The sequence below is a fragment of the Xyrauchen texanus genome, chromosome 2, assembly GCF_025860055.1.
Source record: "Xyrauchen texanus isolate HMW12.3.18 chromosome 2, RBS_HiC_50CHRs, whole genome shotgun sequence".
Lineage (NCBI taxonomy): Eukaryota > Metazoa > Chordata > Actinopteri > Cypriniformes > Catostomidae > Xyrauchen > Xyrauchen texanus.
Genome location: NC_068277.1, coordinates 54261500 through 54397815, shown reverse-complemented (window position 1 = coordinate 54397815; position 136316 = coordinate 54261500). Strand labels below are relative to the sequence as shown.

Below are 136316 nucleotides of genomic sequence, written 5' to 3'. Positions count from 1 at the left end.
TGCCCAACATAAGCCATAATTACGGAGCAAATTCCTCATCATCGAGGCAAACAGAGGTAAACGCAGTATGTGGGTGACAGTACCTATAACTCAAGTTATTCATCAAGCAATTTAGGTGGATGTAAAAGCCAATTTCCTCTTTGCCAAGTGTCACATTTACTACTCCTGCATTGTCTAAAAGCACGCTCCATTTCCATTGCATCTCTTTATTTACTTCCTTGTAGCAAAACGCCAATTAAAGCACAACAATAATGAAAAATAACGAGGGGGCGCCACAATGGATAAAATAAAAACAGAGCAAAAATAACGTGGAAAGCAGGCGTTGCCTGAGAGAGAACTCAAGTATTTTTTGCTGTGGCAATTTTGGATGTTTCCTGTGTGAGAGAATGGGAGTTAACGCGAGCCAAGAGCTGAGCTGTTGCCAGGCGCTGTTAGTGCACGCGCTGGCCGCTCTTGCTGACGGCAACCGTCAAACAGCAGGTGACCCTCGTGGCACTCAGCTCTGACCAGCGCGCGCACCTGCAGCTCATTATGATGCCTGAGGTGCTTAATGCAGCGCAGGTGCGAAACAGCTGTAGGCAGCAGCCTAGGAGAAAACACGAATTCACATAACAAATACAAACACACACACCTGTCAAACACGTACATATAGAGTAATTTAAATACTCCACAGCACACTCATACAAAAACACAGGCTCTTACATTAGTTTACATGCCAAAGATCATATGCGGAAACACAAATACACGGCCATCAACACATACATTACACACACTTCATCTTTCACTTAAATGAGTGGTGGCTTCAATTCACACACATCCAAAGTGGCCAAATTAACAAATGGAGGTGAACCAAAGATGTGCTCCTCATTCTAATGAATTGCTCTGTCAGCCGCCTCACACATGGGCTACTCATTCAGCGCAGCCCATTCAGGCTTGTGAACCTGAGCAAAGTTCAACTAGGCAACTGCAAGTGCATTTAGCACTTATGCAGCCAGCAATCTCTGCTGGAGCACCTAGTCACATTTAACAATATCGACATAGAAAACAATTCGTTTTTGTATTGTTTCTATACTTTTTCTTTGATGTATCCTGAAAGAGGTGTAGATTGGTGCGATTCAGTTATTTATTCAATAATTTCCTTGTTTAAGTTTTACAGGAACATAATTAAATTAAAGTTGTGTATTCTAGGGCATATGCAGGCATACAGAGTATGCCCACATATCTGTCTTTGTATTTTGCGTATGCCCACCTGAAGTGATGATACATATGGCTGCCAGAACAACGAGGATCCTTTTGACCCGGAACTTTTTAAATCTACAAACTGCGTGTGTGTGTGTGCGTGTGTTCAGGACATTGTATTTTAAAGATAATTTTGTCCAAATCACTTTACAGATCTTTATTGTAAAGGGTTTAAATGATGTTTTCCATGCTTGTCCAATGAATCCTAAACAATTAATGAGCATGCACCTGTGGAATGTTCGTTAAACAGTAAGCAATTAAGGTCAAAGTTGTAAAAACTTAGGACACGTTTAGGACACGTCGGCCTCTGGTACTCTCTGACGGAAGCCCCCCTTGGCACAGACGCGCTGGCACAGAGCTGGCCCGGGGCTGCGCAAGTTTGCATTTCCACCAGTGAGCCTACTTCCACAAGTCCTGTGCGAGCTCATGGAGGATGGGGAACAAGTCACTCTCATGGCCCCTTACTGGCCCACTCGGTCTTGGTTCTCGGATCTCATGCTCCTCACGACAGCACCTCCCTGGCGGATTCCTCTGAGGAAGGACCTTCTTTCTCAGGGACAGGGCACCCTCTGGCATCCACGCCCAGACCTCTGGAACCTCCACGTCTGGCCCTTGGGTGGGATGCAGTAGATCTAAGCGGTCTAACACCAGCCATCATAGACACGATCACTCAAGCCAGAGCTCCCTCTACCAGGCCGCTTTATGCCCTAAAGTGGCACTTATTCGCAAATTGGTGTTCTTCCCAATCTGAAGACCCACAGAGGTGCACAGTCAGGTCAGTGCTGTCATTCCTGCTGCAGTGGCGGCTCTCCCCCTCCACCTTGAATGTTTATGTAGCCGCCATAGCGGCTCACCACAACGCAGTGGATGGTAAGTCATTAGGGAAGCACGACCTGATCATCAGGTTCCTTAGAGGTGCCTGGAGGCTGAACCCTCCTAGGCCATGCCTGTTCCTCTCATGGGATCTCTCTGTGGTCCTCTCGGACCTTCGCTAGAGTCAGTTGAACTAAAGGCCCTCTCCTTGAAGACGGCCCTCCTGATCGCGCTCACTTCCATCAAGAGGGTTGGGGACCTGCAAGCGTTCTCTGTCAGTGACACTTGCCTGGAGTTCAGTCTGGCAGATTCTCACGTCATCCTGAGACCCTGACAGGGCTATGTGCCCAAGGTTCCTACGACCCCTTTCAGGGAGGAGGCAGACCCAACCGTAGTGTTGCTGTGTTCGGCGGGTGCTTTGCACACATATTTGGATCACACGCAGAGCCTTAGACACTCTGAGCAGCTCTTTGTCTACTTTGGTGGACAGCGTAAAGAGAATGTTGTCTCCAAACAGAGGCTTTCCCATTGGATCGTGGACACCATTGTGTTGGCCTACCAGACCCAGGCCGTGCCTCCTTGCTGGTTCGAGCACACTTTACGAGGAGTGTGGCATCCTCGTGGGCACTGGCCAATGGCACCTCTCTAGCAGACATCTGCAGAGCAGTGGGCAGGGCAACACCCAATACCTTTTGAGATTTTACAATCTTTGAGTTGATCCGGTCTCATCCCATGTTTTGACAGGTCCTAATATGTAGAGGTCACTGTGTTTGTAGAGCTCCTCCCTGTCGAGGCAGAACCTACCACCGCGCCACATCCATATGTGGCTGGTAAGCCCATGTGATGTATGTTGCCACATGTTAACCTCCCCTGCCTGGCAGGATGTGGTCTCCGTGGGGTCTTTTCCCCCTGAAAGAATAGGGTAGGAAAAGAACACCTTCCCCGATGCGTGTTATTGCGTTAGATGGCCCCAGCTGCATCTAACACACTATGGAGAGAAAATCTAGAGAGAGAAAGGGCCGCGGCTGGCTCCCATGCTAGTTACATCTCTTCCCCCTCTCAGGAATGTGGAGAACTACATGAAGTCTTTTTTGTTGGGGAAGGTTATGTGCAGTCTGATGCACCTGCTATTTTTGCATGCAGCTGCTTTCTTGTACCTGCATCAGCAGTCCACGTAACATGGTTCAGTGTTGTGGCGTTTTTAGATAGGGACCCCTAGTGTCAATTATGTTATGCAATTATGTTATTAATAAAGTAAGAAGTCTTGAGGCCGTGTGTTACAGTAATGTTACCATTTATTACTATGTATTGTGCCCAAGAACAACCCTTCCCCTGGTAGAATAGCTTATGTATCAGCAGCTAAATAAATTACAGTACAGCATACTTGTGAAAGCCACACTGTGGGCTGAAAATATGGCATCCACCATGGCTAAGTTAATGGCTCTGCCGAAGTAGTTGTCAAGTCAGCGTAACCATAAAATGTAATCATCCACTGCATGTCTTGTGTTTGCTCCATATTTTTTCACTAAAGATGCATTGAGCCACACAAAGCCAAGATAAAAAGCTTCCATAGGAACGCAGCTCTTCAGCATTGTAATAACAGACTTTGTGGTGACATCTGCTTTAACTTAGCCCCGAATATTCCGACATTTAATAAAGCAGCATCAGAATGTTGTATTGTGAATGATAAAATGATTGTCTGTTGGAAGGAGTGGGGGAGGAATTTCTTTCTCTCTTCAGCATGTGAACTGCCTTCAAGAAGATCTCTCAGATGTTGGGAAAAAAAGAGTGTGAGTCACAATGCTGCCTGTTTTACATTTCTTAGTGGATGAGAATCTACAACAAACCTAACAGCCAAAACCCCTAGTCAAAAACCGCTTTTCCTACTCATCCCATACACAAACAACATTGAAAGATCAGCCATGTACGTCTGGTGTTGCAGACACAAGCAGTCGCTTGTCTGGTTTTGGCTCTCACATACATTTTGTCTTGGAGGTCTAAAGGCAGTATTGACAATGTTGAATTAGTCTTATTTAGCCCATTGAGTGGCTTAAGATGTACTGTAGCAATAACAAGGCTTAGTTTGTTCTATATGGCCATTGTGATGTAATTCCATTATAATGACTCAATCAATTCATTTCAGACCCAATGCCCTGTCTTTGAGCTGGATTAGTTCTGTCTGAGGAAGATAAAGATATTGTGTGAGGAAAAGGGGGTGTTTGACTGGGCTTTGACCATAAATCTGTGAGATTCAGTGAAAAGAGCTTTGTGACAAACAGGTACTACCGGTGCTTCTTCATATACTTGTCTATTACTTTTAGTTATATGCCATGGATACTTAAAGTTTGTACTTAAAGGGACAGTTCACCAAAAAAAATTAAAAATAAAAATCTGCTAGCTAACAGTCTGCCTCTTGTGTTCCATGGGAAAAAGAAAGTAATCTGTGTTTGGAGCAACAAGATGATGCATAAAGGATGACAGAGTTTACATTTTTGGATGTACTATCCCTGTAAAATAGACAATTTGCACATGTTTCAGTTTTGTGTAGTCTCTGTTGGCAAAAAGGTCTGTCAAAATAAGGGTGAATTTGCTGGATGTAAAGCGGAAGAATGCAGCCTAATATGTTTGCTTCTGTCTCTGATGTATTTACTATTGATCCTTGATTTGCATTGCAATTCAATATTCCTTTTCCTACAAGTAGTCCTAATACCTCTGCGCTGAGAAATAAAAAACATAAGTCTCTGTCAGCTACTTTTTTAAGTCATCACCTTGAATACACGCAGGTAACCTAATCCACAGCCATTCCCCTGCACATCCTGCCTTCCTTCACATTTCCTGTCATCACAATGAGCACAGTCAAGGTCCACTTGGAATGTAAATTATGGCCACTCTTTGATTTGCCATATTTACCCTAAATCTGGCATGTCTCTTTGTGGCCAATTAGGCATTCACAAAAATAAGAAGTAGATGGGACAGTGAAAGTATTCCATACAAAATGTAAATAGAACAAGTACTAATTATGCATATGGAATAGTGATTGATAGTGTTGGTCATTTTGCAGTCAAATATATAGAATAATGACAGCTAAACTGTATAATTGAACATTGTCCCAGGCAACCAATTTATTCCAATTTCCTGAAACAATCCGCAGCCTCTTTCTTTATACATAAAATTAAATCCATACTTTCCTCAGAGACCCAGCATAGAAGAATTTTATCGTTTGTTTACAGCAATTAAAGGTGCACTCAGTAACGTCTAGGTTACTGTTGTAACCTCCGTTCCCTGATGTAGGGAACGAGATGTTGTGTCGAAGAAGCAACATTAGGTGTCTCTCTTGAGGACCGTGTGCATCTCTGAATTTGAGAAAAGGCCAATGTGAAATTGGCAGAAAGAATTTGCATGTACCTCCCCCCGGACATACGGGTGTAAAGGGAGGAAATCATGCATCTGTCCATTCGGGTATTGCACTGAGGAGCTGAGAATGAGGTTTGGCTGTAACAGTGGCCCGGTTCAGCGTCATGGCCGGGAGGACACAACGTCTTGTTCCCTCCATCAGAGAACGGAGGTTACAACAGTAACCTAGACGTTCCCCGTCTGAAGTTCTCACTTCGACGTTGTGTCGAAGAAGCGAGACTTGTGGTCCCTATTCAATCACGCCATGCGCTGAACCGTGTACGTGCGCTGCTGATGCAGGTGCGGGCAGGCAGTTGCGTGCCATAGTGACAGACTGTGTCAGACTGCACGTATCCTTCCCCAATGCCCCATAAAATTGTCGTAAACTTTTTAGGTTCCCGGCACCCCGAAGGGTGGAACAAAGCGACATGCCAAGCATGGGATCAGGCCACGCCAGCCGCACCTTTTCTCTCTCTATGTTTCTCGCATAGAGTCAAAGCGGTTGGGGGCACCTTAACGCTATCACACGCATTAGGGAAGGCGTTCTTTTCCAACTCCTATTCTTTCAGGGGAAAAATACCCTGCAGAGACCACTACCTGCCCAGGCTGGGGGGGAGGTAAAGAGTGGTTTATACATCACCTGGGTGTTCAGGCCACATGTGGGAATGGCGCAGTGGTAGGAGTTGCTGAGAGGGGGGAGTTGCTACAAATACAGCGACCGGGGGGCAGCAGGGATTGCCCAAGGGAGACATGGGTTGCCCGTAGGGGGACCGTACTGTGGAAAATACACAAAGGGGTATTAATCCACACAAGGGCCTGTCCTGTGGAGCAGCTATTCCAGTACAGAGTAGTTTTGGTACCCATAGTGGATCTTATCAGGGAATTCCTCAGCTGAATTCGCAGAACAGAGGGCTAGGGAGGAGTCATCAAAGGAGCCGAGTTAGTGGGATCTCCTGGGATAAGAGCGCATGTGATCACCTCAGTGGAGGGGAAATGCACTCAGTGCAAGCAGTACACCTGCTCAGTTGTACCGAGTTCTACTGGCTCAGAACTGAGAAAACATAGGACGAGACTCAACTTTGAGATTGTAAAATCTCGTGAAGGTATTGGGTGTTGTGCAGCCCGCTGCTCTGCATATGTCTGCTAGGGAGGTGCCGTTGGCCAGTGCCCACGAGGATGCCACACTTCTTGTCAAGTGTGCTCGAACCTGCAAGGGGGCGGGAATGGCCTGGGTGTGATAGGCCAATGCGATGGCATCAACGACCCAGTGGGAAAGCCTCTGTTTGGAGACAGCGTTCCCTTTCCACTGTCCATCAAAGCAGACAAAGAGCTGCTCAGAACATCTAAAGCTCTGCATGCGGTCCACATAGGTACACAAAGCATGTACCGGACACAGCAACGAAAAGGCTGGGTCTACCTCCTCCCAGGGATGTGCTCGCAGCTTCACTACTTGGTCCCTGAAGGGGGTCGTAGGAACCTTGGGCATGTAGCCCGGTTGCGGTCTTAGGAGGACATGAGTGTCTGCAGGACCAAAATCCAGGCAGGTGTCACTGACAGAGAATGCTTGCTGGTCCCCAACACTCTTGATGGAAGTGAGCGCAATCAGGAGGGCTATGAGCTCGACTGATTCTAGCAGCTTAAAGGGGGGTCTCTGAAGGCCCGAGAAGACCACTGAGATATCCCAGGAGGGGAACAGGCTTGGCCGGGGAGGGCTCAACCTCCGGGTGCCACCACGGGTAACGGGAAGAACACCAATTCGTGAACAAACGCCATTCTAGGGCGTAAAGTTTCCTGGTAGAGGGACCTCTGGCTTGGTTGATCGTGTCTGCGACAGCAGGTGGTAGGCCATTTGTATCTTCCGCATCCCATCCAGGGGCCAGACGTGAAGGTTCCAGAGGTCTGGGCGTGGATGCCAGAGGGTGCCCCGTCCCTGAGAAAGAAGGTCCTTCCTCAGGGGAATTCGCCAGGGAGGGACTGTCGCGAGGAGCATGAGATCCGAGAACCAAATGCGCAGCCCCCGGGGTCAGCTGTGTGCCAGTGCGTCTGCCCCGAGGGGAGTACCAGAGCAGGCAATGGGAGGTCTCTTTGGAAGAGAAAAGGTCTATCTGTGCTTTGCTGAACCGATCTAAAATCAGCTAGACCACCTGGGGTGGAGCCTCCACTCTCCGCTGGGCGTACCTTGTCGGCCTTGTTGAGGTTCCCAGGAATGTGCAACCTGAGTCACTGCAGGCGCCAAAGGAGGAGATGGCGGGCGAGTTGTGACATATGACGAGAGCGCACACCGCCTTGCCGATTTATGTATGCTACCATTGCGGTGCTGTCTGAACGAATCAAGACATGCATGCCCTCAATCAGCAGGAGAAACCTCCGCAGGGCAAGTAACACAGCCAGCAACTCTAGGCAGTTGATGTGCCAATGCAGCGGGGGCCCTCTCCAGGAGCCAGCGGCTGCATGCCCGATGCATATGGCACCCCAACCCTGTTTGGATGCATCTGTGGTGACCAGAATGCGTCGGGACACCTGCTGTAGGGGGACTCTTGTCTGCAGAAAAAAAAGGTCTTTCCAGGGGTTGAAAGTCTGGATGCAGTCGGGGGTGATGAACACACGGTGCGTGCCGCGGCGCTATGCCCATCTCGGGACTAGGCAAGATAGAGACATGTAAGTACGCGTCCTTCAGGTCCACCGCTGCAAACCAATCTAGATGCCGGACGCAAGTTAGAATGTGTCTTTGCGTGAACATTTTGAACGGGAGTTTGTGCAAGGCCAAGATCAGTCGTAATCTGCCGCCTTTCTTGGGTACGATTAAGCAAGGGCTGTAGAAACCCTTCTTCATCTCGGCTGGAAGGACAGGCTCTATCACGTCTTTGAGTAAAAGGGTCATGATCTCCGCATGCAGTGTGTTGGCATCTTCGCCGTGCACCGAAGTAAAGTGGACTCTGCTTAAAGGGGGCAGGGGCTTGGCGAACTGAAGCGCGTTGCCGAGTAGGATGGTCCTGGCCAATCAGCACGACGGGTTGGGAAGTGAGAGCCACGCGTCCAAGCTCCGTGCGAGGGGCACTAAGGGGACAATCGTTTTTCGATGTACCTGGCGAAGCTTCGCAGTGGGTCGGGCAGGTAGTGTGGCGTTGGGAGGCAAAAGTGTGTCCCAAGGCTCTGGTGCTGAGAGAAGACTCGAAGCACTTGCCTTACATTTACATTTATGCATTTGGCAGACGCTTTTATCCAAAGCGACTTACAGTGCAATTATTACAGGGACAATCCCCCCAGAGAAATCTGGAGTTAAGTGCCTTGCTCAAGGACACAATTGTGGTGGCTGTGGGGCTAGAACCAATGTCCTTCTGATTACCAGATTACCAGTTATGTGCTTAGACCACTACACCACCACCACTCTTGCTCCGAACACCCGGCAGGAGGTGGGTTAGTGACTGAGGAGGAGGTCCCGTGTAGGCATCCCGTGTAGGCATCCTCTAAACTTGTCAAAACCGGCCGGCCGGGGGGCAGCAGTCATGGGTCCAGAGGCAAGGAATCCGGGTTGCCGGGACTGCTGAAGTGTGGCACCGGGTTGCCGTGAGAATGGCATTTGCGGGCCAGGTGACCTAGGTAAAGCGGAAATTGCTCTATTATTGAAAATGTGTTTACCGCAGCCCGAAGGGTTGTGGCAAAGGAAATACCTTGAACTGAAGATTCTCCTCCCGGGCCTCCACCGGGGGACGGAGTTGTCTGTCTAACAGCTCCAGAGCAAATGTCTCGTTCCCTGGGTTGTCCATCTCAGGAACACTTGAGAGCCTTCCGGGTCCTCGAGGACGTTAGGGAGATGGGGGTGTGTGCTTCCTGCAGAGCGCTCAACGCTGGGGCTGAGAGCTGGGCCCAAGTTGGGGCGGAGCTGACTGTCATCTGGAAGCCACAGGATGATGCCCTCTGTGAGCAGACGGAGCACGGCCCGCGCTGGTGCAGCGGCGGGGTATGATGTGATGTGGGAAATGGCCTCCTTCTGTTTCTTCACTGCTGAGAACTGCTGGGTGAAGTCATCCACGGTGTTGCCGAATAGACTGAACTAGGAGACTGGGGCCTTGAGGAAGCGTGCTTTGTCCACGTCTCGCATCTTGACCAGGTTCACCCAAAGATGACGTTCCTGGACCACAAGGGTGGCCATCACCTGCTCGAGTGTCTGCGCTATGATCTTTGTGGCCTGAGGGTGAGGTCGGTTGCTGAGCATAGTTCCTGCAACACGACCCCGACGAAAGGCTCTTTTAGAGAAATTCAACTCTTTTAGAAAATATTTCTCTTTTAGAAGTGCTGTCGTTGAGGAACGACAACTGCCGTGCAGAGAAGGAGAAAGATGCTGATATGCGCTGTAGATCCAACAGCATATGCTCTGTAGAGATGAGTGGAACAGTAAGTGAATGCAGCTTGCTGATCACACAACCGCTCAGCTCCAAAGACATTTTTTTTAATGGACAGATGCATGATTTCCTCCCTTTATACCCATATGTCTGGGGGAGGGTCATGCAAATTCTGTATGCCAATTTCTCATTGGCCTTTTCTCAAGTTCAGAGAAGAGAGACCCCTAGTGTCAATTTTTCGACACAATAGACAGGGAACTCTTACACTGACATCTAGCGGCTTGGTTGCAAGCATCATTTAAAATCAACAGTTTTTCAGTTTCAGATGCCATTGTAGAAATGTAGTATTCACAGTCAGCCATGATTACGTTAAGTGTTTGATTGCTCAGTGTTAAAAGTGTCAAATAACAGGACTGTTACAGAGATTAAGCGAGTAGTATTCGGCTGGTCATGTGATTCTAATATTGTAGCCCCTATGTGCAGACCCTGTCCATGTAGAATCAAACAGCTTTTATAAGGTTTATGACTGGAGTCTCCATTTTAATGTGAGTGGTCGTGATTTCCTACATACATTGCAAAATTACAATTCATGTCTTTAGGACTTAAAACTTTTTTAATGAAAATTACTGAATACACTTTTTAAGCAATACCTATTTTTAAATACAATTTTAAAAATAAATAAATAAACTACAGAACAGTAGCTGACAATTATATCTGTATTCATCACATCAACAGTTTTAGAAGGAAAATTTGCATATTGAATTTTACAGCTTACTAAAACCACACAATAGTCACCTCAAAGTAAAATGTGCTTAAAAAAATTCCCATAAATTGTCATTGTTTTCTGAAGTCACAGAAAAATCACCCAGATCAAAATATGCTTAAAACTTAAGATTGTTTTACAATCAGTGGCTTCCTTAAAACACAAAGAAAATACATTATCACTATGCTGATGGTGATTTGATAAGCCATGTAATAAGTGGAATAATGTACAGTCAGTTGATCATAATCACTAAATAAATCCCTTCAGGTTGATACACATCCAGTAGAGGCTGTACATGATCCCTTAAATTTTTATATTATGCTCACTTTTAAAACAGTAGGTATATTATTGGGGTTTCACATATACTGAAATACTCACACAAAAAGTCACAATATATGCATACACAATGGTTCCATATTTTTTAGCATTGAGCTATCCAAGAGTCAGCGCATGAGTGACTTTTCTGCAATCCATCTGTTCCACCCAAAAGAAATGTCACTGCATTTTAGAGAGGAGGAGAGAGAGCTTGTTAACTAATTCAATGTAATTTGTGTTTACTGTTATATTTAGATGGGAACAAAATATGTCAGTAACAACAATTTGGTACCATTCTTTTCATTGTAGCTTCTTGACATGCTTTTGATCCAATGCCCTGACAACATGATCCAATGCCCTGACATCGTATGATCCAATGCCTTGACATCAACCCCATTCTGCTGAATTATTGACAAATGACATCTCCCATCTGACATCTTTGTATCAATTCAAACATGTTTATTCTTTCCTGTGGCGAGACCGGCAGCATGTTACGTCAGCAGTCTCAGAGACATGGGTTCTTCGAAAAAAAGAAAAAAAAAGTTATTCTGGGTTCTATATAGAACCCTAGGGTTCATTACGCCACTCCAAAGAATCCTTTATCCGAAAAAGGTTCAAAATTTAATTTAATTTTTTTATTCACAAATCTATAAAATTTGATTCTGGTAATAAAACAAACTAGTTTAAAAACTAAACAACCAAATGCTACAATTTCATGTTATAGAACCTTTTAAGTTGGCTCAAAAAATGAAGGATTCTTTTGATTAGAACCTTTTGAGGAGTTCCAAATATGAAGCGAATGATAGAACACTTTTGGTTTCTATGTGGAACCTTTTTTTGTAATAGTGCAGGAAGTACTGCAATCGCTTCATATAATCAATAACAAGCATGATTCAGATGTAAAATTTTTACTCCATGACAGTAAGGTTTAGGGTTTGGGTTTAGAGTTAATAAAATTAGCATTCCTGTTGACTGTATTACATAATTTACAACTAAAAACAACTTGCTTTACAACATATTTGTGGCATCGCTGTTTGGACATTTCACTGGATCTCACCCATGTCCATAGAGTATGTTAAAATACACGTCCAGCTACAGCCACTGGGGGTAGTGCCTCGAATTTCAGAGAGGGTAAGTTTATCTTAATTGTAAAATCCTGAATATAAATTTTAATTTACCTCAATTTACTTGCTTTCCAGATGCTTTTCTCCATCTGATCTCTGGTTGGTTATATATTGTTGAGAGGGAATTATTCCCTCACCCAGTGTTCAAACCTCACAGAGCTCTTGATAATTTATGGTCCGTTGTATATGTACAGCAGTTCATGACATCTGTGTAAGAGAACCTAGCTGTTGGGATTGAGAGAAATACCCACACCATCTCCTAGCTCCAGTTACAGCTAAATGTTCTCAATTGAGTCTGTGGGATGTCTTTGGAATCATAAATCAAGGCCTTGATAGAAACTTGGCTGTTACTGCTGCAGTTATGCTACAATGTAATGTTACAATAAAGCTAACTTGAGATAAGCCTAACTGTTTAGAGGTTACTAAACAGTTTGGACTTGTAAGGCATGTTTAAAAGTGGTGAGAGATAATTTGATTTTATTATAATTGTGAATGTTCCCCTTTCTTGGCAGCCACTGCAAAATCCTCATGATCCAGAGAGCCAGTCCACATTCCATCAACACATAATGACTGTGATCATCATGGGGATGCATAGATCTTTCCATGTCAGCATCTGCTGTCTTTCATCTCCACATCACTGCTCGCTTGCTGCACTACACCTCTAGCAGGCATACACCATATAGAAATCCCCTTCTCAACAAAGCGAAACCCAAGGTTATGTGTGAATGATGCTGTGGGAGTGTGCAAGTGTCTGTGGGTGAGATCTATTGAATAGCCAGCCACGGCTCAATATGAAGTTTGTTTGTTGCCTCCCTTGTCTGTGGCATATGCAAATGGCAGAGCGGGAGGGGTGGGTGTGTGTGACTGTGGGAAAGTGAGGGAGTTAATCCTGAGTGTTTCACAGGGGAGGAGAGGACCATTCACTCGCCCGCCCCTCCCGCAAACCCACCCCACCACTACAACTCACTGCATGCCACTTCTCAAGACAAGGACGTTGTGTTTTCTCTTTGTGTATCAAAGTTCCCTCTTACTAACACCCCCCCATACACACACAAACACTGTAATGCTGAACACCTGTTTCTGTACACACACATCCCGCTGATGCACAGACATGATAAAATCCCACGCTCCCATCTATCCGGGTCACACAAAACCCTCTTTGTGGGTAAATCAACCGAGTATATTAAAATAATAGTTCACCAAAAAATTAAAAATCATGTACATTACTATTTGGTATCTAACAAATTATAAGTTAATTTAAAATTCTAATTCTAGAGAAAATCGTTTTCTTAAAAATGTATGTCTACATATGTGGACAGAAGGACTAAGTTTGAAATTTGAAATAATTCCAAGCGATAGACAGTCAGATTTCTTTTCTTTTCATCAAATTGTTTATTATGTTTCCAGGAGTGTTGTTCATGTTTTTGAGACGTTACTGACATTACATAAAAAATTTGCATAAATCATTGTGATTCAAAGTAATGGCCAGCATCATCCAATCACTGCCAACCATGTTAAAATATAATCATACATTATAAATTCTGAATGTATGTTCTGATTACCATTGCACCATGCCTGCCAAACATGTTGAGTGGTACATCATCTGTAGCCTGAAACTGAACTTTTGATTGGAAGTTTGGATTGAATGCTCTTGGCTGCAAATAGAGTTATAGGATGGCCCTTGCTCCCTATTTAGTTAATGACTTAAACTCCAGTGTGCTGTCTGTCTGCAGTGGTTTCAGAACTGTTCGAAATATGTTATTTTCATCCTAGCTCCATTTAAAGCCTCTGAAAGCAACAATTTCAGCTTATGGATGAACCCATTAAATATAGTATATACGTAAATATAAGCATAGTAAATATAGTAGTTTACATTGAATAATGTTAAGGAATAAAACCTTATTGTACAATAACAAAATTAAATATAACAAAATGTACATTTAAAATGAAGCGAAATGGCCCACAGGTGTGTTAATGTTGCAATTTATTCAAAATTAAATTTTTGTTCAACTTTTGACAGAATAATGTCCCAAAATCCACATATGTGGACATCATGTTTATCAACATGCTGACACACATAAAATCAACGCATTTGTAAAGCAGCATATCAAATGAAATTAGAGATGCTACTCTTTTCACCCAAAGAGGTTTAAAAAAAACTTACAGGTTTCTTACCAGAGGCACTTTTGTTGGCGCTGCGCCAGTAGAAGTGCTTCAAGGAAATTGACGTAATGTTGTTGTGTCACGTTACTCAGAATGGCAGAAGTTTAAGCCTTAAATGACAGTCTAGAGTGTTTTGAACAGTATTCATTCGGTTTAAATTAATTTAAATTATATGTTGCATAGAGGGAATCCAAAATACAATGTCCACGCATGTGGACAAGGGGTTACAAGATTAAGCTACCTACCTTATGATGCCTTAAATTGCTGTCTCTGCAGGCAGCTCACAAATATTTGGAACAGGCCCAAAATCTCAAGCTTGCAACCCAAAGTTTTGCACAATGGAATATAAGGCACACCTGCAATGATATCATTACAAGTTTGTGTAAGATCACTGAATACTTCAAACTTTGTTATGTTAACCCTCTCATCTGATCTTAACCAGGCCCAGCAGTCCTGTGCAGTGCCAATTGTATTTCATGCTGTGGCTCACTTCGCCCAGCCTAGATTGCCCCCTTTTCCTTAAAACAAAGGCAATCACTCAGAATCCCGCTGTACTTCTGCCCCACCAGACATTATCAGCCTGATTTGAGTCATTTCAGCATCATCAAATCACCAACAGCAGGTCTTGTCAGAAAAAAAGAAAGCCTTGGAAAATATTTGGGACACTCCAAGAGCCAAGCCCTTCAGACTTAAGCCGCACTATTGAAGCCAGATGTTTACTTAACTGGCCAATTTTGATAAATGGTGTAATGATAACCATTATGCATTGGGGTAATTTTATATCAGCACAGCACCACATTGTTTTGTTTCACAGCCAAACAAACTCAGGTTGTGCCCACGGCCAGGTGCTGGTTTTGACCCAATTGATAAACAGACAGCAGGACTGTGGTTTTCATGTTCGTCCAATGTGCCATCCTCAAAGGCCCCAAATTAACTCCTATTCTCAGCCCTAAGCAAAGTACAGGATTAAAGAGATTCTGTGCTATGACAATAAGTGCATTCAACAGTGTTTACAGCTTATCTTGTGGACACAGTATTGGGTATATGCTGTTATTGTAATAGGGTTGTGTGGGTGTATGTTGAATACGTTAGCTGTTTCCTCAGGAAGTGACATCAGTAGAACTTCTCTAGACATATAGTTTGTTTATATTCAGGCAACTGTAGTTAAAATTGGGGCAGATTAAATCACAGTGCTATAAGATATCTAACACGTACCATATGAATACCTAGAAAATTGTTTTGCATATATAGTCTTACCTCAACATATCAAGATTTGCCTGAGGCCTGGTCCAGTCATAACTGATGTTTCAGATACGTAAATTTGGTTTTTGCTAGGGGTGGATTGTATAAAAAAAAAAAAATCACACAATGAATGATTGTCATATTCAATTTTCAGCATGATTATGTTTCGCTCTTGAAGCAATATGGGATACTTTATTCACCTTCATTCAAACAATACTCAAGTTTCATAGCAGGGTCTTTGATAGATTACTTTAGTAAGAAAAATACACCAAAGATTGGCAATGAAAAAGCAATGAGTACAGGCAATGGTTGCTTTGTAGCATAGCTCATTTTATTGTTTAAACAGTTTTGCATAGGAAATATATCTACTTCCAGTAATTGACTGCAGTAAAAACAGCTGTTTGCAGTATAGGCTGGATATAACAGTAACAATCACAAAAAAAGTCAAGCGTTATTTACACTCATTTTTAATCTTGTGGCAATTTTAGCCCCTGCACCAAATGCAACCAGATTTAAGGCAGTGCCTACTGTTTATAGCTGTGAAAACCAAAAAGCTTGAAATCAATAGAAGAAAATTAAACAACAAGACCTTCACTATACAGCTTCTTGAAGGACACCTGTGTTTCTTTAAAAAAAAATTGATAAAGTGTTTCTATAATGTACATTCAAAACATACATTAATATTTGCATACGACTGACATGTTTCAACAATCACTACTAAAAATTGTTACAACTGTATAACATTTGTTGGTGTAAGTGTTGTTGTTGTCATGTTATAAACCAACCTACCACAATACCACTGAGTTTACATTGGGCATAAAAGTGCCACAAGACCCCCGCACCCGCCCCCCTTCCAAAAGAAATTAAAAATCAACTCTGCTGTGGAGCTGGCAATAATTTTTTTGTTTGTTTTATTTGATATTTTTTTGTCATCTACTGTAGTACTAAGTGTAGTCTAGAAAAACGCACTGCCCAACTATTACTTTGTCTCCTTAAAATAGAGACTGGGGGTATCCCATTTGACTAAAATATCCAAAATTGAACAAAACACAAAACAAACATAGAACCAGGACAGGGGGTGGGGGGACAACGACACAGGGTGAGGCACCCCATAGATTCTGTTTTGATCAAATCTTTATTGTGGGGAAAGTCCACTGAGACTTTGAGCTGAAACAGGCACTGCATGAAATTTTTCTTCTTTTTCTTTCTTTCTTTCTTTCCTTTTTTTCTTTTTTTTTTTTTTTTTTGGTTAACGTCACATAATATGCTGGTTTTTAAAATGTTCCTGTCAATGATTACTCATGCTGCTGTAAATGCCCTAGAAATGGAAATATGAGAGTGGATGTGGACCAAAATGTCCTCCTGCCTTTCCCTGCACTAACAAACAGAAGAACTGAAAATAGACATTGCATGAGTTTCACTGGTGCTCTTTGCATAAATTATATACAGTACATGTAGGCTTTTTAAGGGCCATTACCATGGCTTTCACACCATTACCAGGCCATCTTACTGCTTTTAATATGTAATTTCTTAAATATCTAATTTTGGAAACTACCAATGAGATCAGCCCTTTGAACAAAAACAAAAAACATTGCTACTTGTACCCCCAAAATAAGGTAGAAATCGTATTAGCCTCATAACATTGCATGCTGTGGCGAGGGGAAGTGCTCTGAGCTACCATGACGACACTTAAGGGGGTCACACACCAGACACATCTGCAGACGACATGGCGCATTCTAAAATTAGAAACAACTATTTTCAATGAAGGTATTTTCAATGCCAGCTACTACTCCTCTGGAGGCTGTTCCAATTTCTGCCGGAGCGCAACTCACATATTTTACACTTAAGTTCAACCCAAATCGTTATCAAGACATCGATTATTTACTTTAGATTTCTTCATTCTTGAACAAGGGGAAAAACATTGGTAACTTTTGTGTGTACTGTCTGCAACTTTAACTGCATCGATGTGCCACGTGTTTGATACCTGTGCCGTGTCCTAGCCATGTCTATAAACACTGGAGCATCATAACTAGCTTAACATTATCCAAACATCAATGAAATGAAAGTGTCAATGAAAGGGCTAGTGGGAACTGCCGAAAGTGCAAATGCTCAGCTGTTTTCCTCTGCGATGGCAACATAAAAAAAGACATCTGCGTGTCCACACAAAGTCTTTTAGGAGTTGCAGTTCTCTCGTACCGAGCCTGCCCTGAAAAAACTACACATCAAATGCGACCAGCATTCATCCAAACATGGCAATCCCTGCCCAGAGGGTACATATGTAAACTGTAGAATGGAGGTGCCAACGTGCCAGTATTGGCGTAGTATCTTGCTGAAAAAGATCCCCCTTTCAGCAGGTGAGTTCTGTATATTGTATGGTGGGTCAGCCTCTATTGATGGGGAAAATAATGCATGCTTAATTCTGCACAAGACAGTAGAACAATCTGTGATGTCTTTAGCGACATTACCCTGGTACTTGTTGTTGGGAGACTCAAATCAGGTGCCTTTAATCTAAAGTGACTAGAAGTTCCACAACTTTAAAAATGAATAAAAAAAAATGACCCTAATTAACACATTTCAACATTATTTCTTTTCCCATTTTCAAAATCACAGTCACATCACACACACTCTATGGCCACACTAACAAAACAACACTTCAAACATTTATGAAATGTCTCAAGGCTCCAAGTTAATCAACACGAAGAATACAACAAAAGACCTTCATCATTTTGTTTTAAACATTTACAGTCTCTAATAGGAATTCACTCCACTTTATAAGTACAGGAAAACAAAAATACAGAAGTACATATTCAACCTCTTTCTCATTTAATGGACAGTTGGAGAGTTGTAACACAAATCTAAACTCGGCAAATTTTTTGTTTGTTTTTTGTTTCGCTAAAAAATATGGATCATTTAAATTCATGATTACATGTCAAAAGTTTTTTCTTTTTACAAATGGGGAAAGAAAGAAATTTACAGTGTACACACTTTTGTTAACAAGGCAGGCTTTTCAATAGAAAGACCCTCATCTACTCTTCTCTTGTAGTGTCCGAGTCATCCTTTAACATACACTCTGACATAGTCATCTACACACACATTTCACGATGCTGCCAGAGCAGATTTTAACCCATAACGATGACTACCAATAACTATTGCTATTACAACGGCCATGGATATGGCCCCTACCTACGGTCTTCTTCACGGTTTCCAACACACCTTAAAGGAATATTCCGGGTTCGATACAAGTTAAGCTCAATCGACAATGCTTTTTATTTTTTTTATTTTATTTTTTAAGAAAAGTAGGGACAAGTCAAAATACATTTTTGTGGTAATCAACATTATGCCACAAATACTTGCATTGAACCCAGAATATTCCTTTAAGAATACGAGAACGACTCTATTACCCTGACACTCCCTTCACACCAGGAGGAAATGCACTTCAGTGGCATTGCCAATGGCCAGAAGGCTGCAAAGCACTTATTTTTACACAAATCAAAAATAACTAAAAGGCAAAACAGTGCACATTGAACAGGGTGGCTTTTTTTTTTTGTCTAGTTTAATTATTTTAAATCATCTTGAATGAGGGAGGAGAGATTCAGCTTGACTTGAGGTCTCAGAAAACAGACTGACTAGTGATTTAAGAACTACAATATGAAACTATAGGGGAAGATTAAGTGTTTTGAAGTGCTTTTATAAAAAGGTGATTATTAATTTCTGGTAATGCCCTGTGAGGCAAAACACCTGAGTTTTTGTTGTACTGTGTTCAATTGGAAGGACACTATGGGTGGATGATTGCCTATAAGCTGTAGGTGCAAAACTATTATTTTCCAACAAAGAATTCCTTGATCCTCGAGACTCAAGGGCATTAAATTATTCCCTTTTACCAAAGTGTGTAACTTGCATCAATGCTTTAATTCACCCCAAGGGGAGTTTTATTCATCTGTGAACTATGATCTCAATAAAGCGGTAAATTTAAGCACTTCAAAGGGAAGATTAACAAATACTGATAGTTTTTTTTTGATTGTGACATATTTAACACGCATGAACTTGCGTGATGGTGATTGTAGCGCATTTTATAACAAGTCACTTGTTCGTTTAAGGCATCTACTTGGGAATTGCATATAGCTGCATTGTTTACTCTGCAGCAAGAATGGGGTAGTTACTCACGGGATGAGAATATATCTGAAATGACGATGCTAATGATAATTTTCAATTACTTCACAGGTGATTGTCACTCTAAAGTCAAGCTGTCTCTCCTATGAAAGTTGTCTTCTTCCGAGAGTCACACTAGCACCCCAGGTGGGAAATTTGGAGGAGTTTGTTTGTCACAGTAGACAAATCAGTGACTTTGCAGCCATATTAGACCAAATGGTGCATTCTTTGCTGACATGTGTCAAAGTGTAGAAAAAAGTCCTCCCCTTATAGAGAATACGAAACAAAACAACTCTTACATGCAACTCTCCACCTTTCGGTAGCCTCAAGGGGGAAAAAAAAGACCTTGTCACACACTGCATAGAAAGCAGTTCCCACTTTGGTCAATTACGAGAAATTAAAAGGAAAAATAAGAACAATATCATCAACAACATCAACAAAATAAATGTTTACACTATCTGTATTTTTGTACTAGCTTCTAATAATCCACATAGCTAAAAGCACTACCTACATAGGCAAAACTTGGTATTGCATAATTCTTATAAATCTGGACCCCTCCCTCCCCAATAATGACTGGAAGATGAAAAAAAAAAAAAAAACACATGATTAAAACAGAATCAAAAATGAAAACCACCGAAATACTGAAAAAATAATGCTGGTTGATTATAAACTTTAGAACGGCAACTATACACAGCCTTGATATGCACTGTAAATGTGAGATAAAATAGTAAATGAAGCTCAAAATCAACAATGTCACAATTTCATCCAGAGTACAAAATAGTTCTTATCATAAAAATTTTACTTTCTTTCCTACAACGGTAATAAATGCAGCAAAAACAAGTGTAGTGATGTTTTCTATAGTCTAAGGCAAGGCACGTAACGTGGACTATATAATTTCGTGCAAATTAAGGTTATTGGAAAGATTAATTCTATAAATATGTCTGATTGGAGAGGCAATGGCATTGAGAATGCCGGGAGCAATAGTAGATTTCTGGGACTGCGGCTTTTGGGAACTACCAAAGTGGGCGTGAAATAAGCACCTTGAGATCTCAACCTGCAGATTAGTGTTGAAATAAGTACAGATTTTTCACACAACACACATACACGTTTTGTCTTAAATGACTTCACCAGCCTGCGTTCATCTCATTTCTCATTATATCAAAGTGTAAACAGTAGCTTCAGAAGCTAACAGCCAACTAAACATGCATACTAGATTGGTGAATAATATGTAAAAATTTGCCATTTTATACACGTTGTGTATTTGAGTCTTTTCACCTATTTTAAGTTTTCATCTTAATAAATAATTTTAAAAAAAACGACCCGCATGTTGGGTACGGCTCAATATAAGTGCTGTCTTGTTCATGTTAAGTTCTGCTCACGTAAACGTTCACTGTCAATCCCACTTTTCCACCCTCAGCTTTCCCTAGTATGCCGAATCGAGGATGCAATTTTTTATAGTTTTTTCTTTTCTTTTTTTTTTAAGTTTTACATTTAAGTTCACTTAGGAAACATTTACTCCCCCTTCCTTTAGAGTCTTAGGGCAGACAGACTATGATAGCTTCCCTTCAGTAAAATCATTTAAATTGCACTTGCCTCTTATGAGATATTGTCTTTTTTTTTTTTTCTTCTCAAAATCCTTTTTTTAAAGGAAATATAAAAAAAATTCAAAAGGGGTTGTATTTCTTATCTAGTAATACCGTTAGTTTTTTCAGAGTTCTTTACTCTTTCCAACCTTTACCTTAAAAGGAAATAAGTACAGGATTGACAAGACTGCAGATTCCAAAAGATTTTGCACTATGGGCAAATTAAATTTAGCGTGAAATATGACAATAGAAACATTAAGTTAATTGAAAATTTGTTCCTATGGTTATGTAATGAATAGGATGAGCCTCTGTTTGATGAAAGTTCATTAGAATTGCAGCCCGCTTTTCAAATCACCCAGCCAGCCAGCCCTTGTGTGGCCGCCCCTCTCTACATCATTTCGTAAACCAAGACTAGTAATCGTGACATAAGAACAAGAGAAACACTACGAGAGACTAGCATGTCATGCATATACAGTAAGGCATCTAAAGTTTTGTATGGTAAATATCACAGTATCTCAGTTTAGGGGCCTCCGTACACAATGACTGACTGACTGACTGAACGCTTTGACCCGACTCACTCTACTGCTCTAAGCCAATGTCCATTAGAGGGTGGGATAAAGGTCCAGGTCGATTGTATAAGTGCTGCTTGCTGGTTTGTCTGAGGACCTGCTGCTCCTGGCTCCAAGTTTTAGGCCCCCTTTAATTACTTGATTCTGCCTGGAGGAGGGGCTCACCAATGATGTTTATGCTGTAATTCTGGACATTTGTTGGCAGAATCGGAGTCCCGTTCGACACTTGGAATGGAATTAAGCTCGCCCAAGTACCAGGACTACAGACACACAGAGGAAAGAAGGATTGTTTGAGTTATTCTGATGAACATAGTGACATTGTGAAAAACAATTACATACAGTTCATTTTACATTCAAAGTAAGTATTTACATCAAATAAGTATTTTTGCCGAATTTTCAGAGTTTAATATACATAGTACTCTGGCTATATATAAAATAAACTATATATAGATACAAATGGTCACATCAAAAAGTATTTTTTACAAAATAGCAAGTGTCTATTATAAATACAATTCTGATTACATACATTTACTATATATGTTCTAGTGTTCATTTTCAAACATTTTCTTTGCATTGATTTTCGTAATTTTATGAAAATGTCCTTTCAATTTTGTCAGTATTTCATAATATTAGTAAATTTTACTGACTAACATTGCATATCATTTTAGTCTACAAAAATAACAAACTTGACGATTGTGGTAGGGCGGAGGGCGGGGCCGGGTCGTGATCCTACGCACCCGGTACCGGTCCCGCCCTGCCATAACAATAATATGCAAAATGACAAAAACATGTATCAAACTGTAACAGACCAAACTTTAATAAAAAATTTCAACATTTTGAAAAATGTATGAACTCTTTACAATTATTTTAAAATATATCAAACATATTAAAGGTTAATATGTTTTAAATGTATGATTAAACAACATGAGAAAACTCCTAAAAACCTGAGCTCCTGAAAAAAAATGACATATAATGAATATCTTGAAGCTAGATTTTAGAAGTAACTCTGTTGTGAATTCTTTACATTTAGACAGTTTAAAATATTGCATTACATGTAATATGCATTACTATATATTTATATATGCACACACACACACACACACACACACAATATATATATACATACATATATACATATAGTCAACATGTACTATAGTATATTTTTACTACAACTCTGGTTTACTCTTGAAATTTGGGACTGCTAATATTGTTGGCTGCTTGTAAGCTTTTGAAGTTTGTAAACGTAGGAGCGTTTTCCAAATTCTTTAAATCAGTAAATAAAAGTGGCATATCAGGTCTAGACTTTTTCCCACCCTCTTTTGAATAGCTATTCCTTTGATTTACACACACACACACACACACACACACACACACACACATACACACACACACACAATAATGATTTCGGCATCATGCAGGGAACAGGATATCCCAGAGAAACAAAGCACCCTTAGTACAAATGCATGGGTGAAGTTGCCCCAAGAGTGTGCACCCATCTCAGCACCCTGCAGATGACACCCACTCTGATCAATAGTGTGAAGTCAGAAGAACCATCTACACAACTTTGCTATCTGCATTCAGCACATGTGAACAGCACAACAACACAAGACTGTTCATTGCGAGCTGTGGTGTGAATCTCAGATGCAACAGAGCCAGGGTGCACAAACAGCATGTTGTTCCCTGGGGGAACAATAGGGGGGCTGAATGGTACGTACATGTGTCGAATAATTAGGCAGGCCAGAAACCAAAGCCCTGGTATGCCCCCCTCTCCAGTCTTAGTCTGAAATACCTGTCTCACCCAATCGCCGAACACAATCTTTCTGCTTGCAGATTACAGACCGTACTCCTACTCTGTCAACAGTACCCAGAGCACACAACCACCTCTTTGTCCCCCCCTTCTCGTTTCTTTTTTCACCCTCCAAAAAAGAAAGGGTACAGGGCTTGGGAAAGGGGTGGAGGATGGTGGGCTGATTGAAGGAAAGAAGACTGTTGTGTGGAAAGACTTTTCCCTGGGATCACTGCTTGGGATGCAGGTGCAAGTCTTTAGCAGGGTTTTCAATTGGAGTTTGTTTGTTTTTACAAGGGGGAGATGAGGGCTAAAGCCGAAGGCTGGTGAAGGACAGGGACCCAGCGGATGTGGAACAGTGACTTTATTCTTCATGAGGCAGCCTGGGGTGACACTGCTGCCTGGTGCCCTGAATGCAGCTAATGATTAAGCCTGTGTTTTATACAAATAACTCCCAACTAACAGATGAAACTTGGTTAAAACAACAGAGCAGCAGATTATGATTCTAGTGTTGTACGTTGAGTCAGACCTTGCCAAGAATGAGATCAAAACAAGGTTAAGGTATGAAAAGAAAACAGAAAAACAAAGGAAGTGAGAGAGATATTTTTTTATTTTATTTCCCCCCTTTAATTTTACCCATTATTTCTCATATTTTTTATTTACTTGATTTATGTTCTGTTTTGTCAATTTAGGTACTATAAGTACTGTATACACATTGGCAATATTGTAAATGCTGACAATCATGCCAATACATTTTTGTGACGCTAAATCTAAGAGAGAGAGAACGTTATGAAGAACCCAAATCACTGCACTGAACTCACCATAAAGGGTTAAATGTCTCACATGAAGAACAAACTGGGCTGGGTCTCTCCTCCCTTCTCAGTCCTCACTTACACTTTCCTTTAATACCGCTCCTCCTTCCGCCCCTTTCCTCTCCCTTTCTCCCTTTCTAGCCTGCTAGAAGTCATCCAACAGGAAATGAGAGATTAAGTGTTTCAGAGATGTGGACAGGAGACTTGGACTCAAATCAGACTCAAGTCACTATTTTGAGGATTTATGGCTTGATAAATATTAAAGTAGATTCAAACTCAGCTTTAACATTGTTGCAATTACTTGAACTGATGACTTGAGACCAGTCATGTCTTTGTAGTATAAGCTGCAACCTTGTTTCTATTTTTAGATGCACATTATAAAGCCATTTATAGGAAACCATTAAAAGATGAAATAAGTCTACAACGCCATTGAAAACAGTTAAAACAGTGACCTCCTATGAACAATCTAGCAGCATAATAAATATGGAGTGAAATATTTTGTCTGTTTCTCTGAGAAAATATATTTTATTCTGCTATGTATACATTATGTCATCTAGCAAAATCTACTAACAAGTAAGGCCTTTGCTTAAAGCTAAACAGCTAACAGCAACATGGAAAAACAGACTTTCCAACTGTTCACGATTGTCATGATTAGTAACTTTGCTATTTAAAAAAGCAAAAAAGGAAAGCAGTTTTCCACGGCAATCTTACAGAAATAACTAATAAATAAACAGGTTAAGATTTGCTAAACCATTGATAAGGTGTACTAAGTGGTTTCTATGGTGCAGCAAGATGTTCTGGGTGGTTGCTAGGTAGTTGCTAAGATATTCTAACCGTATGTTTCCACTGACGCAGAAAAAAATCTGCTCAACACTTTTCACCATACCAGAGAGCTTCCGCTTTGAGACGTGTTTACAATGGCACACTTACCACACTACTTTAACTGCTTCAGCCATATCCATTTATGTCAGAAATGTTAAGAGTAGTATGTAGTGTGCCATATTGAACTCTGCCATGATTGTTTTCAGTTTGCGGTCAATATAATTATCACACATATGTGTGATTGCAGTTAAACTGCAAAGTATAAAGACTGTGTTATTCAATAATTTTTTTAGTTCAGTCTTTTTTTTTTATCCAGCCACAGTATTTTCACAATGAATGCATGCAATTAGTGTTGTCACGGACATTTCAACATTTCAGTGGTTGGTACCGATACCAGTGAAATTTCACGGTTCTCGATACCAATTTCGATAACACAGCAAAAATATGCTAATATGATCATGTGCTATTGAACACATAAATGTATTTTTTTTTTGAATACTTATTTTATTCATTATAGTTTAAGAATTATTATTATATTCCAGAACATGTTTTAAAGTTTAATTTAATTTAATTTAATTTAATTTAATCGTCAAAATGTCCATTCAATTCATTCTTAAAATTATTAATACGTGAACATTTTTAACATGTCTTACTTTTTGTATGCCAAACTTTTATTAAACAGCAGTCTTGCTTGTGATAAATTGATTAATTATTGTTATTATTACTATTACAGAACATATTTTATTTTACTATACAGTTGTAATATATTATTGTTATTTATTATTAAGTTATATATATTTTATTTCTTAAATTTCAATTATCTAGCTTTTATTTTGAATTGTGCTTTTATTATGATGAGTTTTTTGCCAGAAGCTTCACTTATACTTCACTGGATAAACAGTTTGCAACAGCCCAGTGTGATCATTGAAGACTTAATTCACATCTGAAATCTCATCTCTTTACACTCTCCTTTTGAGTCTGACAAACGAAATGGAGAGAGACAGTTTTGAAGTGTTTGTATTTTAGATTACTGGTGCTTGTGTATGTGGTGATTTTGAAATGTTATATTTTAAGCTTTACTACTTTGAAGATTATTGTATTCTTTACCAAATCATGTTTTCCTTTTTGTTATTATTATAATTACTTTCCAGAACTCCATATTTTAGTTTAATTTAACTTCATCAAAATGGTGTATAATCAATTCATTCTTAAATATTTTAACAATTGAAAATATAACTTTTCCACATGTCATCATTGAATGTTTTTGCCAAAATTGTATTCAACAGCAGTCTTGCTTGTGATATATTGCTTTATTATTATTATTATCATCATCATTACAGTGAATGTTACATTTGACTATATATTTGTAATATATTTCTGTCACAATTTCTTCATATTCAGGTCTCTAGCTTATATTATAATGATGTGCATTTTTTGCTGAAGCATCACTTTCCGAATAAACAGCCTGCAACACTTTTAAGTCACTTCTGGAATCTCATCTCTTTACACTGGCGTTTGAGTCTGACAAATGAAATGTAGGACACAGTTTTGGAGTGCTTGTATTTTGTGTTTTAGATTACTGGTATTTGTGTATGTGCTCAGGTTTAAATTGTATCACTGTGAATCACTTTGGTTATCTCGGTCGTTTGAAATGCTATATAAATAAAGTTGAGATGAGATTAAAGTGCAAATGTGGTGATTTAATTATATAAATATATAGTTTAAATGTGCTGTTTGGTTCACAGTATATTAGTGCTCTGCTCTGTCATCTGATACAACATGTCATGATTGAATCTCTATATGTTTGAGCAGTCAGATTTATACATTAATTCGAAGTACGCAGCTCTTCCTTACTAAGATTGCAGCCTTTATTGGTTTAATAAATTATACTAGGACATGTCACGATTTGAATTTGATTCATTGTCCATTTCAGTGTAAGGAGTAGCAGAGCACTCGCTCAAAATAAGCCTTTAGGAACAAGATTGAAGGACAGTTCAACACCACAGACTCTAGAAGGATGTGGCAGGGAATTAATATCATCACAGAGTTCAAAGGGAATAAAAACACTGCTGCCTCGCTCCCGGATGAGCTTAATGCTTTTTATGCTTGTTTTGAGGGAAATAACACCGCCTTTACGGAGAGAGCTCTCGTGGCTGAAGCTACAGAGCTTAGTTCACTCTCCGTCTCTGTAGTGGATGTAACCTGATCCTTACGATGGGTGAATATCCGTAAAGCCGCAGGTCCAGAGTCCGGTGTCATCAGAGCGTTCGCGAATCAACTTGCTGGTGTTTTATGGACATTTTCAACCTTTCCCTCTCCTTGTCTGTGGTCCCCACAAGCTTTAACACATCCACCATTGTTCATGTACCAAAGCAATCCAAAACCATCACTTGCTTAAATGAATGGCATCCTGTTGATCTGAGCCCCATCATCAGTAAATGCTTTGAGAGACTAATCAGAGATTACATATGCTCTGTGCTGCCTGCCTCACTGGACCCAATGCAATTTGCATACCGCAACAACTGCTCCACTGATGATGCCATTGCATCTACACTACACACTTCTCTCTCCCACCTGTAAAAAAGGAATGCATAGGTGAGCATGCTCTTTGTAGACTACAGCTCAGCATTCAACACCATAGTGCCCTCCAAGCTTGATGTGAAACTTTGGGCTTAAATAGCTCGTTGTGCAGCTGGATCCAGGACTTCCTGTCAAGCAGACGCCAGGTGGTTAGAATGGGCAGCAACATCTCCTTATCACTGACCCTCAACACTCGAGCCCCGCAGGGCTGTGTTCTCAGCCCATTTCTGTATTCCCTGTACACGCATGGCTGTGTGGCAACACACAGCTCCAATGCCATCATTAAATTTGCTGGTGATACGAAGGTGGTTGGTCTGATGCCTGACAATGTTGAAACACACTCTGACCTAAGGAGGTGCACACTCTGACACGCTGGTGTCAGAAGTACAACCTCTCCCTCAGTGTCAGTAAGAACAAGGAGCTTGTGGTGGACTTCAGTAGAAAAGACAGAGAACATAGCCCCATCACTATCAATGGAGCATCGGTGGAGAGAGTCAGCAGCTTCATGTTCCTCTGTGTCCACATCACAGAGGAACTCACATGGTCCGTCCACAGCTGTCTTCCTGAGACAGCTGAGGAAGTTTGGAATGAACCACCACACCCTCACATGGTTCTAAACCAGCACTGTAGAGAGCATCCTGACTGGCTGCATCACTGCCTGGTACAGCAACAGCACTGCCCTCAACGGCAAAGACCTGCAAAGGGTGGTGCGAACTGTCAGACACATCATTGGATGTGAGCTTCCCTCCCTCCAGGACATATATACCAGGCAGTGTGTGAAAAAAGATCAGAGGATTCAGAGACTCCAGCCACCCGAGCCATGGGCTGCCCTCACTGCTACCATCAGGCAGGCGGTATCGCAGCATCAGGACCCGCACCAGCCGAATTCATGACAGCTTCTTCCTCCAAGCAATCAGACATTTGAACTCTTGATCATTCACGATCAATATACATCAGCACTGCACTTTATTAATCTTATTATCTCACACTGGACAGTCATAAAGTTATATTCTCTCTTAACAACACACTGGCAGCTGACTATCAACCGAAAGTCTGAATGTCAATACAGCACAATACAACCTACTATATATTTTATATATACTATTATTTATATATGTGTATTCTATATTGTGTGTATTGTATACTGTACATTATATATTATTATTTGTATATTGTGTTGTGTCAGTCATACTGCGTGCTGGTACCGGATAGAGTCGGTGCTTGGTACTACAGTACTGGAGAAATACTGGTATCGTTACATCTTTTTGATTTTAGTACCGACTTGGTGCTGAAGTACTGGTACTTTTGACAACACTACATGCAATCATCATTTGAAGTCTGCTTGTGATTAAACAAGTAAATTAGCAAAAACTGCAGCACTATCCTTCATATGTAAAAGTGCTTATGAGAGATGTCACTGTCACAATGATTGGCTGCCGCTCTGCGTTTTTCATTCCTCATTTGCATAAAGAAGAAGAATTTTAAAAAAATTAACGCTTTTGACAGCCCTCAATGCTTTCTCCACACCGCTGTCAATCCCAAAATCCACCTCAAGAGTGTGGTGCTTGACTTCCATAGGAATTAATTGAAAATGCTCGCTTACCTTCACTCAAAACGTGCCAGTGGAAATGCATGGTAAGTGGTTTTTATGGTTTTGCTAGGCGGTTTCTTACTGCTGCAATTCAAAAGAACCCAAAAATCATAAGTCTGATACCCATGAAAAGGAATAGCACACCTGTTCTCAACAAGCCGCACAATTTGAAGTATCATTCACAAAGCAAGGAATGCTTTCAATGTTAGTTTCTCATGTCTTTCTATTTATCTGCCTCTGCCTCTTCCTCTGAACTCTTCATACTGTGCCGCTAAAGGATAATTAATGGGCTAACAAAGACAGTCTAGTACTAGTCTAGCCCTTTAACGTTCCCATGTACTGTTGCTCTAAACTGTGCCTTTGCAAAGCACCAATATAACAGTGTTTGATTGATTGTCATGGGGAGGGGTGGTACCCCTCTTTCCCAAATTCAAGGTTCAGTCTGGTGTCTGGTTTCCCCTAGTTACCAGACAACTAGAGATGTAACAATCCCCCTTCACATTGATGATGGGTGTTTTGTCAGATAAAAGAAAGAGGAACAAACAACTTTTCTCACTCTAGCTTTTCTTCCCTTATCAGATTACTGTTGCAGATCTCTCCCCACTAGCTACTTAAGGGTCTATCCCCTTAAAAGGTAACCCTGCTGCAGGAGCAAGCGTGGGATTGCTTCGTTTTAGGATCAGATGCTAAATTAGATTATCTAATGCCATTTTAGTGTATTGCTGACCCATTTCCTGCAGAATGGCAACAAGCAAGTCTGGCTCCTTGCTGGGGTACAATTTTTCCCTGTACTCCGTGTGGTCTATTAGGAGGCCAGAGAAGGGGATGAAATGAAAGCAGGGGCCTGTAACCATGATGCTTGCAGAAGGAAGTAAGAGTGTTCAGTGCTACTCTGCCTCTCCAAAGAGTTACTGCAGTGAGGTGGAGTGCTGAGCAAGGCATTTCTCACTCCCGCTGCAGAGAGGTGGAGAGTAGCAAGAGACTTTTAGTGTGTAGGAGAGAAGAGATGGCTCAAGGACAAAGCTCACACTAAGCATGTTTCACATGCTGAGATTTGTTCAAACACACTTAAAGGAATAGCTCATCTAAAACTTCTATCATTTACTTACCCTTATGTAATTCCAAACTCATATGGCTTTCATTTTCCCATGGAACACAAAAGGAGAGATTTTCAAGACTGTACTGGTCGCTCTTTTGCATGCAAGTACAATGAATGGCGACTGGAGATTTTCAACTTTATTACTTTAGTCCATATGACTTGTGCACTATATTTCAGGTCTTCTGAAGCCATACAATAGCTTTGTGTGAGGAACAGACCGAAATAGCTCTCTAGCTCTCCTTGATATACTCTGTTCTTGAAAGTTCATGAGAAAAGTAGCGATGTCCAAATTGTGGACAAATCATTATTTAGAGTCTGATCAAGTTCAACTCACTGACTTAAAGGGATAGTTCACCCAAAAACATTTTTCTCATAATTTACTCATAACATCCAAGATGGGTATAACTTTCTGAAGCAGAAAACAAACAAGAATATTTCAGCTCTGCAGGTGAGTGAATGGGTACAAAAATGTTGCACATTAAGGCAGCATAATAGTAATCTTCAGAAGCAATGTGTAGTGAGCTCAATATTTTAGTCCTTTTTCACTATCAATCTCCACTTTCACTTTCACAATCTTCTACTTTTGGTTTTGCCGATTTGCATTCTTCATGCATATTGCCACCCACTGTGCAGGGAGTAAAAAGAAGTACTTACATATTTATCTGTTTCTCACCCAAACCTACCATATCGCTTCTGAATATATGGATTTAGCTACTGCAATCTTCTGGATTACTTTTATAATAATGCTGCATCCAAATTTTGGTCACCATTCCCTTGCATTGTGAGGACCTACAGAGCTGAAAAATCTTTCAAAAAAAATTTGTTTGTGTTCAGCAAAAGAAAGAAAGTCAAACACATCTGAGATGGCATGAGGGTGAGTAAATGATGAAAGAATTTTCATTTTTGTGTGAAATATCCCTTTAATGATCCAGTCACAGCTGTTCTCAACTAAATTTCTCTCTTCTTCTCACCCAAAGCTATTATATGGCTTCAAAAGAATAAAGCACCCCAGTCATATTGTTGACAGTTTTTAAAGTAATGTGTTTATGCATCCTTTTGAATTGAATGCTCCAGTCCCCATTCATTGTTATTGAAGGGAAAGATCAACTAGTTCGTTCTTCAACATTTTTCTTTTGTGTCCCACAGAAAAAAAAAATTGAGAATGACATGAGGATCAGTAAATTATGACAGAATTGTATTTGTATTTTTTTGGTTAAACTATTAATTTAATGTTGCACCACATTGTTTCATATTGTATTGGTGGCTGAGGAAGGCACTGTAGTGCAAAGAAATTCAACCCTTCAGAATAATGAAAAGTAAAAATGTTAGCTTTGCTCATTGGATGCATAACACACAGCAAAAAGTACCTGACAAGAACATTCCTGTAAATGCATACCTTACTTTCTATTTTAATTCCAGTCTGTCTAATATTTATGAGAATATTTTGATAAAACAGTGCAATGCTTTAATGCAGAGGGGAGGATGAGAGTGATTTAAATAGAATAAACAGTCTTGACTGCCTCAGCTATGAAAACCCAAGCTTAGTGGTGACCTTTGCAAATATGCAGCTCTCTAACGTCAGTGAGCCTCAGACAGATGCTGCTGCACTAATGCAAGAGTTCTGCTTTTCCCCCAATAGTAATCATCTTCCTAACTGCCATTCTTTCAGGGAGATAAAGATGTTAACCATTAAATGGTCTGATTTTCTTTATAAATATATCATCAAATAGGGCTATTTTGAGTCATTACAGAGGTCAAACTGATCAAGAATGTCAAGGGAGGCAGACCAAGGCATTACTTGTCAATATATACTTACAGACAAAACCTTGGAACAAGTTCATTTCATTCATATGGAAGTGTGCTGTACTAAGCATAATACTAACATTTTTACTGAACGCTTTTACTGAATTCTGTCATTATAATGGGCACTGCGAAGGTCCTGACTTTGATTGCTTGTCCAGATGTGCACGGTAACAGTCATTCAACAGCCTGAAAAGGTTTGTGATATTACACTAACTACATTTTGGGAAACAAAAGTTTAATGAAGGGAAACGGAGATGGACCAAGATTTGGAAATACAGTTTGAATTCATAATAAAAAGAAGCACAAATCTTCTATCATGTTGTGTGCACATCTTTAACTTTTATGAAAAATATAGCCATTACGTGGACTGGGTTTGAGGGGGTGTTGAACTATTGCAGATACAGGTTGTACACAGTAATACTTGATGGAGAGGTGGGTTAAAAATAAAGGAAACGTTTACCTTGGCCAAGAAATCCCCAAAGTCTCCTCTGAGCCATATGACCTGATGTTTTGATTCGCGGGCCAGTCACAAATCCTCAGCTGTCAATCAAACACCTCTCAGTCAGACAACTGGGCTAGCACAATGGCACTAACACACATTTAGCATACAACAAGACCTGAAGCAGCCTAAGCTCAACTCAACACACATATTCTTACATTTATCTCAATTTAATCATTACTCATTACTACATAAATACAGGATAAAATAAACTCACCACTAACGATAAGGATTAATAATTCAGGATTACAGATTACATTTTACGTTCAGTTTCTGGGCCTAGAAAAAGGCATAATTTCAATTACAATTAAATTCCATTTAAATTGAAGCAAGTTGCCATAAAAATGTAAACAAAAAAAGGCAATTGTCATAAGTGGCATGCAATACCATTAGTGGTCGAATTATTAACTGTCCTGAAAGCAAAAAAGTGGTTAGTATACAAAAATGGGGTTTGGGTTACATGGAGGTCATTCATCTAGGAGGAAGCGCATGCATTCCAAATGGTGCATGCAGTCTTGTATGGTCACTTCAATGCTGTTAGATATTCTCTCAAAGCAGCCAGTTCTCATTGAAGCTGAACATTAAGCATTCTATGTGAGACTAATTATTGCCAATGGAGCCGAATTGCTATTATTTGGTCCATGGTCACTGCTTTTGGAAATATAAATGTGAATGTGGGATTTTTTTTTTAAAATGGTCACATTTCCAGTCACACATGCATGCAACAAATTGTCTGCATGAAAGTGTGAGAAGCACAAATGTGTACTGTAATCCACAAACAAATATAATATCCCTACACACACAAAATGTGTTTACAGTACCACAAGCAATCAAATCCTGACGCTTAGTCGAACTTTCCATTTTGCTAATGCATGGTGGAAAAAATGTGGTCAGACTCACAAGTTGTTTACAAGCTTTCACCAGGTACAGTCACTCTCTGAATATTCAATGCCACTTATTCTCTGTCAATAGTTTCAGCCATTTCTGGAAAGCACCTGTACTCTGCCAAATCAAATCCATTTCCATCGCAATAAATCTAGCAAGGTGAATAATTGATTTTCTATATTTACTTCAAAGATGCTTTAGTACTCGGGTGGGATTCGGGTGGCTGAAATACCAATTTCCCAGAGTGAAAGCCACATAAATTAAGCGAACAAACACAAGCGCTAACATTGAACGGGAACTTACAGGAATTTTATGACAAACTTGTTGGCCCTGACATGGGTGCTGTGACTGTATATCAGATTATACAGTATATACTATTGATCCAGTAGAAAAAGCAGGGAAAACGTTTTACATACATGTTACATGTATAACTGAAGAAAATAATCTTAAAAGGAAAACTCTCTTAGCTTGTCAATCAGAAATTTTTCCAAGACAGGTTCATTAAAGACTATGTAATGTTGAAAACATTCAATTTTGGCTGGATATATAAAGAAATAATGAAGTGTTAGGATGTAACTAACAAAAAGCAGCCAAATGAAATCTTAACTAGTCTTTCAGTTGCAGTCTAACAGTCTTTATAATAATTTTAGTTTTTCCAGTAAAATTGCTTTTTCCAACAAGTATCAGTGTAGCATTACAAAATGCTGTATAATGTCATATGGTATTCACCATAATAGAGATACATTCATTTAGAACCCCTTATTGTTTTGGTGCTAGAACAAAGCAGCTGTAATTAAATTGTAGTTTAATCATCAGATAGTTATACACACTGATGAGGCAAAATATTATGACCACTCACAGGTGAAGAGAATAATGTTGATCATCTCCTAACAAGGCCACATGTTAAGGTCTGGGTAGATTAGATGTAAGCGAACAATCAGTTATTTTGATCAACGTGTTAAATGCAGGAGAAATGGGCAGAAGTAAAGACCTGAGCATTTCTGACAAGGGCCATATTGTTATGGCCAGACAACTGGGTCAGATAATCTCTGAAACGGCAAGGCTTGTGGGGTGCTCCAAGTCAGCAGTGGTGAGTACATACTGACAGGGGTCTGAGGAGGGACAAACCACAAACCGGCAACAGGGTGTTGGGTGCCCAAGGCTCATCGATGTGTAAGGGCAACGGAGGCTATCCCGTCTGGTCCGAAACAACAGAAGGTCTACTGTGAATATTTTGATGATACAGGAGGAATGTGTCACAACACACAGTGCATCACACCCTGCTGCGTATGGGGCTGTGTAGCCACAGACCGGTCAGAGTGCCCATAATGACCCCTTTCCACTGTCAAAAGTGTCTACAATGGGCAAGTGGGTGTTGGAACTGGACCATATAGCAGTGGAAGAAGTTCGCTTGATCCGATGAGTCCCGTTTTCTTTTACATTGCGTGCACCATTTACCTGGGAATTGATAGCACCACGATGCATTATGGGAAGACTACAAGACGGTGGAGGGAGTGTGATGCTCTGGCAATGTTCTGCTGGGAAAACCTGGGTCCAACCATTCGTGTGGATGTCAATTTGACACATGCCACCTACCTAAACATTGTTGTAGACCATATACACCCCTTCATAGCAATGGTATTCCCTGACTGCAGTGGCCTCTTTAAGAAGGATAATGCATCCTGCCACACAGCACACAATGTTGTGGAATGGTTTGAGGAACATGATGAAGAGTTCAAGGTGTTGCCCTGGCCTTCAAATTCCCCAGATCTCAATCTGATTGAGTATCTGTGAGATGTGTGGTCGGACCAACAAGTCCGACCATGGCGGCTCCGCCTCGCAATTTACAGGACTTGAAGGATCTGCTGCTAATGTCTTGACCCCAGACACCACAGGACACCTTCAGGGGTCTTGTAGAGTCTATGCCTCAGGGGGTTGGTACTTTTGGTGGCACATGGAGGACCATCAGCACATTAGACAGTTGGTCATTATGTTTTGGCTCATCTGTGTATTTATAAAGAAATTGCACCCTTAAATAGCTTGAATGTAGTGAACTACTTTTTGATAATATTTTTAAGTGTAGCTAAATACTTTTTAAAAGGCAAGCTTCGCTGTATTTAAACTACTTTAACTACTTTAAACAGTACTGCATGTTATATTCTTAAATCAGGTCTCAAGAGATTACTTTGACTATTAGAAGAATATTTCCAGTTAAAAATAAACTATGTTAAGAGATGAACGTGCTCTAAAGAGTGAGTAATAGAGAAGAATGTGAGATATGTTCACACTGCTGTGTGCGGATATCCACCTCCATCAGAATTACCAACCCTGCACACCCTGTGTGTGTGTGTGTGTGTGTGTGTGTGTGTGTGTGTGTGTGTGTGTGTGTGTGTGTGTGTGTGTGTGTGTGTTCTCGAGTGACCTGAAGCCAGAAAACAATGGCAATGGGGCAAAGTGGAGGTCAGCTATCACACTGTTTTGGTAGTCCACATTCCTTCATCCTGTTTTGGTCGACCCCACATATTGAAAAAACACACACTCATACAATATTTGCTGAAAAGGTCCTCAATGTGTGTGCTGCATTTCTCCTACATTGATAAGGTTACCAGTTTTCAGAAGGGTAAGAGTGGTGATAAAGATTTATTTAATTTATAAATAAATAAATTTATTTATAAATTTATTTAAAGTGTCATATTTAGAAGAGCTTAATACCACATGGTATGTCTGTATCAAATAAATAACAGCATGACCCCAGCCGCAAACTTGAGGTCAATGGTTAGCTGCTAATTACAGGCCCAGGCTGCACATGCGTGCCATCTGTCACTAGCACAACCAGCTCATAGAGGTATACTACAGCAACTCTAGCACCTTCACAGCTGTGGGAGAGGGAGGGGGCTGTTTTAGCATGTTAGAATTAGATAAAACCAAATAAGATTGTGAACGCAGATCATGGTTCAAGGAAAGAGAGGGGAGAGAGAATAGAAACTGAAAGAGAAAGAGAAGAGTTCTTGGGGAAAGCAGCTAATGAAATGTTCCTCTCACTGGTGTTTTCACAAACACATTACACTGGGGTATCAGGCTAGACCAGGTGGTGTGCATGAATGCTCATCTGTCATTCTCCCCTGTGTGTTTTGGTTAGGAGTAAGTTGTGAATGAGCTTGATTTAACAACAGAGCCATTTTGAATTGTATACTATGAGGACATCTGTCTATCATTGGTCTGACTGGTTTTCTGTCTAGCTGATGTTTATCTAGCACTATAAATATTATACCATAAAATTAGATTAACCATGTGATATTTCAGTGACTGCACTCATTAAGATTTTCAATTCATCTTTGGGCATTCTTTACAAGATACAAGATATTGCATAAAATCATAAAATGTATCTGCTACTTTCATGCATTAATTTATTTCAATAGCCTAAACAAATAGACTTAATCTAAATTAATCTGCAGATATCTGGTTATTTTAAGATTATTGTCATTGCCCAATAACCCTTTTAACAGATTAACAGAAGTATTATCCCTCTCTTGCATCAATTTCATATATATAGATATATATATATATATATCTATATATATATACACACACACACACACACTGTTGGGTGGATTACTTCTTTACTTCTGATATGTAAACTGGTACTGATTACAAATTACACAGCTAAAAATGTAATCAGTAATCTCTTAATTACACTTTTCAGGTAGTCTTTTCTGATTACTATTGGGTTGCTTTTGGATTACTTGTTGCATGTTTTAATGAAAATCTGTGTATTGTACATAATTAAATTATGTGTATTGAGTGCCAATTTTCACTCCTTTCATTTAACATTATAAATATGAAATCAAACAGCAATATGCTATTTGTCAATCCTTAAACACTTTGATTAGGAAATATTGATAGATAATGCAATCCACATTACATGTAGTCCATTAATTTCTCAACACTCTATGTATCACTATTACATTGGCCACTCTGCTTTCTGGATATCAGTGTTGGCATTAGCCATTTAAAAACCCATATCATCAACTACTATGTATCACTGAATAAAGTTAAAATTTTGTTTACTTAATTTTGAGTAAATATTGTCTAAAATAAGTATTAATTTAATATAAGGAATCTTTGTTTGTCATCATTAACTACGTTTCTATATATGGGCTTTATATTTACCATTGGCCACCATGCACCCTTAGCACAAAAAAAAAAACTACATCAGTTGACCACTGATGCATACTGGGAAATCTTTTTCTGTTTAAAAATAAACATACTGTAAAGGCCATGGCCTCAGCTGTATTCCACAGTGTCTGCACTCTGGATGAACTGTCTTTATGGCTTATCACACAGGAAACTGTCCATTACTCTAATGGCCGCCATCCCGAAGCTGCCACTTCAGAGTCTGAGCACCATATCATACAGCGCTTTAAGATACAGCAACAACAGACAACAAGCATATTATATGAAGGACTCACGTCACAAATCACAAACAGTTACATTTCAACATCACAAGTCTATAGGTGGTTCTTGTAAATTAAGTACGATTAAAACAATTGCTATGGGACAAACAGGCGAAGTGATTATTTATGTATGGACACACCCGTTTGATTTACTGACTCCAGTATGCAGAGGCTAATGAGACGGCATAAATGTTTAGGTAATGGAGTCATTATAGTAAGGGTGTGTTTCAGCATATACGCAGACCCTTTACAAGGCATTTTAGAAGATGTTAGTTTTTAGAAGGAGAATAAAGGGTTAAGAGAGTAGAGGTAAGAATCAGCAGGTACCTGGCAATACAATATTATATTGCTATCTGTGTCTTGATATGATAGTGGCAGTGGGGGTGTGGTCAAGTATCCGTCCAGATAGAGAGAAAATTAGGGGTAAGGGCGCTTACACCTGAGCTAAATTATGCCGAACACCTTTTTCTAATTCCAGTGAGCATTGGGAGTGCAGATTAAAAGCAGCCTCATAGCTAGCAGTCGGGAGTGAGAGAGCCTGGGTCCAGAAAGTTATTATTGTGAATCTGAGGAGATTATTATTGTGAAGCCGAAGAGATGAAGTGTGGTCATTAAAATCCTTACCTGTGAGTGGAGCAACTGCCTCCCTTGTCCTCCTTCTCGACCACCCTCACACTGGTGCCGAAACCTAGGAAACCAAAGTTGGAAGTACGCCCCATGGAGCCCTCCAACCAGTTGGCCGTAGTCCTCCAGTCCCTTGCCAGCCTACATCAAACTCACTAACAAACCCTGCTTGAGCTGCGCCAAGAACAAGACCGCCGGTTCTTTGAGATTCTGTGAGCACAAGCAGAGGACCGGCACGCGATCCGGAGACTCCTCAGACAGGAGAGAGCCCTGGCCGTGACCCGGACAGCCACAGCTCTCTGCCCCCACTCACAATCTGAAAGATGGGGGTGGAAGACGACCCAGAGGCCTTTCTCGATCTTTTTGTCTGAACTGCGGAGATCTGGGGCTGGCTGCGTGACCAGTGGGTGGCCAGACTCATTCCGTTGCTGTCCGGGGAAGCGCAGCTAACCTCCTGGCTTATGAGGATCTAAAGAAGACCATTCTGCAACGGGTTGGCCACAGTCCAGAGCAGTACCACCAGCTCTTAAGAACCCTAAAGCTGAAGAGGACCAGCCACCTGTTTGCGTTCTCCCAACGGCTCCGAGACACGTGAAGAACGACACGCTGGTGTCAGGAGCACAACCTCTCCCTCAACATCAGTAAAACCAAGAAGCTTGTAGTGGACTTCAGGAAGAAAGACAGAGAACACAGCCCCATCACCATCAATGGAGCACCGGTAGAGAGAGTCAGCAGTTTCAAGTTCCTCGGTGTCCACATTACTGAGGAACTCGCATGGTCCGTCCACACTGAGGCCATTGTGAAGAAGGCTCACCAGCGCCTCTTCTTCCTAAAACGGCTGAGGAAGTTTGGAATGAACCACCACATCCTCACACGGTTCTACACCAGTACTGTAGAGAGCATCCTGACTGGCTGCATCACCGCCTGGTACAGCATTAGCACCGCCCACAACCGCAAAGCCCTGCAAAGGGTGGTGCGAACTGCCAGACACATCATCAGAGGTGAGCTTCCCTCCCTCCAGGGCATATATAACAGGCGGTGTGTGAGGATCATCAGAGACTCCAGCCACCCGTGTCATGGGCTGCTCTCACTGCTACCATCAGGCCCGCCTCACAGCATTAGGACCCGCACCAGCCGACTAGATGACAGCTTCTTCCCACAAGCAATCAGACTTTTGAACACTTGAACTCTCACGATCAATAATTAGCACTGCACTTTATTAATCTTATATCTCACACTGGACTGTCATAATTATATTCTCCACAATACAACTACTGTATATATATTTTTGATATAGTCTTTTTTTTATTTATTGTATGTGTATTATATAATGTGTGTATTGTTTACTGTACCTTGTATATTATTATTGTGATGTGTAAGTATGTGTACATTTGATATGTAAATTGTGTTGTGTATATATGTTGTTTATTGTAATTGGTATATGTCTCGTCACTGTCGTGATTGCTATGTTGCTCGGAACTGCACACAAGACTTTCACGTACTGTTGCATTTGTGTACATGGTAGTGTGCAGTGACTCGCGACATCGAGGGAGTGGTTGACCTGGACCCACTGGAGGAAGCAGTCTAACTGCCGGAGGACCATATGGACGCGTACTCAAGGGCGGAAGAGCCCCACTCTCTCCCCCCTCCCCCTATGTGCTCCCCCTCCCTCTCACCCTGCTCTCTCCCCAGAGCCAGTTCCTGCCCTGCGTAGGAGAGGAGCTCTGTGGTGGGCACACACCCTTGCCTCTACAGTGCCCCGCCACTCTACCCCTCAGGTGGAAGTGTCCGCCGATGGCCCACGGGACTAAGTTCTGGGGACGAATTGTCCTGAATTTGGAAATAATTAAAGGGAATATGTGCGAATGGGTCCTGCATAAAAGCAGTGAGATGTGAAGTGTGCGATGGTTTGTCGGGGGAGGCGGAGCCGGGGCTGTCTTCGTCAGCTCCACTTCAAGATGACATGGGGGGGAGAGGCTGCAGCCCCTCCCATCCTCTGGGGATTTCCCTTTGGAGTAGTCGCAAGACGAAACCCTCAAGCATGCCTTCGACCAAGTGAGAGTGATTGATGGTCAACAACTCCCACTGACCGTCGCACTTTCATGTCCCTATTTTTAGATTATAAACGAGCGGTTATATAGAGTGATGCAGGATGCTAAAACAAAATAAGATACAACCAAGCTCTTAATACTGCGGAGCCGCCATGAAATGGTATTCCAGGAAGCTCACTATAATCCGATGGCAGGTCACCTAGGGGAAAGAAAGACACTGAACCGCTTAATAACCCATTTTATTGGCCAGGCATTGGCGGCGATGTCCGCAGGTGGTGTGCGGCATGCCGTGAATGTCAGCTGGTGAATCCACCGGCCACCCGAGAAATGCTGTTGCGCCCCCTTCTACTGATCGAGGTCCCCTTGGAGAGAATTGGCATAGACCTCGTCGGGCCATTAGAGTAGACATCATGCGGACATCGCTTTGTATTAGTCCTAGTGGATTATGCAATGCGATATCCGGAAGCAGTACATTTGCGCAACATCTTAGCACGCAATGTTGCAGAGGCACTCTTAAAAATAATCTCTAGGGTGGGGATTCCGAAAGAAATACTTACCGGTCAGGGCACAACTTTTATGTCACCAAATGCTGTACAAATGATTGGGCATTAAGTCAATCCGCACCAGCATTTACCATCCACAAACAGAGGGCCTGGTCGAGCGATTTAATAAAACATTTAAGAACATGATTCATAAATTCGTGCACAGGGATGCCAGAAATTGGGATAAATGGCTCGACCCCCTGTTATTTGCAGTACGAGAGGTCCCGCAAGCCTCCACAGCATTTTCCCTATTCGAGCTGCTGTATGGGCGGCGCACTCACAGGGTGCTTGACGTCATCCACGAAGCTTGGGAGGAGGGACCTTCAGATAGCAAACATTTTATCCAGTACGTTCTTGATCTTAGAGCAAAACTCCACACCTTGGAGCAATTAACACAGGAGAATTTGCTCCAAGCTCGAGAACGACAGAGCTGACTGTATAACAGGCGAACTAGGCTGCGTGAATTTGCACCGGGAGATAAGGTACTCATATTACTCCCCACATCGAGTTCCAAATTTCTCACCAAGTAGCAAGGACACTTTGAGGTCACACCATGAGTGGGGGATCTCGATTATGAGGTAAAGCGAACTGATAGAGGGGGTGCACGTCAATTATATCACCTCAACCTTCTGAAATTGTGGAGGGAGGCGGTCCTTGTGATGTTGGCTATGGTAGTTCCGGAGAGGGTGGAGCTCAGGCCGGAGGTGAATAAAAAACCTAATCATAACACTCCAGTCATGTACGGAGACCACCTCTCACCATACCAGCTCGCAGGGGTTGCCAAGTTGCAAAAATAATTTGCAGACCTGTTCTTCCCTCTACCGTGTCATATGAACCTCATCCAGCACCATATCGAGACAAAACCGGGAGTGGTGGTATGTAGCCGTCCCTATCGCTTACCCAAACACAAAAGAAAATAGTTTGGGAGGAATTGGATGCAATGCTCGATATGGGTTGTGCTAGTTCCCAAGAGTGACGGGTCTGTACGGTTCTGTGTGGATTATACAAAAATTAACATGGTTTCTAAATTTAATGCATGCCCGATTCTACATTGGATTTGACAAAGGTTTATTGGCAGATCCCCTTGATACCAATCCCCTTCTCCATGCCGTTTGGATTACACCAATTTGTGACACTTCCATTCGGTTTCTTTGGTCTACGTTTCAGCGTCTCATGGACCGTATCCTCTGGCCGCATTCGGCTTTTGCTGCTGCCTATCTAGATGACATCATCATTTATAGCAATGATTGGCAGCGACATATGCTAGATCTGAGGGCAGTTCTGAGATCGCTGCGACGGGCGGGCTTACAGCAAACCCCAAGAAGTGCCAACAGGCGTTCACGCAGGTTAAAGCCACACATTTGTGGGGGGCTGCTTTTGCATGCACCTGAATTCTCTCTCCCTTTTGTATTGCATACGGATGCTTCAGACAGTGGTCCGGGGGCTGTACTCTCGCAGGTGGTGGGGGGAAGGAGTGCCTGGTGCTGTACATCAGCCGTAAGGTCTCCTTAAGGGAGACAAAGTACAGCACCATGGAGAAGGAGTGTCTGGCCGTCAAGTGGGCAGCCCTCACTCTCTGGTACTATCTGCTGGGACGGGCCTTCACCCTGCACTTGGATCACGCCACACTCCAATGGTTCCACCGAATGAAGGATACCAACGCGCGGATCACCCTGTGTAACTGGCTCTCCAGTCTTTTAAATTCATGGTGATTCACAGACCAGGGCCCAGATGGCTGTCGCTGACTTCCTTTCCAGAAATGGGGGGGGGGTAGGCAGGCCGGATGGGCCCCGGCCTTAGTCGAGCGGTGGGGGTATGTGGCAGCAGGGGCATGGCCAAGCGCCCATCCGGAGAGAGAGAAAACTGTAAGGGCGCTTACACCTGAGGTAAAGTATGCCTAACACCTGTTTCTAATTTCAGTGAGCATGGAGAGAGCGGCATAAAAGCAGCCACATAACCAGCAGATGGGAGTGAGAGTGAGAGGGTCCAGAAAGTTATTATTATTGTGAAGCTGAAGAGATTATTATTGTGAAGCCGAAGAGTTTATTATTGTGAAGCCGAAGAGATTATTGTGTGATGCTATGAGCACTGAAGTGTGGTCATTAGAATCCTTACCTGTGAGTGGAGCAACCTGCCTCCCGTGTCCTCCTTATCGACCACCCTCACAACGATAATATTGCAATTCTTTTTGTTTACTATGACACTTGGAAAGCCACTGTGGCTCTTTTGATCAATGTAATAAATTATTTGCAGTGAAGTGCAGGCAGACAAAATGCTCTCATGAACCTTATGTTTAATCACAATCGGCGGCAGAGGCCTAATATCTGGAAAAGTTGTCAGGCAGTTCTGGAAGGTTATTGTAGCCAACCGTTTTGATGACAGGCTTTGGCTCTGGCATTTCAGAATGACCAGAGCAACATTTGAGATACTATGTAATAATACTGGTCCACTGGTTAGATGAGTATTTAGTGAATAATTCAGTCACATAACTTGAGGCAAAGTAACAGTAAATCTGTTTCGATCGTAGATTATGTACGTCTTCTTTTCGAATAAGTGCCTCAACCTCAAACAAGCAAATAAAAGTAAAAAATTGACAAATAATTTGTATAAAAATCTGTGGATAGAAAACCAGCAATTGAGAAATTATATTGTGAACTTTTACTCCCTTGTTTCTCTTTTGGTGCTTTGTAAAACACGTGCTGAAATTCCTGCTTTAGTGCATCGTAGAGCATAATACAAAGAAATAGCATTCCTCCAGTGTTTTTATCATTACATGAAAATCCTTGAAGTCAAGCTGTGCAGACGATCTGTACAGACAAATGGAAGTAATAGATTTGTACACTGTAAAGCCTAATGCTCAAAATAATTAACTGTTTTGAGAAGGGAAAAATGGAATCAAACAAATGATTTATTAATATTTATTTAGTATTTAAAACTGTGTTTCTTTTTAGTTCACGAAACTGACACCTTTTAACTAACATTAAATGTTTTATTGTTTTGAGTTTAATGTTGTAAATTTCCAGGAACTTAAATTTAACTGAAATTGGGCAGTGTATTTCTAATTCCAAGCATGCTTTGCATGGCCCTTAACAGGGAGAGTAAATGTTATAATAAAGTGCTATATAATGTGTCTCTGTGCAAAATGAATGTAAGGGGGGACTTGTTAGTGTTTAATGTTTTTTGTGTTATTAAGAAGAGTTTCTGATATTTTGGAGATTTGAGGGTTACCATTTTGGTGAATAGTGGAGCTTGAGCTTAAGTTGAGGACAGGTACAAGTTAAAAAATTATCTATTTTGCTTTACTCATTGAGCAATGGCTATGCTAATCAAAGCATATTCTAGCTAGTACTAGCTAGGTTTTCTCTACAAGTATTAATATGCATTTGTAGTACAAAACTAAAATCTGAAAGTCCTATTAACTTAAACTTGTGAGTTTATTAGCTTGAAAATGTATGTAACTTATTGTCTGTGTGAGTTGTGTGAGTTATTAGGGTTTACAGTGTCCTCTTACAGTAGCTCGTTCTGAGTTAGCATTTTGGTTGAATAAAAATAACATTGTCCGTTGAACTAATACCACTGTATGATTTGTCTTACAGTGAATCTCTTTTTCACTGATCATATTAATGTAAGACATTTGACCAAAATGCTGATTCTTGGCATCAGAATATCAATACAGTTTTTTTATGGAGGACTAAACATCCAAAAATAATAAATAAATAAATGTAATAATAAGAAAATAAATAAAGGATAAATGTCTTGATAAAACAAATATAATTAGTTTTTAATGAAAGTTATTCCTGAATTTATTTTTGTATGACATTTTTTTCCTTTATTTATTATTTTCTCTTTGTATTTATTATTTTATCTTTTTATTTTTAATTCTTTAAAAAAAATTTATTCTTTCATTTGTTTTTGTTATTTTATTATTTATTTATGCATTCATTTATTTTTAAATGTATTTATTTCCACATGTATTTATTTCTATATTTAAATATTCCCACATGTATTTAATTTTGTATTTATTCTTACATTTCTGTCTCTTGTATGATATTGATGTGTGCGGGTCCTGCTTACCATTGGCTTATTATAGATTGAAGCGTATGCTCGATTACTCTTGACTTGTTTTGATGTGACGTTAGGTCATCGCCATATCGCGTGTAAACTATAGCTATTTGTGGGGCTATAAACATAAGAGCTTCAGTCAAGCCAAGATTTATTGGTTATACTACAATCACAAAATAATTGGGGAGCTGTTTCTTCAACAAAAACACAAAATGAGCAAGTTTCATAAATGATATGATTTAACCTTGTCCTTTTCTCTTTTTTCTGTGTATATAACTTCATATTTTGATGTCTGCAGATCCATAATATTGTTTTCTGTTGTTATGATTGTTCATTGTAAAAGATACGACTATGCTTCATTTCCCTGATCGTTTATGCATGTATATAAATCTATAGCTGACGCTTCACATATATCTAGAGAGTTGCGCGACATGCTAATGAAGTGGATAATCACGCATCAAATAACTGTTTCATTTAGATTGGAGGTGCTTATTGATGTTTTAGGAGAGCTGTATGCCGGTATGAATGTAGAAGCACATCCTGGGTTGTTAAACTCTCTGCAAAACGTTTCCCTGCATATTCTAGGGTCAGGGCGTGCTGGGGTGGGATGTCCATCTGCTTCCGATAAGTACTATTGAGCTCTCGACCAATGATGCACTGGAGCTCCGCAAGGACCGCCTCCCTCATTTACATGTTGCACACAGAAAAGTACAAATAAATACATGTATAAATAAATAAATATATATGGGAATATATAAATATGGAAATAAATATATGTGGGAATAAATATAAAAAATAAATTAACACATAAATAAAAAAATATGCAAAATAAATGAATAAATAATTAAAAGCTAAAAAGAATAAAAATAAAGTTAAAAATAAATATAGAAAATAATAAAGGAATAAAGTCATACAATAATAAATTCAGGAATACATTTAATTAAAAACTAATTATATTAGTTTTATCAAGACATTTATTCCTTTATTTATTTTTGTATTATTACATTTATTCATTTATTATTTATGCATGTTTAGTCCTCCATATTTTTTGAGGTAAATTTCTTTTACAAAATATACAAATTATAAAAAACTTCCCCCAACTTCTAATAGAGAGTAAGTGAAAAAATAAAGAAGTAAACAGAAAATGAGCTATGAGAGGTACAGAAAGATGAAAGCAGCATGGATTTGAGTGGAGAAAGAGAATGAACGGAGGCATTAAGAGTAAGAAAGAGCCCCACCGAGTGTCTGGAGCGTTCTCAGTTTCCTGATGGCTCGGCTGAGCTGGAGGAAGATCCCTGTCCCACGGCATGCTGGGAAAGAAGTGCTACGGGTCTGTAAGGTGATGCCACGAAGACGGCTGTAATCCATACACCCCACGTGTCACACCGCACGCATTGACAAAAGCCCAGAAGGGGAACATGGGTGTCAATACATCTCATAATATCCTATGATAAATCACCAAGAATAAAGGCTAGAATGTATGAGAGACGTCATTTACTCAACGAAAGCGCTGGCTCAATAGCCACAGGTTAACGTGGGTCAGGCATTGCTTTACAAATCTTACTTTAGAGGACAAACAAAAGCTCTGGCTCATATAAACATGATGGATGGTTGATATATCATCCTGTCTTCATCTGATCCTTCTCCCAACTACAGCTAAGACAAAAGGCATTAAGCAAACGGGTTGATATAAGAGACTACAGCAGCTGCGGTGCCTGCATGTGATACCTACTTATAATGAACATCCACCCGTCTATCCGTGGACTCATTCATCAAGCTCACGCACTGAATCACTCTATGCATCCATTGATCTCTCGCTTTTATCAATATATCAATTCCTTCATTAAATCTGATCATCAATTCATTCATCTATCATCCCCTTAGGTACCTTCATAAAATAATTCTTAATGAAGAATGTAGTTTTTTAAATAAGGCGGACTGAAGCACTGTCCCTGATGGTGAGCTATAAATTTATTTTGGCCCCATCTAACTATGCCAAACCAGAGAGCAATAAAAGCAAAGCTTGCCATAACTCTAACTCAGGAGCAGGGCATGAAAAAAACACTAATTATGATGTTGCCACGTGCAGATGAATTCAATTAGAGGAGGGTGGAAAATACTGGCCTCAGACCAGTCCTTTCATGCTGCAGAGGCCCGTCACCTCACACACTCACACACACATGACTATTTCTCTTTTTACAATACTGAGATTTTTTGCCAAAATGAGAACATTTAGCTAAATAACTTATAAGCCTGCCTCTACATAAACCACATCACTCACGTTAACAACTGCATTTTGCTCTACATCATTTTGTCCATTTGAAGGCAATGCTAGCTATTTAACACTGTAAGACAAGATATATTTTAAGCTGGAATGGGTCTCAAGGGAGGCGACTGCAATAAAAATTCAAGTCCAAGAAACATCCCCTGCTCTAAATGAATCCATCAATTCCATTCTAAGAGGAAAATACTCCTAGAAAAAGTCAGTCTGTCATAAAACTGAATTAAATTAGACTATTTAAAACTACTTTACACTGATTAAGCATTATGTACTAAGTGTGTCTTCAGTATGTCTAGTTAAGTCTGTCATTTCTAAAGTGTCCCCAAAAAGTATTTTAACACTTAAAAATGTTAGAATGTCATTGCATTAAATTCCAGGTGGCATTTATTTAAAAAAAAATAAAACTATATGTATTTGGACAAATACATGGACTTTTTGGTTGTAAACATTAGTGGCACATGGCAATAGTTAATGTGAGGGGAACTGACTTCATACATCCATAAAAATGTCACCTTGAGATCACTTGGTTAAAAGTGCAAACATGACTCAAAAAATAGAAGTTATAATTGAGAAACACTAGCATCATATGCTTGCAGATGCTTTTTGGTTGAATATTCTCTTAACTAAAGCAATATAATTCGAACATTAAAGGAATATTCCAGGTTCAATACAAGTTAAGCTCATTCGACAGTATTTGTGGCATAATGTTGATTACCACAAAAAATATTTGGACTCTTCTGTACTTTAATTTAAAAAAGGCTCAAATTGAAGTTACAGTGAGGCACTTACAATAGAAGTGAATGGGGCCAAATTTTGGAGGGGTTAAATGCAGAAAGATGAAGCTTATAATTTTATAAAAGCACTTCCATTTATTCTTCTGTTAAAACTCATTTATTATTAGAACAGTACATTTTAAATCGTCGCTTTTACAGTCATGTTATCGCACTAAAATCATGTTAACACAAATATTTTTATGACTTGTGGCTATACTTTTGAAACCGTGCATATTTTAACATTTACAAATTGGCTCCATACTCTTCCATTGTAAGTGCCTCACTAGAACCCACATTTTCGCTTTTTTTTTTTAAAGAAAAGGAGAGGCAAGTCAAAATAAATGTTTGTGGTAATCAATATTATACATAAATGCTGTTGATTGAGCTTAACTTGTATTGAACTCAGAATATGACTTAAAATCTGTCTTAAGTATCCAAATATATCTTGGAGTCACTGTATTTATTGGGGGTACTTAAATAAAAATTTAAGATCTAAGATTAGATTAGTCTAGGTTAGTCTAAGATCATTTCTGAGAATTTGAATTCTGTGTTTGTGTATTTATGGAAACCAATGGCTTCTTCATAATGGTGACAAACCCACACTTGCAAAAACCATGAACATCTAAAAAAACCTGTCCTTGGTTACAGAGCAAGTTGAAAGAGGTTTTCAATAAAGTGAGCTATTTTGCTAGGAATGCCTGTGCCATTAAATGCTTAGTAATGAATCCAATCTTCTACGCAGCGTCCGAGCCTATATGTTGTTTGTGCTCTGTAAGTGCATTTGATTAACAAATGACGACAGAAAACAAAAACAACTTTCAGACAGCAGGAGTTTGCTCCTGGTTTTGCAATTCAAAATTAGCTTTGATGCTCATCAATGGAGCCTCAAAAGTATCTAGAATTCATGACCATATTATTTGATGTACCTGTCTGACAGCTCTTACACCTGTTGGGAATACAGAACAGCTGGATGGGGATATAAGAAAGAACAGGGGAAGGGAAAAGGGGAAGAGAGGAAGAAAGAGACAGGTAAAGGGCATGTCTCACCTGTTGCTGGTGAAGGAAGGCTGGGTCTCTGGGGCTCAGTCCCACAAAACGGTTGGCAGTAGGGGTGCCTGGAGCTGAATAACCTACAATACCGCACACATTCAATCAGTATATTTTACAGAGTATTGTGTATGCAATGTATTAAAATATATGAATACAGCAGGTGTTTATGTAGGTAACACCGGTGAGTGTAACTCACCTTCTGAGGATGTGGTGATTGGCTTGGTGTCAGCCATGGAGAGAGACACTGGTCTGACCGTGCCATGGTGGGGCGAGGGGGCCAGCACTGGTGTGAAGTGACCAGGAACTTTCCCCAGTACCTGACCACTGCTGTTTGGCTGTGGCATGGATAAAAATCATACAAAAAGATGATTTCATACCAGGCCTCATGGTTGAAAGACTAACTGTATTAAACTGTTCCATGAAGTCGAAATTTAAGTTCAAAATATTACTTTTAAAAAAATGTACTTAAAAAAACTTGAGGGGTTAAACTATTGTGAATTTTGTTTGTAGTGGTGTCTACAATTGTTTGCCCAATCAAATGCTCTCTAGAATTACAATGTCTCCCCCTACCACATTACAATTACCACCTGCTGCTAATTAACAACATCAAGATGCAAGGCTGTGATGTAAACATAGGGTTATTGGCTATAAAATAATACAAGCACTTGTTCATGTACAACTTCATGTTTCAAGAGGAAATACATTACACAGGAAAGAAAATTGCATTGGTCAAGATCTCAATTCATGGGGTCTTTTGGGCTATGAATAAACATATGGGGGGTACTCTCAAATGTAGGTAGATTTACACACTCTTTTGATGTTCACCCATCTTCTTTTAGCATTAAAGCTAGACAGCTGACAGCTTCAAAAACCAGAAAACGAGGGGGTTGACAGACAGAGAGAGAGAGAGAAAGAGCAAGAGCCAGCATCTACCTCCTTCCACTCCTGACTGCAGGAGACAGACTCTACAGAATTCACATAGCGGGCCCTAAGTTCAAAACTCAAACAGGCCTTTATGAAAGAGAATGGTGTCCATGGGGTTCCCCAATGTGAATAGAATTTTTAATTAGGGTGTAATATAATCTTCGTTAAAGCAAGCATAAAAACATCCTGGCTCTCATCCACCCGATTATAGGCCCCGTGTTATTTGCAGAGTGATCTTCCCCCACCAAGCTCGGGACCCCAGCAACGGCAAATATTTATGGCCATTATCGTTCCCTGTGGTTTCTCCCGAGTAACAGTTCCAGCACACCATGCCTCTTCCAGTCTATAAGCCCATTGTTTACCGTGTGAGCGGCAGGGGAATAAATCTCACTGTAAGGGTTGTATCGCGACCCTTGCTTCCATAACACTGAGAGGCAAGAAATCCCTCAGACAATTAACACCATGTTTCCCAATGTGTCAAATCACATTGACAATTCATGTTGCTGCATTCTTCGTCTGTACTAGTTCTTAGCTGCACAATGCATTTGCCTACAACAGAATTATTTTTGCCCTCTCAAGATTGAATTTTGAATCGAGTTACTGGATTTTGCTCTTAAGAGAAAATTTGGTTCCCTTAGTAATACAAATGAAGGTCATCTATAATTTAGGCTACTTCCTGGAGTTAGTCAAGATAAAAGAAATGGGATTGGTTTGTTGTGCTTATATCATAACCAAATCGAATCTCATAACTCATAACATAATCAATCACCAATAAATAAAAAACTGTTATATTGAGGCACTTATAATGGAAGTGAATGGGGCCAATCCATAAACATTAAAATACTCACTGTTTCAAACCTATAGCCACAAGACAAACAATATGTGTGTTAACAAGATTTCAGTGTTATACAATCACCAACTAACCTTTTCTGTTTAAAGTTATAGCCAATTTTACAACTTTGTTGCCATGAGGCATTAATGTCAACAAACCCTAAAAAAAAATATTTAAACCACTTTATAGCTCAAATAATAGATTTGTTTTAACAGAAGAATTATCGTAAGTGCTTTTTTAATTTTATAATCTTCACATTTCTGCATTTCAACCATCCAAAAATTAGCCCCCATTCACTTCCATTGTAACCATGATTTTTGCTTTTTTAAAGAAAAGGAGGGACAAGTTGAAATAATTTTTGTGGTAATCAACATTATGCCACAAATGCTGTTGTTTGAGCTAATCTTGTATTCAACCTGGAATATTCCCACAAGATCACCCAAAATGAAAGTGGAAATTTCCCCTTACAAAATGTTTGGAGAGTCTTGCCCTATTTAAGTGATTTTGTTGTACTAATTAAGATGAGTGGGACAGTCTGGGTTGCTTGGCAGTGTTCTAGAGTTCTCTTAAACACAGCCTCACCGAAAGCCCCATCCATCACATGCTGAGGAGAAGGAGTCAGCTTCCATGACCACAGCATAGTCAAACTACTGACCATGTTTTACTTTCTTAAATTAACATTAAATCATGTTTTATAAGCTTAATTTATTCTTAAATAAAGACATGATTGCCTATATAATAGTATTAAATAATATAATGGCACAATAAATACAAATTCCCCAAAATTTCTCTTACTCTAGTAAAATGTATGCAGAAACAGAGGTTTTCATAGAGTTGGATCAACATTGAGCACATATGTGTTTGTGTTTATGCGTAGTGGCTGGCCTGGTTGAAGTGTTTATTGACTCCCTTTTGTTGTTGCATTTTCCTCCTCTCTATTTTCGTTCCCCTTCGCTTCATTTACGCCGCTGCCAGTAAACAGAGCTGGCGCAGCGATGGAGAGGCCGTTGTTTTGCCCTGTGCTCTGCTCTGAGCTGATTTAAACAAGGTGCCGACAGTGCAAACCACTAATGATTTTGTGTTCGTTAGCTAAACTGGGTCAATTACCATGCCGAAACAATGTGGCCTGTTAATCAAACTTGAGCTTGATGCAGTGGGAACAACCAAAGACATGAAGATAGACAGAGAGTGAGAGGTAGAGATAGAAAGCAAAGGAATAGGATACACACAAAGTTGCGCTAAAGCACATTTGTGTTTATAGAATGTGTTGTTACAATGAGACTCTCATTAGTTTTACGGGGTAGAGCAGCTTTAGCTCATTGTATGGTTAACATATGTGACAACATGGTGATTTTGCTTGGACAATTTGCAGCTGCTACGCACTACACACACTATGCATGTTATTTCAAGTATGTTATATAAGAGTAACAGCTTGTGCCACATTTGTGTGTGCATGTACATTGGGAATAAAATGTCTGAAAATCTGGGAATCAAAATCTAATTAAAATTTGGAAATAAACTTAAAAGTTTTAAGATTTAGAAAAATGCAAAACAAAGAAACACTTTGTGATACAGACCATGTTAACTCAATTTTGGTTAGTTTTTTAAATGGCCAGTAATATTCTAATATTTCAGAATATTATGCTTTGCACAAAATTGTGGAGTTCCTACTTGAGTGCATACTGTCATTAAAGCCAACATGTTATTGTTATGCTGACAATAACATTTCTATTAATAAAAAAAAAAACTGTATCAAAAGAGAAAAATGCAAAATAGAAGCATTTTCACAAGTGGACTCTTTTGAACCACACCGAATGTGCGTGTCTCAGGAAAGGGACTATTTTAATTACTTTTGAGACGTTAAACTAACAGCCTGTTTCAACAACTAGAATCAATGAAATATTATGGACAATGCATGCGCAGTTGCTCGAATTAAAGGCTTTGTTCCAGTAGAGATAAAAACTGTAGTAATTCTGTATGATTGTGTTGGGTTTAGGGTTGGTTAGGGTTAGGGTTATTAAGCCACACTCACCTGGCCGCTCTGTGGGCTGGACGGGTCGTAAGACTGCATGTAGTTCTTGAGGGTCTCGGGTGGGTTCAGGTGCGGAGGGTAACGGATGGCGCCATGAGAGATGTAGGGCGAGGGTGCCGGGGGAAGGATGGCAGGGGCCGAGAACTGCAGTGGAGAGTGTGGAGGTGGACTCCTGGTGGAGATTACTGCACAAAAACAGAGAGCACATTACTAATAGATTTTAATTTGAAAATATTCTAAACCCAATGCAATTCGATCAAATGGTTCTCATGGGTTGTTATCACTTTTTAGGTGTTTGTTTTGAAATATGCAAAACCTTTTTCGCACCTTTAGACCAAAGAATTTCCATGACTTTTTAAGATTATATTAATTCCCATGACTTTTCCAGGCCTGGAAATCACATTATTAATTTTCCCTGACATTTCTACATTTTCCATGACCGTGGAAACCCTGAATATGTCACAAATTTTCCACAAAACCTTCCATTTATAAGCATTCAGAATGTTGAATGGTTGCTTAGAACTGGAAGAGACTGAATAGTGTTTTCAAGTCATACCGCTATGGCCAACAGTAGTCAGTCCTGGGTGGTGGTGCTGGGAGAAGGTGCTGAGCCGAGGTGAAGAGTCCTGTGGAGATGTGGGGCTGAATAATGGCTTCTCTGGCTTCTTCATGGTGGGAGAGGACATGTCTGCTGAAAAAACAAGAAGAGAAATAGACAGGGGAGGTCAGAAAACAGATTTAGGACTAAGTTCTTGTATACAAATTTACAGTATAGGTCATTAACATAGCGGTAAATTAGTATATTTGGGCCAGTAGTTCAGATTTGTACTTGCTCTATCAATATTTTTACTGGTTCCACCACACAACAATAATGAAAAATGAGAATCATTGGTTTAAATCATTGGTATTTAGAATAAAGTTACATTCAAAAAATCATCTTGATTACTCAAGAGATTACTTTGAATTTTATTGTCATTTGTTTAATTTAATATTTAATCCTGTCAGATGGAAAACATTTCTACATGTAAATTATGTGATCCAAAGTGCATTTGAACAGCAGTGAAACACTTTCTTATGATGTGTTACATTCAAGCAGACAGAGAAGTACATTTGAAGTAAGTTTGGAGCAGAAGAAATAGAAATAAACCTTGTTTAAATTGTAAATTCTAGCCATTTTACATGCACATGTTACCAGACACGAACATATTTATTATCAAGAAAATTCACGTTGGATCATAATGTTTTTTTCTTTGCAATTCTTCCCATAAGGCCTGCACCCCTGACTCTTCTCTTTACTGTTGTACATGAAACTGATGTTGAGTGGGTAGAATTCAATGAAGCTGAAATATCACACTGAAAATAATTTCTTGACTATATTTGTGATCAGTTGAATGCCACTTTGGTGAATTAAAGTACCAATTTCCTTCCAAAACAGCTAAATTGTACATTATTCCAAACTTTTTGCCACCAGTGTAAGTAGGCAATGCACATGAACATTGTCAAAGAGCATAAGACATAGTGACAACATCACTGAACAGAAACTCTTTCACAATGCCCATCCTTATCATTGAGCCCTGTAATGTCAAAGAAAGTAGAGCCAACAACATACGGACAAGCATTTTTACATGTCTTGTTTTGCTTTCGCTCCTTCTCGCTCGCTGTCTAAAATGCAGTGTATCATCTATCTACAGTAGTTTGATTGTGTAAGGAAAACATTAACTTCACATCAACTTCCAACAAGAGAAAAAAAAAAGCACATGTTCATCTGTTTCACCAGCAGACATGGAGGAGACACGGCACTTGGCCTGTGTGTCTCTGGCGCTCCTCCCTGACAATCGTAGATGAGATGAGAAAACTGAAAAGGGAGGCAGATGCAATGAAATTGGAACAGTGAAATGAGGAAAAGTCGGGGAGGGGAAAATATAGAACTGTAAGCCAATGACATATCAGCAAGCACTTCTCAATAAGTATAGCCTGTATTGTGATTATTGTGTGTTTGGTGTACATACATCTATGTATATTTAACTTCATAAATGCTGCATCTTTCTTTCTTCCTCTCGTTCTTTGTGTTGTGATTGCAGGAAAAGGTAAGTGATCATGACTTAGAGTACAAAGGTTTTGGAATGTAGGTGTGTGTGTGTGTGTGCGTGTGTGAGTGTTTGTGCGTGTATGTGTGTTTGGACGTACTTAACTACACTTTGGTGACAAAATTGTTCCTAAAAGTGATTAAACCTGAATACTTTTTTTTCTACCTTTGGGGACATTCAAGCATGTCTTCATTTGGAAAAAAACGATTCATTAAAAGAAAGTAAATAATACCTAAATGTTCCCTTTACACAGCAAATGATGACCAATGAAACTAAACACACCTTGTCTAATTTTTATGTCTACAAGCATAAATGTCAAAAACTAACTAAGTTTTCAAGGAAAATAACTAGTATTACATAACTGTATATAGGTCATGTAATCTTTTCATGTACATATTCGACAGATAAACCTTATGAATGCAGAACAAGGGGTTTAACAGAGCGACCTCTGTCGACACAATGCAGGCTTTGTACTTATGATTATATAACATGAAATTTTGTTTTCCTCAACCAAATTTTGACTGCACTTTTTTTCTCCAAACATGTCAGAATTTAGCTTATGGCTTTTGAATAATATTTTGTCACCACACCTGTTGCAACAGAACATGGAACATTTTTCCAAAAAAAAATAAGCCATTAGGAAGGAGGCCAGATTGGGCTCACTCAGGAGTATCTATACATGTGTGCATGTGTGTGTGTGTGTGTGTGTGTGTGTCTGTTTGAGGAGAGGAGGGAACGAAGGAAAAAGAAAAGGAAGGTGGGAGGGAGGGATATCAAGAGAAAGAGACAGAAAGAAAACTGTAGCTGACTTGCTTTTTTCAAGATCAAGACTTTAGGTTAAAATCTATATGAAAGAAAAGGGAAAGTATACTTTGTAGGAGGGGTGAATGGCCATATCTTTAAGTTGTCACCATTTTTAATCACATTTTGCCTTCATTAGTGAAATGTTTCTGTTATGTGATAAATAATCATAAAAAATAAAAAAAATTACAAAACATTTTCAGGCCACAACAACTGTTAGCTATCAAACAATTCCCAGAGTTAAAAAGTGAGAGAGAGACAATTATTCAGTCTGGTGGCTTTTCAGATTTTATGTTTTTTTTAATATCAGAAAGGTATATTTCTGTTTGAGTGAGTTTATTCATGTGTGTTTCTCTGTGCACATGAGGACTGGTTTGGCGGAGGCAGTTTCCTTCTGTCAAGGCCTCATATGGCTTTAATATTCATGCTTCGCTCCTTCTGATATGAGTTTTACAAAACAAACCAGTTTCTCATGAGCTCTATCCCTCTCACTTCTACCCTGTCCCCCTCTTCACTCCTCCCTTCATCCCATTTTTCAGTCACACTATTTCATAGTGTCTCACCAGCAAAACAGAAAAAGGTGAGGGAAGAGAGATTATTATTTAAAATATTATTTTATTCAAATTAATCCATTTAAAGTGTCCAATAACCGATATGCAGAACAAATATTTAATTATTGCTACTTTGACACAAACCAGAATATGTATTATGAATGTTTTATCATTAATAATAATGTATATAACAACTACAATATTATTGTTGACAAACAAAGTTAATTATGAGTGTAATCTTTCCAAATAGAGATTAGATGGAGATTTTGCGACCTATCAGTAGACGTGATGTTAAGGAACCGATGACCGATTATGAAGAAAATTGTGACTATCTGTAAAAAAAATTATAAAAAATTGGTTAAACCCAATTATCAGTCCTGTATATAATTACAATATTATTGTCAACAAATGAAGTCAATTATGATAAAGTGGATTCTTTCCAAATAGAGATTAGTTTGAGATCTTGCCATTTTTCAGCAGACTCAATATTAAGGAACCCATGACTTATTAAAGGGAATGTTCTTCCAAAAATGAAATGTCCCGTCATGCCATCCAAGATGTGTATCACTTTCTTTCTTCTGCTCTGTAGGTCCATACAATGCAAGTGAATGGTGACCAAATCTTTGAAGCTCCAAAAAGCACATAAAGGTGGTATAAAAGTAATCCATAAGACTCCAGTGGTTTAATCCATGTCTTCTGAAGTGTTCTAATCAATTTTAGGTGAGAACAGACCAAAATAACTAACTCTTTTTCACTGTACATCTTGCCATTGCAGTCTGTAGGCACGATCATGATTTAAAGAAGATTACACTTCCTAGTTCCTAGTGCCTGACACATGCGCAGAACGCTAGATAGTTTTTTCAAACTTTGAAATTATGATCACCAAGGAGACTGCTGATGTCAAGATTAATAGTAAAAAAGGAGTTACATTTTGATAATTTCTCATCAAAACTCAATATGATTGCTTCTGAAAACATGGATTAAAAGAGTCTTATGTATTACTTTTATGCTGCCTTTATGTGATTTTTGGAGCTTCAAAGTTTTGATCACCATTCACTTGCATTGGATGGACCTACAGAGCTGAAATATTCTTCTAAAAATCTTTATATGTGTTCTGCTGATAAAAAAAAGTGTCTTGCACATCTGGGATGGCATGAGGGTGAGTAAATGATGAGAGAATTTTCCATTTTTGTGTGAACTTTTCCTATAAGAAGTGTGAATATTGTTAAAAAAGTAATAACAATTAAATAATTATATATAGGATAGAAAATCATATTTATATGTTATAAGTGCATCCTGGTTTCAGAAAAAAAAAATCTATATTGTGAAATTTGGAAAATCCTGATTAAATACAATAGAGAGGTTTCATTGAAATAGCTGAGGGCAGTTCTTTATTGCTCTAATTTCTCTCTCTCTCTTTCTCTCTCTCTCTCTCTTTCTTTTTATTATACTGGTCACCTGTTGGTTATCAAGGGACAAGTTCAAACAGACGCTGACACACCTGCCTGCCTCTCTTTCTCTATAACACGCAAACGTTCATATACATACATACATACTCTTGTGTACATACTTAATTATATAACATAGACAATCTAATGCAATCTAATAAAGATCTGAAACTTACTACTAAAGAAATGGGAGATGGACATGTGAACTAGTGAATAACAAGTGTAACTAATTCTGCCGACTGTTGAGATCTCTCCTTTCACTACCCCTCCCCCATTCCTTATGGTGCCTAAACACAAAGTTCACAACCCTGTCATGACCTTTGACAAACCCACATTAGAATTCAGGTCAAGTTCAATGATTGCCACACGCCAGACAAATCCCCCATTATGAGGGGGAAACACAGCTAATCAATTACCTACCCATGCAAACAGCACATCAAGGGATTGATTATTATACCTGTATTAAAGCTGCTATGCTTTTAGTTCTTTCAATAAGCATAATAAAAAAAAGTTAGATAATTAAAATATTTTCTCCTGTGGCAGCAGTACAATGCAACAAATCATGCAGATATGGGTCAGGAGCTTCAGTTACTGTTCACATCAACCATCAGGATGGGGATAAAATGGGATCTCAGTGATTTCGACTGTGGCATGATTGTTGCAGAAATTACAGAAATACTCAAACCAGCCCGACTGGCACCAAAAATCATGCCATGGTCGAAATCACTCAGATCACATTTTTTCCCCATTCTAATGGTTGATGTGAATATTTACTTAAGCTCCAAACACGTATCTGCATGATGTTCTGCAATGCACAGCTGCCACACGATTGGCTGTTTAGATAATCCCATGAATAAGTAGGTGTACAGGTATGCCTAATAAAGTGGTCACTGAGTGTACATTTTACAATGCATCATCAAATATTTCAACGAAGGAAGTAAAATATGTCAGGTTAAATACATGTTGCATCATCTCTGTCTTTCAGAGCAAGTGCACAAAGCCGAGACCTATTGTGGTCTGATTAACATTTATATATGCTGGACCATTCAGAGCTGCAATTGCATTATCTAGTTCTGTGAGTCTGACTTTGCAAAAATCCAGATTTGGTACAATTTCTGTCGGACTGAAATTTTACAAGATATTTTAAAAAGACAAATTACTGAAATCGAGCATTTAAAGAGAAGTAAGTGTCATTACTTTTGCAATTCCCCTTAGTGCCACTAGTTGTGCAGAAATAACACACTTTAAGTTTTAAACTGGGAGTATTTTCAAATGTTGCTTTAAAGGAAAAACCGGTCTTGCAAAGTAGCAATTAAACAGATATGAAACCGGACCCAAGACTGGCACACACATGCCCAAACAAAACAAGACTGGACGGTTCCACCCTGACAAAGTGTGACACTTTTTCTCCAATAAATGCAGTCTTATCAAAGGTTTCAATCAAAACAAAACAATGAGACTGGCTCTTTCTCTCGGTGTGAGTTCTATTAAACTGCGGCACACTAAAACTTTATTGTTGTTCAAATGTTTCATAAGCATTCTGAAGGATGGCAGTGGTTATGACAATGCCACAGGCTGATGCTGACTGATGTGTTTTTGATCAGATTTGCATGAAGACTGGAGTTCACTCAGTACTTCAACAGTGAAGACCAGTTTATCAACATCACACTTTACTGAGAGAGTGAGAAAGGGGCAAAACAAAAAAAACAGAAAACCTCTTGACACCCAGGGAAGGTTAAAAAAGGATAAGCTGTGTAAAACAGCTCTAATATTGTACAAATGGAGCACTAACTAATTTCCTGTTGAAATAAGAAGTTCAAGTCTTTCTCTCACCTTGTTCTCTCTCATGCCAGGGTCTGCTGGCAGGTGAACTGGGGGACGAGTAGAAGTCTGGCCCGGTAGGACTGGTCTCCATACTGTCCTCTTGGATCGTCTTAGGCCGCTTACTACAGTGGACAGATGAACATACATTAATAATGTGTGTCTGTCTGTACTTGTATGTGTGTTGTCTGAACATCCGTACTAACCTGCCAGGTGGGGACGAGAGTGACCGGTGTAAACTCACTCCAGAGTTCAGGTCTTGATAATATGGTTGACTCGGCATGTCAGCCATGGTGAAGTTCACTCCTGCACCCTGCGTGATGGGAGCTGAAGAGACAGAGAGAAGTATATTAGAATAGTTAGTGAAAGTTAGGAATGTGGAGTAACTTACAGTAGATCAGTGGTTCTCAACGGGAAGGTCGCGACTCAAAAATGCATTACAGGTCTATTCTTCTAGGGTTGTGGACAGCAGGAAAAAACAATGCTAAATGCAAATAATAAAATATAATTTAACATAACTGTGTATATTTAGGATGGCAAAATAAAGAGAGAAAACACTTCCCATATCTTTTGTCATTGACATCAAAGACTGCGGGTCTGATTAAACACACTACTCTACTGTATTTTGGTTCAAATTCATCTGTCACTAGCCAAATTAGGCAGAACCCAACATCATCAAATATGATTAAAAAAACAACTAAACAAGGTAAAAGGAAATATGACCCAGATTATGTTATATACTACGGAGCCCCTTAGAAGACAGGGTGGGAATTTTTTTTTTCTAAAATAGTTTTGCTGGCCCTCACAATAAGTTTTGGTTTTACTATAGTTTTACCATATTTTAACCTTGATATTTGTAGTAAAACCATAGTGATAATACAGGAAAACGAAGACTATGGTAATAAAAAACATAATTTTGTGGTTATTATGGTTTTACTAGAAATACCATGTTTATTGTAGTAAAACCATAGTAACCACAAGAATTACCATAGTTAATCTATAGTAAAACTGTGGTTACTATATGGATACAGTATATATATGGTTTCTGCCAAAAGAACAAACACAAAATATTAGTCTACAACAGTAGACTAGATTAGGTTACTACAATATTAGGCTACTATAGAAAGATTCTTGTTAAACTATGGTTACTACATTCTACAATATTTCTATCATAAACCATAGTTAAACTATGGTATTTGTATGGTAAAACCATTATAACCACAAAATAATAATTTGTATTAACATTTAATTTTGTTTTCCTGTATTATCACTATGGATTCTATACAAATATCATGGTTAAAATATTGTTACTAAATATAGTAAAACTGGATTAATTGCGAGGGCACGCAAAACTTATTTTGAGGGAACACAAACTATTGTGAGGTAATGCAAAGCTTATGAGGGAACGTAACCTATTGCGAGGGAACACAAAACTTATAGTGAAGTAACGCAAACTTTTGAGATGGAATGAAAAACGTATTGCGAGGGAACGCAATCTATTGTGATGGAATCCAAAACTTATAGCGAGGGAACGCAAACTATTGCGAGGGAATGCAAATCGTATTGCGAGGGAACACTAACTATTGCGAGGGAACGCAAACTATTGTAAGGCAATGCAAAACTTATTGAAAGAGAACAAACTTTTGTGATGGAACACAAAACTTATAGTGAAGGAACGCAAACTATTGAGAGGGAACGCAAACTATTGCGAGGGAATGCAAATAGTATTGCGAGGGAATGCAAATCGTATTGCGAGGGAACACAAACTATTGCAAGGGAACGCAAACTATTGTGATGGAACGCAAAACTTATTGAGAGGGAATGCAAACTATTGTGATGGAACGCAAACCTTATTGCGAGGGAACGCAAACTATTGCGAGGGAATGCAAATCGTATTGTGAGGGAACACAAACTATTGCGAGGGAACGCAAACTATTGTAAGGGAATACAAAACTTATTGAGAGAGAACAAACTTTTGTGATGGAACACAAAACTTATAGTGAAGGAACGCAAACTATTGTGATGGAACGCAAACTATTGTAATGGAACACAAAACTTATTGCGAAGGAATGCAAATCGTATTGCGAGGGAACACAAACTATTGCGAGGGAACGCAAACTATTGTAAGGGAATGCAAAACTTATTGAGAGAGAACAAACTGTTGTGATGGAACACAAAACTTATAGTGAAGGAACGCAAACTATTGTGATGGAACGCAAACTATTGTAATGGAACACAAAACTTATTGCGAAGGAACACAAAACTATTGTGATGGAATGCAAAACTTATTGCGAGGGAACACAAACTATTGCGAGGGAACGCAAACTATTGTAAGGCAATGCAAAACTTATTGAGATAGAACAAACTTTTGTGATGGAACACAAAACTTATAGTGAAGGAACGCAAACTATTGCGAGGGAACGCAAACTATTGCGAGGGAATGCAAATAGTATTGCGAGGGAACGCAAACTATTGCGAGGGAATGCAAATCGTATTGCGAGGGAACACAAACTATTGCAAGGGAACGCAAACTATTGTGATGGAACGCAAAACTTATTGCGAGGGAATGCAAACTATTGTGATGGAACGCAAACCTTATTGCGAGGGAACGCAAACTATTGCGAGGGAATGCAAATCGTATTGCGAGGGAACAAACTATTGCGAGGGAATGCAAACTATTGTAAGGGAATGCAAAACTTATTGAGAGAGAACAAACTTTTGTGATGGAACACAAAACTTATAGTGAAGGAACGCAAACTATTGTGATGGAACGCAAACTATTGTAATGGAACACAAAACTTATTGCGAAGGAACACAAACTATTGTGATGGAATGCAAAACTTATTGTGATGGAACGCAAAACTTATTGCAAGGGAATGCAAACTCTTGTGAGGGAATGCAAAACTTGTTGAGAGGGAACAAACTATTGTGATGGAACGCAAATCGTATTGTGAGGGAACGCAAACTATTGTGATGGAACGCAAAACTTATTGCGAGGGAACGAAAACTATTGTGATGGAATGCAAAACTTATTGCGCGGGAACGCAAACTATTGCAAAGGAACACAAACTATTGCAAGGGAAAGCAAACATTAATGGGAGGGAATGTAAACTATTGTGAGGGAACACAATTTCATAGGGGTTTTAAAGTTTCAAGTTTCACACCCTAAGGGGTCTGAGCTGAAGAAAGCAATGAGCCCAAGACCTACCTACAGTTGTGGGTATGATGTTTGTTACAGTACATTTATATGTACACTCGTAACAATGAACTGTTCTCTTTGTAACCTCATTGTAACTACATCAGAACAGGACAGAATGACCATTCCATTTTACATTTAAGACCTGAAGTGTGTAGTAAACTCTCAGAAAGTTTAGAATGTGTTGTTTTGTGTGCTTTATGGAGTTTTCTTTACTTAAGTTGTGTGGCTATACTGTTTTTTTATGTGGTTGAACAACTCTTAGAGATCAACACCTTTCCAAAGATAAGCCGATCTAAAGAGGACACAATAATGGCAGTGTGTGTACTGTATGTGTGTGTGTACGTGGGGCAGATCGTGAGCTTTCTGTTACATGTAGGTGTGACATGGATCAGTTACAATGTCACTGAGTGAACCATACACCCTTAGGGTGAATACGAGCGTGTGTGTGTGTGTGTGTGTGTGTGTGTGTGTGTGTGTGTGTGTGTGTGTGTGTGTGTGTGTGTGTGTGTGTGTGTGTGAGTGTTTGTCAGGCCATGACAACCCCATAGGCAATTTGTACAGATCTTGCCTGAGGGCATCCTTGTCCTCAGCCATCAGAAAGAGATTCATTTTGGAACATCTGTCATCGTCTTTGATGAAGGCAGGCATGTCTACACATAAACTACTGCATGCTTGTGCATTAATACCGCATACGCACACATACACATAAGACCCACCAGACTGGATTTTCCACACATGTTCTGGGCAAGTCAGTCCCTTGCTAAATCAGGAATGCCTTGGAATAAAGCTGGTTGCTGTGTGTGTGTGTTTACTTTATCTCACTTCTGGGGATAATTTTGTCCCCAAAGTATAGCTAATCTGATGAAATCTCCCTTTGGGTACTTCTGGGAATAACTTAAATTAGAAACAATATGTATTATATTTTTCTACAAATCATAGAACTTTTTATTATAATGTAATTATAATTCGTTTTATCTAATGTCTTAGGTATGTCAACATTTAGATTAGATTTAGATTTAGTTAAATGTTAAAGTTCAGAGGTCAGATTTTTCCAATTTGGTGGGGACCAGCCAAAACAGCTTAATAAACACACTACATAATGTTTTAATAAAAAAACTGCAGAAAGGTTAGGTTTATGGATAGGGGATAGAAAATATAATTAGCTCAATATTGGAGGAATTGGAAAATCCCCACCATAACAGAAAAAAGTGTGTGAATGTGTATAGTGTAGAGACTTACTTCTGGAAACTCTCACCAGCTCTGAAACACTGAAGACGCCTGATTTAATAAAGCTGTCTTCTAAGTAAACTGTGGAAGACAAAAGCATATTCATCAGCAACATATTCTTTCTTAGCAAATACATGAGTGGACATCTGCATGAAAATCAAACTTTTTAGTTTTCACATTAATAAACAGTAATAAAATTATCTTTCTCATCTTTCCTCATCATCCAATATTAACTTTCAGGTATCTGATGTAACTGATTTTCAGAGATTCAGAGAGATTTTTTTTCTGACAATGAAAGCCAACCATGCTTAATACATAAAAGACCCAAGACAAAAAAAGCCATCCCCACCAGTTCAACCTCACAGAGCATGGCAGGACATCCAAATCTGTCCCACAATGCACTGCAAAGCCCAACATGAAGTGCAGCGATTTGCCAGGGTTACCACGGTAGCAGCGCTAGATGGGATTGAATTGTGGCTTGAGAGCTTTATTTTACTAGGCAGGAAAAAATGCACAACCTGCTCGAGGTAAAGAACTAATTGCACTCTCCATTATTTTCATTCTTCACACATTCTTATGTAGCAGCAATTGTATAAATTGTATATAAAAAAAGAGAATAACTTAAAGAGGAAAAGAAAACACAGGTGAGTCCAGGGGAACAAACATGATTAATAGACATTGTTATACATAAGCCATAAGAAAGTCACTCTTGGTGAAAGTGCAAACTAAGATTTGACAGGGCTGGTGATGTCATGATATTCCTTGTTTCATATAAATGGCCATTTTGTTTTTCTTGTAAAATCGCAGACATGACATGGTTTGCTTTCCACTTGACTCTAATTTTTGCAAAACATGGAGTATAATTATGGTCAAAATCAACATTCTGCCCAAACAAGTCTTTTTCAGTATATGTCTTTAAAAAAGCACACTTGTAGTCATTACAAGATTATTATTTTTTTTTATCAGTGTGCAATATGTTGAGTCTTGCAACCTGATCTGGTTTGTGTGGTATAATTTGAACAGTAGTCATTATTAGAGGTACACCGATATATCGGTTTTAACAACTAATCTGTGCCGATATTTGTTTTTTGGAACTATCGGTCATCGGCAAAAATCTATGCTGACAGTTGCCAACCAATTTTTTTATTTGATAATTATGTTTCATTAAGCAAGGGCATGCAAAGAAAACATGTAATTATATTATAGTGTGAATAATAATAATATATAGAATATAAAAAGCTTAATTTGGTAAACATTAAAAATAGAGCATCGTAACAGAGCCAAGTCGTCGTCATTTCAAAATAAGAGTCCCCAGTGTGTATTTCAGGCTTGTTTAGTGTTTAAAGTCCCATTTTATTTACCCAATCTTCTTTTTTTCTGAATATTATTGGTTGAAAAGAAACTACATCTGGAATTTTATTCATTTTGTACTCTGGCCTCTTTGTCTGACTAAGAAAATGTTGCAACATTCTATGAATCAATTTTAAAAACTATTGGCCGATTAATCGTTTATCTGTCTTTTCCACAACCTTAGTAATTGGTAGCGGCAAAAAAATAAAAATTCCATGCATTACCAGAGATTCGTGATTACTGGATAAGGATTTCTAAAAACCCTCTTACAGAGATTGCAATTACTAAGAGCAATTTCAAGCCAATTGAATAGTTTAGAGCAGAGCATAACTAGCACAGTTCATACTGACTGTAGAAATCTGCATGATATTTTTAAGATTTTTTATAGATTGGAAATAAAAATGTACTTGGAATTTGACTTGGATGTCATTGTTGTTTTATCTGTATCTGGCTTTAATTGTTTTGTAGAGTCATGTTATTTTCGGTATAGTAGCATCATGGCTAGTTATGTAAAAGCTCTAATTATAGATGTGAGTGAGATTGTATGTGCAAATGCACTGATGTCCATCAGCATGTTTGTGTAAGTGCGCATTAACATACCTGGAGGGTTCTTGCCAGGCTCATTGTTGCTGGGACTTCCTGACTGCTGCGAGTCTGTAAACATAAATAAAGGCAGCAGATTAGAACACAAAACCCCAGTGTGATTAGCAGCTCTACATATGACAGTAGTGCACCTCACTGTAATTTATCATCCTTTTCCAGTGCTTTCCCATGTTTGTTTAGCTCTAAAGGCTTAAGGCTTTTTGTTGTTTTTTTGGACATAAGGAAATTAGACAAATTCAGTATTGGAACACAGACACTACATGAAAATATGTCTGTCTCCATTGATGCAGAATTGTAAGAAATGTAAAACACTAAAAACACATAATTAAGCACAGGAAAACAATTTAAGTTGTGTTTCGAAGAGTGAAAAAAATGGTACGCCTCCCTGAAACAGACAGCAGTTATTGTCATTGTTGCCCCATCGTTCTTTCCAGAAAAGGAAACTACAGTTACTCTGTCCTGACGGAACAGGCCAGATGTGTGTAGAAACATGATTTGTTCTTTCAGTGAGGGGGAACGAGTGTAGGAGGAGGTAGGAAGAGCAGGAAGATGTAAGGACAGGCAAAGGCAAGGCTGAAACATGCCCCACAAAAGTAAAATGGACTGGATAAAATGGATTTTTGACGAACCACAAGGAGACACACTAGGCCAACCTCGAAGTCATAGAGCATAGTTTAAGTGGGGGAGGAAAATATGCTAACATAATTAGAAGAATCTAGCCTGTTGTTGATGTGTGCTTTTAATTTTCAAGCTGATTAATGATATTACAGTACCTTTGGGAGGATGATCCCGACATTATACAGTGCTAATAATATAATATATATACTATATATAATATGTCACTCACTCATTCATCTCATTGTTTTTTTATAAACTTTTTTAATGTTCTGCTTATTCCAAGATCACAACTGAGCTATGTTCATAAGCAAAATCACCAAATTGTGATGCGATCTTGGGAGCCACTTCATCTATCTCAACTGCCCAACTCACAAGTAAACATACCAATGATTTTTTGCTGCATGTTCAATTACTTAATTAAAATGAACTAAAGCAACACGATTCTAGAACATACTGTCACAACTTGATTTCATTGCATTCCATCCATTTAAATTTGTAAAATTAAAGTTTTCTTAATCCATTTGAGTTGGGACTACATGTATTTTTGTGGTGTTAAAGTACATTAATGAAACTGGGCAGGAGATTTCCATTTCCAGGCATGTTTTACGTGGGAATGGATAGGGAGAGTAAATGTTAAAATGAATAATTTTTTATGTGTTTTTGTGCAAGATGTACATAAAGGGGGGATACTTGTTAGTGTTTAATGTTTTATGTTGAGATTAAGAAGAGATTCTATTATGTTGGAGTTTTGAGGGATACCATTATGGTGAAGAGTGGAGCTTGAGCTAACAATGAGGACAGGTAGATGTCACACATGAAACTGATGGCTCACTTCGTTGAGCAATATCTGTACTAGCCATACTGCACCACAAGTAATAAACTACGCTCTGTAACTCTTACAACCAGCATGTATTTAGCATGCTAACATTCACTTTCACTAATAAGTACATAAAGAAATAGATTTAGTTTAGTTACATTGAAACATCTCATTTGTTTTGTTTACCCAATTCAACTAGGTTCTTTCTACACAAAGTTTTGATTATATAGCAATTTTAAGTTAAGAAAAGTCATTTCAAACACTGTCCACAATTGAATTAAGCAATGTTTTTTGAGTGAAAGGCAACACATGCCTAAAGAGACAACTAAGACACTGGAGGGTGAGGATATGGTCTCTACAATATGGTTTGATTTTTCAATGGCCAATGTTGATACCAGTATAAAAAGAGCATGGTGGCTGACAGTTGATGTAATACCAATATATAATGTCCCACATAAGAAAAAATGCAGTAACTACAGATTTAGTTTAAATTGTGTTATGAGTGGAATCGCATCTCTTAGACTATGATCTGGTTTGGCTAAACTAGGGTCAGAGTCTGAAAAAAACCAGACCATTTTATAATCCATATTTTACTAAACAATCAAAAAACCTTTAAGACATTTTTCTAAGTTTCCTTGCTTGCAGAGTTACTGTGCATTGGTTTTGTACAGAAGGCTACATAGCAAAATAAGACTTGATTTTTTAATTAAAAAAAATTCAAAATTGCTGAAATGAACACCTATTTTTCCTAATATTTACTCAAAGTTCACTCAAAAATAGTTTATTATCCATTGGCAAGGCTATCGGTAAATTTTACAACTAACAAGGGAAAGTTAACACTCCTATTAATCAGTGAAGTGGAATATCGTATCATTGTCCAATTTATCGGTCTCTCACTAATAGTAAGAATAAAATGAAGGAGATAAAATGAGCTGGGACATCACTCTAGTTCCTCCATGAGCTCCATATCAGAAGTAAAAGTTAGAGCAGATAAATAGATAGATAAATAAAAAAAGACCATTAAACAGAGGAGCAAAGACTGAATGTTCTTGGCTCCAGCTCAACAATGACAAATATAGGGAGGTAACGGCATACATTAAGATGAAAAAATGTTAGAGAGAGTGAGAGGGGAAGAAAGAGACTACACTTAGAAAAATTCCCGTTGTGGTGTGTCCGGTGCATTTGTGAGGAATTTTAAAGTTATATTTGCATTAAGCTATGACTATTTCCCACCGCAATAAACAACATCTTAAGTGGTGTTTGAATCAGGAAAGCCTATCGGACCCTAAGCCAACAGCTGAGCCTTTGATTGGATGCGGGCAGATTGGCATTGTGACAGTGCCCGTTCCTATGCCAACCACCCTCCCCCCACCAATTCACATGCAAGTTCTAAGTCATCCATCAGTCTGGTTAAACACATCTCCTACCATGCCCGCTGCCCCAGGAGAGGAAAAAAATTACATCGAAAGAAGGTTAGAATAGTAGGAATAGTTTGGATCAATAGGTACACTCTATGTTGAGTGATTAAACACAGGGCACAACAAAGGAACAGCTGGCACAGACTACATAAAACACCACTAATCAAGAAACACTCAAAGTGACTGTATGTGCAACATCAAAATCACCAGTCACACACTACAGAATAGATGGACACAAACTAGCTATGTATTTCAGCAGGATATTCAATATTTGTGTAATCAAAATTGAAAAACTTAAAATGTTTAAGTTTTGCAGAACCATAGCTATAAGTGCCAATTATTTTATTATTACGAACATACACTGAACACTTAAGTTCAATATGACAGACAAAATATACATGTAACTGTGCGTGTGTGTGTGTGTGTGTGTGTGTGTGTGTGTGTGTGTGTGTGTGCGTGTGTTTTGAACAAGTGACCAATGGTTCTCTTTGAAAATAAACATTTATAAGACACACATTTAAACAGTTTGGCCAGGGCTGTATTGAGAGAGAGAGAGAGACAGAGAGAAAGAGAGAGAGAGAGAGAGAGAGAGAGAGAGAGAGAGAGAGAGAGAGAGAGAGAGAGAGAGCTCCCAGAAAAACTAACTTGTCCAAGCACAACAACCCTTGGCACCCAACAGTCCTGCCACTTGATTAAACAAACAAACTGTCCAAAGAGAGAAAGCGGGAGAGAGAGGGCAGGCCGAGGTGGGTAAAATGAACATCTAATTTCTATGTACAGTAACTGATAAAGAGAGTGAGCAAAGAAGAGAATAAGGTGTAACTAGATTTTTATTAAATTGTTTAAAGGAATTTGAGTTGTGTTCGCTCGACGATTCCTAGGGTTTTCTTGGTGGTAGCTCAGGCATTGCTAATACCGGTCAACCAATTTATCGGTGTTGCCGATTTATCGGTACAGATAGTTACTTTTGGAACTATTGGCTTTCTGCAAAATAGTTTGATGTTCGAAAGTTCACTGATAGTATTTTTCTACCCCCATGGGTGGCATTCTTCCAACACCTTAGTTATCATATCGGCAACATCTAATATTGTTCTGAGTGGTTGCTAGGTTTCTAACTGGCTCACCGCCAAGTCTGTATGATATTCTAGTCCCTAAAGATGTCTTGGGTCCATCTTTTAATCTTCAAGCCAGTGGGACTTTCTTGCCTGTTTTATGGTCTGCAGGGTGAATATCGTAAAACCAATTAGTAAAAGCATACTTTTCTCAACAGGCTGAACAATTTTAGGTATAATTTATGTCTGAAGTACAAACCGTTCAGGACAAGTTACACACCAAAGTTTAATACTTAGAGTTATCTTTGCTTATGTTAACAACTAAAAAGACTAATATGAAGACACTTGATCTAGGATCATATCCAAATGAATGGGAGTAAGATGAGCTCATTTCTGGATGAGCACACTTGAGTGGTAATGTATCCTTGTGCCACCCTATCTGCTAGATCCTATCAATACGACTGTCACAATTACACCATCGGCACTTCTTCCACCTGCAAGGTAATGCAATGATGTTTTGGAGGAAGAATACCTACCAAAACCTGAATTTGGTAGGTATCCCCACGAAAACCAACCAGACTCTTGTCTTTGTTATGTGCTTGGTTGAGAGCTATCACATACTTCAGTAACTTTAATTCACAGTATCACACCCCCAGCCCACCCCATACATGCAAACGCACAAGCAAAAACGACCCGCCGCATGCATACTGTCGACATTTCAAGAGGAGGCGTCTGGCAGCCATTTTAGAAAGCTGCACACATGTACTGTTCTGCTTGCCAAATAAACCAGGCCCGAGCCAAGTTCTCTCTCTCTTCTTTTTTCACTCTATCCTGAACCAAGCACCCAAAGACAGCAGAGGGAGGGAGAGCGAGAGCAGAGGACATAGGGAGACAGAAATATCTCCTAATTACGGGCTGCTATGGCCGAAATCTTTTGAACTGTACAATCATGTACATATTGTCTGTGGCTGAGCGACACCCAGTGACTGAGTGTGTGTGTGTGTGTGTGTGTGTGTGTGTGTGCTGATCTCGTGACCTCATAGTGCGATTAAGACATCAGCACACATACCCAAAAATGCACAGAGGTTAATCTTTGTTTATCTTTCCCTCTTTCACACAGTCCACACTCTATCTTTACTTTTCCATCTCTATTTATATTATCTCATCTATCAGATTTTTCTCTTCCTTTCGCAGTATTTACATCTTTACATCAACCTTTATTATGCATATCTCCTGTCCTTTTTTCTCTGCCCATTTCACTTTCTCCGTCTCTTCCTTTTCTTTTCTCAAGTTCTTTTCTTTCCCTTCCCCCCATGTCAATTGTTGATAAAACACACAGCTGTTTATCAAAGTTAGCTGTAACCGAAACACAGATATAGTGAGGATAGCAGCCTGCCAGCTCTAGAGACAGAGAGAGAGAAAGAGAGAGAGAGACAGAGAGAGAGAGAGAGAGAGAGAGAATGTGTAGAAATGTGTTAGCAGGTACCAATTTTCGAGTATCCTCTATATCCCAGTCATGCAAAACGCCACAGCATGGTACAGAATACACTTTCAGTCAGACGTTGCACTACAAATAATGACGGATCTAAGTTGTAAAATATCTGTCATGGTCAATTTTTATCTGTCATTTATTACATTTGTGCTATTTTTGCATGTTAATGTACCTTTCCTCACATTCACTTAGTTGAGAGCATCTTCCCTCGTTCACAGCCACACATAAAGTCCATGCAGAGCTTCAGAATCAAAGTTCAAATGAAGTCATCAAATATTTTGCTTAGATTGAAAAACGATGCAGAGGTAAAAGACATAACATAATATTTTGAATAATTTCTTTTTTACTGATAAAGTTCTTTCATTGCATTGTGCATGACTGTTCAAATGTTCAAATGTGTGAAAGTTCTTCCATTACTTTGGACATCATTTGAAGTGAAAATGTATTTTCTTTTTTTTTATCCCTTCTTTATAAAAATGTATATGTTGTGATCAGTGTTGAGTGTATCCAATTACAAAGTAATTAGTTCCTGTTAATTACGTTTTAGTAATGTAACAAATTACATTACATTATTTGCAGTACATTATTTGCGCTAAAGCAATATGTATAATACATTTAAAATATGAATTTATATTTGCATCTGTAAATACAGCTAAAGGGTGTACGACAATGAATGACGAGGAAATATAGACATTTTGAACTTGAGCAGAAAACCAAATACTTTTCACGGCAAAATTATTTAGAATGAATTAATCAGTAATCTATTTACATTTTAGAAAAGTAATTAGTCATTTGTAGTGGATTACTCGTCAAGTAATTTACTCAACACTGTTTGTGATATATATCGTTATAAACCAGAAAAATCAAGAATATTGCAATATTTATTTTTGCTTGTATTGCCCACTGCTAGTCCCATGCAAGTCCTACAAAGCTGTGCTAGTTTCATTTCTCTCATATCACTCCACAGCCGATTTCTTCACATAATACAATAATTTCAAACCAAATCGATATTTAATGTCCATTTTATTCATTTATTTTTATGTACTTGTATTAAAAGTAGGCCGTATGGTATTGTTAAAGGAATATTCCGGGTTAAACAACTTTTATTGCACAGTAAATGCATTTCTGTAAATGTTTTGTGTATGTTTAATTGTTTTTACAAACTAAGGGGATGGAACCAAATAATTTCTGTGGTAATTAACAGTATGCTACAGATGTTAAAGATCTTACATCATGCTTAACATGATACAAAAAATATTCCTTAGCATATTATAGTATAATCATATATACTGGTAAATCTTATGTGAGAAGAAAGTGTACACACATGCACATGCTTGAGTGCCTGAACATGGTTGCGTGATGGTTGATCTGGTGTCTTTAAGAGGATTTTCTGTATTACAGAATCCTGGGCTCTTTAATTGGGACAAGACTGTTTTTATTAAGGGCTTTGATTAGATTACAACTCCACTTTTCTCATATCAAGTATCCTTTCAAAACCAGTGTCTACATGTCACAGATCAGACTACGCACACACTCAATACTGACCCTCTCTGAGGCACAATCTATCTATCCATAACACTTACACAGACAGGTTCTGAAAATGGGACCAAAGCTTGAGTGAGTACTTTCATTGATAGACAACCCAACCCCCCACCAAAAAAGAAATGTTTCTCTCCAGCAACAAATTCACATAAAACACTGGCCTCCATTTCCCGCCTGAGCTCAAGCACTTGATTGCAGACGTGAAGAGGGGCGGCTTAAGTCACAGTCTCCAGGGATGAATGAAAGAATGAGCAAAAAGACAGAGAAAGTGGGTGGGAAAGAGAGAGAGATGGTTGAAATGAGTAAGAGAACAATGGTTGAGACAGGAAAGGGATGTTAAATAGCAGTGGTTGGGAGAGAGCGAGAGAGAGAGAGAGAGAGAACAAGAATGAAACAAAAGGGAAAGTAAGTGTGTGTGTGTGTGTGTGTGTGTGTGTGTGTGTGTGTGTGTGTGTGTGTGTGTGTGTGTGTGTGTGTGTGTGTGTGTGTGTGTGTGTGTGTGTGAGCGTGTATTTATCACTTTGTGGGGACCAAATGTCCCCATAAGGATAGTAAAACCCAAAATTTTTGACCTTGTGGGGACATTTTGTCGGTCCCCATGAGGAAAACAGCTTATAAATCATACTAAATTATGTTTTTTGAAAAGGTAAAAATGCAGAAAGTTTTCTGTGAGGGTTAGGTTTAGGGGTAGGGTTAGGTTTAGGGGATAGAATATAAAGTTTGTACAGTATAAAAACCATTATGTCTATGGAAAGTCCCCATAAAACATGGAAACACAACATGTGTGTGTGTGTGTGTGTGTGTGTGTGTGTGTGTGTGTGTGTGTGTGTGTGTGTGTGTGTGTGTGTGTGTGTGTGAGTTGCAGACTGCCCTTTGTGGATTCAAAAAAGATGGAAAGAAAAGAAGTGTCTGGGAAAACAAGTCACTCAAGCCATACACACACACACACACACATGTGTGTGTGAATGCAACTTCAGGCACACGTCTTCACAATAACACACAGCTATGCACTGCGTTAATAAAGACATACAGGCATAAAGTGTTCACAATGGTCGAGACACACACTGCATCATGCAGAGATCTCTGATCTACACATGTTCCCATGTCAGCACAGCACTGAACCCAGGGTGGCTCATCCGTCACATAAAAAGTGACTTGAGCACTGTGACAGCACCGTTGTGTGTGTGTTTAACAAAGGATGCCTATAGAGCGCCCATCAAATCAAACTCGCTCAAAACGTCGGTGTCTGTCCTTAGAAAGTCTGGTTATATAGAAACGCTTTTGTAACAATTTCTTTTTAAAGGGGCCTTGGATCTCAGTCGTCATAACACACATCAATAAGTTGACAAGTGTCGACCAAACCTCTCTGAAATCCCCCCCAACAGCGTATCACTTCTGCTTGTATTGTTGTTTGATTGGCTGAGTGAACGATCCATTTGCATGAGTGTGCGGCTGTGTGTGCGGAGTCGTGGGATGCCACTGTTGCCTTGATCCGTCCATAGCTGTGGCAAATGTCCAAACCTTTTTGTAGCCGTCAGACGCGAGGAAGGGGAGGAGTGAAAAGAAAGAGAAAGGGAGGGATGGCGAGAATGAAACTATAGATTCAATTATGCATGCACATTTCCCCATTCATGGAGGGTTCCACGGACGAGGAGGGGGCGGAAGGGGAACCTATGACATTCGGCTGTACGTAGCTTCTGTCAGGAGAAACACTAATGAGGTGACACTCAGTGGTTGGAGCTCAGCCAAAACAGTCCATTAACTCTACACAAGTAGTTAAGAGGAGGAAAGATGGGGAGGGGAATGCACTGAGAAATGAAGGAGAAGAAAGAAAGAGAGAGAGAATGACTGTGGGTTTGTAGTTGCGAATGACACAACGGGACACCAGTGGCTATGAGGAGTATGTTTATGAATGGTAGCAGTGGTGTGTGTGTGTGTGTGTGTGTGTGTGTGTGTGTGTGTGTGTGTGTGTGTGAGTGTGTATTTATCACTTTGTGGGGACCAAATGTCCCCATAAGGATAGTAAAACCCGAAATTTTTGACCTTGTGGGGACATTTTGTCGGTCCCCATGAGGAAAACAGCTTATAAATCATACTAAATTATGTTTTTTGAAAATGTAAAAATGCAGAAAGTTTTCTGTGAGGGTTAGGTTTAGGGGTAGGGTTAGGTTTAGGGGATAGAATATAAAGTTTGTACAGTATAAAAACCATTATGTCTATGGAAAGTCCCCATAAAACATGGAAACACAACGTGTGTGTGTGTGTGTGTGTGTGTGTGTGTGTGTGTGTGTGTAGGCACTAATGAAGGCTTCATACTAAACTATATATCAAGATGAAACAGAATGATCATACAGCATTTACAGATCGAGAGGAATGCACATAAAATGCCACAATGTCAGAATTACCAATGGCATTTTCTTTAAAGGAAAGTTCTGAGTTCAATACAAGTTAAGCTAAATCGACAGCATTTGTGACATAATGTTGATTTATTGCCAAAAAAAAATATTTTGACTCGTCCTGACTCTAAACAATCGTGGTTACATTAAGGGTTTCCCAATGGAAGTGAATTGGTCAGTCCATACATTTTAAAATACACACTTTTTGAAATGTATAGCCACAAGGGGAAACATTGTGTACAACTACATACTAACCTCATCTGTGTAAAGCCATATCCAAAATTAAAACTTTTCATGACGATGTAACGGTGGTAAACCTCTGAAGACCACTATACTGTCTATACTATACTAAACTATACTGTTTATATCTTTTGGCTTTGCTTTTGAAACAGTGTGTTTTTTGATGTTTATGAACTTCCATTGTAAATGCTTCATTGTAACCTTGAATTTAGCATTTTTTTTAAATGTACAAGAGTCTAAATCATTTTTTGTGGTAATCAACATAATGCCACAAATGCTGTCAATTGAGCTTAACTTGTATTGAACCTAGAAAAATTCCTTAAAGCGTTAAATTTCCAGGTTGCGGTGTCAATTAAACAATAAGTTATTAGTCTAAATTAAGTTTTAACTGTGATTTCTGACATTTATGAAAAATGTTGATTATTTTGCAAGAAAATACTTTTCATTAGATGGTTTATGATTTGAGTGACTTGAGCGGCACAACTTTGCTCTCCATTTTGTTACATTGGCACTAGAAATCTTCCCATCTTTGTCAGCAAGTAAAAAACTTAATAAATAAGGTGTCCAATGTGTCAATTTTTAAGACTAAAAATAACTCTGAACAACATCACATCGTAATTACGACTTCTGGAGTTTGTAAGAAGGAACTTCTCAAGATAACCTGTAGGCAGCATAAGACTGTGATCTCTTCCTAGTTGGAAGAGTGCAGAACATACCTTTGTTTCTGGGAGAGTGTCATTTTGCACAGAGCAATCCTTGGCATGAATTATCATTTAGTGTACTGTACAGATCTTAACCCTCAGTGTATGTTGTTGGAACAAAAATGAACCACTTAAAGCTATGTGTTACATGCTCACTAGAGCAACGTTCCCACAAGCTCGAGAAGAAGAATACAAATTAGCATTGTAAGCACACTTACACACTTGCACTGTGAGAAGAAATCCTGTTTTACCACTTTTTTATGCTTCCACTGTCAGGGCATGTCATAATAAGTGTAACTTTGTTGCAAACAATGTATAGTTACTCTCCTTTAAGCTATATCCAAATGAACAAAATATGACAAGAGATGCAAATTCAGCTTTTAGAAGAGCAATATGAGCAATAAGAGTCCTCAATTACTCTACAGCCTCAAGATGGAAGGTTCGATTTATGCTAGCAGTGGAGGTGAAGGTGACATATTTGCATATTGCAGCAAACAGAAACCAATGCAGGTTATTCAGGATTTACACCAGCACGTCACCTCAGGTGTTTCTGTGGTTTGGTTTGGGTTCTTTCATAATAAACTGGGAACCCAGTTTGAGGACACATTTGTGGCTTGGGCTTAAGCCAATAATTATTAAGTTCCTGAGAGAAGAATGGTGCTGCATCCAAATTAATATATTTACACTATGCATTTAAACAATGTACTTCGCTAATGATGGGAAAGTACATACTTTTAAGTGCACAGCAATAGATTATGCCAGTATTAGGACATACTACAACATTACAAAACTGTGTCTTGATACCACAGACTGCATACTGAACTGCCTAGCAATCCTCGCCACTTTTCTTCATTTAGTTGAAAGTCGAATTGGGACACACTAATTAATATCTTGCATTCTATTTAAGATGAATGGTATGCGAATTGGGATGCAGAGAAGCATACGGACCAGCATCCCATATGCAAGACAGTTTCCTTCAGCTGCAAGTCATCACTTTGCCAAACTTCTGTTTGTGATGAGGGCCAATGGGGTGTCAGCTCAAGCATGAAAAGGCGGGGCAATGTGCAAGCACAGAAGAGTGGTAGTACCCAATATGGACTAACTCCAGCTGGGCCAGAGGCGACAGACAGCAACTGTTTTGCACCCATACACACATAGACACACTCGCACCCACCCACAACCTAATTAGGATGTTGAGGGAATTATTGGATCATATAATGCCACATCTAAGGCAAGATCTTGGCCTGAAACAGGCAAAGGAACAAAGCACGCACTCATTTAGACAACTCCACTGGCACACACTTTTGTCTCATTACAAACATAAAAACTGACACCCAACATAGCCAACAGATGTTAGAGCACTTTTATAGTGCTACGACACCACTAATTTCAGTGCACAAATCTTAGCATGGTCTAAAATAGATGCTGCAGGTGTCGCTCGGTGCTACAGCAATATATTACCTGTAAACTGCTCTTGACATTCTCTGCCCCGTCTATCCTTCATAAAACACAAAATTATGAGTCCCTGTGTCCCTAGTCTAGTCTGATAGTCCATTGATTAATGGGCAGCAAGCTTCTGGTGTCAAGCAAAGATGTCCATAAGCTGTGGGATACAAATCAGGAAGCATGTGACGAGAATAATGCAGGGTTCACACATCCTCCGTGAGCATGGCATGAGTGGGGCAGTTGCGTTGGACGTTCACATTGGCGGCATCTCTTCCGCAAGAAACATCAGAGCCTCTGCGCAGAAAATAAAGTTATCTATGGGGTCCTATGCCAATTTTTTTCTATAATAAGGTCATAATCAGAGGTTATTGCTGCTTTGTGGACAACGGGGGCAGTCACGTGCACTTCATCTTTATCAGCACATTTGGTTGTGATTGGTTAATTTTGTCTATACCAGCGTTTCTCAGCGGGGGCGGTACCACCCCCTAGGGGGCGTTTGGACAGTGTTGGGGGGCGGTGTGAACGAGGCAGCAGAGAGGGGGCTCAGGCACAAATGGGGGCGTTACTCAGAGGTACTCAACAGGCGGCCTGCGCAAAAATCTTTTCAGCTCTTCTCCTTAGCCTATGTCTTCGTCTTGCTCGGATTACTGCTGCCACTTCACCAGGAGGATATGCCAGGAGAGCCACTTCCTAAGTTACACATGCTTTTAAGAGGCGGAGAATTTTCAGCGCAAAATAGAGGCGCGCTTTCACCGGCTTTTTCTGTACATAACGCGGAATACATAATTAGGCGCATAATTAGTGCTCAGGGCTCACACTAATGACCGTAATTAATAAAAAAAAAGTGGCTGTTTTTGACCTCGTTTTTTCTTTGGTTCAGTTCAGGTGGCCGAGCTGTTGTCGTCTTTGTTCGTCATTTGAAATGAAATGACCGTTTGTAGGCTATTCAAATTTGAAGCCTAGTATATATTGCCTAATTGAGTACGTGAACGACCGCTGCTTTTTCACTGGCCATTTAGGTTAGTTACGTTATTGTTCACATGATTGGTTCATCTTAAAAAAATCTGTGTGTGAGCCTGAATGTTTTGAATTTCTAAATACATTTGCAATACCTTTCAAACAATCCATGTGTTTTTGCATTTTTTTCCAAACACAATATTACTCAACTTGAGGCTTTTACATGTAGTTTAAATACAATAAGAAACTTCTGTTTCAGTTTTTTTTTTTTTACCAAAAACTCAGGCTTCAGGTATCAGTGTGTGTGTATGGGGCGTTAAGAGGATCATGAAGAGGTCAGGGGGTGTTTGTTCAAAAAAGGTTGAGAACCACTGGTCTATACTGTTCACCTATATACACAGAATGGCAAAAGTTCCAGCAGTTTATTAATTCTTTCCTTTATTTAATTATTTTATTGAGTTTACCTGCATGCAGACATATAAATTGTAGTGTACCATAGGCAAATTTGATTTGCTTTTGTGTCTTTTCAATAATCTCCTGATTATTTTAGTCTTGTACTGCACCCAGATCCGCTTAGCTCAGCTTGAGTTGCACAGTAAAAATAGGCTCAACGCTAAAACTATCTGCTCACTGCCGCTTCTGGGATGACTCACACTTGCAGCGTAAACGGAGTCATCTGTTCATATGGGAGGCGAAACGAAAACGCGCCGCTCACGGCCCATTCATGGAGGATGTGTGATCCCAGCGTATGTCTTGCTGTGCCATTAAAGGTGGTCCTTGAAATTAAGGAATGCCATTATGTAATTTGGCCTTGTATGCCTCATTTTGGTATAATGGAATAGAGAGTGATGCCTGAATCCATCAGAAGTAGATCACAGAGAGTGGAGCACCTTGCAGCAGATATTGATTTGCACTTACATCTACAGTGCCTTGCAAAATTATTCGGCCCCCTTGAACTTTTCGACCTTTTGCCACATTTCAGGCTTCAAACATAAAGATATAAAACTGTAATTTTTTGTGAAGAATCAACAACAAGTGGGACACAATCATGAAGTGGAACGAAATTTATTGGATATTTCAAACTTTTTTAACAAATAAAAAACTGAAAAATTGGGCGTGCAAAATTATTCAGCCCCTTTACTTTCAGTGCAGCAAACTTTCTCCAGAAGTTCAGTGAGGATCTCTGAATGATCCGATGTTGACCTAAATGACTAATGATGATAAATAGAATCCACCTGTGTGTAATCAAGTCTCCGTATAAATGCACCTGCTCTGTGATAGTCTCAGAGGTCCGTTTAAAGCACAGAGAGCATCATGAAGAACAAGGAACACACCACGCAGGTCCGAGATACTGTTGTGGAGAAGTTTAAAGCCGGATTTGGATACAGAAAGATTTCCCAAGCTTTAAACATCCCAAGGAGCACTGTGCAAGCGATAATATTGAAATGGAAGGAGTATCAGACCACTGCAAATCTACCAAGTCCCTCTAAACTTTCAGCTCATACAAGGAGAAGACTGATCAGAGATGCAGCCAAGAGGCCCATGATCACTCTGGATGAACTGCAGAGATCTACAGCTGAGGTGGGAGACTCTGTCCATAGGACAACAATCAGTCGTATCCTGCACAAATCTGGCCTTTATGGAAGACTGGCAAGAAGAAAGCCATTTCTTAAAGATATCCATACAAAGTGTTGTTTAAAGTTTGCCACAAGCCACCTGGGAGACACACCAAACATGTGGAAGAAGGTGCTCTGGTCAGATGAAACCAAAATCGAACTTTTTGGCAACAATGCAAAACGTTATGTTTGGCGTAAAAGCAACACAGCTCATCACCCTGAACACACCATCCCCACTGTCAAACATGGTGGTGGCAGCATCATGGTTTGGGCCTGCTTTTCTTCAGAAGGGACAGGGAAAATGGTTAAAATTGATGGGAAGATGGATGGAGCCAAATACAGGACCATTCTGGAAGAAAACCTGATGGAGTCTGCAAAAGACCTGAGACTGGAACGGAGATTTGTCTTCCAACAAGACAATGATCCAAAACATAAAGCAAAATCTACAATGGAATGTTCACAAATAAACATATCCAGGTGTTAGAATGGCCAAGTCAAAGTCCAGACCTGAATCCAATCGAGAATCTGTGGAAAGAACTGAAAACTGCTGTTCACAAACGCTCTCCATCCAACCTCACTGAGCTCGAGCTGTTTTGCAAGGAGGAATGGGAAAAAATTTCAGTCTCTCGATGTGCAAAACTGATAGAGACATACCCCAAGCGACTTACAGCTGTAATCGCAGCAAAAGGTGGCGCTACAAAGTATTAACTTAACGGGGCTGAATAATTTTGCACGCCCAATTTTTCAGTTTTTTATTTGTTAAAAAAGTTTGAAATATCCAATAAATTTCGTTCCACTTCAAGATTGTGTCCCACTTGTTGTTGATTCTTCACAAAAAATTACAGTTTTATATCTTTATGTTTGAAGCCTGAAATGTAAGTAGCCTGACAGTCCTTCCCCTGGACCACCTTCATCATATACACCCTCCGGCCCTCTATCAAATATATGTCAACTGTGCTTACCTCTGCATCATTAAAAGTTGACATGTATCAGAACTCTCTATGACTGGAGCATCAAGATACCAACTTGTACACTTTCTAATGTAAACATGTCTAAACATCACAAAGACCAGAATCAAGCCTCTCGAGACACTGTTGACCTAAGGCACACTAATTTTCTTTAAGTCTTTACCTTGCTTAGCTTATTTCCAAGCTAAGCTACGTAAGCATAAGAAGCCAACAGGGTTACTGAGGTTAGACTTTAGCCATGAGTGATTCTGCCCAAAGCTGCTGTACCACTACCAGGTAGGGACTTAAAACAGGTCAAGGAATGAAAAACAAAAACAGGAAAGTCCCTTTCAGTTGTTAATGAATGAAAACTTTATTTTTAAATGCTGGTAGCCAGTTAATAATGCTATTATTTTGTTCCGATAATTTCTTAATTGAACTATAGACCAAAACGTTTATCAAAGTAAAATTTCAGAAATACACCTCTTCTTAATGTATGAAAAAATGAGGCTTCTCTCTTTTTAGTTGAACATGATAAGCATGTGCTTTGATTCTGAAGGAAACTGCAGTTTGGCATAGATTTTCTAGGATAGATTTGTCATTAAGCATCTTTTAATACTTGAGACATCAGACACATTAATATTAAAATTGCTTAACGATCACTAAAGTATACAATGTTTCCAATTAATCCAATTATTCCGGAAACAGCATGTGTGTGGAACAGCTATAAGAAGCAGGATGGTGTTCCCCAGACAAAGTCTTTCCTGTGAAGAGTGTCAAAAAGCCAGTGGTTGATGATTAATACCAGGACAATAAAAGGAGGCTCTCTCTTCACTCTGGAGAGCACAAACGACAGCCGCAAGGTCAGCAAGCAGGTGATCGGCCAATCGACTGGTCTTGAGTGAGTACTTTGCCGCAACAACAGCCTCAAAGAACCCCAGGCTAGCCCTCCAGAATGAAGCGACGCAATCTCATAATCCGCATGGCAGGATCCCTCATCCCTGGCAGACACTCAGGCAGGCAAATCTTCCATGTGCTTTTTTGGCTTTCTGGGGTGGCCTTGGGCTTTGACAGTAACATGTGGTTTGGCTCCGGTGCCGAATTTATATGGGCAGTGTTGAGAGGTGGAACAACTAAATTAATTTCAGATTTTGATGTTCTAAAACCATAAACAATTTTACACAAAGCATGGCATTAAGGACTGGTGTGCTGGAATGCTTCTAATAACAAACCTACAGTATTATGCAAACAGCTTTGTCTTCATCCTTCTGTAACATGTGAATCCCTCCTAAGTAAATGACTTCCACCTACTTCTGGTGAACTGCCGCTATCCCTTATGTGTCATTGGAAGAATGTTACATAGGTAATTTGATCCAATTTGAGAGATCACAATTGTTTCAGTGCAATGCATAAAAAAAGAATGCATTGAAATGCATAAATATTATGCAGTCTATTTATTTTCCATGACACCACAAAATTGTTGCAAATCATGTTTTCTCTTCTAAGCAAACATACAATATAAGTATAAAGTGAAGCTTCTGAAGAAGTTGCAAGACCTTCAAGAAGTGCAAACAGTGTCACACTTTTTTTATAATCACACGTTGCCTAGAATAAGAGTTACAGCAGGCATTCCTGCGCAGTGTGGCAACGGCCAACCTCCTTCGCTTTAGGGGTTGGAATGCAAAATGTCTTTGTGTGTGGTTTAGATTTTTGGGGCAAGTTGCCAAAGCACTAAAATGATACGAAGAACAATGCCCAGCTGTCAGGCAGCCTAATTCAGAGCAGGGCTATTAATTCGCCTGCACCTACAAAGGTGGCATTTCTTAACAAACCTTGCAGCAAACATGCTCGAAGGGACAGAGTGGGACAGTTTGCTGGGAAAGGTTTAAGAGAAAGGTGGGAGGGCACGAAAGGCAGTGTTGGGAGGCCTGAGATGTTAGTTCACGGTTTTTGTTCGCTTGACCTCAAAAGCGAAGTTCACATGTTAATCTCATAAAAGCTCTTTTGTCCGACCGATGTAGCCTCTCCTTCATAAGAATAAAGAGGCGGACAGAGCTCACAGTCCCAACAGTCAGCTTTTCCAAGAGCCAGCTCAGGAATTTCCCGTCCGGCATTTTTTCTTCTCCTGTTGTTTTGTTTTCTGCCACTTCCTCTGTTCTATGTGACTGTCTACTTGACTTATTGGTAGGGGAATTTGGACTCTCCTAACAGCCAAACCTGCCACCTTGTCATTCCATTGTCCAGTATGGCATTTTCCGTTTATTTGCAATGCTGATCAATAGCTCAAGGGTGTCGTAAGTGGGAAGTGACCGGACAATTATTTAGCGCTGCTTAGGAAGGCAAAAGCATTGGGACAGTGGGACCTTCTTATTTGCATTTTGAGTAGGGCCCTTTGATTTTCATGATGCGTAAAACGTGGACAGAATGACGGAATCAAGTCATGAAAATGGAAATCACTTTAAAACACAGAATTTCACAGAATTTGACATATTTGGGATAAAATAAATGTATGAATTCAAATTAAAATTGTGTTGAAATTAAAATAGTTTATTCTGCATTTGCAGTATCTTAAAAGTGAATGAGCACTCTTCTCTCTGTCATAGGTGAAATGCACAGTGCGTGTGATTCTTATGAGTGGCTCAGCCATTCAGCTCTCGCTCATTCACTTTGAAGTGAATGTAATTGATAAAAGTTGATTGATTCTGTGTATTCATGTGCTGTTTGTTTCAATTTGTGTATGGAATCAAAACAAATTGTTAATGACAACAGGTTGTCAGACTGGTTTATGCTGGTTTCATGCCGGGAACCAGCATCCAAAACACATGGCTGATGACCAGCAATGATGGTCTTTTCAACAGGGAAAGAAAAGTATGCATATAGGAAAACAGTCCTGTTCTCTCACTGTGCATGGTGTGATCTGATCTAGTTTTTCATCACCGAGCCCCCACCCATCCAGCACAACCCTGAAGACCTCCAGCGCAGGAACACATTGCCACTGTTCTAGACAACACACACATTGTTTCTATTGAGTCGCTGCTTCATGTTGGGAGATCAGGGCTCAAAGGCACACCCGTCTCTTCACCTAGAGAAGAATGCTTAGGGTCAGAACACTTTTAAGCACTTTTTACAGCCTAGGTTTGCTACCATTGTGTGCATTAATTATTATTGCCCACAGCAATTTTCCATCGTCTAAGGAAAAACCCCAGCTACATTTTTACTGCCCTTTTTTCTTTGCCCTGTATGGCGCTGCCATAAACGTGTAGACGTTTGATCAACATGGCTTTTCATTTAGTTACACAGTGAAACTTGCATGAATATTTAGCAAAATGGCCAGTGCTCGATGTGTCAGTTTTATTATAATTAGGGCTTTGAGTCGATTACATTTATTTATTTTTTTATTAATCGCAGTTTCAACTGTGAACTATTTTTCATAGATATTAATGCGTTAGATTTCCCAGCCCTAATTATAATGCGACGGTTTCCCTATCAGAACCATACTGTTTTATACAGTAGCAGCAACCAACACATGTTTCTCTCACAAGTAGAAAAAAATAACACACTATAAATGATAATAAAAACAAATTCCTTTACTCCCATTTGGATTCTTTTTGCTAAATGTTCACCTAAAAATGTTGCGTACTCTGGGGGGCACTAATAAATCTCGGCGAAAACTGGGAAAGAATCCACATGTTTTAGACACTCGGCTACAAGTTCTATAACTCACGTTGCTCTCCAATTGTACAGTGTGTGAGAAAACACTGGCCACTTGTGTCAATCCAATTAGGATCGCTTTTCCAAAAGTAACTAGACTGCAACCAATGTAAGCATCAACAGTCCAGAAATGTGTTTCCCCCCATAATAAATATGTTCCCTTTATAACGTTAAAGGGGTGACGCTTAAGTGATACTACCTTTGTGCTTGGTGATGCTTCCTGAGGAGATTGTAAAATGTTATCAGTACTAGGGATGGGCTTTCATCAATAATTCGAATATTTAAGCTCATAAAAAACGAATACTGGAATATTGTATTATTTAAATGAAGGAAATTAATGAGAAATAGACATTGTAAAATATATTTTTTTTAGTCAAAGTTTGCATCACTATTAGAAAAAAAGCAAGTTTCTAATTACATCCAAAGCAAGCTTATATTATGTCCTGTGTTTTTTTTGTTGAATACTTTTAAACAAGCAATGCGTGAAAACAAAAATACAGAATGAAAGCATTTAAGCTCATGCAAAGCTAAGAAAAAGAAACAGTTAATAAAGTAGACTGATGCATTAACGTACAGGACAACTATAAACACTCGGCATATAATAGTTATGTTTATATTGTATCTCATGTCAAGTTTTTGTTGAGCTGCACATATATATGAGAATACAGTGTACACCGCTTATACAGTACATTTAAACTGGAACCCAGCTTTCTCACCCGCTATTTGGTGTCCATCTAAATGTACTGACAGAACGGTTTGCGCATCAAATGTGATCAACTTGTGTCCACACTCAACAGCGCCACCCAGTGCATTCTGTTATAACTGTGAGTTTTAGTTTGTGTGTTCAGGATTAACATTTTGCGAAATTGGAATAGTATATTTACTTATCAAATACTTATTACAAAACCAATACTCGAGTATTTGACTACTCATGTACATGCCTAATCTGTACTGGAGCTGGACATGCCATTGCATCATGGGAACTGGAGAGGATATCAAAGAGCCCCCACTGGATCCGATAAAGTAATCCACACTCTTGGCAAATCCTCACATGAATACACACTCCCAACTTTCAATACTAGAGTGTGGGACTAGTTTTTTGTCTTAGAGAGGCACTTTTGTCCAAATGTTCCAAAGAATTAAGGTCAGAGTCGCTGCTGAAGCCCGTGGCCGGCAACAGGCAGCAGGGCTATGGCCGCAGTCCCAGGCGGTTGGCAGAGGTGCAGCAACATTTCCCTTCCGTGGCCTGGGGCCCCAATCCAAGCCACTCGTGTTTGGCATACTTCACCTGGAACAGCCCAGGCCTCCGTTTGTAAACATTCTCCATGGCAAACCCAGGAGGCTATAGTGTCAAACTAAATGTACAGTAAAACAGATCCTCACCAAAGCTAAAGCCACGTCAGAAGGGAAATGCTTGGGGAAGGGCCTACATTTAAGCTATTCATGCTGAGCACACAAAGAGTGGGGCATGCAAGGTGGGTTTTTTTTTTACATATGAAGGAATTATACAGATCGTATGTCCCATATGGAATTCCTTTTACACATAATGCATTTCCTTCATGGAGACGGTCTAAGAGAGGCCATATAGCATGTCTACAGGGAGCACTTTTCAGGACCAAGAAAAAACTTCAGTGACTTTCAGTGTACGTGGGGTGGGGGTGGGGGCCTCTGGCAGGGGCGGTCTTGTTGCACTGAAATATGCCATATGCACTCGTTGAACTGGGGCCTGTGCAGAAACAAACAGCGCAAAATCAAACTCAAAGAAAGTTCTGCCGTGGATTTCTCAAGCATGAAGTCTGTGACTTGCTCAGAAAAGTGAAAACTTTTGAATATGTTAATACAGTCACATTAAAACTCACATTATGCTTTGCATTGAATGCATTCACCAAGTTTGTTGTATCAGACACCTCTTAAAGGGATAGTTAACACAGAAATGAAAATTCTGCATCATTCAGTCACCCTCAAGTTGTTAAATACCCATATCTTGGGTTTGGCATCTAAACAGATTCCCTGATTTAATTCACACGCTCTCGATTTTACTGAGATTCAATCAGTTTGATTCGATTTGATTCAATTCTGATAATTTGGACATATGTCAGTTATAAAAGTTATTTTTTATTTTTTTTATATATATAGGCCTAAAAGCAATTTGCAGATTCCCAATACCAATTTCGATATAATTGAACATTGTTTCAAGATATCAAGTATTTATTTAAGACAAGTAAAGTGTCAGTAATAAAGAAAGAACAGAAGAAGAAACAGAAGCCTGTGCTTAAAATTTTTAACAACAGTATTTAGTATTCAAGTAATGAAATGTACATAAAAATACTTAAATTCCTAGTATTCACTGTATGATCATAATACATTAGGCTAATACTTTATAAAGCTACTTAATTTACCCAGCCATTAGCAATGAGTGGGTTTCTCGTCTTCTTTGTCTGACAGAGGCAGGTTTATTAAGCTGCATTTAGTCCAACAATTTAATACAAATCTCTTTTGTATTATATATTTTTTTTTGTTTGTTTTTTTGGTTCCACAGTTTACATTCACATTAGACATAAATTACTCTGCAAAATTCTGTAAAAATGGTCTTGGTGAGGTATTAATTTAAACAGAGTATTTTATCAATAAAGTGTGTATCTGAATTAACACTATTTTTTTTCCATACAATGAAAGTGAATGGTGACTAAGGCTGTCATTCTTTCTAACATTTCCTTTTGTGTTCCATGGAAGAAAAAAGGTAATTCAGGATTGGGGCAAGGGCAACAACAAGAGGGTGCGTAAATTATGACATTTATTTGGTGAAATATCCCTTTAATGTGTCAGTGACACTGTTACTATGGCAGTGATTGTCTCTGTCCCAGATAACAGAGCTGCAGCCTTTGACACAGAGCTTCCTTCCCCTTCAAAGCGGCAAACGACGGGGGTTACGTATCCGCTGCCGCGCCCCTGGGCCCTCGTCCACACAAAGGTAGGAAATGACAGCCACAGCCGCTTACATTGTGACCAGGTCTCTAAATCATATCTTGTTTCATGCGCTGCTCTTTTGCGAGTTTCACAAGAGGAAACCATAAACACAGCAGCGGCCTGTAAAGGTATCTGCCCATAGCCATTAGAGTGCTTGAGACAACCAGGCAACTAATTAAGTAACGCCATGGCCTAATGCGGCAGCATTGAGTTACGGTGTGCTGTGAAGAAAACCTGCACATCTACAGACAAAAGTCTCTGAAATAAGGAAATAGAAACTATAAGGCCAAGATAACAGATTTAAAGACTAGGTCCAGATAGATCTACACAAACAAGGTGTGCTTCACTGACTATGTGAACGTTTATCAAGGATTAATCATTACTTAAAACAGCAGCAAGCACACATGGCTGAAGTGTGTTGATGTTATTATTCTCGAATCTGCTTACTATGCAGTCAACTATAAGTAAACCATTTGTAGCTTGATTTCACCAAAAACTGTAACACTGTGGCGCTACCGAAACATTCCTATGTTTGAATGGCCCGACACAGTAACAATGTCAGGTGTTTCAATGTTTCTACGGAGGCACAAGTAAAATCTGTCCCCACTTAGATGGCAGAAATTGCACACTTCAGCTTTAATTCATGATATTATATAAGTAAAACAATGTGCCACAGCAGACATACTTCAGAAACATTCCTGACTTGCATGTATTGATAAGCAGAAATGTATATGAACTGTTGGAGAACTCCTGTCAGCCTGCTCTCATTAGGGGGTGGTTAGCCTGTCAGCATTCCTCCCCTGGCCTGAATAGAAGCCTACAACGATAGGCAGTAAATAAACAAGCAGGCAAATGAATTGGTTCCTTTGCATTAACAGACCATTAGCACCTCGTAAAGAAGCTCTTTTCTGTTTTTACTACAGATTAACTCTCATGTTCATCAAACCAAACCATGGAACACATCTGCCGCAGGTATCATACAGAGCTAAAACGTCACTGTAGGAAAAGGGCTCTATGATATCAGCTTAAGGAATCCTGGTCTTTCCAGATCCACAGACTACAGAAGACAGGGATAGGACATGATGGGCCATTCATCATCACTGTAAATTATTGATGCACAAGGATGAGGAAGTGTGGAACTCTAGGTCCCTGATTCACCTCACATGGTCTTGAGGCAAGATCTGAAAGAGGCTGTACAGTTTCATGTGTGCCTTATCAGAGACTGCTTAATAGAAGATAAACTGTCATAAACATGATGACAAAAGATAGTTGTATTCAAATACAATAAAGGAACCCTCAGCCTCAATGAGGAAACGATAATGGTGGATTAGAAGATGTCACTCCAGGACCAGGTCTGTCGCCAAAACATATAGGGCAAATTTTAATCAAAAGTAATCATCCCTTTGCCCTACTTACTTTGAAGGAAGCATGGCATTACGGTTTGAATATCCCCTTCGCTAAAAGTCTTGTGAAAGGGCCCATTGTGAAAAAAAATACCTTTCTTTTGGAATGACCCTTCGGGTGGAATGCCCTTTCCGAAGTGCCCTTTAAGGGTGCAAAAATGCCATTTGGAAAAAGCCCATAGAGTGTGTGTTTGGGGTTTTGTTTTCATAGGGGAGCCCACTTTTTTAGAATCTGAGAAACAGAGACAGACCAAAACAATGTCTACACCACAACACAATACAGTCAGTTGTTATAATCGAAATAGTCAAAGTTTTATAATAAAACACTTCAGAACACCAAAACACCATACAAACAAGATACTCCAGCCTACAACAGAACTTTGCGATAAATTTATAAATTACACCACAACTTGTAATTTAACCACACTTTGATCCTGTTGCTGCGATGTGAACACGTAGTGTGCAATTTCTAGCATGTCAAAGCCAAGAGAGGAAAACACTTCCAAAGGCTAACTTACTAATAGATAAGTTCTTGCTTTTGGGGGCACACTGCACCCTAATGCCAGCCCATGGTGACAGGCCAGTCCAGGTCGTTGATTCCAAATGTTTGATTTCAATAGATAGAGAAGGGTGGTGATTTATAACTTTGGTTTTATTAGCTGTCATCATTGGCTACTCTTTGACAAATTAAAAGGTCTTGAGTGTTTGAATTGGTTGAAACAAAGGCAGTAACTATTCTTTTTTATTGGAAGTTGTAATCACTCCATTTTACAGGCTGACTGATAATATGCCACAGGCAGAAGTTACACAACCCTCCAACCTATCTGAAGTGGGCAAGCTTATTGACAAACCAGCCAAACTTGATGGAACATTTCAACAAGTAAACAATTTGCTATTACCTTATTCAAAATTGGCAGCTGCAGCTAAAGTTCAGTGGAAGATGTCTGCAGCATTAACCCTTAGTATACACAAGGTAAAGTCCCAGAGCTGCAGTGCACTTGAATCAGCACTTCATAAAACACTGGCCTGGGTCATGGGAATGAGTGCAGAGTGCTTTAAAAGACCAGCATAGTTTCATTTAACAGGGCTGCTGGATTGGAAATAGAGACAATCAGTTCTCCGTAGAACTTTTTCAAGGATCTGTTTTTTTGTTAGTATGTGCAAATAGCAGAATAATAGTTTTAGCAGATAAGTCACATCCCCCAAAGTACTTAACAGGTCCTAAGCAGCCTTCGCCACAATACTCTTTGTTTTACATTCAATGAAAGTAAATTGTGATTGAGGCTGTCATTCTGCCTAACATATCCTATTCTATTCCACAGAAGGAAGAACGTCATACTGGTTTGGAACAACATAAGGGTGAGTAAATTAGTTCATTTTGGGGTTAACTTTTATCCTTTTAACTGTTGTTAAAAGTAACAATGCTTACAATCACATGGTATGATAAAACTAATTGAGCAGTTCAGCACCATTATTCTTAAATTAATTATTGAGTTTAGGGGTTTTAGGGATTTAATTGCAGGCAATTTAAAACAATCATGTTAACACGATAACATGGACTTGTTGTCATACCCAGAGGTTCTTAAACTCAAACCTGCTTCATATTATATGATGTCATCCCAATGCTCGATCTAATCGCCAAACAATCACTGCATATCTGTTCATGGTTTCAAGTTGTATTTGAATAAGTAAAGTATATGAATGCACAACAATCTGAGATAACTAATTACAGCTATTCTAACCAGCACCAGAACCAGCATTAGAAGATCTGGTATACGTTATATATATATTATTAACTTGTCTTTGTTAAACAACATAAGAAGAATGGGGCCATGGTTTAAAATAAGCTAATACTCAAAAACTGTCCATCAAGTCTTAATAGGGTCAACTTTAATGGAGCACATGAAAGTCTTGGTGCTAGACTTGGTTTACATTCAGTCTTAGTGGTTTCTACTGTGTGGAGAGAGGATAAGCATCAGCTTCGCTTTATCTCTCTGCCAGCACTCTGTAGAACATAAAAACATTTGTATAATCAGGTTTTAGAGGCCTCCATTGGAAAAGGGATAGGAGTATGCCACCAAAACAGGGGATCACTACAGCAGACAATGCTGTAGTTAATGAATAGTTGAGGCTTAAAGAAAAAGTTCACCCAAAAGCATTCTTTTTATTTGCAACACAAACCTAAATGTCTCATAAAAGTTGTAAATGTGATGTGTGCATCATATTCCACGTCTTCTGAAGGTACACAATATGTATTGGTAAGAAACAACTGGAAATGTAAGTAATTTTTCTGTAAGTAGTCAGTCTTGCTGTCCGTTGCACATTCATGAGCACTATAAGAGTTCACAGTGGCATGCATGAGCTTCTCTCATAGAGCTCTTCAGCACAAAATTACATCTGATTTTCACTTAAAAAATGTGTCATTTTTACTCCCCCCAGTGTTGTTATAACCCCATATGGCTTTCTTTTTTAACACAAAGGGAGCAATGTTTTTAAATGTTATGCTCCATTATGTCATACAATGGTAGTTTATGGTGACCACCTCTTCAAGCTTTATAAAGTAATTATAATTCATAAATAATAAAAGTATAATTCAAAAGTATTATTATCGTATACGACTCATAAAGGCACAATTTCAGAGTATCTGGTTCAAACAAATAAAGGCTGAGCATAGAAATGCATCTCCTCTTCGACTTCAGACATGTTTTGTAAGTTATATTCTATGGTTTTGTGTGCAGCTGTGCTTTGTTCTGTTGTTACTATCGCTGTGGCAGACCTTTTTTAGATAAAAATGTTATTTTGTTTGAAGGACCCATCTTGCAAGCAGGGGTTGTTTATTCTCTTGCTCTTGCGCACTCTCATGAACGCACACAGGAGAGCATCGGTCAGGGGAAGATTTTCAGAACAAGCATGATTCGCATTCAATAATTTATTAGACTTCTGAATTATAATTTTGCATCCTTTTTGAAGTTTAAAAAGGTGGTCGCCATAAACTGCCATTGTATAATATCACTGAGCACAATTATTATTATTTTTTCTTCCTTTGTGTTAAGCAAAAAAGAAAGTGATATGGGTATATAACCACACGGGGTGAGTAAATACTGACTGAATTGAAATTTTTGGGTGAACTATACCTTTAAATTTCAAGTTGTTCATAAACTTTCAGTAGACTTGGAATATTACGCACAACACACATATATGAAACTTTTGGGTTATTTAAGCTTTAACGTGAGGTCCTTTCCACTGTCGTTGTATTGAAAAGACAGGCCAAGATACTCATTAAGAAAGTCATAGAGGTTTGGAACGGCATGAGGGTGAATAAATTTTATTATTTACTATTTTATTTTTTTATGACTTTTCATTAAAATAACTGGATGAGTATCATGGCTAAACAATACATTTTTGAAAAATAGGCCCACATTAACAGAAGGTGCTCTAAAAAATATAAAATATTCCTTTTAATCTTGACAAAGTTCTAACAATGACCTTCAACCTCACTTCCCTCAAAGACAAACCATCGACACCCCCTGCTGCCCTCGCTTGCTAACAAACAATTCTATGTCCTCTCCACAACAACCAGAGTTTTAATATGGTGGCCAATCCAAACTGATTAAGCATCGCAGAGCACAAACAATGCTGTCCCTGAAAACTCTGGGAGCCTCTTTTAGGAGTTCGGAGGAATGAAAGAGCTCTCTGTTATACCTGGCAGATGACAGATGTCTGTACGTGAGATATGTCTACTCATTCATGCGCAGCACCCAGAACAGCTCCCCATGCGAAGCCTATTGCAGCACAAGTGTATGTGTACCTTTCAAAAGCATCAACAAGGCAGTGATGTACGCATGTGTTTTGGGGAAAAATGTGTGCAAGCAGACCTATTTGATACAATTTTAAAAAAGGTAATAGTGAGTAATGAGATGATATTTAATTTGACGTGACTGAAAACGAGGCTAAGAGGGATATAAAGGGATGTTTTCTGCTTTTTCAATGTACTTAAAGATACACTATGTAACTTTTTTGAAAAAAAAAAAAAACTATGTAATTAATGAGAGAGTGCAACAAAAATCCATCTTCCAAACCATGTCTTTACCCAAATATACTTTGATAAACCTATAATAATGATTCATATTTTAGACCTGTCGGGACGGATTTCGCAGTAAACTGCATACATGCATCATTCTCCCGTGCGTGTCATGTCTTATCTGTACCCACAGAAAATAAGCTCCGACTTCTGTAGCGCATGTGTGGGAGTAGCGGGATGCTGAAAGTTTGTTGTTGCAACGAACAAGAAAAATTTACCATGGATCATTCAAAACGGCAAACCTCTGGGCAATCACCGGTTGTAAAAACAGAGAACCCCCGAACAGAGCAGAGTCTACAGGCAAAAGGGAAAGCGCCAGAGTCGTTAATAAAACCTGAATCAATATCGGCTTGGCTTTTCAGAGGTGGCGACAACTCTTTATAAGTGACACAGAGATGGCTTTTTTCTTGCTCAACAAGTAAGATATTTTATTGATATGGTTTATGTATAGTTGTGTAATCACACACACACACACACACACACACACACACACACACACACACACACACACACACACACACACACACACACACACACACACACACACACACACACACACACACACACACACACACACACACACACACACACACACACACACAAACACACAGGGGGCAGTGGTAGCTCAGTGGTTGAGGCTCAGGGTTACTGACCAGAAGGACAGTGGTTCAAGCCCCAGCACCACCAAGATGCTGCTGTTGGGCCCTTGAGCAAGGCCCTTAACCCTATCTGCTCCAGGGGCGCTGTATCATGGCTGACCCTGCACTCTGACCCCAGCTTAGCTGGGATATGTGAAAAACTAATAAATTTCACTGTATATATGCAAAAAACTGTGTGTATAATGTGTGACCACAATAACAATAAAGGATAAAGGATAAAGGATTCTCTGTGTGTAGTGGTGAATTACAATAATTATACTGTAATCGGTGCAGAACTTTTCACTTGGTAGCTTGACCTTATCAGACTAGCAAAAAAAAAAATGGCACTTATCTGCAAAGATGTATTTTCCTTTCTTTTGTTATTTATTTGTCCATTCGCTGTGATATGATGTCCTGTATCCAGTGTACACCAGTACCTCAAACCACATTCATCCATGCAGAGCAGAGCCGAAGCACAACTTGCATCATTACCAAAACAATGTTCTTCCGCAATTCACGTGCAGTTTTAGTCTTTAACCACTAGAGGATCAAAAGTTACATAGGGTAACTTTATTTAAAATGAACTAAAGCACCACAATTCTATAACATTTTGTCACACCTTGATTTCATTGAGTTCTATCCTTTTAAATTTGTAAAATGGAAGTTTACTTAATTGATTTGAGTTGGGACTACATGAAAACTTTTTGTGGTGTTAATGTAGAATTTATGAAACTGGGCAGATGGCTACTATTTCCCAGCATGCTTTGTATGGGATTCAATAGGGAGAGTAAGGCTGCATCTTAAAGTTCCATTTATTCAAAAACACTGTCGATAAAGCCATTAACTATTTAAGATGCAAGGCAGCAAGTCAGCTGCCTAAGCTTTCAGATGCAGCCAACATGTTAGGAGTTTTTTATGTATTTCTTTTTATTATTTATTTATTTTTTGTGCAATATGAATATAAAGGGGTATACCTGTTAGTGTTTAATGTTTTGTTATGTTGGAGTTTTGGGGGTTACCATTATGATGTAGAGTGGAGCTTGATCTAACTATGAGGACTGGTAAATGTAGAATCTGCTTCATGTGTGTGTTCCCCGATCAACCACTCACAGCCCAATTAAACGCTCCGTTCATGTCCCGCTAATGAAAAAGGTTTGCTCAAATCCCGCTCCAACATAACATTTTTCTGTAGTAGGTTATGCCCCTCTGGGTCAAATATAGGCTATAGGCTGACATTTATTCAATTACGAAATGCTTACTTACATACACATCCGAAATTATGTGATTGTATTGTTGTGTTTTAGTGTATAAAACATTGCTGTTTATTTTGTAATGGTTCACAACGGCTGTTAGATAATCGGGTCTACCAGACCTTCCTTATCATTTATAATCAGTCAAATATTTCTGTTAGCACATATGCCATTAAACATCTTCAAATAATGCCTTAAAATGTTTTCAGTTCTAAATTACCTTTATTTACTTTAAACAAGTCATCAAACATGCCTCTACATGTGATAAAATATATGTGCAATGGCACGGAAACTTGCATACATGCAAATTCACGTTTTCAGAAAAAACTGGATCTGAGTGACACAAACGACTTAGGAAAACACAATATTTTGAACTTTACAGTTTTTCGAGTCGTTTATGGCAATAATGAAAACATGGATTGGTACCAGGAAAATATTGCAGGTAAAAGTGAAATTCATAATTGTTTTTCAGTTGTCTCCGCAGAATGATTACAGCATATATACAATAATCCAATAATACAATAATGATATACTGTAGATGTTGATACATTAATAGGCTTCTGATTTAATGCTATCAGATTTTGGGTCTATAAATTAAATTAGAAATGTATCATCCTAATTTTGTGTTCAGTTTTAAAGGGCGTATTAAGTTATCCAGAAAAGAGCAGCGGACTTTTTTCTCTTTTTCAGTATTGTTGCTTGATTAAATAGCCTATTCCCTACAAATTTACATGTAGGAATTTCATGCAATCTAAAGGAATGTTTTTGATTACATAATAATTATTATATTAGTAAATACCATGTGCCCCCTTTGTTTTTCCTTGATATTTTTAAAGCAGCATAAAGTGAATATGGACTTTATATGCATCAAAAGATCATGTATTGTGCATGTGCTCTTTGCATGTACAGCAGGGTTTAACCATGGATTTATTTATGAAATAAAAAATATTCGTCCTGCATAAAATGAGAGTTTGTCCAATATATATGTTAGATTAAATCATGTTTAATGATCCCAAAACAAATAAAAATTATTTAATCCACAAATTACACTGACTTTATTTAAGAAAAGTTTTTTTTTTCTCATGTAGGCTATAATCATTTATAGGTTTTTCTCTGCATGCAGCAAGCAATGTCGGAAGATGTTATCCGCAAACACTAATCAAGTGTCAGCGTATTTATTTATTTTTTACGTTACACTAATCGTTAAGGTGTGGATTTGGCTTTGGGAAACTGACCAGCAGTTAAGTTTGTGCACTTTATCCCAGAGCAGATAAAGAAAGCAACAGGCAGTCGATTAAGTGAGATATTTCCGCTATGAAATTCACTTTGCGAGAGCGGAAATCTTTACCAATCAAATGCTCAACTGAACAATGGGGGTATGAAAGCAGAATGCTGCGCCTGCAAATTAGGACACACTGATCTGCAAGATCATACATGTTTATTAGTTTTGATGCATTTTTTGTGTGTTTTCGCCAGGATTCAAGGAAATGTGCTTTGCCAATGTACAGTATTATTAAGCTTACATATTCAATTGAGGGTGCTCAAACACTCGCACCCCCACAGACCCGAGCTTGCATTTAGCTGTCAGCTGCACTGATTGCAAAATAACAAGATACCTTACTCTCTACTTATCTATTAATTATCTAATGGTAGTGTATCCTACTAGCTCAACCTTTGCTGCACTACCATTTTCACATAAAACATAATTTTTGGCAATGTGACAAGGGAATCTTTGTTACTCACACATTTCTTCTCCTTCCTCATTCTTAGCTTTGATTTTTACTTTGCATTTATGTATAAGGTTTGTAACTTCACTAAAACAATGTTTGAACTCCATAACCTCAGGCCTATTGTTTATTTCGCAGATTCCCAAACCAGCATATCACGAAGTGCATTCTGGATGGAGGGAGCGTTGCTTAGTGGCCTGAGCGTGCAGAGTGGTTGAAGAGATCTTCAAAAAGGCGTTTTCCTCTCAGGTGAAATTATCACCGCTCTGCTCTCGCTCACAAGCTCTGGTCCGTTCAATTAGCAATTTACTCCGAAATTTGTTCTGTTCATATTTCCTGATGTGCTATACTTCAGCGTGCCTTGATGACGATTATTCAGTCAAATAACTTTGGAAACAAGCAATTCCAAACAATCCCCAGAGGGCAAACAACTAGTCATGATCTAGGACCTTATAGGACCTTTCATTTACATCAAATTAAATTTGGTGTCTACCCCGACTAAGGTCCATACTCCAGTAGGGGCCATTATATCTTTCATTAGATGTATTGCTATGGTTTCACCAAGAAAACACAGATTATGTCATGCACTGGCCAAAACCTCCAACAGATTAACTTTAACAGATTGAGCCACAGTGACTCAAATGAGGCTAAATATAAGTCACCATGTTCTCAATCAGCTCATTAAAAAACTGAGTGAACACGGCCAAAAATCAAATCACGCACACTGAACTTCATGTAATGCAATAACTTGAACTAATATGTTCAGTACATGTTATACTCTGTCTTGCTGGGTCTTATCGGTCACAGATGATAATAGACCATTCAGGAATGATAAAATAGGAGTGAACCTAAACGACAATATGGAAACCAGCATAGACTTGGTGATACAATATTACATCAATATCTGAGTCGTCATACGATAATATTGTGATTCTTTACATTTAGTGAATTGAGGAACTTTGGAATGGAGTTAGAATACCAATACAGTATCGTGAGATTAAACACATCAATACTGCAATAATATTACATTGTTAATATTGCAATAAAATATCATCCCCTCCAGAACTAAATTCCAGCACTCCTTTAAAATACAACCACATAACCCTGTAAACAGTGTAATCACAGAGCAAGGGAATGTTTTTGTTAGTATGTTTAATTAGTCTTTAGTCCATTGTCCCGCAAGGTAGTGATAAAAGAGGGGAGAGAAAGAGTTAAATGCTGAGAGTTTCTGAAGCTTGACAGCCATGTATACAGTGCAGCTTACAGCTACAGAGCAGGTGACTCTCAACCCTAGAGCCTGGTATGCAAGCTCATTTCCTGATTACAAGTACATGCAAGTGAAAAGGTTTTCAGTGAAAAAAAGGTTGAGTGAGATGGCAGGAGAGCCATGTTTGGTTAGTGGAGGTATACATTAGCTTAGCTTTCAGTGCTTTAAAGGAACATGAGCACAATGCCTATGGACACACATCCCAGCAGAGTTGGTGGGATTTAACAGCTTCTTAGAACAAACATATGATTTCCAATAGCATCCAATAGTAGTCAAATATAGGTGTGTTCCCCGTTTTTCAGCTAGCAAGAAAGCTTGTGAATGAACATTCTCACACAGAAACTCAAAAGGCCATATTTACACACTTCACAATGCTTCTTGATTGATTGGATTGCTGTCCAATTGTGTAAGCAAATTCCATCTACACTTGGCCACCTAAACGTGTCCCCACAAAATGGGTATACAGTAATGTACAAAGTTTTCGGAACTTGTGAAAAATGTTTCATAGTGAGGATCCGTCTCTTCATGTAATCCAAGAATTGATGTTATGTGTGGGGCACTGTGGGGGACAAGCCATCTGTTGCAGGGCTCCCTGTTCTTCAATTCTATTCTATTCATTTTGCAAAAGGAATGTTTGGGAGTCTAAAATGTATATTTCCTATTGACACAGTAAAGCTGTGAAGATACAACCCCAATTCCAAAAAAGTTGGGACAGTATGAAAAATGCTAATAAAAACAAAAAGGAGAGATTTGTTAATTATATTCACCCTTTGCTATTTTGAACTACAACTACACATTATATGATGTTTTACCTTGTGAATTCATTTTAATTATTTATTTTAAATGTACTGTCATTTCAAATCAGTTGGTTGCAACATTCTCCAAAAATTTTGAGACAGGGGCAATTTAAGACTAATAACAATTTGACGAGTTGAAATAACAAGGCGATGTGAAACGGGAGATGTTAAACAGGTGAGACAATTGTGTCATAGTACTGTATATTGTATAAGGAGCCTCCAATAACAGTCCTTCAAGAGCAAGGATCATTCGATACTTGTCAATTTGCCAAGAGATGCTTCAGCAAATAATCCAGCACTTTGAGAACAATGTTCCCCAAAGACAAATTGGAAGGTTTTGGGGCATTTCACCCTCGACAGTGCACAATATTGTTAAAAGATTCAAGGAATCTGGTCAAATCTCATACGTAAAGGGCAAGAAGAATGCGTGTGATCTCTGATCCCTCAGACGTCACTGTTTAAAAAAACATAATTCATCTGTAATGCATATAATGAACATGGGCTTGGGATGACTTTAGTAAACCTTTGTTACACCCGTTTCACACATACTCCGTTTGCAGTGCGTATGCGTTCCATATTTTTTTCCGTACCTATGTTAACAGGTTAGAGCTTTACACTGCACGCGGATGCAGTCCGTCGATCCGTTCCAGTTGCGGTGCGTATACAGCACTGCAGCGATGGTTTACGGACCGAGTCTATTTTTGCTGTGCTGCACCGCACTGAATTAAAGTGGCAGCGCATTGTTTACATTATAATAGACATAGATTGTCAAGAAACTGTAATAATTTCATAATTACAGTTAATGTGTTCTACAGTTACTAAATTACAGGGTCAAGAAAAACAAAAAAGTATGATTATAGTCCCAAAAGTTGCAAATTGCCATCATATAAGATTTTTTTACCCTAAAAAAAGACAGTGAACCCAAATGCGTCTCATTCTTCTCCTTATTAGCAACAGATATAGCGCGATAGCTTTTCTTCTGTCAACAACTCGAACTACATGTAAAACAAAGAATCACAATGATTAAAATTAATTTTCATACTGTTTCAATGCCTTAAACAATCTCTAAGTTAACGTTTGGGTTTAAAATCAAAATTCCTTACACATTTTTGATTTTGTGGCACACAGAAACTGCGGATCAGTAGCGCACTGCAAATGCAGCATATGTGAAAGCACTATAGCGCGTGCTGCTCCTGTACCGTATACGCACCGCATACGTACCGCTTACGCACTGCACATGGAGTATGTGTGAAACGGCCGTTAGTCAACACGACTCGCCGCTGCATCCACAGATGCAAGTTAAGACTTTAATATGCAAAGCAGAAGCCCTACATCAACACTGTCCAGAAGTGCTGAAGATTTCTCTGGTCTCAGTCTCATCTTAGATGGAAAGTAGAACAATGGAACTGTGTTTATTTATTTTTTTTGTCCGAAGAGTCCACGTTTCAAAAAGTTTTTGAAAAACACAGCCGTCATGTTATCCGGGCCAAAGAGAAAAATTACCATCCAAGCTGTTATTTGTGTCAGGTCCAAAAGCCAGTGTCTGTGTGGACCAGGTGTTTATCAGTTTCCATGGCATGGGTAACTCGCACATTTGTGAGAACACCATGAATGTAAAAAGATATGTAAAAATTTTGGAGCAACATATACATGCAACATATACAACATGCATTTTCCATCAGGACAACTTCAAACCACATACTGCCCGGATTACAAGTGCACGACAGTGTGGGCAGAGAGTGTGGGCAGAGACTGGCCTACCTACAGTCCTGACCTGTCTCCAGTTGAAAATTTGTGGTGCATTATGAAGAACACCATATGGCAACAAAGACCACATACAACTGTGCAGCTAAAGATCTATATAATGGATGAATGGGGAAAAATTCCACTTTCTAAACTTAACAAACTTAATAACTTTCTAAACTTGCCCAAATGCTTAATAAGTGTTATTAGAACAAATGGTGATGTTTCACAGTGGAAAACGTTCTACTGTCCGAATTTTTTAAAGCATGTTGCAATCATCTAATTTGAAATTACTGCACATTTAAAAAACAGCTATGGCATTCACAGGTAAAAACATCATATCATGTTTAGTTGTAGTACTTTCAATATATCAAAGGGTGAATATAATTTACAAATCACTAATGTTTGTTTTTATTAGCATTTTTCATACTGTCCCAACTTTTTCGGAATTGGGGTTGTATAAATAACCATATTAAGACATGTTCAGCCCTGTAAATCTGATCTACTATTCTCGTGTTTTATGCAAATATAACAGAGTTCAATTCTGTGATGCTGCTAATGCTAGGAAGATAATTTTTGCTTCACTTGATGTGGCTTAAAAAACAAAAAACAGGAGTTGGCTAAAATAGCTTCAATGAAAAGGCAAGAGTCGTAATGTGTCGCATTTTCTTTGTGGATCGTAGAGCTCCCAAACTTAAGTGTTCAATGTGGCTGATGACATGTATACTTGGTCTTTTCATGATCAGATAAGCTATCTGATCAGTAAAAGTGAATGAAGTGACCAAGTGTAAATACCCCCAAAAAGGCACTAAAATTGCCATGGCTGAATGGTTGTGGTAAAATGATGATCAATTTTCAATCACAAAAGTCCAGAACAGATACCAGCATGCCTTTTCTTTGCATTAACACATATCATCTTGTGCACAATATCAGATTCTGTATCATTCCAAAATATTGCAAATAAATATAGCCTTTTTCCCTGTCCTCATTCCTGCTTTCAATTTGAAATATGAGGACCCATAATGGCCTGCGTGTTTTTGCGGTTGGCTGACGCATATGGTGTGTGGTAGTGCTTGGGCTCCACGCTCGGCTGAGAGGAGGAGGTTGTGGGATTTATTTCTGTAAAGTTAAAACAATAGCGCTGGTTTCTATTAGTGCCTGATTTGAGTGGAACAGCCTCAGCCACCAGAACATGAGATATGGATCCCCTGCTGAAGGGTCACACATTGCTGTGGCACATGTTTAACATCATGTACTGGGAACTATGATCTAGTAAAAAAATAATTGCAACCCGCCTGACGTTTATTGTTCGTTTAACGGGCTCAAACATAAAAGACCATTCACAAGAAGTTTCCCTACTGCTAGTTCGTGGTCTATCGTTAGAAATGTACAAAATATCGGTGTTAATATCGGTATTGACCAATATTAGTGTGTCATTGTTTTGATGAAAAGCATATTGTAGGTACGATTAAACAAAATCGGGAGCAGATAATATCAAGTCTTATTTTTAAAAAAATCCATTCACACAATATACTCTATATTCTATACCACGTTTCAAAAGTACTAAACCGATATCCATCTTTTTTTACATTACATTATAATGTTTTGTTGCTCAATTTTACTATAATGTTTGGATCAATAATTTCACATGGTAGAGTATTATGACTATCCATTATAGATTAAATTCAGCCCCCAAATTAGTTATTGGCCATAAAATATAATATCAACCTAATTTCAGTTATTGGCCATAACATAATATTAATCCTCTTATAAGTTATCATCCTCAACATATAATATCCCACATACATAATATAAGCCTTAATGTCGGTTATCTGCCAAAACATCTACCTTCTTGTCGGTTAATGGCCATAAAATAAAATATCGGCCCTCCTATAGGTTATCAACCACAACATATAATATCCTCATTCACTTTGCGTTGTGTAGTTCTTCGCATCCACGTTGTTCATTTAAAATCGTTTAATGCACACCTAGCTGTGGATTATCACACTTAAACCATGGTCACTTGCAAGAATTGATTGGTTATAGCTATAATATATTTTTTACAGAGCAAATTTTGACAGGAAGAATAAAAAAGTTTGGTAAATTGTATCTAAGGGCCGTTAGATCTACAGCTCTGCCTGCTCTAAGAGAGAAAAAGTTTGACCAAGTCGACCACACACTTTACAATCCAGAAATAATAATATCCAAAGACTGTAGAGTGGTTGGCACTCCAGATAAAATGTATTATTTAATTTGTATTCATTGTCATTTTCACATTAATGTGGAAAAACCGGCGTATCAAATGTGGCAGTGACAGTAAAAGAAGCACTTAATGTATGACAAGGGGAAAAGTATTTCAAAACACTCTGGAACCTGCAGATTTGGACCTCTGAGATATCGGTATGGTATCCATCAAGGCTGCATGATTGACTGAATTAATGAAATTGCAATTTGTCCTTGCACCGCACCCTCCATGCAAAACAAGCTGGATTCCATAATATTACTCTGTAATGTTATGTAGCTATGGTTACAAACAACGCATTAATATCGAACAGTGATTAAAACTGACCGAACTACCTTTGAAAAGCACGCATTCCAGCCAATCAGAATCAAGTATTAGATAACACACTGTATGTATCGTATAATACATAAACAAACACATTAGACTATAGTGTAATTAAAACCAAGCAGCGCAAAATTGTGAGATGTGAAACAGTCTTCTCCCGGAGAGGTGGCGCTGAGCATTCACAGGACAACAGATCAACAGATCTACAGGTCAGCGGCGAGAAGATCGACGACAAATGCCAAGTAGAATGTAGCATTACAGCTTGTTGAATTTGCCAAACAACGGTGTCATGTCCCAGCGCTTCAGTACATCAAACATTTTCATATCAGTTTTATTTACGCTGCATCACCATGCAAAACAGCAGCAAGTTTAACAGACGCCTCTCCCAGCCGACATGGAGCATGACACGGAGCAAAATGCTCATAAGTAACAAAAACAAGCTTATTCCAAAATCTGACAACGTAAGAAACCTGTGATTACATGAGACTTATTATTCATTGGATTTGACATCGAAATGCTAGTAATTGGCTATAAAATATAATATTGCCCTCGTATCGATTATCAGTCCTAACAAAAAAGAGCCATTTCACCCAAGATGTCTATATCGCTGCATCCATTTCTATTGTAAAAGTAAGCTTCACAAACATTTTCTATTCCGATTCCTCAATAAGACCAAATGAAAGCGGCTTGATCCTTTCAGAGCTATCTGGACCGAAACTAAAAGGATTTGAATCAGTAGGCTTACAGCATAACCTGAAGCTACTTCTCCATCCAAACCAACAAACTTCTAAAACAGATTTGTATGTTTTCTGCATCAGGAGCCTTTTCAACTGTGTTCAGGTTGTGCTCGACTGCTTGTAGAGTTTTCAGGTTGCCTTTGTCTGGCTCTCTTCTTCTGGCATATCAATGCCCCTCCTAAACTAATCTCTCCTCACAAAGCTCTCCATTTTGTGTTCCTGTCGAGAAATACTGTTACATACAGCCTAGACACAACTTGCATGTCCCGGGGGGCTGATGGGAGAGCACAGGGACGATTAGCACACTTCCGACCTCCTCAGCATGTTTTACATGTTCACTCCGTTTACTCCCTTAGTGCATGCTTTGTGCTCTACCACCGGAAGAGTGGGACGAGCACACGGACAGTGAGAGGAGATGATGTCATCTCTGGCGGGAATGCAGATGGCCAGAGCAGCAGTACATGCAGTCACATGGGGGGACACAAGTACTTGTACATAGAAATACGTGAAACTCACAATTGATATTCCTGATCAGTAGAGGTTTAAATACTCCTTTCAATTCTCTCTTTGTACTTGAACTTCCTTACTTCCATGCTAAATTGATCATTTCAGCAAAGCTTGCCACACAGGAACAACGTAAAATGGAATAACTGCTTGCAGTAAAAAGTTCAATTCTGGATTATAAAAAACAAATCTAATGACATTCAGACATTTTTTGTGTCCAAATAATTTTTGGAGCTACTGCAAGCATGGTCTTTATTACTGCAAAAATGCTTTCAACAAGCTTAGCAAAAGCATCAATCTGAGTTGGAAATATCTGCAAGCATTTATATCTCTGCCCACAAATGAAGCCACTGCACATGTTTATAGTCCCAGTAGATGACTATCGAGAGAACTAAGGGGACTTATCTCAAAAGCAATTGCACTATGATCTTATCTGCCCTGTGTGTGTTGTTTGTCACTGTTGACATGGAGGCCAGGAGTATATTCTGAGGGTTTGGAGTTCCCCTGGACTGATAATCTAGTGAAGTGAAATGGCAAAAGTGTGTGTTCGTTATAGTTTTTCATTTATCAAAGTTATCATCAGTGACCTAAAATTGATTTTCTTTATGATTGATTACTATTTCTGATTGTTTATACACTTGATACACTATATTATCCCCCCAAGAGCCCTGACACAATTCGAACACCGCACACACACCTCCTTGAGGTCGTGAGTGTGCCGAGCACTCAAAAACACTCTTTCTGGATGCTTCTCAGGTGTCCACGAAACATTAAATGTGTCTCTGCATTACACTTCTTTGGAAATGGGAAGGGGAAAAGGGGGAATTTTCTCATATGCAGGAAAGGGATAGACGAGAGATACCCCCACACAGTGAGCTGGTGTGGAAGAGAGTGAGTGAGAGTGGGAGAGTTGAGATGATCTTTTCCTCAGAGGAGTGGAGTGATGGGCCTTTTGTTTATACAGGCGTTTTACAAGCTTGGCAAATTGAGCCTCGTGTTCCACAGCATCATACTATAAATATTGCAGCGCACAGACATGTACTGCATATCCAAACCACAAAACGCAAAAAACATACTTGTTGTGAAACAACTGGTTTGATTATTTGATTTTTCAGTGGTCATAATTTTGCCATTTCAATGTAATTTGCTGGCAGGACAAAAATGGCTATTGTTATTATGCTCAAGACAGCAATTACGAAATTATTGTCATTATTGAGGGTGTAAATTATACAAATAGCTATATAAGGAGGAAAAGTGGTACCTTATGTCCCCTATTGTTTGGCTAAACCTCAGATGAAAAGTAAGAGAGTAATTAAATCTATGTATGACAAAAACAAAGGAATACAAAGACTTATCAGCTCTTCTCAAACACTGTATTGACATTTAAACTTTTTATATGTGCCATCTTTGATGTTGCCCCAACTATTTAACAAGCTATACTGTTTTTTTTATTATTATTATAAACCATGTAAGCAAACTGTAATTGAATACCAAAGTCCATATCCAGAGGTGTTTCTGAGAAGACATAAGGAAGAGACACTGTGCTAATGCACTGTATAGTATGTGTGTGTACTTGCCGCTTAGATCCAAACAAACCACCCTTTACCGAGGGCTATCCTTGCAGTCAGAATCTGTGATCAGGGCTGGCAGGGGGCATGTGGAGAGGGTGAGTGAAAATTGTCTAATCAGCTACTGGTCAGCCACAGCAGTTTGTTCCAATAACATCAGGCACCCAACCAACATCAGTCTAACCTGCTAAGACCCACAGCAATAGAAAGTGACTCAGATGATTCACAAAAATAACTTATCATAGTTTGTTAAAGTTTACAACAACCATTCCCTACTTTGGCACAAACTAGTGCAGAGAATGCCAGGAATCTCATGCTATAATATTACTGTAAAACTGGGTCACTGAGAACACTGAAACGTCCATGGTCAAATGAGAATAATAAAAGCTATCTAACTTACAATTGATTAAGCAAAAAAAACTGTATGATGCCAAATAACAATAAAATTATATATATATTTTTTTTAAAACTTGGCATCAGTGTATTGATTTAATACTTTGAAAAAAGAGTATCACATTACTTTAAACCAGGGATTCCCCTGTGCTTGTGATGGAACTGCCTAATTACATAAAAAAGTATAAAGGTTAATGAATCCTAAAAAAAATATTTATTTAAAAAGTATTAAATAAATTATTAAAGGAATTTTCAGGGTTCAATACAAAATAAGCTTAATCAACTGCAATTTTACATTGATTACCACAAAAAAAGTATATACATTTCCAAAGTATAGCCACAAGGCGTAAATACGTTAACATGACTTTAGTGTTATAAAATCACTTGCAGGCATCGTAATGGCAACAAAGTTATAATATTAACTATAACTTCATACAGATAAGGTTAGTAAGCTATTTTATCACACAAAAATCATGTTAACCCATATAATGTTTACATTTTGTGGATATACTTTTAAAATAATCTGTTAATTAGTTATTGTTTACAATAATGTTACCAACCAATTCTGAGCTTGTGGGTGACAGTGTACCGCCGAATACCCATATGGACCCAGGAAAAAACCTGCTTGTGCCATAGAGTATACTGCTTTGAAATTTTGAATTCCAAGTTAAATGGTATAAGTAAGGCTGTCAAAAATTATTATGATTAATTATGATTAATTATGATTATGAAGGTTAATTGTCTGTTTTAGGGATTTCACGATCATACAAATTGTCATACTTTTGTCATAGGTGTATGTGTGTTTCATAAAACTTAAGGCTTCATTATTTATATTTCATTTTTACAAGATTTCCTTTAAGGCTTTAGAAACGTATAAATGGCATTAAAAAATCTATTATAAATATCAAAATATTTTGGGTGGGCCTGGGTAGCTCAGCAAGTATTGATGCTTACTACCACCCCTGGTGTCGCAAGTTCGAATCTAGGGAGTGCTGAGTGACTCCAGCAAGGTCTCCTAAGAAACCAAATTGACCCGGTTGCTAGGGAGGCTACAGTCACATGGGGTAATCTCCTTGTGGTCGCGATTAGGGGTTCACGCTGAGAGTAGCATGAGCCTCCACATACTGTGAGTCTCCGCAGTGTCATGCACAGCTAGCCAGGTGATAAGAAGCGCGGATTGACGGTCTCAGAAGCGGAGGCAACTTGTCCTCCGCCACCTGAATTTAGGTGAGTAACCACGCCACCACGAGGACCTACTAAGTAGTTGGAATTGGGCATTCCAAATTAGGAGGAACATTTTTATTAATTAATCAAAATATCTGTTCTGTTTTTGCTGTGATGGACTGTCCATCTGTCCATAGTGTTTCCCTGCTTTCAGCCCAAGACAGCTGGGATAGGCTCAGTACTTCCCATGACCCCTGCATAGGATAACATGCAGGGGTCATCCATCCAATAGCCATCTATTGGATGGATGTTTCGATCACCTGTTGCCACTTCCAAGCAGAAATGTTGCAGTGTGTTAGTCAGCTTTCTATTTCCTAGCTTTTGTAGTGTAGTAGTAATACGATCGATCATGAAGTGCTGTTGTATGTAAACACTGACTGACACTGACTCATTTCACGAAACCTAACTGGCTTATTTACACACAAAAAAGGTCTTTTGTCACCACCTGCTGGCTAAAATCTGTAATGTCTCAAATAAATGTAAAGAGACACATATTGCTCTTAACACAGATCTGCACTGCTCTTACATTTTAGTTTAGAATGGCACGAACACAAGCGGAGTGATACACACGTTGAAGCGTCCGAATGATGATGCACTGAGACATCAGTACTCATGGAACGTCTCTCGTCTAATCAGATTCGAGGATCGGAACTAACTGTTGTATATTATATTATATTATATTATATTATATTGTCCCCTTGTGTAATTGATATTGCATGTATGAACCTGCAGTGACAAATAATATTTGCCATTACAAAATGGTTAAATTAAAGCAAAATCAGAGCAATTTGCATTCACTAAAATCATAGTGTTTATTTTCGTGGAAGTTCAGCGCAAACCTCCACAGAGGGTGTTTGCATCACAGCTTCAAGTCCGGTTCAGAAGCAGTTAGTCTCGTGCTCTTCAGGAGCTGCACTCAGTGTGGTGAGAGAGACAGTCAAAGTTCAATGAAATGAGACACTCAAATGCGCCATTCATTCCCTTATTTGGACAGTAAAATGTGATTGTAATTTAAAGTGTACAATAATCAATAAACTCAAATAACCACAGTGAGATCAAATAACCGCTATCAGACGATTGTTTTATATTCGTGACAGGCCTAGGCATAAGTGAGCAAAAAAAACAACAACAACAAAAAACCCCACCATAATCATTATTTTCTTTGTAGGGTTTAATTAGGACTTGTTGTAATGTCAGACATTAAAAATAGTACTAGCACCAAATGCATACACTACTCTAGGACTGCATTAAGGTGCCCCAGGGATTGAAAATTTTGCCTGTGCGTTAATGCAGCCCTGACCTTGTCATTAAATCTCACTCCAACCAGGTAACCAAAGTTGGCATCCCTGAATATTATATACTACTGATTCCTCTCACTGGCCACACAGTCAGACCTAGAAGTATCAATACAACTTTTCTCTAAGTTCTAAGTACTACAAGATATAGCTAAGTTCCTGTTTTTGCTATATTGTTTGAGAAAAATTTGAAAGTGTTTTCCTGCCATTTTCGAGGTAGTCAGGCAGTGTCAGTGGCAGAGCTCACCTCACAGTCAGTGGAATGTAGCTGAGGCTCCAGCCACTGTATGATTCTACTGGAGATGAGCTGAAGGCACATACTGGCAGAGAGAGCGTTCACATCAACCAGCAAGCCAAAACTACAGCTGTGAGTAAACTTGCTGAGGTAACTGTTCCAAGCACTTTGCTCTGACATAGATTACAGGCAAAAATAATAATAATAAGCGTATGTGTGTGAGGAGGTGTGTGGAACAAGTGAATGAAAAATGTCAACTAGTGAGCAGGATATATATATATGGTTTTGTTAAGGAATATTACTTGTAAAGGAAGGAAAGTAAGAAATTAACCACTGTTTTCTCATTTACAAAAAGGAACTTACACAACAAAATAAACATTCCATATACTATCTTTAAGCTACTGTATCTCCCAGGGGAGGAAAGCGGGGGTGGGGGGCAAGGTTGGTTAGTTGGGTCTTCTGAGGTAAATGAAAAGAATTTGGGTCACCACAGCTAAGACTATCGAAAGAGCATGGAGACCCTGAGCAGGGTGTATATGTCCCATTTAAGCTAAATAAGCCTAGGCTCCAACACATACAGTTATATCAATGATCCCACCCCACACTCTATAAATAGTCCTAGAACAGTCCTAATAATCTGCATCTAGTGCATAAATCTTTCACTCATTCAAATACACTGCAAAATGCAGCTACAGCACTCCCAAAGACATCTTACAATGGAAGTGAATGGGACCAGTCCATAAACGTTAAAATTCACACTATATTATATGTGTTAACACATGACATTCCTTATGTGAAGATGTAGAGAGCAGTGGTCACTTCAATAAATTACAAAACTCTGCATGTTCAACGGGATTAAGAAGAGTAGCGACGGTTTTTAGCTGTAGTGTGTTTGTGGCCTTTCTGTATTTCCGTTTCTGTGTTTGCGTCACTATTTTGTGACATTTGGATACACAGTTGGATCACAGTTGGGTTAGAAAGCAATTTGCTCCCTTTTTCACTCTCTCCTCAATCTCTTTTGTCGCTTTGCGCACCTATAACTACAGGCAGACAGACAAGTGCCTAGCACTCGAGCTGTTTCACATACACTCAAGACGCACACACACACACACACACACACACACACACACACACACAGACTGTAAACACACTTTAAGAAGACGTGAGGCCCCATACAAACATGGCGAGCTTCTGTTGAGCTCTCTATTGAGAGGGTTGCTGAACAATAGCAGACCCGAACGTCCATCCGCAATGTGTGTGTGTTTCTTCCAGACGGTGTGAGTAAAATCCAATTATCAAGGCCACGGCATTAACATTCCTGTAGTCTGGCAGGTGACGCCAGATTCTTTTCAGTCACTAGGGCCGCCACACCCTGACAAAGGCCAAGCAATGAAGATGTATAGATGCAGAGCGGATGTCCCACGGGGGTGCGTTCACAAACACTAGGCCTTTCTTGGATTAAATTGAGTAAATGGTGACTTTTCCTCAAGTTGTCTGCTACACATACCTTTCTCCTGAGAAAAAGTCCTTAGTAGTCTAACATGTGTCTCAGTGTGAGTTTCAAAAGAGATCAAAGCAAACTGTTCTCAGATATGTTAAGATCCCAAAGACCAAATGCAAAGTCAAAGATTTCAATATGAACTCAAGAGTACTCATCAAATTAACCTTAAACCAAATAATCTGAGCTAATAATCCACATTAGTGTATGCCAACAGTAGTCTCATTGGTTTCTATTTTTATTTCTTTATATGACATTTTAGGAGAACTATCCAAGACAAAGTTCATACTTAAAAAACCGAGAACTTCTTTAAGTCTCCTGAGCTATGAAAGTATTGAGATGTATTGAGCAATACAATTCTCCTCTGGGAAACACTTTAGACATTATTCTATCAGACTAGCTATATTAAGTGTAACTATACATATTGTGTTTTATACTGAGGTTGACGTAATCAGTGTGCGTGACTGAGAGCATGTCACACACTACATGCCAATCTGTGTCCTGCCCTGAACTCAAGTGTGTGTATATATATATATATATATATATATATATATATATATATATATATATATAGCTCTTAGAGATGTTTGACATCACATCCAAGCAATGCCATCTTAGCTGTAAAATCTTATGTGATTTATTATATAGAAATGATAGAAATGGTGCTGACACAGCCTTTCACACACACTCTCTCTCTCAGGGTGATCCGATCTCCTTGGGAGATGCCAGACAAGCACAGTAGCAGAATGATTGGCGGTGGCTCTTTGTACTTTGTGAATCCGCAGGTGCAGTGGATCCCTCCCTGGGCAGAGTGTGTGTGTGTGTGTGTGTGTGTGTGTCTTCACAAAACAATCACACATCAACACATCTAAGATCAGATCCTTCTTTAAGAGCACCAGTCTTACCAGCTTCCAGAAAACCACAAAGTTGACTGTCCAAATCCCATAAGATAACATGAGGGAAATATAAAGAATTAGAGCTTTCCTCTCAAAGCTGAGGACTTGTTCCAACCATGAAGACATTGGCATGCTTATGATGCCAACACACTTCCAGAAGTACTGCTTTCTTGAAAAGGTGAATACAATTACAACACATGCCAGGAGATCTTTTGTGTAAATGATATTCAAAGCTTCTGGGGTCCTTCAACTTCTCCAACTATCGTTCATCTGGAACCCTTTTCAAAATACATGAAGAACTAGATGTTTTATGTTTTCTGAAGGAAATGAAAGTTTTGTTTAACTGTGAAAAAGTAGCCATCACAATGCTAGGGTGTTGTGGGTGGTTGTCAGGGCATTGGCGTGCGGTTGCTATAGTACGGTATTGTGGTTGCTAGTGCATTGCTCTGTGGTTTCTTACTGACCCAAGTCAAAAGAGTTCATCTTCTCGTCCCTCAATATGCCTCATTCAATAACTACAATTACATCTACACCTGAAAACGGCTTTATTGTGAGAAAGCAGCATTCCAGTTTACATGCACTGTATATAAGCAGCATATTCTTTACTCCTGTAACAAACATGGCATCCAAGGAAAAATTTGCTATTTTATTCTCCATTACTTACATTTATTTACAGATATTCCAGAGTTATTTCTGTTTTTGTTTCCTTAACGTTGCGTCGCGACCTGCAGTCCCCTTACATAAAACTTTGGGATTCCTCCAATGTACTTACACATATACACAAATGCGAGGGATAGTCGATATTTTACATTGGTGTGTATAAATGGGTTTAGATTATAGTTTATGTCCTTTTCCCACTGTAGTCAAAGAAATGTCGAATTATTTCCGCTGTGTTGCTCTGTTCCACACATATGCACACTCTTCAAACACCCATCGGAATGCTGCTTATGTGTTCACATGGTCATATTAAGCTGTTTTATTGATGAGAAACATAGCTATGTTAAACCGCTTTTTCTTAATCCCTTAAGTGGCATGAGGAAATCTGCATTCTCATTTACATGACATTTCAGAATGCCGCTTTCTGCAAAAACCCTGGAATAAACTGTTTTCTTAAATGCATGTAAACATGGTCAATGCAAGTCTATGGATTTTTTTTTCACCCGTTGTATCACCTGACGGATGAAAATCAGGTTGCTTATAAAAGTCATAGCACTCCTCTCCAAAACAAGCCACACAGTATAAGGTATCATGCATATAGCACAAACAGTGCCAAATGAAAGTGCCAAAAGTTTAATACTTAGTGTTAGGTATTTCAAGTGTTTTGTTCAGGGATACTACCATTAAAGTGCAGAAGGAATAAACTTGTCACTGTCCTCTTTTGTGCAAAAAGGAATTTTTACATTAAAAAAACCCATAAAAAACATACCATGCCTGCAAGCAATCTCTCACGGAAAGTAAAAGGGTGTGTGTGCTGGTGTGGGTGGGGATGTTGGTTTCTTGTGGGTAGGGTCTTCTGAGGTAAATGTAAAAAATTAGGTCACTACATTTTGGTAACTGTGCAAACAGCAGCGGATGATGTTAAGTAATGTCTTATTGGAAAGTTGCCTTTCAAAAGGCATAGCACCATATATGAACATGTGACCTTCAGTAAATAAGTGTTCTTACTAATCTTTTAACAAAAGACTGAAAGGATAAAGATGTGGATTTACCCACAAAACAGCATTGATTGACATTAAAGCTAGAATTAATCTCCTTAATGAATGAATTGCTCACCACGTGTGTGTGTGTGTGTGTGTGTGTGTGTGTGTGTGTGTGTGTGTGTGTGTGTGTGTGTGTGTGTGTGAGATGGCATGGGGTTGGTCATGGTTACAATTCTTGCAAGGCTTGGTTACAACTCCTCCACACTCTTCCACATCTTTCTCTCTCTTCAATAACTCTGTGGCTTCGTCCACAGCCAGAAGGACTGAGCATAATTATTCTTGGATGGCGAGCAGGGAAAAAATCATGCATTTCTCTCATTCAGTTGATTCATTCATGTTCTCTGGTACTACTCCAATTGAAGTATAGCAAAGTGCAACATTTTCTTTATAGATGTAATTTTCCATTTTATTCCATATTGACTGCCACAATATACTTCTGACCTTACTTTGCATGGCTGTCCCAAAAGTTTGACCTGCAACTTTCCAAATGGTTGCACCTGTCAGAAAAGGCTAGACTAGACTGTAGCACTGCTCCAAAATCTAGCAAGCTGTCTTCTTAAGCAGTGCCCTAACTGAAGTGACTGTTTTAATGACAAATATTTTAGTATTGAATGAAATATAAATGTGAGGAGGAGGAGGGCATGGCCGGGCCGTAACAATGTGACATACAGCAACAAGTATGACCAGCGCTGAATGAGCCCAATCAGCGGGAGAGAAATAAAGAGGAGCAGGGGACGCCAGTTCAAGACAGAGAGAGAGCGACACTTCAGTGCAGTGTTGGCGTGTTTTCTGAGTGTTTAAGAATTAAGAAGTTTATGTTTACTGAGAGTTTTTTTGTTACTGATAAAGCTACCTGAGCTAAGAAAAGCACTAGGAATAGTAAATGGTAAATAAATGGTAAATGTTCTTCACTTATATAGTGCCTTTTTAACCTTAGCAGTATTCAAAGATCTTTACACTGCGTCTCATTCACCCATTCACACACCAATGACGGCAGAGCTGCCATGCGAGGAGCTAGCTTGCCAATGGGAGCAACTTGGGGTTCAGTATCTTGCCCAAGGACACATCGGCATGTGGAGTCGTGTGGGCTGGGAATCGAACCACCAACCCTGCGATTATTGTACAACCCACTCTACCACCTAAGCCACAAAAATAAAGCCTTACCTGTCATTGCTTCCCGACTCCTCCTTTCTGTGCCTGAACCTTCAACTGTGTTACATCCGAAACCCGGGAAGGAGGAGGGACGAGTTGTCATGGAGTCCTCGCCGCTGCCGTCCACCAAGGGAGGAACACAGGCCGTCCGCCAGGGTCCGGAGGAGTCACTGCCGGGAGTCGGAGGAATTACTGCCGTCTGCCAGGAAGGGGAGGGGCCATTCCGTCTGCCAGGGGTCGGAGGACTGAATGAGTAGCTGAGGACCAAGCGACGGCGTGTCCGGGGACTGGCGAGTGAGTTTATCTCTCCTCTCTCTCTGTCTCTTCCACTCTCCCCTCTACCTTCCATCATCTCTCCCAGGGCTCCAGAGAGGCGGGGAAGACCTGCCAGCAGAAGGATGGCCAGAAGGGCAACTCCAGGAAGGGAGGGGAGAGAAATACGTCATGCTAGAGGTTTCCTCTGCCTGAATCAGGAGTGTGACGAGGAGAAGGGCGTGACTGGGCTGTTACGATGGACTTCTGCAGCTGAATCAGCCCAATCAGGGTTAGAGGGATAAAGAGGAGCTGTGGATACCAGTTCGAGAGAGAGACGCATGAGCTGTGTGTCTGTGTGTGTCTTCTGTTTGTTTTGCTGTAAGGCGCTAAGTTTAAGTTTAGTTATGTCATTAAAAGGTTCTTTGTCAGCCGGTTCCCGCCTCCTCCTTGTCCATTCTTACTTGTTACAATAAAGTACATTTCATAGTCGACACATTCGTCATCTTGAATGAAGGTAACTTAGAAAGCAGTATAAATTTGATGCCTACCTTTTGGAACAGCCTTTGAACTCTTTTGATCCCTTAAAATGCTTACTAGAAAGGCAGCACACTAGGTTTTGGAGCAGAACTTATGTATCTGTATCAATAGAAGATAACCCAAAAAAACTGTTTATTTATACCAATTTTGTATTTATTTTTTTTGGCAACAAACACATGGTAAAGTTTTAGTGTTAATTTGTCAACCCTCTAACTCAGTGGAATGGAGGGACATTAGTCTCGTCAAAGGGTGTGTATTCATCTGAGTGGAGTCCAACCGACAGTGACCACTCCAGCATACACTTCATCATTACAAACCCAGTGGGAATGTAGTCCCTGACAAGACACTTCCCGCAACACGTACACACAAGCCGAGCCTGGCAGCTGTGTAAGTGTGCGTGCACGCACAAGCATCTTTGTACTGCATTATATTGACCTAAATACCTTAACTAACTCTATTCATAAACAGTGTGCACATGCTTATGCTATATCATACGTAAGTGTACTCGAATTACCTACACAAACCAACGTTTGATTGACCTGGATCGGCCAAGCTAACGTCAACTCAATAAAAACACGTCAGGCACTTAAGGCATTTCTCCACACTTGCACAGACACACACACACACACACATGCTGAGCTTTGCTATGCCAGCAGGAGTAAGGGCAGGTTGGCTAGCTGTGGATTAGAGTCTGACAGTGGCCCATTGTTAATTGAATGCCATGTGTGAACGCTACAGAGAGATTAGTTTGTACAGCTGCTGCCATTTGTCATAACTGTCCTTAACAAGACACACATGGTTGGTTGTGGTTCAAACCACAAGAGTGCTGGCTTCTTTCTTTCACACTGCACAATAAGTTAGCATTAAACCATGAAGATATTTCAATAACTAAACACATTGCTGTCCTTGTTGGATATTGTTCACGTTCCTCTTGGCCTGGTCAACTTTCCTTATTGTAGGTCTGAGTAAGTGAGTTTACATGCATTTCAAAAGTTTGATTTCAGTTGGACTAAAACATTAATTCTTCTTATTAAAATTTAGCTTAATTATATCAGACTGAGCTTTCAGATACAGTTGTAGTTTTAACTTTGCTTTAAAGCAATATTTCTAGCTGCAGAATGCTTGTGCGCTAATAAAATAGCATTGACCTGTGTTCAGGCCACTGTCAGCATTTTCTGTTCACATCAATTACCACTAAGTGCATTAAAATGTGGCCATGCTTTAGCATTATCAATAAAGGCTAATCTGCCTGGCTCTGTTCCATCTAGAGACCTGATACCAATCTAAAAGGAATGGTCATTCTGCCGCACTGCCTTTCTGCAGAATAGAATGACTCTCTCTGTCTAGACACTCTCCTGCTTTTCTTTGTCTTTCATCCACAATCATTTTGCATCTGTCTCCTTTCTAAAGATATTCAGCAACATTTACAATAGTTTGAAAGTTAGCAAAGTACTTTTATAAATGCAATAGACCATTGTTAAGGTAGATGCAATATTTAATTTGACACAAATGCAAACAAAGCCATGAGTTTAACAGTCTCAAGGATGTAAAGATGTATATTCAATATTTTGTTGGCTGAACGGTCGACACTGTAGGTGCACAACATATTGAAAAGACAGTACTTCTACAGTAGCCCTCAAAATCTTGTTTTCATTCATGTAAATTAAAATTAAATTTGGCATATACACTCACGAAGCTCCATATACAGATATAAATTATTCTTTATATTTATATAACACATTTATTTTAATGCAGCAATCAGATTTTTAACAAGAACAAAGAAAAGGGAACACATTTCTCCTGTACTTGCCTCATTGCATTGCTTCCTATACAATTTTGAGTTGATTTTATGATTCTGCTCTATGCGTACAAAGCACAGCACAAACTGGCATCTGATTATATCTGTGATATTCTCCAGCCTTACTCTGCGCCCAGGTCACTTAGATGCGACCGGGCCTTTTCTGTAGCTGCACCTTAGCTCTGGAATTTTTCCCTGTGTTCTCTTATTCCCAATATAGTACTATTTTTCTTAATTGTACAGCACTTTGGTTCAACTTCTATTGTTTGTAAATGTGCTCTATAAATAAAGTTTGACTTGACTTATTTTCAATAATCCTCCTTTCTGTCACATGCACGCACAATCTCCCTAAATTACCTGCAAGCGCACACGCTATTTTGAAATGAACGTTTAGCAATCTTGCATCTGTCAATGTAAGGGAAAGGCTAAATACAACACATCCTCTCTGGAGAACAATGGTCAACTTTCCTCTAATCCTTCTTAACTCAGATTCAAAAGTCCATGTCTAAGCAAAGGTGGCATTGTTCTGGAGCTTGGAAAAAGACACTCCAAAACATGACATGCATTGTAAAGCATCCCACTGTGGGCACATGAATGAGTTGGAGGAAATTCCAGCTGACTGTTAAGGATTGGGATGTTTTAAGGTTCAAGTGTAAATTTGGACAAACGGGTGTCAAGGAAGTACAGGAACGGTGAAGCCAGGAATTGTTTCCAACCCAGCAATGAAAAAGAAAAGCCTGCTTTCACCTATATAAGTAAATGTTTGACCCAGCATTAATGCAGTAACTGTGCTTTCCCTGGCATAACAAACTCAAATGGACGGTATCATTACATTATGTTTTTAGGAATTAAATATAATGTAACTGTGGGTTCAGGGCCTATGCACATGCAACGGCCTTAATTACAAACTTCAGCGGCTGAACTCTGTCCCCAATTCTGAAGTGCTTGCACTAAAAAATATATAGGCAGTACTGTAAATGCCATGGTGGAGCTGCGGTTATCAAGGCTGTACGACTGATTTTGTCTAAATGCAAGCTTCAGGGACTAAAGTGTGGGCGAGTGTGTGTGTGTGTGTGTGTGTTTCTGTAAGTGTATGTGTGTGAGTATGTGTGTGGGTGGGTGCATGTTCTCCAAAAGTCAGAGAGGCACACCAGGGGAGAAGGAGAGAAAGGAAAAAAATAGCAGTGAGTTTCCTGGGCCAAGCAAAAAGGCAGACTAATTTAAGAAAAATTCCAGTAATCCGGAGCCAATGCGTATATCCTTTCAGTGTAGGCTCTTGTAATGAGGCACATACGTAGCCGTTAAAGCCCTGTATTCATTAGTGACCCTGTTACCGGCGGAACGCGTTTAATCACCACTGCCCAACCGCTGGTTCCGCACCACTCTACATTTAACTGTCACAGGACAGAGCAAATTACTGGAACAGACTTCTGAGGAAACTAAGAAGCAACAGGTCAGCAAATGGTGACAGGTGGATCCACTGCTAGAGTATTTATAATGCACTGTTTTTGCATTTCAGAGCAAGTAATCAAAGCTGTTACCAACCTGCAATCCGTAACACAATAAGACTGCTTAAAGCTTATATGTGTCATTTTTTTCATCTCATATCCCAGCTTAATGTGCAGAGTCAACTAAAAGTAAGCCATATGTAGACTGAGTTCACCCAAAAGTTTACCACTGTGGTGCTATAAATATATTCCTATGTTTGTTGGAGCAGCCCATGCAGGCTGACACCCGGCTCGACCAATAGAGTGAGTTTGGGGTGGGACTATCTGTAGGTACAACCAATGGAAGAAGGGGGAGTCTTATGGAATCTGTTTGAAAATTTGATTATTTTTGCGATTCATTTTGGTTATGCTAGTGGTGCAGAAATTAGACATTTCCGTTTTAAATATTTCTTTGTGGATTAAGATAAAGTGTGCTGAATATTTGCTTTGTGAGAGGATTACTGGTGAAATGAGTGCCTTATTAGATAACTGCTCAAACATGGCTCAAAGACTTTCTGGTAACCGTGAGGAAGGAAACCAAGGGGCCAACAACTCAATTTCCAACTGCTGTTTAGGTCACTTCATTCTTTTTTCCATCAGGTATATAGACTGCAACTGAACCAATTAAACCCCTATTTCTTGCTCTCTCCTACTTTTTCTATTTTACTGAAATCTGCCTTCATACAATGAAGCTGTGTGAAAACAGGATGCTATTATCACTGGGGGAAAGCAACTGGACAAGAGTGTTTTGACATCTGTCGTTCCCATGATTGGAGAGGGTTCTTTTCATGTTGTTCTACCTCACAGGATGTCCACAGTCTCCACAGGGCACCAAGCTCCAGAGAACTTGAGTGTTTGTGTGGACAATAACCAATTTCAGAACCTTAAACAAAATGGCTTGAAAAAGAGACCATTGCATTTTAAATTCAACTCTATGTGTATATGTGCTGTTTGTTTGCTTTAAACTGTGCTGGACTGAAGTCTACTCATTTACTTCACCATAAAAACTAGATAATTAACATTTTCTTAAGAAAATGTGAGAGGTGCTTGACCGTGCAAGGCTTGCAGCTACAATGTCTGGCTGATGTGTGGTTGATAGGGCATTGCTAAGCAGTTGCCAACCAGCTCCTGGTGTAAATTTTTATTTGAAACAAAAACATATTTGAAAAAATTAAGACAAGACTTTGCACTTAATGTCTTTAATGAGGGGATGAATTACAATCCCATGAAGTATTGCGAATGACGTAATCAAATAAAAAAACACTACGGTAAAAAATAAAACAATTGATTTCAAGTAGTTGGTTATAAGTATAGAAACAATATATTTAAAGTGTATAGAAAAATATTCCTATATATACAAATATGTAACTAGTTTGAGAGTAGAGGGGGGTCAACTTAATTACACCATTCATATGAGAGTCATGAGATTGGGTGGTAGCTGCTGAACGCATTTGTTACTGTTTGTTTGCTGCAATTCTTTGATTAGTGGATATTTCTCTGATGCATCATGGGTTGTGTTGTTTTTCTTCAAGAATTGTGCTATTAAACTATTGTTTGTAAATAAAGTAAAAATAACATGGACTGATGGCTTCAGCAGCGGCATATACTATCAATTAACAACCTCGGAGGTCAAGGTAGATCTGTCTTTTGAAAGTATTCGCCTATGGAGAAAATAAATGCCATTTCAAATTTCTGAACAAGACTGTTCCACTTTATTAAGGTGTCTAGAAATGGTTTGGGTCCTTTCTTGAATAGAAGTCTATAGAGTTTTTTCAGCCATTTTATTATTTATTTATCCAATCACTTAGATAAGTGATTGGAACACCTTTCCTAAACATTTCGCATTATTTGAGGTGTCAACCCCAAGTATGAGCAATAATAATAAAATATTTATGAGTACCTTGGCAAGCACCACTAATTATACAAACTGCATAAACTAGTCTTCTAGAGAAAGGTGTGATTGTTTTTCATTGCCTTTCCAGGGAAAAACCTGACTAATGACACATACCCCTCTCAGGCAGAAGAAGGCACTTGACCTTTTCATTGACATGCCAAATGCATTATCACACCAATCGTTGACTTAGCACTTTTTGGTTGCTTAATGAAATCTGCCATAAAGACTGTAATTCAAAATGTCCTTAACAAACTGTGGAGGAAAGTTAACGCAGTTGAAGCAGATAACATAAAAAAAGCGTGTGAACCAATACGCTTTGGCAACTTTTAACCCCACAAAAACTCATTCATAATGTGTTTAACAGCTTTGGGGCTGTCTATTTGACAGATATGACCCCATCGTGGCTTTCCTCCCCTTCCATACATTTACCTCTGGGTCGTCCGTCTCAGCTTCGGGGGGTAGTGTACCAGACAACACAAAAGAAGTGACGGCCATCACTCTGAATCCTGTCTGCCATGAAAAGACTTTAACAGTGGGTGGAGGGGGGAGAAGTTACTGTCTCCCATGGCAACCTCCACGATTGTCTCTGGCCTTCTCAGGCAGCTATTCATCAGGCCGTCCCTCTAATGAAGGACGCCCATCAGCGTAAAGATGTGAAAGACACTGGGGGTCCCATAACGGAGGAATCCAGACTCTCTCTCTCTTTCTCTCTTCATGTCTGTCTCTTGCCTTTTCAGCTCCCCAGGTCTTGCAGCTTCAATATGGGATTCTCTGCTACCTTGACCCTAAACCCCCTCTGTCTTCCTCTTTTGTCTGCCTCTCTCCCTGTCTGTCTCTATCTGGATGATCTCCATTGACACAGCTGTGTGATAAGCATGTTTGGTTGATGGAAAAGAGGAAAGGAGGCCATTATTGGGTGGTGCTGTTCCAGACACCCCATACAGTGAGATACACTATGGGAGGACGGAGCCATCCATCTTCATTTGAAGAACTCATAGAAGAGAAGGAGAGTTTGGTGCTGGTCTTCTTGTTAAGAGGGCCCCAGGGAGCAACAGTGCAATCTGGGTTCTCACAAAGCCCATCTGCATGGATGACGTGAGGTTCTGTGGAAGTGGCTTTAAGTAACACAAGATAAGTGTTTGAAAAAACAAAACCAAAAAAGCCATGAGGCAAAGCAGGAAAGTCTGTGACCCCTGAAGAGAAGTTCATTTGCAGACATACTTTCCAATTTTTTATGATAGTAGATTCTGGCATTTAAGTCAACATTCATGATAGGCGGTTTCAAAAACTTCTGATAAAACATTCCAAAGGGAATATCCTTTCCCTCGACCACACACTCAGACACCCACTCACACATGCAGGGGTGAAGCAGCACCCACACTGTTGCACAGACCCAACCACAAAGATTTATGTACACGTTACAGTGTGCGAAAGAAGGCGAGGGAGGTTATAGTGTGCTTAAGCCTGAGGGTATTCAGTCAACAAAGAGTTAACGGAGATAACACACGCACACATAAACTTATCTTCACAGATATAAACTCAAGAGACCAGTTTATAAACTGTAGAATGTTGCACCTTGAGGGAATTGTGTGGTGAAAGAAAGAAAGAAAGAAAGAAAGAAAGAAAGAAAGAAAGAAAGAAAGAAAGAAAGAAAGAAATGGAAACATGGACATATAAAACTGAAAGTCAAGCAACAAGGCAAAAGAAAGAAACAAAGTGACATAGAGCAAAAGACAGAATGATAGAAACGAAAGAGTGAGAGAGAACAAATGAAAGATGTGTGTGGGGGGGGGATTTCCTTTGCGGCAACATGTGGAGTAACACTACACCACTGAATTTAACCAACAGTGGGGCTACGAGGGAAAGACTGAGGACACGAGAAAGAGAGATTCAGAGGGAGGGTGGAAATCAATAAGGGCGGCCGAGAGCTGGAGGGAGCTCTAAATGGATTAGACTAAGGGAATGTGTTCGATAGGTTATGGCTTTTGATTGAGCTAGTCACCGCGGGCCATGCAGAATACTAAACAGTACTGCAGCCTCTGCTTCAGAGACCTCACTGCATGCTCAGCACAAACGCAAAGCGACCTCATCCCCCTATGTGGATTTGTACGGTACATTTGTCTGCAGTACGGGAACTGATCTGAATGTTTTCAAGTTGCATTCTTGTGATGCTTACATTAGAAACTCGTTCAGTGGAATGTGATCAGATGGCCTCTTACTGTTTATTTTAATGAAGTTCCTCCACAAAAAACAAAAAAAACAAAGGGATGGTTGAGGTTAAATAAGGCCAGCATATGTCTGTCTTTATCTCTGCTCTGGCATTCAACAGCTTGTAGAAGCTTCCCAACATTCAGTCTACTCTTTAAGGCACCTTAAAATTACAGCTTACATACTTTGAAATGCAGTCGTAGCTAAAGTAAAGAGTTTTTAATCCCTCTTTTAGTACTGATTTCCCTTAGAAAGAAAAGAAGTGCTCTTGAGCAAAAATAAACAGAGATGTAAAGAAATGTGTGTTTTAGTCAATCTGGCTCTTTATCAGTAGAAACTCACTCACAACACCCACAGGCCACGAAGATTATCGTCTGGATTGAAGTCATAGTTGCAAATCCTTTCGCTGCTCCTACACAGGCCCCCTCCCTCCTTCTCTAACCCTCTTTATGTTTAATGTGGCGGTACACCAGTGTACTAAAACATCAAACAGAAGCTATTGCCTTTCATTTCCACAACTAAAACCAAGTCGTGCGTTGTAGTTCTTTTTTGAAAGCAAAGCACCAACAAATGCTTGCTTCAGAGGAGAAACAGAGAGAGGGAGAGAAAAAGGAGTGGAAAAAGAGACCATCTGTACTGGTTTTTGGGAGCGAGTCAGTAGCTGCGGGCCATCAAGTGGATGTGCTGAACACTTTTTGTCTCTCTCTAAAGGACAAACTCATGACTGCCTCCGCCACAAGGGCCCACTGGAAACAATTAGCAAATAAATAAATAACGACTAAACAAAAACAAATGCTGTGGCCCTGTTGCGTTCCAAACACTTGTGGTTCCATAACGGTTTTCCTAGAAGTTTCGGTTAGGGCCCTAAACTGTCAATGGGTTTGTGTTTGTGTTGCATCCCTGCCAGCTGTCCCTTTAATTGTCATTATTACGACATTGACAATCCTAGTGAACAAGAGTTTATGCTGCATCAGAGAACACTGTAGAGCTATTGACAGTGCATAACAAAGACGTGTGGAAAAACGCTAGGGTTTGCGAAAGTGACGCTCTATGATACAAGCTAAGTTTTACATTTTACTGCAACGCACTCTAAACCTGCATTCAAAAATGAATATTTCGCTACTAAATAGTATGCTAAAAGCAGTACTGTATGTCAGTTGAGAAGTATGGATTCATAAAACAGTAAGCGAATACCGAGATGATAAACTACGTCTGACGATATTCTGAAAAAAAATAAAAAAGAAGAATAAAAAAACAGATGAAGAAATGCAAATCGGGTGGCTCTTTTCAACTATAAGTAATACCAAGAAAGTTGTTCCTTGTTGATAAATTGTAATTGTTTAACAAAACAATTTTATTTTCTCGGTTGTTGTTATTACATTCGAGTCATGGGACAATGCCCACGTTCCCGTATGAAGTTTGTCCGGGAATGTATTCATACTACTCATCTGCATACCTAAAAAACGTATTTTATTAATGGCCGAGAAGTTCATTCTTCATCAAATGCATTACATAGACTGACAGTACGTGAATTTGGACGCAGTTTATTGTAGGAATCCATTGACCAATTCGAATTTCATGAAGCTTGGTCCAGTTGTACTTTCAGCAATCCAATCTGCTGTAGGATAACTGATCATGTCCTCTTCACACCCTCAAAATGCTTCAAATGCATTCCAATTCATCAAAATTGCCCCGTCAGAGCTTTAGTGTGTAAGGGCCCTTAGTCTTAAAAATACAAAGTATTTTTTAAAGAATAATTCCAGGCTTATTTTACATATATCTGGAAATCAGGGACAGAAAGAAATAGATAGAAGGTTACAGACAGCAAGAAAAAAAGTAAAAGTGGAGAAACCACAAGCTGAACTTAGTCCCTGACAGGGGTGACGACCTCTAGGTCATGCTAGCTAGTCCTGACCCTGCCGAATACTCAGCCAGCTGTAAAACTAAGAGCAAACAGCTCCACTACAGCGTACACACACAAATAGGCTCATAGAGGCCCGATAGGGAACTCAGAGTGTGTTTGTGTGTTGGGAGTTTTGGCAAGTCGAGAGAGGGAGTTTGATGAATGACCAGCTCTTCTCAAGGAGCTGGCAACCGCTTCGCTGACCCAGACATCCAAAGGTCACAAGCAAGCTGGGGGTCCAGGTGCCCCCCAAAATGACCCCCTAGACTGCCCCGTGCGCCTCAGGTCGCCACTTGTTTTCAAAGATCTGTTGTGCTCAATTAAACTTCATATGACACCTTCCGCATCTTTAACCGAGGTCGTGACACAGGGGCCAAAAGCTAAGTCTTGCAGTCGTAAAACAGACCTCTTTAACATGCTAGAACAAATGAGAAATAATCCACCCAACACTAGAGGAGAGGCCAATAAAACACTGTCTACTTCACAGGAGACCAAAATAAACATTGGAGTGTTTGGGGCAGGAAATCATGGCACCTTCACACTATTATTGCTATGTTAAGCTCTTGCGATTGTGTAACACCTTCGGGTTGTGGAGTAACACTGACTGTGTGTCCAAAACACATGTATTTTTTAATTAATACATTTTTGTGTGTGTGTTCAAGATTTGATATTTGCTGGGAAAAAAAATATATTTTGAAACCAAAATAGACATATTGATTAATTAAGTTAATTACTTTTCTTCAATTATTCAGATTGTTTTTTTTAAATCACTAGATATTTGAAACAAACCAACTGCCAAACAAATGTAAATATTTATGAGAGGCTTGAACCAGCATTTAATTAACGCAGGCATTTTAGAGGTTTCGTGTTTATTTGAAAAATAATGTCACATGTTTAAAAGAAAATCTAAACACTGAGCTGGAGCTTACAAACATATCCCAGAATGGGACGGAAAATAAATGAGATTGGTTAAAAACAGAAATGAAAAATGCTTGTATGATATAAACCGTCTGGTCTTCTTTCAAATCTATTTCTGCTTAATCTTATTCTAGCAAATAAAGGCAACCAATGCATTTTTGCATATTGTATAAAACACAGCAAATGCAAAAAAGTTGCAATTAAAGGAATTTTCCGGGTTCAATACAAGCTCAATCAACAGCACTTGTTGCATTGATTACCACAAAAATGTATTTTGACTTGCCCCTCCTTTTCTTATATAAAAAAGCACAGATTTGGGTTACAGTTAAAAATTTAAAATACTCACTGTTTCAAAAGTATTGCCACAAGACATAAAAAATAAGTTTTAACATGATTTTAGAGTGATAAAAGAGTGATTACTAACCTTTCTGTGTAAAGTTATATCTAATATTACAACTTGTAAAATGTCAACAAACCCTAAAATGTCTAACCCTAAAATTTAAACCACTTTACAGCTCAAATAGTACATGAGTTTTAACAGAAGAATTAATGTAAGTGGTTTTATAAAATTATAAGCTTCACATTTCTACCTTTCAAACCCTCTAAAAATTGGCTTAATTTACTTCCATTGTAAGAGCCATACTGCAACTATGATTTTTGCTTTTTTAATATAAAAGGACAGACAAGTGGAAAGAACTTTTTGTGGTGATCAACATTATACCACAAATGCTGTAGATTGATCTTAACTAGTATTGAAATCGGAATGTTCTTTAATTACACAACTTTACACCAATGATACAATTATTCTTGTATTTCACCAATGATGCAATGCAACTATGAGTATACGTCCCTTGTCTAAAATGTGGCCAAGCATGTGAGAGTTCTGATTTATGAGTTCTGAGCATCACTTTACATGTACAGACTTGACTAGCAGAACCAATGAAGATTTGCAATAGTCCAAGGAACTTTATCTGAAGAGTTTCAAAGCAAATTGTACAAAAATATATATTTGACCATATTAGCCTTTTATTACATTTTTTTTTTTTAAATCATACAAATATATAGAAAACTACAGTAAAAGTGGAAGAGAGCCAACTAAACATAACATGCAAATAGATTCAAATGCCTTTTTCAAATTTACTGAAAATGTGTTGCTTTAAAAGAGGCGCTCTAAATTCTGTTTAACTGTTCTAAAAGAAAACAACCGTGATCCTGATAATGTTATAATCATTTTTACGAGAGAATGGAGCTGAACAGCTCACACACAGGCACAATGGCACGGCCAGGCTTGGTGAAGCACAGAGGCAGGGCATGGCACGATGCCCACCCGCAAGCCTGCCGCCCCTCATTCCTGTCCTCTCCACCAATTTTTCAATGGGCATTTAGCAGGATATTTACCAAGGTGCTATTGCAAATGCTGGCTGGTCTGCTAAGCCTTCACCCATAAACCTGAGGGAAAGTGTCTGATCTGATGTACGGATGCCAAGTGTTGTGGTTAGTGCTAAAACACCTACAAATCTAAACCAGATCAGATCACAAGATAAATTGCTAAATGAACACACAACACTAGTTGTGTTAAAAGTAAAAACTTGGACATTATAAACGGAAAAAGCAGAAGTGGTTGGCTTTCACCTTAAAAAGAACTTCCCTTCACTGGCAAGCGGATGTCCAAAATCAGCTGAGCATTGAACACCATTTACTCTTTCAATTCACAACCACAGACCACAACCACAGTTTCCTTCATAATGTGGGTAAAGATTTCCTTTTGCTTTAAATTCTGTGTTTTATTTTGATGGATTTTATAAAAGTGAATCATCTCTTACGCTGTCCGAAATCTTTCCTCTGAGCCCACTGCATTGCGGATGCCAACTAACAAATCAAAGCCATGCAGCAAGCGGACAAAGAGGGTTTGATACCAACCACCATCCTCAGTCACTGGCACTCTCCCTACCACTCTCCTGACACAACACTAACAAAATGGCCGCCCTGGGTGCACTGGCATAATGTGAGGCCATTGTCTAGAAATGGGCACTGGATTCTAGAGGCAAAATGCCACACTTGCCATGGTAAGTGCCGAACGGAGAACCCAACATTCATGCGCTGATGCTAATTTACTTCAGTGGTCTTTTATTTGCCCTTTTTTTACTTGATCAGTGGTGGCAATGTAAATTATATCAAGTGATTTTTCAAATAACAACATATTCATAACATCAGTCAATCGCTAAAAGATCATTCTACCAGGAAACGGAATAAACATATTCACAAATATGCAAAATCACTGTAAACATTTTTCAAGGTTAACCACTAATGTTATTTCCAGAACAAGACGAGAGTGGCTTCTCTTTATTGTAATTGCCAAAAGGCAAATGTATGCCATCTTACAAAGACACAAAAGACATTCTGATGCCAACCATGGTGCCAGTGGCAACCATTATTGTCCCTCCGCTCTGCCTTCTGCTTACCCTGGCACTTCAGCTTCACAAAATGGAGGTGCCATGCCTGACAATAACCCGACTCATTGAGAAAGCATTCACATACACATATGACTGATGGGCCAAAAACATGAACACATTTACGATGTTAAAATACACTTTGTTGAGTAGAGATTTTCTACATAATCTGAATTGGTGCCGTTTGGAAAATGTGGTGGATGTCCAATATCTTTCAAACTGAAAACCTTAAAGTGGAATTGTAGAATTCCTCATTTGTAAGTATATTTGAATAAAAGCCTCTGCTAAATGAATAATGTAAATGAACAGACCTATTTTTGCTGTGCTCTGGTTCAAAAACCAAGCACAAAACAAGAGAGTTTAAGAACTATGAAAATGATCAGACAAAATTCATTTAAAAAAAGGGGAGAAATCTTTTTTTTAAATAAAAATCAGAATGTTGTTTTGAGGTAATTGTTCCATTTGTGCCAACTTCTCATTATGTGCATTTCACATTAAGCAGTTCTGTTCTTCAGTTCTGATGTAAATTTAATACTGTGTTAAATTCTTTTTGTCATTAAAAAAAAGGCAAACTGCTGCGTGGGAATTGTGTCTCTAGTTCATTCTAACAAAGGTACAGAATTTCCAGGGAAACTTTATTCACTCATTCTCCTTTCATATGCAAACACATCCGTTAGAGACGCTAACGAGATCTTTAACTGCAAATGTAAAATTTGGTCAAATACAATTAAGTTTAATACTATTAAAGGAATATTCCGGGCTCAGTACAAGCTCAATCGACAGCATTTGTGGCATGATGTTGATTACAACAAACTATAATTACGAATCGTCCATCCATTTCTTTTAACAAAGTCGAAGTTACAGTGAGGCACTTACAATGGAAGTGAATTGGGCCAATGTTTTGAGGGTTTAAAGGCAGAAATGTCAAGAAAACATTTTTATAAAAGCACTAATATAAATGTTTCTGTTAAAACTCATATATTATATGAGCTGTAAAGCTGTTTAAATTGACATTTTTACAGTCATTTTAGGGTTTACGGCATTACGTCATCAGGGCAAAGAAGTTGTAAAATTGGCAAGTCAAAGTTAATTTTTGTGGTAATTATTTTTATGCCACAAATGCTGTTGATTGAGCTTAACTTGTATTAAACCCGGAATATTCCTTTATTACTATATACTACTATATGCTATTTAATACCATATAGTCTATATATTTTTGCGATTTATCATATGAATGTGTATGAGAAAAATTATAATTCATCAGTCAAGTATATAGTTTACAATTTTGATATGACATTTATTGTATTTTGTCTCAACAAAATAAAAATTTGTCCATCTCTTAAACCTGCAATAATTATCAACTGACATGAGTCAAGTCGAGAAATGTTATCTCCAAACCTCCCCTCATGTTCCCATCTTTCTTGTGCTTACCTTGGTCCTGGACATAGTATGCCAGAAACAAGTCCAGCTCTTTCACTGAGACAGTGATGTGGTGGGGTTGGACGCAAAGTGCCGGGTTGGTGCAGTGCGGGGACTTGACCAGTCGCTCGCCGTCTGTGCTCTCCAGCGGGATACCTTTGAACAGGATGACCATCACCAGGTCCAGCCGCCACACTTTATCAGCCTGCCGCAGGCAGTCGATTCGGCGGATCTTGCCCTTCTGGTCGGGGTTGGAGAAAACGCAGCAAGGGTGTTTCTTGCCCGTTACACTGAGCACAAAGTCTTCCCGGTACTCCTGCCGGATGTCCTTACGCAACTTGGCCAGGAGACGGGACGCCCACTTCTGCTTGATTTCAGGCTTCTCACCGAGCAGCTCGTCTTTCACGGCCCGTTCCTCATCCTTGGACATCCGTTTTTCGTGCTTCTTGAAGTATTTGCGTTTCCTCGCCTGCAGGTTGAACCAGGTGTAGGCTATGGCACGGACATGAGGGAGTAGAGCCTCGATGAAGGGATGAAACTCATCCTGAGAGAGGGGAAAAAGAAAGAAAGTGAGCAGGAGCAGAAGTGACCTTTTGGCATGGGATCCTGCCAAACAGCCCATGTAGCCAAAAACAAACCAGAATTGTTTTTTAGAAAACAATGACCATTTATAAGATGCAAAAAGTAGATAAAAGTGATACAAGTGACAATTCTACCAATATCCCGTATCTGATTTCCTCCTTCAGAGAACATTTATGCACTAAAGTTTTGCAAAATTAGATTTTAAATTGTCATGGCAATAGGTTAATGTACCATTTTCAGCACTGGCCTGAATGCAGGTGTTGGAGGCACACAGAAAAAAGATGCCAGTGTTTACCGCATCTGCCCGCACCATGCCAGCTTCGAGCAGACAGTTACAGAATTACCAATCTCTCACTCCCCTTCTCTCTCTGCCCCCCTTCTCTTGCTCACTCGCTTGCTCTCCGTCTCCAGCAACGCTCAAAGCACCAGTCCATGTGTTGGCACAGGAGTGCATGTACCCCCACTCCCCCTCCACACACACACTTTCAGATCTCTTATCAAAGTATCCTGCATTCCTGAAACCACAGACCCCCGCAGAATATTTCGGCATATTGGAAAACCCAATAGAGAGTCACCAAATGCCTTAGACAAGGACAGCTGAAACAGCATCCAAGCACACTTGCAAAGACATCAAGACAAATGGATACATGTCTTTTGTCTAAAATGAGAGTACAAACCTTCCCAAGGCCAAAAGTACGTTGTAAGGCTTTTAACTAAGGTAGAAACAGAGAAGAAAAGTCTAAAGTGGAGGGGGAAAAAAAATCAATTTTACACCTTCAACAAGAGGCTATTACTCTTTACTATGAGGAGGCGTTTGCGGTCCTTGGAAATCACTTAATTTGTTAGCATTAATGTACCACAATTATTTCGAGCCCCTCTAAAATCAAACCAAGATGGACAATGAAAATGGCATCTTGGCGCAAAAGGCACATTCTTTGGGCTCCAGAGCCGTTTGGTAAGAGTAGCATTAAAATGCCGAAACAAAACTAAAGCAGTCTGACTCTTCAAACAAGCTGCACGGTTTATTCACACTTGTGTTATTAAACATAAGCCTTTTTTCTCTTCATATGCCCAAACTAGTTATGCAGCATTAAACTACAAACTGTGCAAACGCAGTTGCCAATTTTAAAGACCATTGAGTAACATTTGGTCAATGTTTATCCACACATAAACTCAACGGCAAGAGAAAATTATTCAAGATTGTCAAGCAATATCAATCATGTTTAAAAAAAAAACACAAAATAGAACAGCAGGACCATGTTTTCACAGTAATCGGTGAAAGGTAAATGCTAACACTTTCTGAAGCTTCCTTTTATGATTTTCCATTGCAAACAAATAAAACAAGACTTAAATGATCCCCCCAAAAAATTGCATTCTTTTCGATGGGAGAGATGTTTCAGAAAGAGTTACGAAGAAACTAACAGTGTGCAATAGACTACCCTTCACACACACTTCAAACACTTATACTTTTTCCACCACTCATATGAACTGACATATGAACAAGGACTGGTGTAAATGGATCGAAGAAGAGTTAAACCACATATTGTTTTGTGTGCAGGCAGGCGGCAGCTCTTTGGAAAACCACAACCAGCACACACCACTGTCTGAATCTCAGAGACAGTCCCACAGACATAGCCCACAATCAACCACCATATACATACCATTCAACTCGCCAGCAAAACTTAGCAACTTAGGAATGTATGTGCAATCATTCACATGATAATGTGCAATGGTGTGTGTGTGTGTGTGTGTGTGTGTGTGTGTGTGTGTGTGTGTGTGTGTGTGTGTGTGTGTGTGTGTGTGTGTGTGTGTGTGTGTGTGTGTGTGTGTGTGTGTGTGTGTGTTGCACAAGAAAAATGCAGCTTGGCAAAGTGAGTTTTGGCAGTATGTGATGTAGTCTGGGACTATAATCCAAATACCCCAGAAATACATTCAAAGTGTTGGTTTTCTTAAAGCATCAGATGACAGATATTTCACAGCCAGTTTTTAACATTACAACTAGCAAACAGGAATATCAAAAAGTCTAATAAAGTTATTGTAATTCTCTATTTAATGTTACACCTTAATGCAACCCTTAAATGTCCATAACACAATGCCTCTCCCCAAAAGGTATGTACACTTAATAAAACGAGCATTGGACAGTATATAAATCTGCTAAAACTTATTCCCAAAGTAAACGAAAATGAGCAAGTTCAATCAAATTTCAAAATCATTACTAATCTTGTCAAAATATATATATTTTTATTTTTTAGATAGCCTAACTCATTGGTTCCCCAAAAAGATATTTTTAAATCAAACAAATCCTAAACAAGTATTGTAAAACAACAACATTCCACTGATAAGCTGTCATAATAATAGTTTTAAGAAAATGTATTTCGCATTATCATGTTTAGGCATGTCATTAAACACATTATCGCATGGATTTTTTATTTTTTTAAATATAAACATCGCACGTGCAGCACAACGCACGAGGCTGCACAAACTCGCGCTCTCTCTATATTCACCATATCTCAGTCAATCACTCTCTGATGCCCAGGTAATATTTAAACAGTAATATTGTGTCAGCCAAAACCCGGCAGGCTCTGTCCAACCGCTGAATCAACCTCCATATCATTGTTTTAATCTCTTAGATCAAACTAAGGCAAGTTTCCTCAAAACTGAGGAAAACGAAAAGGCTCAAACGCACCGTCATTTGCCTCAACGTTTGAAACCGCGTTTAGATGAACAATGAGACATATTCACAGAATTAAGATCTATCTTGGTCGTTCGGCTCATAAAGCTTGGCTTTGTTTAATCAAGCCGTTGCCTGAGGTTTTAATTTCACCTCAAAAATAAATTGGCTAATTTACAAATGTCATACAAAAGTGTACACGCTTTTGAGTAAACTTTGGTCTGCTGAACCGAAGTTGTTCAAGAATGATTCAAATGAACGTCTTAACACACATGTGATCTGTATTCAGTGTGTGTGATGCCGGGAGAGACACAGCGCAGTGAGGCTCCTAACAGTCAATCCTGATGTTAACAGTAAGGTAAACTTTATAGAAAGCACTTTTAAATTATCATCGAGCCTAAAGGTCGGAGTTAATTCGCAATGAATCAATTATTTTGTACACGGATCCTGCGCCGAAGAAGTTGAGCGAGCACTATGTTAAACTGTAAAAACTTCAGTAAATGTGCATACATATCTGTACAGCATTTTTTTTCAGTTAGCCTAATCAAAACACACTTAATAATGTAAATATAGGCTAACTAATGTAAGGAAGTGACTCAAGATGTAGCTAGTATAATATTGGGTACCTGTGTTAGACAAATCGGCGAATACATCATGACCTTGTTCGCCGGAGAAAACCGATCGCGTTGTTATCGAAGTCCTGAAGGATATCGCAGATGATTGATATTATCGATTCATTCTTCAGATTCTGTACCGCATCGTGCAAGATCTGATATCCTCAAAAACACACACGGTCTTATCCGGCAGTGGAGAAAATCTGGAGCTTCCACACTTCGCATTTAACCGATCCCAACGACTATTTAAGAGCACCAAATATTATAAGCGGAGTGTATCTAAACGCATCCACAGCAAATGAAAAGCTACCGGAATTTGAGAGGAATCTTGAAAAAATATCACTCGTGCGATATGAAAACTTGAAGGCGTCTAATTTCTGATCCTATGTTTGCTTTTCAAAGTTGATATAATATGAGCCGGTAACACCCTCTAGTCTGCTGGAGCCTAACAAATCAGTCTGAAGATTTTCCCCCCTTTAATTACACAGTCATACTCCTCCTCTTCCAGCAAGCGCATATCCCATATCTCCTGCCCGCCTCGACAGCACCTCAAACCATGACATTGACAAAGGTTTAAGCAATTTCCCCCTTTTCATCCAAGTGTCGTTATTTTACGGCAGGCATGTAAAACTGTCAATAAAATGAAGCAAAGCCTGCGAGCAGCTACTGCACCTTTATAAATAGGCTAAACTACGTTTTCCTGTTTTTTACACTAACAATTTAAGATGATTTAAGACATGAATAGCCTGTCTGTTAGCACTTAAACCAATTCACAATGATTATCCACATATTCATTTGCATAGTATTTCAGGGAGTTCAAATATTATTTCATTTCCAATTGATTTTTTTTTTTAAACAGACATACATCGTCTTCATGAAGACAGTTCATAAATCCAAATAGCCTATTCTGCTTTTATTATCAGATCATTTCACCGCAGACAAAAACGATCGTTCCATATAAAGAAAGCTATTTCTTATTTTCACCATAAGTCATAGGCTAATATGCATATTCATCTATTAGCATACGCTTTGTCTAGACATTGGTTTTCTTTAAGTTTACTTACACTGTCAGCTATTAGAAACAAATACGTTCAGGCTTAGACAAATTGCATTACTCATAAAACATAAAGCTTTTGGTATTACGTCACACACTTGGAAACCCTGAAACACAAAAGCACTGCTTATTATTGGTGCGAATGCAAGTATGCGCCTGCAGCTTTTACTATTTTACAAACTAAAGGAATTCGTGAATGCTTAGTGTTATTTCTGAGTTTATTTAAATACCAGTAGTATTTAAATAAACTACAGTAGGAACTACAGAAATCAACTGAAGAGCACGGTTGTGTCACGTTAAGTCAGAGATGAGCACGGGGCTGGTTTGTTTGCTGGACAGACAATGATCCCATCGCGTTGCATCTTGTGTCAAAGTCAAAGCTCACGCCCTCCGTCCATCTCTGAAGTCCGCAAGCGTTTAAGAAAGAATGTTGATAGAATATAACAAGAATGGACCGCATGGATACGCTACTTTTAGCGTTGCACAACAAAGTCCAACTACCTTCGATTTGTGGACGCGACCATTAGGCGACTCTGCAAAGCCTTTAACGGCGTTAAAACAAAGAGACTTTAAAAGTGTGATTTGTGCATAATGCATTATTTCTTATATTTAAAGTATAATTTATGGAGTGGAAAAGTTATGCGTCAATGCAAGTGTTAATTACGTAAAACAACCCCAGACAAGAATTTTAATGAAAGGAGAACGGTTTGAAATGGTGACAGGAGTAAATATCAACACGACTTGTCCATGTAGCTACAGAATTCACGCTACTGCACCGTGCCAGAAGTGCGCAGCTATTCAATAGGGGGAGAGATTTAGCAAACACAGGATACATGCCAAGAGCGGATCTCCGTAGGCACAAACTCTGCCACTGACTTCTGCCTCAATGATATGACCCATATAAGACGGCTGCCAATACATGACATAAACAATCCAACATCTAGCCTACTCTCATTTTCCTCGAGTCCGAAGTTTTAAAGCGTCTCGTCTAGTTAAAACATGGAACTACTGTGCTAAAGACTGTGTTGAAGTTACATGCGCGCAACACAGTAACTCGAGAAAACTATTCACAAATGATAGTAAGTGTTTTCCAGCAAAACGTACCATTGCACTGTAGGCTATTGCATGAAACTGAAGGGGGTTCCTGAAGGCCGGTTGAAACTGAAGCCGGTACGTTCACATGTCTCAAGTTCAGAAAATGTGTTCTTCTCTCTCTCTCTCTCTCTCTCTCTCTCTCTCTCTCTCTCTCTCTCTCTCTCTCTCGCTCTCTCTCTCGCTCTTTCTCTCTTTCTCTCTTCTTTTCACGTTGTAGTGCTTACAGAAAATGAACACCGGAAGAGAATTCTTGGCAGACAGGCGGCAAAATCAAGTCAGCGAGCACCTCAGATATTATTTTTATCTTCCTTCCTCTGCAAGTCAGTCTTTTGGATAGCTTTTTGTTGGTGGCGTTGAACGCGATCCAGAATAGGCGGAGTTTTTGGAATGGGTAGGTCTGCGCCTTCACTTTCTCTGCCTGCCGTCGCTGTTGCTGTTTCAGCAGCCAAACGGAGCTGCGCATTTGGAATTACATCCTCGTTTCTGATTGGCTAGCGCACCGGCGGAGCGGAGCTCTGAGTTCTATGTCCAATGCCCCTCACTTCCGCTCGG

The 136316-nt window shown here is 39.2% G+C and overlaps 1 protein-coding gene across 4 annotated transcripts; it reads right to left on the bottom strand.

The window, feature by feature from the left end:
* Nucleotides 1–20810: 20810 nt before the first annotated feature.
* On the bottom strand, nucleotides 20811–136088 carry LOC127663190 (nuclear factor 1 B-type-like). 4 transcript variants are annotated; one of them, XM_052154706.1, is made up of 12 exons: nucleotides 135774–136088; nucleotides 129761–130292; nucleotides 66283–66336; nucleotides 64345–64413; nucleotides 60113–60233; nucleotides 59919–60031; nucleotides 53755–53889; nucleotides 53199–53383; nucleotides 49607–49745; nucleotides 49408–49490; nucleotides 32650–32729; nucleotides 20811–21956 (listed from the first exon to the last, which is right to left on the bottom strand). In XM_052154706.1, the coding sequence occupies exons 1-12, from the start codon at nucleotides 135774–135776 to the stop codon at nucleotides 21827–21829; spliced, it is 1644 nt and encodes a 547-aa protein (XP_052010666.1). In that variant the 5' UTR covers nucleotides 135777–136088; the 3' UTR covers nucleotides 20811–21826. The 4 variants fall into 4 exon arrangements, with proteins under 4 accessions (XP_052010666.1, XP_052010652.1, XP_052010660.1 ...); XM_052154692.1 differs by lacking the exon at nucleotides 135774–136088 and adding an exon at nucleotides 133628–134038; XM_052154700.1 differs by lacking the exon at nucleotides 135774–136088 and adding an exon at nucleotides 133628–134038 and having other exon boundaries at nucleotides 53755–53886.
* Nucleotides 136089–136316: the final 228 nt, after the last annotated feature.

Excerpts from the sequence above, each read along its gene's own strand:
- LOC127663190 (XM_052154692.1), bottom strand. The coding sequence starts at position 133,657 with ATGATGTATTCGCCGATTTGTCTAACACAG. Across the intron at positions 66,337-129,760 it reads ATACTATGTCCAGGACCAAG|ACTCGCAGCAGTCAGGAAGT; the intron begins GTAAGCACAAGA and ends TTATGTTTACAG. Across the intron at positions 49,491-49,606 it reads AATCACCACATCCTCAGAAG|GTTATTCAGCTCCAGGCACC; the intron begins GTGAGTTACACT and ends GCGGTATTGTAG.